The sequence below is a fragment of the Ochotona princeps genome, chromosome 2, assembly GCF_030435755.1.
Source record: "Ochotona princeps isolate mOchPri1 chromosome 2, mOchPri1.hap1, whole genome shotgun sequence".
NCBI lineage: Eukaryota > Metazoa > Chordata > Mammalia > Lagomorpha > Ochotonidae > Ochotona > Ochotona princeps.
Genome location: NC_080833.1, coordinates 18,407,286 through 18,529,315, shown reverse-complemented (window position 1 = coordinate 18,529,315; position 122,030 = coordinate 18,407,286). Strand labels below are relative to the sequence as shown.

Genomic DNA, 122,030 nt, shown 5'->3' with positions numbered 1-122,030 from the left:
CAAGCCAGAGGGATGTGGCCTCTTCCCTGGGCAGCTCTGTGCCACAGAAAACACCTGGCTTGCCCCCTGACTGGCGGGCATGAGGCTGGCCTTGCTGAAGGTCCCCCATGTTTGCTGCCCGGGGAACTGGGCCAAGGCACACACCATCTGTCTCCAACAAGCCAGGGATGGGGTGGAGGGAAGATGCTGATGGAAGATTAGGAAGGCTGGAGTCTGTTTAGTACTTTATTCTTTAGTCAAAATGGGCAATACAAACAGTTGACATAACAAAGATTCATATAAATAACCGCTTGGAAACTCAAACACTTAGAGCACCACCCGTGAGCGTGTGGCCAGGCTCCCAGCACAGGGTGGAGGCCGAAGCCCAGGGGCTCAGGGAAGGCCAGCGGGTGGAGCTCCTTTCAATGGAAGGGATAAGTCACTCCATAAATAAAACACTAACTTGCAAAAACACTTAGGAAGGAGCCTCATTCAGGCCCAGGAGTGCAGTCCGGGAGGTGGCCATCAGCCTGAGAAGCTTAGCAACAATACTGCAGTGGCAGCCTCTAGGCCCCTGGATCTGCTCAGTGCCTTACACTCACATGTGGTCCCTGCCTGGCCAGGCTCCAAGTCTAGAAAAAGGCCTGGGGTGGGCCTCGCCACCATATGAAAACAATTGTGAGATGCACCCTAAACAGGAGGCAAGAAAAAACAAGAAAGCAGCCGGCACAAACAAAAAACACTAAGTTAACAAAAGCTGTGCCTTCACAAAGTTGGCCCACGCTGGGTACTCTAGGAGGCCAGAACAGGAAAGCACTCCCCTCCCCCAAGACAGGAGGCACAACCCAGAGGCCAGGCAGTCTCAAACCTGGGGCAAGGCAGAAGCAGCTTGACAAATGCCCTGGAGCCTGCTGGGGGAAAAGTCTTCCCAGACCAGACAGAGGAGTCTGTCGTTAAAGCTCAAGGCAGGAGCTACCTGGGAGGCAGCTACCTGGGAAGCAGCTACCTGGGAGGCAGCTCTTGCAGACATGGCCAGGATCCAGGGGACAGCAGGGTAGCTGGGGAAAGGGGATCCCTGTAAGATTGGCAGCAAACAGCAGAAGAGCCCTGGCAGAACCCCTAGGCTCACAATCCAAGTGGGTACTCTGATAACAAAGAACTCGCCCTGAGGAAGCAGCAAAAGCCTGGGGAAGCCAGCTGGGCAGCTCGGGGCCCAGGAAGGCTGCCACAGGGGCCTGGGGAATCCTCAAACCATGGCTGTTACTGATGCCTGGGATTTCCAGCCCTTCCAGGGAGCTGCAGGCACTGACAGGGCCAAGGCAGGGAGGGGAATGCACGTGGCTCCATCCCAGAAGAGAGGAGGAGGTGAGCAGACTGTTGGCTTCTGAAGCCAGCCTAGGGCTCGGAAAGGCCTGGTGGACTCACCCGTTGTACCTGCAAGTTAGTCACTCACCCTCGGGAGGTGATCAGGGTAACAGAACAAACGCAATCCCACTGGGACTGGCAAAGCCAGCTGGGATGGGCAACAGGGCAGGTCTAGTTCCCTCAGCAACCCTCGGCCTCCAGATGCAGGCTCTCCCCTGGGAGCCACACACAGAAGGCAACACAGTGTTAGGGCAGGAATCCCTTGCACTAGGCTCCTGCAGGCCTTGTGGTGCAGCCTGTCCCAGCCCCACATTCCTCACTGTGTGGCACAGTTTTCTCCCATGTCCTGGGCATATCTGTCTGACATGGTGGTCCTTAAGTCCTCGATGTCCTGGCGTAGCTGCTGGACCTCTTCTAGCTTCCTCTTGATCACATCTGGCTTCTGCAAATCCTGCTGTGTCTCTGGATGCTGTGTAGCTGGGGAGGAGAGCATTTCAAGAGACATTAAGGGCTGCAACAAAACAGGACCAAGACCTCAGGACATGGCACCTTTTAAAAGGCAGCTGCCTAGAGTGGGCTGCAAATGGGCTGCCCAGGAGCAACTTTGTCCTGCATGCAAGGTATTTAAGGATGCCCATTTCCAAAGCAGACTGATGGAGCATCAACTCTGTGAAACATAGCAAGCCACAGAGGGCAGGGATCAGGCCTCTAGGCTCCTGCCTGCACATCTGGACAGGAAAGCTTTCAGAGTGATAGGAGGAAGATCCCTCTGCTATGGGCATCACACACTCCCGAGAACTCACAGTGAATGCCCAAGAGCAGGGAGAGATTAGGGTCATGACCCTGGGCCCTCTGGGTGATGATGCTGCAGACAGCCTGCAGATCCTGAAGGCAACGAGTCAGCTCCTGGAGCAGCTCCGACACCAGCTGGGCTGTGTCTGCTGAAGGCAAGGTCCCCGGCTGGGCTTGGCGCAGGTGCTCCTGCAGGGTCAGATTCTTCTCGATCAGGTCCTGGTTTTGTACTGAAAGCTAAGCACAAAGATGGGCAAGAACATGTACCCATGCCAAGAGGCAGAGCTTCCTTCCCTGAGGGTGGGTGGCCATGGATGTGCATGTGGGGGAAGGCCTGAGTCACAGGCAATGTCCCCCTTCCTCAGCTCTCCACCCTCTGCCCCAGAACTGGCTTGGTTCCCCCTGGGGGCTGCGTGGGCCCCTGGGGAGGCAGCGCTGCAGAGGAAGCTGCCGTTCCCAGCCGACTGACTCACCAGCCTCTAGGCTTCTATGCAGGAACCAGAGAAGATGCGCCCACCCCTAGGAACTCTATCTGAAGCCAGTCCCTCAGCCAACTCTGTTAGTCAGGCTATTAGAGACGGCTCACCGTCAAGGCTGCAATCTGAGGAGACACTGCTTTCAATCTCTCCGCGCCACCCAGACCAAAGTGGGTGGCCACCAGCCAGTCAAAGGACTGACGGGGCAGGGCCAGGAAGACAGTCTGGCAGGGCGTGGTCACCAAGTCACAGCAGGAGAAGCTGGAGACCGGGGGTTCTGTGCTGCGTCACAGCCTGCCAAGGCCCACCTTCACCTCAGTGACTCAGGCTCTTGTGCACTGATTGCAGGTGCCTCTGTCCCCCTCCCCGACGCCAGTGTCCACTCTCCTTGCCTCCCTCTCTTGGTTCGGTTTTAATGCTTGTGAACAGAGCTTCTTTTCCAGTCCTGGCCGCAAACCACCCCTAGACAGTGTGATCATCTTGGGACAGTTTTCTTAGACATCCAAACAACATTCCTTGGTAACTATGGTCTGCCTATGGTGGGTTGAGGGCCTCTCCCACACAGCAGGACTTAAAGGGGGCTGCAGGGATGGAAACGGCAGACAGCAAACCCCGATGTGGGTGTGGGGAGGCCTGGCTGAGGCCACTTACCTCCTTCACAGCTGTGCGCATCTGCTGCAGAGCTGTCTCCCTCCGCTGGGCTTCCTCTCGCAGGACCTGACATGTTCCTTCTTCTTGAGCCACTTCCTGCTCAAGGCTCTGCATCCCCAGGCACAGAAGAACACGCCAGGGTGACCGATCTGGTTCAGATCACCTCACCTCTGGCCCACCCACACTCTGCTGCCATTGCTACAGACCAGTTCTGACCCTGACTTCCCAATCTGTCTTCCACAGCCCTAACGGAAAGACGGACAGCAGCTTCTCACAGGCCCTCCTCACCTCTCAGCCCTGTCTCATTGCCCACACATGCCCCTGATCCTGGCACAGGCACTGATGGGCCTTCATGCTCCAACGCCTCCAACTCAGCCCCCTTCCTAGCCACTCCAACTGCTCTTCTGCTGTCACCAGAGGAAATCTCTAAGCTCACCCCATTTTCCTCCACCAGCAAATGAAATCCAGGTGGCCCAAATCCCTCCCTATCACTCACACCACCTGCGGCTCCAAAGTATCCCAGCTGCACCCACCACAGTATCGCTTTCTGGGGGGCAGGCACTAGGTCACTTACTATGGCATGCACCCAGCACTGCAAAGAACATCAAACAGCCCTGTCTCTGAGGTGCTACTAGTACCAGCTACGTGCCCAAGAAGATGATGCAGCCTGAATGCCTTTGATGGAGGTGACAAGGAAAGAACCCACTAGGCTGCTGACAGTGTGAACATGTGGAAGTCCACGTACGTTTGTTGGCATGGTCAGGGTCAGAGGCAGCAAGATTTTTATTTTCTTAATTTCATTCTAATTTATTTTGAAATTCATCAGAATAAAGAATTTCTTGAGGGTCTGGCATGGTAGCCTAGCAGCTAAAGTCTTCACCTTGCACGCACCGGGGTCCCATATGGATGCTGCTTCTAATCCCAGCAGCCCCGCTTCCCATCCAGCTCCTTGCCTGTGACCTGGGAAAGCAGTCAATGACAGCCCAAAGCCTTGGGATATTGCAACTGCGTGGGAGATTGGAAGGGGCTCCAGGCTCCTGATTTTGGATCAGCTCAGCTCCGGCCATTGTGACCGCTTAGGGAGAAAATCAAGGGACGGAAGATCTTCCTCTCCGCCTCTCCTCCTCTCTGTATATCTCACTATCCAATTTAAAAAAATCTACCTCTTGAATAAAGATAAATGGAATAAACATTTCTTTAATTTTTCTATTAAAAATGTAACTGCCAATATAACTACATGAAATACTCAAGATGACCATGATGAACTCACTGTATTCTAACAAATTCATCTGAGATTTTAAAAATACGTATTTCCTGCCATCTACTTAAAAGAGACAATTAGGGGCTGGTGTGATGGCTCAACTGATCAGTCCCATATGGGCGCTGGTTTGTGTCCCAGCTACCCTACTTCCCATCCAGCTTCCTGCTTGTGGCCTGAGAAAGCAGTGGAGGACAGCCCAAAGCCTTGGGACCCTGCAGCTATGTGAGCAACCCAAAAGAAGATTCTCTGGCTTCAAACCAGCTCAGCTCCAAAGGCCATTTGGGGAGTGAACCAGTGGATGAAGATCTGTCTCTCCTTCTCTGTAAAATCTGCATTTCCAGGGCCCGGCGGCGTGGCCTAGCGGCTAAAGTCCTCACCTTGAACGCGCCGGGATCCCATATGGGCACCGGTTCTAATCCCGGCAGCTCCACTTCCCATCCAGCTCCCTGCTCGTGGCCTGGGAAAGCAGTGGAGGACGGCCCAAAGCTTTGGGACACTGCACCCACGTGGGAGACCTGGAAGAGGTTCCTGGTTCCCGGCTTCGGATCGGCATGCATCGGCCCGTTGCGGCTCACTTGGGGAGTGAATCATCGGATGGAAGATCTTCCTCTCTGTCTCTCCTCCTCTCTGTATATCTGACTTTGTAATAAAAATAAATCTTTAAAAAAAAGAAATCTGCATTTCCAGGAAAAAAAATTATTAAAAAAAGTGAGGCAAAATAAGTATACACTGGTTCACTCTCCAAATACCAACACCCTTCCTGGAAGGACGAGGCCAGGGGACAGGGAGTCCGGCTGAGTGGTAACTCGAAGTCCAAGGAGCTATCCCCACTGCACCCCAGGAAGTCCAAGATCTGGAAGCAGAGGGATTGAGACTTGATTTAACACTCACATGGGATGTGGCATCCCAGGAGGGGGTTATCCCCCCTCCCCCGCTGGCTCCACTGACATTTTACATTTTAGGCTGAATACTCTCCTAACAGCTAACTTATCAATTCTGGGCTTTTTCAATCATTGTGGAATTACAGCGTTTCAGAAAATCTATATGCAGACTCCATAAAAATTCTACTAAAAACCTGAATAAACCTGACTGCAGCCTTCAGCTGCCCCTCAGAGTAAGTGAAGTTCATGGGTCCTGGGGTCTGCCAGAATGCAGGAAACCTGCCTCCCTCCGGTTTTCCAGGGCAGAGCACTCCCACTTTGGCCCCACAGAGCAAGCAGGAAGCCTCTGGGAGTTCTCCCGGTTCACTGACTCCCCAGACTCTCCTAAGTCACTGCAATGTCCTCCGCCCCTCCTCCACGCTGCCCTCTTCCTCACACTCTGCAGGCTGCCAACCTTCTACACTGAAACCTGACCACATCACGCCTCAGCTGGATTTATTTTTTAAAGACTTATTTTTATTGGAAATTCAGATTTACACAGAGCAGAGACAAACATCTTTTGTCCACTGGTTCAGTCCCCAAGTGGCAACAACAGCCAGAGCTGAGCTGATCTGAAGTGAAGCCAGGGGCCAGGAGCTTCTTCTGGGTCTCCCATGTGGGTGCAGGGTCCCAAGGCTTTGGGCCATCCTCAACTATTTTCCCAGGCCACAAGCAAGCAGCTGGAGGGGAGGTGAGGCAGCCGGAATCAGAACCAGCGCCCACATAGAATGCTAATGCATGCAAGGCAAGGACTATAGCCACTAGGCTACCACACCAGGCCCTCAGTTGGATGTTTTAACAGAGTCTCTCACATACCTGGTGAATAAAAGCTACCTTAGGTTGGATAAACGAAGCCCTCCACCACCTGGAGCCCTACCTCTCCACTCACTACCTCAAACCCAACACAATCATGAGTGACAGGAGCGCATTTCCCCCAAACATAGAGCAAACTATGTGACAGCAATTCTCTGGGGATGTCACAGCGGTCTCATTGGTGCAAGCACACTATAATGGGCACACGGCAGGGAAAGGGCCCAGTGGCTAAATCCTCGCCTTGCATCTGCTGGGATCCTATATAGGCATTGGTTCGCATCCTGGCTGTTCCACTTCCCATCCAGTTTCCTGCTTGTGGCCTGGGAAAGCAGCAGAGGACAGCCCAAAGCCTTGGGACCCTGTACCCATGTGGGAGACCTGGAGGAGGTTCCTGGCTCCTGGCTTCAGACTGGCTCAGCTATGACACTGTAGTCACTTGGGAAGTGAACCAGTGGACAGAAGATGTTTCTGTATCTCCTCCTCTCTATGTATCTAATAATAATAATAATAATAAAAATCTTTTAAAAAGAAAGAAAAAATGCCCAGTGTATTTCCTCAGTATGCATCCCATCCCCTTCAGTAAGCTGGACCCTACGTCCGTGTCTGCAGGTCTATGGCTCAAACTACGCTCTTTCACACCGATGATGCCCCATTCATGCTGTTCTTAACATACATTAAGTCCAGGATCATCCCACCTAGCTCTTCCTCACCCTTCAAGGCTCAGGGTGTCCAGAAAAATCCCCAATGTTCCATTCCTGCCATGGAACCCCTGTGCTTGTCCCTCCAGGACTACAGGCTCCAAAGCACTGCCAGGTGTCGCTAACACCATGCACAGCCAGGACAGAAGACAGAATTCAATGTGGCTGAATTCTAGAGTATTCTCATCCCATCTGCACTCACCTGCACTTGTGAGTGCAGCTGATCCATCTTCTGCTGTTGCTTCTCCACGACCTGACAAGGGAAAGCTATTAAGCAAGGCTGCAGAGGTCAAAGGTCAGAGGGCAAAGGGATGCCCCACAGTCTGGTAGAGCATCCACAACACTGATGGCTTATTAGCGCATGAATGGCGAGTACAGCTAGCTCTGCCTAGGGACTCCCAGGTCTGGCTAACTAGCTTCACACACAATCCCAAAGCGGCCCCTGAGGAGTTGCAGTGTGGACCCATGGCCACGACTGTGTATGTGACAGTGACGGGGTGCGGGGAGATGTTCACACTAATAACTCCCAGCTGGTGGGACCAATTTTACACACTGTCAGTAAACACTGCTTCTTTGGCCTCCAGTTTCATGAATCCTGCCTCACCCAGGTTATTGTTACTTACTGTTAGTTATTTAGAAAGTTAGAGTTCTGGTTTTTATACTATTACGGGCAGCTAATTCCTGCAGCCTGGTTCTTTTATCGTTAGCCGAAAACACCAGATGCAACAAGGCACTTTAGGTGGTTTAGTCCAGCGTGGCAGGAATGGGAACAGAGGTGGTGGGAAGAGCAGCGAGGAAAAGGGAACATGGAGGCACCTCCAGTGGGGCAGGAACAGGACTGAAGTGGTGCAAGGGCAGAGAGGGGAAGGCCAGATATAGGTATCTGGGGCTCATTACGTTCAGGAGAGCCTGCAAGGCACAGGGGTAGGGATTGGGAAGGACGAAGGCAGGTCAGGGGACTGGTGCCTGCAAATGAATGCCTCAGGATAACTGGTGAGTGGGTGGGTTGAGGAAGGGGCTAGGAGATGGGGGATTAGATTCTCAAGTGATGCTGGATTATCTGATTGAAGAACAGATGGACCGGCGCACATCTCATAAGCCTTGAAGAAGAGGAAATGGCTCAGAGTCCAGGGTGGCAGGGTCTCCATGATGACCTTCAAATCGCTCCTTAGACTTACAGCTTTAGTCACACTAACGACCCAAGGACAGACCCTGTACCATCCTGACCTCTGGTCCATTAGGACCTGAGGTAGTCTGAACCATCCTTGGGACTTGGTTTCACTGACCTGCAGTCAGTCTCTGCTGACCTGAGCAAACAAGGCACTCATTGGCTAGAACTTACAGCAGGAAAGCACCTTCATGTTGAGTCATCTGGAGTAAACTCAAGTCTTCTGCCTGTACTCTAGATGAGTGAAGTCTGCCTGTCCCAAGGATGGATAACACAAATGCATCCTCAGAATGCAAGGGTAACTTCTCAGAAAATAAAAGCACTCAGCAGTAAATCCAAGGTGGCCCCAGACTGAAAATGTGCGATTATTTCTCAATACACCATCTTTTCTTCCCCCCAACCCCCACCCTGTTACCTTGCGGAGGGAGTCACATTCCTGTTGCCAGGTCTCTGTGTCCATGCTGGGGCCTTCATCTCCACTGGCGTTCTCCATTGACTGCTTGTCTTGCAGGCTGAAAGACAATGGCTCTTCAACAACTTTGAATCTGAGAGATGTTCCTCTATCTACTGTTTCAGGACAAGCCACGTGGGCTCCTCCAAGCTCTCGCTGGGGAGGCTTCTTGTCTGACATCCTCAGCTGCTGAGTCAGAGAGAAGCTGCTGCGCACGTCAGGTCTATACATCGTACCACTGAGTCTCCCTCCATTTGCCCCATTCTTGTTCTTACATTTCACATCACATTTCTTTTTGGGGGGCACAGATACTGTTCCCTAACTCTGCTTTTGACTCTAACCAACTGTCTTCTCCAGCGGGCCGCCCACAAATTACTTCCAGCACAGCCCCTCTGCCGAGACCAACAACAAAGCCACTGTAGTTGAATGTGGGATGAGAAATTCAATCAACTTCATTAGAAACTGGATTTGGTCCAAGAGGTGCTGCAACCAAACCATCACATTCTCAGAGACTGTTACTAACAGGCAGGAGGTTCCCAAGGCACCTTGGGAGCACACTGTGGTATCTTGTTTTGTTCTCGGACCTGTCTCGGCAGTGAGAGTATCCCTGAGGGCTAAGGCGAAACAGATGCTCCTGAAAGCCCTTCACATACAAGGTTCACAATGTAGGGAACGCCCCACCCTCAGCACCAGGATCGTCTTTGTAAAACTGTGCACACAGTCCCTTTTCAGTTTATTATGTGTTTTCACTTACTCAGCACTTACCTCCACCTTCAGTACCCACATTCACACTCCATTCCAAAGATACAGTGTCTGCCCATAAGCAATGGTCACAATCCATTGCTAAGAGAAAATTTAGAGAATGATTTCTCTCCAAAATCATGTAAGTAATAAGTAGGGTAGCTGGGACAAGAACCTAGCTTTCTATTCCTTTCCCAAATCCCACAAGCACATCATTTACTTGTGTCTGGAAAATTCTGCTTCTCGCTCTCTCAGGCTTTCCAGTTGAACTTCCTTCTCCCGGCAGGCCGTCTGGCTTTCCTCCAGCAAACTCTCCAGCTCAGTCACTCTCTCTTGTAGCTCTGTGCTCTTCAATTCGGAATCCTGAAGCTGAGATACAAAAGCTAATACTTACATTGCCTGGGCATCTCTAAAAATTAGCAGTCTAGTGGCAGAGTCACAAGATGTGAATCTGGGTGTGGCTGCTTTGGGATCTTCCTTTCTGAAAGTCCCAGGCAAGTGTGATCAGGTACTGAGAAAGCTCGCCTTTCTGCCACTCCCTGGGTGCCCCGGGTATGCAGATACTGCTGCTACCTGCTGGCTCTGCTTCTGGTGGTCTTCCAGTGTGGGAAGGTCAGCCAAGTAGCGCTCCAAGGTTTCAATACGTTGCTGCTTCTCCCGGTTCTGCTCTGTTTCCTTTTGACATTTCTTTTTCAAATTATTGATGTGTTTATCACGACTCTTTACCTGGAAAAAATTTTTTGAGAGTCTGTATGCATTTACTCCTCTAGGACCCTGATCCTCAAATATCCTAGCAAGTGGTCACTGTCTGCCTTGGGACTGTGCATGTGAGTCTACCGCAATGAATGCAGAAGGTTAATCAAATTTTGCCATTTGGGATTAGGCATAAACTGCAAAGCAAACACATATGAACCTTCAAGGTAAAGGCAGAATCAAATGGCTCCCTAAACAATTCTTAAAAATTTGGTAGCACTGGGACAGGTCTCTGCCATAAAAGGTAAGTCACTGCTAGGGACTTCTGCCTCCTGGCTCTAGTCAGCATTCTAGCTTATGGCTAACGCACACTCTGAAAGGCCACAGGTGATGGGCCAAGTATCTGAGTCACTCTACCCACATGGGAGGATTGAGTTTGGGATTCTGGCCTGGACCTGGTTCAACCTTGGCCACTGAGGGTATTTGGGAAGTGAAAAAGCCCCTGGCTTCAGACTGGCCTAATTCCAGCCACTGAAGCCATTTGGGAGAATAAACCAGTGGATGGAATATGTCTCTCCTCTCTGTTAATCTGCCTTTCCAACAAAAATATTTATTTTCAGGGGAAGGTGGGTCTACAAAGAAAAAGAGATAAAGAGAAAGATCCTCCATTTGCTGGTTCACTCTCCAAATGGTCACAACTGCTGGAGCTGGGGCAATCTGAAGCCAGGAGCCAGGAGCTTCTTCTGAGTCTCCCACATGGGTACAGGATCCCAAGGCTTTGGGCCGTTCTCTACTGCTTTCCCAGGCCACAAGCAGGAAGCTGGATGGGCAGTAGAATAGACAGGACTTTGGTGCCCAGATGGGATGCCAGCACTTACAGGTAAAGGATTAGCCTGTTTAGCCACATTTTTCTAAAAATTTAAATTGTTATCATTTCTACTGTATAATCGGTATTATATCTGGTCTTTGTCCTGGGTTCCTGGGTTAACCTCCAGGCCTTCAGCAACCCACTCAATAGATTTTATCATTTCCAGTGGGCCAAAGTCCACAGAGAATGATCTGTGCTAACAAGCACAAGAGCTGGTCACCAGCAGGGCAGGTGCATCTGAGTGTCACCTCCTGGGGGAAGGAGAAGCACCTACACAACCAAACTCCAGGAAACACCATCGCATCAAAGCTAGCTGCAGCGTCCAGGCTGGCACATACATGGATGAGAGGTCACAGGACCTGATATCCAGGGAAAGCGGCCTCCTCCCAGGATTCTCCCAGACCTCACTCTATGCCTCTCTTCATTTGGCTCATCCTGGACTGAGTTTAAAATGAAGTGGTATAGGCTTTTGTGGGCTTGTGGGGTCTGTTCTAGGGAAATAACTGAATTTCACTCAGTGATCACAAGTCTGAGTGGGGACTAGCACTATGGTACATCAGGTTAAGCCATTGTTTGCAACATCAGCATCCCATATCCAAGTGCTGGTTCAAGTTCTGGCTACTCTGCTTCCAATCCAGCTTCCTATTAACATGTCTGGAAACAGTGGAAGATGGCACAAGCACATGGAACCTTACTCCTGGGGGAGACCAGGATGGAGTCCCTGTCTCCTGTTTCTGGCCTGGCCCAGCCCTAGAGGCTGCAAAGAAGTAAACCAATGGATGGGAAACTGACAGATCTCTCTCTCTGCTTTAAAGTAAATTTTAAAAAAATATTTATTTATTTTTATTGCCGAGAGAGAGAGATAGAGAGGAGGAGAGACAGAGAAGATCTTCTGTCCAATGATTTATTCCCCAAGTGGCTGCAACAGCCAGTGCTAAGCCGGTCTGAAGCCAGGAACCAAGAACCTCCTCTAGGTCTCCCACATGGGTGCAGGGTCCCAAGGCTCTGGGCCGTCCTCCACTGCTTTCTCAGGCCACAAGCAGGGAGCTGGATGGGAAGCGGGGCCTCTGCGATTAGAATCAGCACCTATATGTGATCCTGGCACATTCAAGGCGAGGTCTTTAACCGCTACGCTATCATGCCAGGCCTGCTTTCAAATAAATATTTTAAAAGACAATATTTTAAACAAGTTTAAAAGCGTGGGTGAGCTGGGGACCCCAGGTCTCATAGATGGCATCTAATGTGCAGACTTGCTGGACATGATGCCTGGAAGATGAGCTGGCCAGTAACTACAGAGCTTAACTGCACACAGCAGTCTGGTCTGTCCCGGTGAGACAGGTAAACACCACACACTCATCTGAAACGGCCACTGAGACTCCGAGCTTAGAAATGCTGGGTCAACTTTAACTATCCTGGCTCTAACGCTGAGCACAATGAAGGTGCACAATAAAGAGCTGCTGAAAGGAGACTTCTCATCCACACTTACATGGGCTTCTGTGGCTTATGAACAAAAGGAAGCTGAAATAAGCCAAATCTACAAGACAAAAGGTGAGAAAGTGCCACTGACATCAAAGAGGCATTTAATCCAAAGATAGTATTAACAAAGATCCTGGAAAGCAGAGAAGGAAAGCCCAAGTCCTTGGCCCCTGAATCCACGGGGATGCTCTGAGCTCCTAGCTTTCAACTGGCTCACTTCTGACCATTGTGGCCATTTCAATTTGAGGAATGAACCAGTGGATGGAAGATCTCTGTCTTTCCTGCTCTCTGTACTGCTGATTTTCAAATAAATAAATAAATCTTAGTTAAAAAATAATTAGGCCTAGCACTGTAGCCTTGTGGCTGAAGTTCTCGCCTTGCATGTGCCAGGATCCCATATGGGTGCCGGTTCTAATCCCAGATGCCCCGCTTCCCATCCAGCTCCCTGGTTGTGGCCTGGGAAAGCAGTCAAGGATGGCCTAAAGCCTTGGAATCAAGCACCCGTGTGGGAGACATGGAGGAAGTTCCTGGTTCCTGGCTTCAGACTGGCTCAGCTCTGGCCATTGTAGCCACTTGGGGAGTGAATCAACAGATGGAAGATCTTCCTCTGTCTCTCCTCCTCTCTGTATATCTGACTTTGCAATAAAATAAATCTTTTTTAAAAAATTCCCTGAAAATATGCCAAAAGTTTGACCACAGGTCTAATGCATATCCTTCCAGTTCTGATTTCATATTTCAGTAAGGATTAGAATCACCTGGAAAACTACCAACAAAACTGGCAATCAACTCTGGATTAAAAATAAAATGATAAACCGAGGCCAGCAGTGTGGCATATTATAATCCTCAGGCTGCTGCACCAGCATCCCATGTAGGTGCTGGTTCAAGTCCTGGCTGTCCCACTTCCCCCCCCAGCTTCCTGCTTGTGGCCTGGGAAAGCAGTAGAGGATGGGTCAAAGCCTTGGGACCCTGCACCCACGTGGGAGACCCAAGGAAGCTTCTGGTTCCTGGTTCTGGACTAACCCAGTTATGATTGTTGTGGCCATTTGGGGAGCACACTAGTGGATAGAAGCTCTCTTTCTCGCCCTCTAATTGTGACTTCCAAAATAAATAAATCTTTGGTACTAACCTAAAAAAGGCAACAGAAATGACAAACGTATAGGGGAGTGTGCACTGAGATGCAGTGAGCTAAGCTGCTGCCTGCAATGCAGGCATCACATATGAGTGCCAGCTTAAGTCTGGCTTGTGGCCATTTAAGGGATGAACTAACAGAGGAGAGCTGGCTCTTTGTCCCTCTCTGTAATTCTGCTTTTTAAATAAATCAGTACTTTAAAAAACAAAAATTATACTAAAAGAAAAAGCAAATGGGATATTGCAAAATATTTTTCAAAGATGAGAGTATGCAAAGGGAATCCACTGGAGCGTGGACAGCGTGGGAGATGGCGGACCTCTCCAAGTTGGCTAGGTGTTGCACTCCCACAAGCACCTACCTCTGCAGACATGTCTCAGGGAGAGCCGAACCCAGGGGGGAAGTCCTTCAGAGGCCTAAGAACCAACCAGCCAAACACTACCCTCACCGGGGCTTTATTAACAGGACAATCAAGTAAGGAATACAGTCACAACAAAGAGGGTAGGTTCCGGGTGGAAAACAAGTATAAATAAAAATCTATGTACAAAACTGTGGGACTCTAAGCCTAACATCCTTTTCAGCACTGAGATTTCAAAGGGCAAAAACTTTCCTGCCCAGCCCCCTCCACCAGCAACAGCAGACTGAACAATCTTCCTAGAGATAACAGACATCCAGACCCTGAAACCAAGACAAAGTCCAAGGCTGATCACCTTACAGTGAGGACTTCCCCCCCAACTTTTATATGGAAATACAGAGTGTTGTGGGCTAAGGAGTTGATTAGCACTCGTTAAGCTGAGCACTACAGGAAACGGGCTTGCAGCTAAAAGCACCTGGTCTAATGGGACTCATTGGCCATCCTATTGTTTGGTTAAAGGGCTTGGGGGAAAGAGTATATAAGGATAATAAAGGGAGGCTTCAGAGAGACTTCCACCATCACTGGTCTCCTGTCGGTGCTTCATCCCCAGACCCTCTCGGTGTCCACGTTACTGGCTCTGCTGGCCAGAGCAGCAGAGAGGCAGAGACAGAGATTTCTCAGCTGTAACTTTATTCCCCAAATGCCCACACCAGCTGCGGCAGGACCAAGCTAAATCCAGGAGCCAGGAACTCAATCTGGGTTTCACAGGAACCCAGCTACTTGAGCCATCACCTGCTGCCTCCCAGCACACGCACTAGCATGAAGCTAGAACCTAGTTACTCTGACGTGGCACGCAGGTGTCTTAGACAAAGCTCAACCATCCATCCGTAAGTGATTTATTCACTCCCCACATGGCAGTAACAAGCAGGACTGGGTCAGGCTAAAGCGAGAAGTCAGGATGTCCCATGTGCACTTCCTATTTGCACGGCAGGGGCCCACATACTTCAGCCACCCTCTGCTACCTCCCAGCACATAAGCAGAGGCTGGATGAGAAGTGCAGCAGCCAGGACTCAAACAAGCATTCTGCTAGGACATGAGGGCGTCAAAGTGGCACTCTACATATCCTTAAATATGAGTGCCCATTCAAAGACCACCAAGCCACCAACATGAAAGACACTGAAACAGGAAAACAAAACCAAAGACCAGAAGGGAACAAGGAACAACACTGCAAGTAGATGCAGACACCCAGAGAAATCAGTCAACAGGATTACAGATAAGCTACTGTATCTATGACACATATATACATAAAACCTACCAAAAAATGTAAAAGCACACCTTTGAGAAATAGAGGTATGTTCCAGGGGAAAGAGAAAGAGCTGAGGATGAATACCTTTCTGGAGTGAGCAGGGATACAGAACTTCTGATTGTTATTATAAAACCATTGGTATTTGATAGATACATACAATATTTTCATTTTTAACAAGCCTTCTAAACGTTGCCATACAAATGGCACCAACAGCACCTGGGAGCTTGTCAAAATGTGTGACTTCATGCCTGTTCCCACACAAGCGAATCTGAACCAGCATTTAAAAACACACACAAATTATTTAATTGTAATTTTCTTCTTCCTTTTTTAAAAAAAGATATATTTATTTACCTGAAAGGCAGAGGGAGAGACAGGGCCATCTTTTATCCACTGGTTCATTCTCCAAATTGCCACACTGCCAGCCAGGGCTGAGACAGGCTGAAGCCAGGAGCCTAGAATTCTATCCAGGTCTTCCAGGTGGGCGGAAGGATCCCTAGTACTTGGGCCATCTTCTGCTGCTCTGCTCTCTCGGGTGCATTAGCACAGAGGTATAGCAACAGTAAGTATCTAGAAATTGAATAAGCACTCATACAGGTTGCTGTCATTGCAGCTGCCTTCTCTAAACTGTTATGTTACAACACTGGCATTCCCCAATTTTTATACTAGTTTTTATTTATGTGAGAGACAGAAAGGCAAACTGCACTCCAATCCATTAGCTCACCCCTTCAGTGCCTACGATGGCTGGGGCAAGGTGCCAGGAATACCTCTGCAGCCTCCCACGCAGGTGGCAGGACCACAATTACATGAGTCATCATCACTACTGCCTCCCAAGGTCTGCCTTAGCAGGAAGCAGGAGTGCTAAAGAGTGCTCTGCTAAGCACACAGGTGTTCTAACCAGCAGTTTAACCACTAGCCCAACTGCTCACTGTGGATCTGATTTATTTCATTTCATTTATTTATTCAAAAAAAAAAAAAAAAAAAAAAGGATTGGGCCTGATGCGGTAGTCTAGTCACTTAAATTCCAGGCTTGCATGCAATGGGAACCCATATGGGCACTGATTCGTATCCTGGCTGCTTCATTTCCCAGCCAGCTCCCTGACTGTGGTTTGGGAAAGCAGTGGAGGATGGCCCAAAGCCTTGGGACCCTGCACCCACTTGGGAAACCAGAAGGAATCTCCTGGTTCCTGACTTCAGATAACTCAGCTCCAGCTGTTGTGTGTGGGGTTTTTTTTTTTTTTTTGGTAGATTTATTTTTATTGGAAAGTCAGACATATGCAGAGGAGAAGAGCAGAGAGAAGATCTTGCGTCTGTTATTTCACTCCCCAGGTGGACACAACAGCTGGAGCTTAGCCTTCCCAATAAAATAACTAAATCCAAAAAAAAAAAAAAAAGGCTTGAGAAGCATTGCTCCTATTTTGACTAGTAGTCCAGAATTAAACATTATTAAACTGAACCTTCAAAACAAGTACTTCGGATTTGCAGCAACTTGTGAAGAGGAAGCACCAACAGAACTGAAAGATTTAAAATTAGTTTCTCCAATAATCAATCATCCTAAGCCAGGTCTAAGAGCACTGGTAGAAATAAACTCTCAAACTAGCTGCGCATGTAGAATTTCTCTTTACTTTTCAGAGAGGAGAAACCACATTGAGCACATCAACTTCCCACAGGTATTTAAACACCCTGCCACACTGCTGTCTGGTCAAACCGCCCAGGCTGGTTTTTCCCCTGGCAGCACGTCATCACCTGAGACTGTGAAGGACTGCACGCTTTTCCCTGACCGTGGTAGCTCAGCGGAGACAATGTGCCAAGGAGGGCTCCATTTCTAGCAGACTGGTCCTGCCTGAGAAGCCAGTGTAGTGTCTTGACCAGAAGCAGCCCATGCAACCAGCAGCTTGCTGCCTGGGCCTCGGCCACAAGGGCACCACCAGCCCCTCAGCTTACCCTTTCTTCTTGTTTCTTCCCCTCCTCCGAATGCTTCTGCAGTGTCACTTTGAGAGATTCTCTGATGAGCTGGACTTCCACTTCTGCAGCAGACAGCTTTTTTTCCAGCTCGATTTTCTCTTTGCTCAAGGCCTCCGTCTTTTGTGCAAACTGAGCACGTAAGAAAGTGTTTTCCCGCTGCAATTCCTGCCAGACAGAGTCCCAGTGTGTCACTGTCCCCACTCTCACAGTCCATCCACTTCCATCATCCTTAACCCCTTTGTATCTAAGAATTTCTCCAAGCAGGGCATCTCAAAATATGGTTCCAGGACTATACGTGTCAACATTACCGGATGCTAGAATGCTAGAAAAGACAAACCTTTGAGCCTAATTCTTAGGTCTAGTTAAATCGGAAACTCTGAGGATGGTTCAAATAATCTCACTTTCATTAAAATGCACTTTCCTGTTGGACAGCCACAGCTTTAAAGCACTGCAGTGGGTATCAGAGGACCTGGGTTCAAGGCCAGGTTCCGACCCCTCTTTCTCTCTGTGATTTAAGACCAAGTTCTCCCTCCATTTTCTTCACCAATAAAACAGAAGACTGAACTAGATTTTTATCTAAGGGCTAGCCCTTCCTTGCAGACTTTATGAGATGGAAGCCCACTAGGTGGCAAAACCAGTACCACAATGCATCTAAACACTCCACAGTCCAAGGCGCAGATGCTCGGCCTACAAAGCCTTACAAAGCAGGCTTACATTCAAGCTCTCGATCCCCACGGCACTGAGCTCAGGGAGAATCTGCTTTTCTTCAAGTACCATCAGGCATGGAAAAATAAAAGCGAGACCAGCTCTAAAGCATCCATTCCTGCTGCCTCTCTTCCACTTGGCTAGAGCTGGCAGATGACGACTTCCCGGGAACTTACTATCTGCTGCGCTCTGCCTTCCTTTTCTCCCAGGTATGTCCTGACACCAAGGCTCCCAAACTTCGACCTTGTTTTACCCTATGCCTCCTCTGAAGGGTACATTACAGTCAAGATGTTCACTCTTCAAGAGAAGGGACACTCGCATTACTTGATCCCTTCCATATCTCTTGGTACCTAATGGTGCCAATAGGGAATACACTGCGCTATGACAAGCAGAATACCAATCAAGCTGCCAACAGTTACCTGTAGCCTGAGCAAGCAGACATCCCCAAGGGGAGCAGGGCGGCCCAAAAGGGCACTGTGGACTTGCAGCTCACTCTCTCGAACTTTCTGCTCCAGCTGGGAAATGTGTTTCCTCTGCCTGCAAAAGCCAACAGAATCAGGTCTGGAGTTCTAACACTAACCCTGTTAGAAGATGAATCCCTACTTTCCTTAGATAGATGAATAACCAGCCTTACCGGATTGGTATTAATGATTTGCAAAAAGGACCAGGATGATTGAGGGGAAGTGAGGAAAGGTGAGCTCCAAGACACCAGCATTTGGGATATTCCCTAGGCCCTACCCCACCTGGCCACACAACTGGCCTTTATTAGTCAGATTAGGCAGCACATCAGCTCAGCTCTGCTTTGAAACACGGTGTGGACCTGAACTAAAGACAGTGTACTTCCCATTGAGAAGACCTTGGGTGCCCTCAGGGAGACCTGAGCAGAGGCGGGCCTTGCAGCATTCCCTTGTCTTACTTGTCAATGAGGAGCTCCTTTTCCTTAAGAAGGTGTTCATTGTTGTTCAAGATGCTGATCCACTGGGCTGGCTCTAAGGCAGGCAGTAAAGGAGCAAAAGTAGCAGGATGATGGCAGAGGGTTCCGTTCTGAAGCTGAAAGACAAGCAATCCACAGGTGCTTCAACACCTGAGCACACCCCGTTGGGTCTATATTCAGGATCCAATTTGGCTCAACCCGATAAAGCCAGTGTTTATGAGGTAATTTTAGCTCTGATGCATGACTGGAAAGAACCTGCCAGGAACATCTCTGCTCAGAAGGGCTCCAGTTTCTAAGAAAAGGTCAATTATCTTTTCTATCTGGGAACAGAAGCCAACCAGGGGCAAGGATGTCCTCATCACTCAGGGAAGGAGAATACGTCCCTTTCTGCTCTGTTCTGTTTAAAATATATATATATTTATAATATATATATATATTTATAATATATATATATTTATATATATATATTTTATATATATATAAAATAGTAACACAGAAGACAGAACACAGGATTCAAAGAGGGTTTTAAATCCTGGTTCTGCCACCTGCTACTTTTGTGACTTAATCCAATTACTTTAAAAACCTAATCAGCTACTACAATTACCTTAGCAGGATTCAATGAGAATTAAGTAAGATTCTACATGTCAAAGATCCTAACCTACTACCTGACACACAGGAAGCATGCCGCCAGCGTTAGCGTCCTTCCTTGTTGGCTTTTTCCTTATAACCTTCCACTTTAGAGAATTTATCTTGTGTTTAATCAGGCCATCAACAAATTCAATCCTCAACAGCTCAAAAGCCTTTACTTCTTATCTATTAATATCTTTCTTCCTTAACAAATGTTTCCTTTGGTGCTAAAACATACAGGACAAAGTTTTCCAGTTCTAGAAACCCCAAAGAACCTCCAGGAAGGTGCTTTACCTGCATTTGCTCCATCTGTAACCGGATCAATTCCAGCTGCTGCCGACAGGTGCTGAGTTCACAAGACTGCTCCCGAGGATGCCAAGGGTCAGGATTTGGTTGCCACACCTGAGAAGGCAGAGCCTTCGAAATCCCAGGAGCAGGCTGGAGTCCCAAGTGATGCACCCCATTACTGCTAGGGTGTGGTCCATTTCGCTCAAATACTGCCCCACTACCTGGTGCCTTCTTGGCCTCAGGTAACACTTTGTACAACTCCTTGCTCGTGTCAGTTTTTGGATTGTGGAAGTGGACTCGGTAGTGAGGATCTGAATAAAGGGTTTCCATCACTGCTGACTGATTGAGGGTCGGTTCCACACTAGGAATTTCAAACTTCCTCACTTGTTCCTCTCTTTCATGGCCCACTGCTGGAAACCAAGACTGCTCATTCCCGTTGTCTCCAGCAGCACCACAGAGATACATAAGGTCTCGAGACAGGCCTGGGGAGCGTTTCATTGCACCGAGGTCTCCATTTCTTGCCATGGCCACATTTTCACCCAACCCAGACAAAGGGAGTTTGGAGGAAGAAGGCCCAGAGGGTGTAGAATTTGGTTTGGCAGGAGAAGTCCCCAAAGTAGAAGGCATCACATGGGCTGTTGGAATGGTTATGTGGCTTTTGATGGGCTGGAAAGAAGAACTGCCACTTGAACTGCAAAAATCTGCAGAAAGAATAGTACTCTGTAAGTCATAATGGAAGCAGCAAGCTTTGTTGAGTTTGGCTGCTATGTGCAATGCGCTCTGCCTGTCCTGGGACCAGCAGAGCGAGTATTATACGCATCCGGCAGAAAGGCAAAGCAAACTGACCGGACAATGGTCCTCAGGCTTCCAAATGCTCATCCCAACAAGGTAAGCCAACAAAAGGCAACAACAGCTTCACTTCTAATTTGCTCTTCAATAAAAAAAAAAAAAAAACCATCTTGCTGATCAACAAACAAAGCCTAGAACTTAGGAAAACAAACAACAAAGCTTAGGAAAAAATATCACTTACTTAAAGCAAATGGATTACATTCTACTTTTCTGGAAGTTGAGCAAATCTATGCTATAATCCAGTCAAATAAAAATATTTTTTCCAAGGGCTGCCAGAATCTTCTGCAACCTCCCGAGGTTCTCCAGCGAAGGTGAGCTATGAATGTTGATAATCTGAAGAATAAGACAAACTAGAGTCCTGCCTGCACCCAGGGCAGAGTGCTGCATCTGAGGCTCTGTCCTCTCCCACACCCCAGGCCTGACTCTGTGGATATATGCAGCTATTCTTAGTAACTCTCAGGTTTCACTCTAGCACAGGGAGCACTTTCAAGTGTGTACATGCTGAAACCCACTGATTCCATGTTTTGACTCCGTTTGTCTCCTTGTTTGTACCCTACGACCACACCGATGTTTCCTTTGGCTTTGATGAGCCCCATAAAGAAGCTTCCTGTTTCTACTCACCTCTGGCTTCCAGGCCCTACTCTGAGGGCACAAAACCAACCAATATGGCAGGAGAGTAGGGTGCAAGTGATTTGCAGGTCCCCACTACCTGTAGGTGACAGTGGGAAGCAGATTAAGCAGACAAATACTAGTGTTCCTAGTTTGTTTGTTTGTTTGATTGTACTGCCTTTATTTCAGGAAGAATTTAAGGTAATTTATGTTCCAGTCTTTTCATACTGGAGTGGTTAGAGATGAGACTCAAAGATGGCAGGAAGTATATTATCAAGAGTTTTGTAATTGATGCTTGAATATGAATTTTACATAATGGAAAACGAACCCAAGAGGACTGATAATCAGATTTGTTCTGAATTTTCCGAATATTGAGTGAATGAAGATAGAAGCTGAAGATTAATATGTACATTTACATGATTTCATTTTTGTAAAAGGCAAAAGTGCATTTATGTGTGTTTATATATACGTGTATATACAAAAGAAAATGTTTCAAAGGATATACTTTAACTTATTCACAGTGATAACCTCTGGGGAATGGGATTAGAGGGAAGGGGATTTATGTGGCTGTCTGTATACTGGGTGGGATATTGTACTTTTATTTCTGTATTTGAATTTTTAATAAATATGTATTAAAAAAAATAAATTCTGCTCTTTCAATATGTCCAGTAACCTCTCCCAAAACCAAGCACATCTACTATGAAGAAAAAGAATTGCCAATCTAAGGGCCCGGCGGTGTGGCCTAGCGGCTAAAGTCCTCGCCTTGAAAGCCCCGGGATCCCATATGGGCGCCGGTTCTAATCCCGGCAGCTCCACTTCCCATCCAGCTCCCTGCTTGTGGCTTGGGAAAGCAGTCGAGGATGGCCCAATGCATTGGGACACTGCACCCGCGTGGGAGACCCGGAAGAGGTTCCAGGTTCCCGGCTTCGGATCGACGCAGCACTGGCCCGTTGCGGCTCACTTGGGAAGTGAATCATCGGATGGAAGATCTTCCTCTCTGTCTCTCCTCCTCTGTGTATATCTGGCTGTAATAAAATGAATAAATCTTTTAAAAAAAAATTGCCAATCTAGTTCTCTTTTTAAATCAACCAACACAGAGCCCACTCAGTTAAACAAAGCAGACACTATAATCTTTCCCTCTAAGCAGCTGTTTAAAACTGCATAATTTGGGCCTGGCGCAGTAGTCTAGCGGTGAAAGTCCTTGCCTTGAATGCACCAGGATCCGATATGGGTGCTGGTTCTAATCCCAGGAGCCCCGCTTCACATCCAGTTCCCTGTTTATGGCCTGAGAAAGCAGTTGAGAATGGCCCAAAGCCTTGGGACCCTGCACCCACGTGGGAGACTTGGGAGAGGTTCCTGGCTTTGGATTGGCTCAGCTCCAGCTGATGCAGCCGCTTGGGGAGTGAATCATCAGATGGAAGATCTTCCTCTCTGTCTCTCCTCCTCTGTGTGTATCTGACTTTCCAATACAAACAAAATAAATCTTAAAAAAAAAACCTGCATAATTTCTGGGAACGCGCAATAGCCTCTTCAAAGCAAGAATCGAAGACATTTCTGAGTCCAAAGACAATTCTGATATCCCACAATGTAAGTTGTTGGACTAGTCAGCAAGGCTAAGACCCAGTGGAGGTGACAGACGCTTCCAGGACAGTAAATAATCTGTTTACGATCCTCCATAATAGCATCAGAGTGTCAGCTCTCCCAAGGGTCCCTGCTTCCATGACAGTTCTAACTGCACAAGACAGGGAAATGTGATCCATGAGGGAAGGGCTGCTGTCACAGGAAAGTATGTAACACTTCCTTCCATCTGCAGCCAAAGTACTACTCTTGACTCAACTCACCAACTTCCGTTTGTGTCACAACCCTCAAAATAACATGCCAAACCCAAGCAAGAAGACGGATGCAAGATCTGTTTTTCTAATCACACAGTCTACCTATAGATGATGCAGTAAAGTGAAGTTCTTGTCTGTATTTCCCAGTTACGCTTATAATGCCTGATTCTGATAAACAGTGCCATATAATGGCAAGGCACACCTTGAATCTAGTATGTGCTTTAGAACATTCTGAAACAAAGCAACACTCATTCTCTTTTTGCTAAAGAACTTGGTGTTTCTTTAATTTTTTTTTAAAATCAGACAGGCCGATATACAGAGAGAAGGAGAGACAGAAAGAAAGATCTTCCATCTACTGGTTCACTCCCCAAGTAGCCACAAAAGGCAGAGCTGAGCTGATACGAGGCCAGGAGCCAGGAGACTCTTCCGGGTCTCCCACGCGGGTGCAGGGTCCCAATGCATCGGGCCGTCCTCGACTGCTTTCCTAGGCCACAAGCAGGGAGCTGGCTAGGAGGTGGAGCAGCCGGGATACGAACCGGAGGCCATATGGGATCCTGGCAGATGCAAGGCAAGGATTAAGCCACTAGGATGTCACGCAGCGTCCTATACTTGTTTCCTTTCTTTTTTTTTTTTTTTTCAGATTTATTTTATTGATATTGCAAAGTCAGATATATAGAGAGGAGGAGAGACAGAGAGGAAGATCTTGTGTCTGCTGATTCACTCCCCAAGTGACCACAATGGCCAGTGCTGCACCAATCCAAAGCCAGGAGCTAGGAACCTCCTCCAGGTCTCCCACACAGGTGCAGGGTCCCAAAGCTTTGGGCCGTCCTCCACTGCTTTCCCAGGCCACAAGCAGGGAGCTGGATGGGAAGTGGAGCTGCCAGGATTAGAACTGGCGCCCATATGGGATCCCGGGGCTTTCAAGGCGAGGACTTAAGCCGCTAGACCACCGTGCTGGGCCCTACACTTGTTTTCAAAAGGGGTGCTAACTCATAGTTTGCGCAGGTGTTTCGAAGTGTATAGACCATGTGATTTTCATTTAGAGAACTCTATAGTTGGATACAGTTTTAAATGTCTCAATATCACTGATTCCAGGTTCCAACAATTCATTCGTTCTTGCAAACCTCTTTTCACAGTAAGGGTAGATTTAGCCACTGCTAAATTTCAATTACTTCTGCTTACATCCAATTATGAAATACAATAATTTGAACTAAGTCAGTGACAAAAGTTTGAGTACCTTTTTTTTTTTAAAGATTATGTATTTGTGGGCCCAGCGCAGTGGCCTAACAGCTAAAGCCCTAGCTTTGAACACGCTGGGATCCCATATGGGCACTGGTTCTAATCCTGGCAGTCCCACTTCCCATCTAGCTCCCTGCTAGTGGACTGGGAAAGCAGTCAAGGATGGCCCAAAGCCTTGGACCCTGTAATCGCATGGAAGACCTGGAAGAGGTTCCTGGCTCCCAGCTTCCACCGGCCATTGCGGTCACTTGGGGAGAGAATCATCAGATGGAAGATCTTTCTCTCTGCGTATCTGACTTTGCAATAAAAATAAATCTTTAAAAAAAAAAGATTATGTATTTGTAAGTTAGAGAGGGGGAGACACACATGTACAGAGAGAGAATTTTTCATCCACTGCTTCACTACCCAGTCGCAATGGTTGGTGCTGAGGCAGGCTAAAACCAGTTTTATCCTGGTCTTCACGTGGGTGCAAGGACTCAAACACCTGCACCATCTTTTGATACATTTCCCAGGCCATAGCAATGAGTTGGATCCAAAATACAGCCACCAGGACACAAACCAGTTCTTGTATGAGATGCCAACAGCAACTTTATACACCTGCCATATCAGCCACAGGCAAAATACCTTGTAAGAAATGATTGGGAATGGGCCCAGTGCTATAACGTAGTGTTGAAGTCCTCGCCTTGAACGTGTCGGGATCCCGTATGGACCCCAGTTCTAACCACAGCAGCTCCATTTCCCATCCAGCTCCCTGCCTGTGACCTGGGAAAGCAGTCGAGGACGGCCCAAAGCCTTGAAACCCTGCACCCACGTGGGAGACCTGGAGGAGGTTCCTGGCTCCTGGCTTTGAATTGGCTCAGCTCCAGCTGTTGAGTCACTTGGGGAGTGAATCATTGAACAGAAGATCTTCCTCTGTCTCTCCTCCTCTCTGTATATCCGGCTTTCCAATAAAAATAAACCTTAAAAAAAAAAAAAAGAAATGATTGGAAGCAAAACTGTTTTAGATTTTGGAGTTTTTTTCGGCTTTGAAATATTAGCTTGCACACATTCACTATTGATTTTAGATTTGTAGTCTTTAGAAAGGGAATAAAAGCATTCTGAGCTTGCTGAGTACTCACTGTTGCCCTGTCCCCTGAGAATCTGAAAATATCTAAGTGAAGGGTAGAATCAGCAGCAATTTAGGAGCAGCCAGCTGACTCTGCACCTACAGCATCCACATCCCATATGGGCACTTGTTCCTGTCTTGGCTGCTCCACTACTGGTCCGTTTTGTAGCCTGGGAAAACAGTGGAGGACAGCCCAGAGTATTGGGCACCTGCACTCACATGGGAGACTGCAAGAATTTTTCTGGCTTCTGGCTTTGAATCAGTTCAGCTCTGGCCACTATGGCCATTTGGGGAGTGAACCAGTAGATCCTTGTTTCTCTTTCTCTCTGTAAATTGGCCTTTCAGATTAAAATACATGCATTTAAAAAAAAAAAAAACGCAATTTAAGGATATAAGAATTAACATTTTGTAACTGTCGTAATACTTTTTGTCACCTAGGTTCCAAGCTAAATTCATGAGCCAAATAACCAAAAGTTAAGAGAAACATCATGGAAAACTAACAATAAAAGACCTTAGAAAAGGCAAAAGATACCTTCCTTTAAAAAAAAAACCCCAAAACCTCCTATACCGATGACTTTACCACTCTTTCAAGGCTACCACCATTGTAAAAGGATGTACTAGAAAAGATACGTATTTCCCCAAAGGAATAAAAAACAAGAGACATATACAGTCTGTGTAGCAATCTGATTGAATTAAATATAACTAATTTGTTTAATGGGGAAAGCAAATTTAGCCTTTTTTTTCTATTTGTTTTCTTTATTTTTGACAATTAGGGCACAAAGGTTCAAGGGCTATAGGAAAGTGGGTAAGACTATTATTTCCATATTTTTTTTCCTGTATCTGGGATAAAGGGGGAGGTAATGGGAGAAGCCCCACCCAGTCTCCCACCCATCCTGGGTCCCTGAATGTGGGGCATGTGCCAAGGGTCTTGCTCAAGTGGTTTTGATAGTTCAACAGTTACGAATTGCTGCCAGTCTTGCCATTCCAAGCACGATGAGGTCGCTGCAGAATCCATTGATTGCCATAGTCCACCTTAGAGTCTTCGTTTGCCCAGTTTTTCACTGCCAACATATGGCTGGGGTAGTTGATTGACTTGTTCTGTTCTCTGTTGTGATGCCAGGTATCCGACAGACTGCCATATCCTCCATGTGCACCTGGTTATGCTCTCCACTGCTCTGTCTGAGCCTCTAAGGAGGCTTGGCTCTGGCACTTGCACTCCATGGCAGGTCCATGGGTTCTGAGTCTGGCCGTTCAATTGGGGAGATCCCCAAAGAAACTTTGTCTGAGGTGATCCCAACCAGATTCTTATGTGTACTTGGCAAGTACGGGCTCAGTATAGTCCATCGCCCCAATCAGCTGGTGGTTACAATTGCTGGGTCAGTGCTATTTCCAGCCCTATCTTCCACTAGAAACAATGGGTGTTGGAGTCCAGCCTGATTCTGCCCAGAACACACTCAGCCTTCACATAAACCAGTGGAAGCTGCAGCCTAGTCAGAATGACCCACAATAACCCCCACCAGGCCTGCCCCCTGCCCTGGTTCCCATGCTTGCCAGTATGTGCAGCAGATTAGTCCAGTCTGTCCCACATCCCATTCAGCTCTCATACATGTCAAAGGGCACTGAAGCCTAGTTCAACCAAACCAGCTCTACTATCCAGTCAAAACACATGCTGTTGGATGCCTTTCTGTCTAGCCATTCCTGCCCTTGTCCTGGTTTTTGTGCTCTCCAGTGGGAGTAGTAACCCAGGAGGCAGGTACCCACTATTTCCCTTCTAGGCCACTCTCACTCCCAGATTATGCACTCTCCAGGTGGTTCTGTGGTTTAACTTGACAGAAATAGACCCCAGTGCCAGCCCCTGCCAGTTGATGCTGCGGCCAAGTCCAACCAACCCTCACCCACTCTAATTTTTGTTTACACCAGTTGGAACAGTCAGCCCAACCCGGCATTTCCATGATCTAGTTCACATGAGGCTCACAGGTGGTCTGCCCCGATCCCAAGCCATGCTCTCCAGTGGGAGTGGTTTCCAGCAGGGGAGCCCATATTCCCCCTGTCAGCTCCGCCCCCTTCCTCCCTGGTTCTCACCTGTGCTGTGTGGGCCCTGTGGCCACATCTGGTACAGGTCACCTCACCTTGGCATTCCATATTGTGCACTGGTTTTTTGTCGTGACCAAACATGGCTCGACCCACACTCTGTTCTGGTGCTTGGATTCGCCAGCAGGTGATGTGAACTGGTTCAACCTGGTGTGCCCCCCAACCCATGCCAAATGTATGCCAGTAGGTACCTTTCCATGGCCTGGTCTGGGCTGTTCCCTGTTGTGCTTCTTGTGCTTACCTGCAGGCACTATGTCCTGTCAGAGGAGTTACCCAGGCCCCTCCATCAGAACCTCTTCCAGTGCCAGATTTTGCGCATATCGATAGGTCCATGAGCCAGCCCTACTCAGTCCACTTCCTGTCCTAGTAGGAACAGTGGCCTTTCCTGACTGGCCTTCAACCCATTCCGGTTCTTACTGTTGGATGTTTCAGCCCAGTCAAGGCTTGTCCATACCCAAACAGCCCACACATGGCTCCGCAGGGGCAGAGACCTAGCCTAGTTTGTCCCACATCTACCTTGGTCCTCCAGAGCACCAGATGGTGTTGGAGTCTAGCCTGGCTTGGTGCGTCCAGTCCCAGTCCACACTTGTGCCAAGGGAGACTGCAGCCATATCCAGACCAGAACGCAGCCCCCACTCCAGCCACGCTTCTCGGTGGGAACCTCAGCTAGGGTTTTCCCCTTAGCTCCCCAACTGGGCCTGTTCCCAGCCGTAGATCACGCGCCTGCCAGTAGTTGCTCTGACTCAGCTTGGCTCAGCCCCTCACCTGTCCCGGCCTCTGCCACAGACACTGTGGCTTAGCGTTCCTGGCTCATGCAGACCAGTAGGTGTAAGAGCCTAGCTCGGCATGACCTGTGCTCCATCCTGGTCTCTAGTTTCGCTTGTGGGCTAAGGTTTGCTCAGTCCTGCTCAGTCCACCCTGTTCCATTACCAATTGACACATTACCCAGCTGTTGGAGCTACTTTGCCCAGCTTGTCTGACCCCCAGGTCTGGACCACATGTTCACCAGCGGGAGCTATGACTCGCCAAGGGAGTTTCCCAAGTTCCTCCACTTGACCCACTCCCAGACCCAGTTCTCATACATGCCACTGGGTGTTAGGCCAGTGTCCAGCATAGTCTGGCCTTCCATTGGCCTTGTATGAGCTGGTGAATGTTGCAGCCCAGCCCACCCCACACCCTATTCAGGATGCACATTTGGGTGCTGCTGCCTTGACCAGCCCAGACTGCTGTCAGTTCCTTTACCTGTGAGTGATGGCAGGCTCCTTGGTCACACCTAGCTTAGTCCATCACCACTCCAACTCTTGCAGTGGGGCTAGTGTTTCCACAGAGTTTGGCTCACACAGCCCCCACAGAATCTGCCCCCCGGAAATGGCTCTCTAATGTGCTAGTTAATGTCATGGCCCTGCCTAATGTGACCCATCCCCTGATCCATCATTATGTCAGGTACTAGGATATGGTCCTGCTAGACAAGCCCCAGCCTTAGCTTTTGCATGGACTGGTATACGGTGGACAGCATTGTTCAGTGATAACAAGTTCTACATAGGACTCAAAGGAGGCTGGTATATCAGTCTTAACCATAAAGGTCATGTGGTCCCTCTCCTCCAACCTACCAGGTCTCAGTACCCTTGCTTACCTTCAAAGGAAAAGTTACTCTGTTGTTAGGAGTCTTCAGGATTGATTTGCAACCCAGAAGCACAGTGGGCTCAACATGGAGGTGCCTAAGCAGCAATTCATAACCCCCAAACCCCAGAGCTCGCCACTGGGCAGCCAGCAGGTGGAGCCTGGGACCAAATGGCAAACTGGCCACCCGGGGACAGCTCACTGCATGTACACAGTGGCTGGAATCAGGGCTCCGAGCATGAAGACGGACCTGGCCTGGAACCTCTGGCCTTTTTTTTTTTAATTAAAGATACTTATTTATTTATTTGAAAGGCAGAAAAACACAGATTTTCCAACTGCTGATTCACTTCCCAAATGTCTACAATAACCGCACTGGGCCAGGCCTAGGTCAGAGGATTCAATCTGGGTCTCCTACATGGGTGACAGGAACCAAGTATCTGATATACCAGCTGCTGCTTAACAGGGTATACATTAGCAGGAACCTGGAATGGGAAGTAGATTCAATTTCAGGACTCAAACCCAGGGAATGTGATATGGGATATGGGTATCCTAGGCCATGCTCTAACCAGTGAACCAAACACCTGTCCCCACTGCATGATTCAAAAAATACCTACATTAGGGCCAGCGTTATCACATACCAGGATAAAGCCACATGCACCTGCAGCACCAACATTCATCCCATATGGGTCCAGTTCAAGTCCCAGTGGTTCCACTTCCAATCCAGTTCCCTGCTGACACACTTGGGAAAGTAGCAGAGGATGATCAATTATTTGGGCTCCTGCTACCCACGTACAAGACTCAGATAAAGTTCCTGGCTTCAGTCAGGCTCAGCCATCTGAGGAATGAACCAGCAAATAGAAGATTACTCTCTTTCTGTTGCTAACTCTGCCTTTCCAACAAATAAATAATTAAATAAATCTTTTTAAAAATAATTGATTTTTTTTGAAAAAATATTTACTTATTTTTATTGGAAAGTCAAATTTACAGAGAGAAGAACATACAGAGAGTAAGATATTCTGTCCATTGATTCATTTCCCAAGTGGCCGCAACAGCTAGAGCTGAGCCGATCTGGAGTCAGGAGCCTCTTCCAGGTCTCCCACGCAGGTGCAGGGTCCCAAGACCTTAGATCATCCTCGACTGCTCTCCCAGGCCATAAGCAGGGAGCAGCAAAAGAAGTGGGGCAGCCAAGATACAAACCGGAGGCCATATGGGAACCTGGCAGATGCAAGGCGAGGACTTTAGCCACTAAGCCATGCACTGGGCCCTAAACACATCTTTAATAAAAAATAAAAAGAGCAGTGATCACTGTCCTCCAATATTAATAAAAATGGTCTTTGTGGTCCAAAGCCCTTCTGCCCAGACTGTAGTGGGACAGATATGTCAACACATCATCACTACCTTACCTTTTAAAATTTCTTAAAAAAAAAAAAAATCAAATGTAACTTATAAAGGAGAGAAATGTAAGGTAATGTTCACAATACTCAGCCCCATTAATTGGTAACAATAAAGCTGGTATTACTAAGGAAAAATGATAAGTGTACAGTATAATGTTTTTAAAATATGAACTTGAAGCAATGCTCACTGTAATCCTGCAATTAAGTAGAGTTGACTTCAATCCATGGTGTAATTCCTACGAAATATTTAGATTCTGTGTCTCCAATGGGTCATGGATGTATCTTACACAGTTGTATTTATGCTTAATACAGAATACCATTATAGTGCAAGAGCCATTAAACTTGTGTTCGCTAGACAATAAAATTTGCTTTGGAATGAAAAAAAGTGGCAGAGATAATAAGATTGCAAGATTACAGAGACAAAGATTACCTTTGTGAAACCCTTTGCTGGATCTTGAAGAGTAAGATCAACACAGCCTTGAAGAAGTCAAGAGAGGTGTAAATACCACAATGCACCCAGATTCAAGAAAGGGTACGACTGCTGAGGCAACAAAAAAGAGGTTGGAACTTCGATAGCATAAGACACAAACCTGGTGACAGCAAGAAATACGCTTGAATGGGCTGGGTAAGGTCAGATCACAGACCTGAGGCCTCTGAATTATCCTCCAAGTAATGGGAACCAAAGTCCTCCAGGAAACAGCAACTATGGTGCTGGCTTCGGCAGCACATACAATAAAATCAGAACAATACAGAGAAGATTCATGCAAATCTGTGAAGGGTTCCATATTTTTATAGTGTCAAAGAGCAATAAAATCATATTCAATGTGTTGGAGAAAAAGAAAACAGCTATGAAATCAAGCTTGTAGTAAGTTAAACTTGACAGTAGAAAGATCTGAGGCACTAAGCAACCTATTATAAAGCTGCTCCAGGGCCCGGTGCAGTAGCCTAGAGGGTAAATCATCCCCTTACACGCACCATGATCCCATATGGGTGCCACTTTATGTCCCAGCTGCCCCACTTCCCATCTAGCTCCCTGCCTGGGTAAGTAGTAGATTAGCCCACAGCTTTGAGACCCTGCACCAACTTGGGAGATTTAGAGAAGCTCCTGGCTCCTGGCCTCAGATCAGTTCATCTCAGCTCAGCGCCAGCCATTGCAGCCACTTGGAAGATCTTTCTTCCTATCTATACTTCTTTCTGTAAATCTGACTTCCAATAAAAATAAATAAAAAATCTTAAAAAAAAAAAAAAGTTACTCTAGATTCAGGATAAACAGAGGAAAATGAGATGAAGTAACCCCATGTGAAAAAGATGGAGTAGTAAGAATCAAGCACGTTGGGCTCAGTGCTGTAGCCTAGTGGCTAAAGTCCCCACCTTGTATCCAGCAGGACCCCATATGGGCACCGGTTCATATCCCTGCTGCTCCACTTCCCCTTTAACTTCCTGCTTGTGGCCTGGGAAAGCAGCCTGGGGACCCTGCACCTGCGTGGGAGACCCAGAGGCGGCTCCTGACTCCTGGCTTTGAATCAGCTCAGCTCCAGCGGTTTTGGCCACTTGGGGAGTAAACCAGTGGATGGAAGATCTTTCTCTGTCTCTCCCTCTCCCTGTAAATCTGCCTTTGCCTTTCCAACAGTAATAAATAAATCCTTAAAAAAAAAATCAAGCAAATACCCTGACTGCAGGGTGACCTTACCAATGTTCTGGAAATGACAATAGATGTGGAATAAAATATGACAGTAAAAATATATGTCGATAATCAAACCACTGATTCAAGGGCAGGTACTTGCTTCAGCAGCAGCTAAGTCACTGCTTGGGCTGCTCCCAGCCCATTTAGAAGGTGCCAGATCAAGTCCCCATGACTCCCTTCCAATCCAGCTTCCTGCTGGATCCTGCACACCCAAGGAAGCAGCTGATGACGGCTCTAGCACTTGGGCCTCTGCCACCCAACAGGAAGATCCAGAGAGTTTCGGCTGCTAGATTCTGCCTGACCCAGTCCTGGCTATTTCAGGCACTGAAGAGAAAATACAAGTTAACAGACAATCTCTCTGAATCTATCTTTTGAAAAATAATGGAGATACATTTTTTTACATTAATCCAAACTTACCCTCTGCAAGATCTGAGCATGATGTGCCAATAGCTGTGTCCCCACTATCGGCTACACTCGGGCAGCGGCTGAAGCGGCTCCGAAATGCCTCTGAGAGCACTGGGGTCTGCCATTCAGCCCCCAGGGAACTGACCTTCTGAACTGCACTGGGACCTGAAACAAAGAGGCATTTTCCAGGTTTAGTGTGAACCAGCTGAGGTTACCCGTCAGTCTGTTGTTAAAAAAAAAAAAAAAAAAAAAAGGCACTGCAACCTAGGAAAAAAGCAGCATTGTACCCCTTCCCCCCCGAGCTTCATTGTAGCTACACCGAGCTAGTTGATTTTAATTATTAGAAGTGAGAATGTTCAGGACAGAAATAAGACCAAGAATTTCTGTGTGCTGAGACAGAAAATCATCATATTTAGCAGCAGTTACTATTTACTAAAACCTAGATGCCTTAGCGCCTTTACAAACATGATCTCAAGAACTGGTGTTACGTGTCATCCCTGTTTCACAGAGGACAGAGCTGGATCTAAGCCTAACTTCTTGCTAATGACAACTCTGCAGCATCAAGTCTGTGTAACCTACTCACTACAAAATGCTTTGGCATCCCTGGTTCCGATTAACTAAATGCCAATAGCAACCTCACCCATCCTAACATCACTGTAAAAGTAGAAAATATCCCATCCATTTCCAAACATCTCCTCAAGTAACAAGACAATCCAGACCCCATGCTGAAAACCAGTATTTGAACCAGGGTACCCTCAATGGTGGATTCAGATCAGATCAAGGTGAATTTGGAAAGTCAACTGGAAGATTTCAAGGCTTAATTTTTTTATTTTTTAAAAATATTTAGTTTATTTGAAAGGCAATTACAGATAAAGGAGAAATAAAGATTTTTCCATCTACGGGTTCACTCCCCAACAATAGTGCTGAGTCAGATTCAAGGTAGAGGCGTGCAAGTCCACCTGGGCTCCCCATGGGCATGGTAGGGCTAAGCACATGGGCCATCCTCCGCTGCTTTCCCAGGCACACTGGCAAGGAGCTGGGCTGGAAGTGACTAGCTGGGACTCAAGCAAGTGCTAACATAAAATGCTGCCATCACACACAATGGTTTAACCCACTGTACAACAATGGCAGCTCCAAGGCTTGAGGTTAATACAATGAAAGTTATAAATCTTCTAAGCAAGCAATAAATAAATAAATAAAAAGCCTGTAAGATTTCTTTGACTTTAAATTTGCTGTTTGAGAGCCAGTAGGTGTGAAGCATTCTACAAATATTTGATTTAGTAACATACTAGCAAAGACAAATTAATTTTTAAAATCACAAATTTTTCCTTTTTTTTCTTATTTTTCAATATTGATTTTATTCAAAAGGCACAGTTTCAAGGAGTGACAGAAGGCTCTTCCATCCACTGGATCACTCCCCAAAAGGCTGCAAATGGCCGACCTAGATCAGGAAGAGGGCAAAGCCTGGAACTCTACCTGGCTCTCCCAGGTAGCGCTGCTTTCTCAGACACGTCAGCAGGGAGCTGGATCAGCACACCAGCCAGGACCTGAACTAGCACTCACACACGATGCCAGCAGCACAAGCAGTAACTCAACCTGCAAGGCTGGCCAATAAAAATCACTATTATTTTCCTAAGTCATATCCTAAAGATCTATAAAAATAACAGCAATGACTTATCCTCCATTTAACCTAAGTGTCAAAGCTGAAATTAAAACCAGAAAACATGATTCTATAGATACTGATCTAGCAGGAAGCAGGTAATACTTGAACAAAAATTATTTTTTCCAAATATTTCTCCCATTTATAAATAACTGTTTCACTTTTGCTCTTTTCTTTTTCCTGTTACCCCTACTTCTGCCATCTAATTTATTCATCCTAATTTCCCCAAGGACTCCTCTCCACTTTGGGTCATTACAGAGTGCCTGATCTGAGGGAATTTTCCCAATCCATATGTATTCGTGAATTCGACGTATCTGAATAGAAGACACAGGCACCAATCCAAGCCTCCGCACAGCTTGAGATCAGCCAGCGTTACCTCAGTGTAAGCCTAGACAGAAGCACGGAAATCCAAGCTGCTGGCAAGTCCACACACCTTTATCTCATTATCCAACTGACTGTCCCTATTACTACTCGCCTCCCACTGGAAACCACGTCCCATTCCTCCTCCTAATCTCCCGCTCTCATCAGCACTACTTTTCAGTCCACACGCTCCATTACCCAATACTAAAGAAACATTTGGTTAAAAACAGTCAGAGGCCAGTGTTGTGGGACAGCAAGTGAAGCCATCACTTGATGCTACCATCCACTTGCTGGTTCAAGCCCCAGCTGCTGTACTTCCAATCTGGCTTCCTCCTAATGCACTAGGAAAAGCAGCAGAAAATGGTCCAAATGTTTGGATTCCTGCACCCATGCAGGAAACCTGGACAAAGCGTCTGGTTTCGCCTGGCCAATGCAGCAATTTTTTTTTTCAATGCAGCAATTTGAGGAACAAACTAGTGGATGAAGATTTCTCTCTCTCCCTCTGTAACTACGCACTTCAACTAACTAAATAAGTCCTAAAAATAAAATACTTATGGTATATTTATACACGTTTATACTTATTTCAAAATTCAAATGTAAAAGCTAAAATTTTTAAGGTTTTAATATATGTCTCTTACCAATTATTTTTTTTAAAGATTTATTTATTTTTATTACAAAGTCAGATATACACAGAGGAGGAGAGACAGAGAGGATGATCTTCTGTCCGATGATTCACTCCCCAAGTGACCGCAACGGGCCGATGCTACGTCGATCCGGAGCCAGGAGCCAGGAATTTCTTCCGGGTCTCCAACACGGGTGCAGGGTCCCAAAGCTTTGGGCCGTCCTCAACTGCTTTCCCAGGCCACAAGCAGGGAGCTGGATGGAAAGTGGAGCAGCCGGGATTAGAATCAGCGCCCATATGGGATCCCGGCGCGTTCAAGGCGAGGACTTTAGCCGCTAGGCCACGCCGCCAGGCCCTCTCCTACCAATTATTAAGATCAGTAATCTGAATGACATACTAATGAAAAGAGACAAACGCAGTGAGCTGTTAGGAATTTCATTTAAAAACAACTGCATCATAGGAGCCAGTACAGCGGTACAAGAGGCTAATCCCCCACCCTGTGGCACTGACATTCCACATGAGCCCTGGTTCACGTCCTGGCTGCTCCACTTTTCATCCAGCTCCATGCTTATGGCCTGGGAAAGCAGCAGAGGATGGCCCAAGTTCTGGGGACCCTGCACCCGCGTGGGAGACACAGAAGAAGCTCCTGGATCTCAGCTTTGGATCAGCTCAGCTCTGGCCACTGAGGCCATTTAGTTGGTGAACCAGCAGATGAAGATCTCTATCTCTCCTCTCTCTGTAACATCTGCCTTAAAAAAATAGATCTTAAAAAAAATTCGCATTGGGCCCAGCGGCATGGCCTAGAGGCTAAAGTCCTCGCCTTGAAAGCCCTGGGATCCCATATGGGCGCCGGTTCTAATCCCGGCAGCTCCACTTCCCATCCAGCTCCCTGCTTGTGGCCTGGGAAAGCAGTTGAGGACGGCCCAATGCATTGGGACCCTGCACCCGTGTGGGAGACCTGGAAGAGGTTCCTGGTTCCCGGCTCCGGATCGGCGCACATCGGCCCGTTGCGGCTCACTTGGGGAGTGAATCATCGGACGGAAGATCTTCCTCTCTGTCTCTCCTCCTCTGTGTATATCTGACTTTGTAATAAAATGAATAAATCTTTAAAAAAAAATTCGCATTGGACCCAGCATAGTAACCTAGTGGCTAAAGACCTTGCCTTGCATGCGCTAGGATCCCATGTGGGCGCTGATTCTAACCTCAGCGGCCCCACTTCCCATCCAGCTCCCTGATTGTGGCCTGGGAAAGTAGTCAAGGACAGCCCAAAGCCTTGGGACCCTGCACCTGCGATGCAGACTTGGAGGAGGCTCCAGGCTCCTGGCTTTGGATCAGCTCAGCTCCAGCTGTTGCAGCCACCTGGGGAGTGAAGACCTTCCTCTCTGTCTCTCCTCCTCTCTCTACATATCTGACTTTGCAATAAAAATAAATAAACTTCTTTTTTTTAAATTTAAAAACATAAAATAGCAAAGGTCAGATTTTACTCCAAAAAAGTTTCTGACTACTCACCTGGAGAGGCGGCATGAGAAATCCTTTCACCGGGGTATTTCTCCTGCATGGCCATCACAGATACTTGAGCCAACTGTACAACGAAGAAATGACAGGTCAGACACCCCCAGCATCTTCTGACTCCCTGTAACTCAGTTCTCACTCAACTGAAACTGTAAAGCCACCTAAGAACACAAGAATGCCAAGAACTCGGTTTCTGGGGCACAGCAGTGACACTGCCACCTGGGACAGTCAAGGCCCACATTGTAGTGCCCGGTTCAAGTACTAGTGACGTAGCTATTGCTCCAGCTTCTTGCTGTTGCACATTCCAGGCGTCGGAAGGGATGGGTCAAGTGCGTAGGAGATTTGGCTGGAGTTCTGGACTCTTACTACAGCTTGACCCAGACCAGGCTACTGTGGATATTTGGGGTGTGAACCAACAAACAGATGGAAGGTCTCTCTTGTTCTGCCTTGAAAATAAACAAACAGGGTCTGGCGCGGTAGCCTAGCGGCTGAAGTTCCAACCTTGAACGTGCCAGAATACCAAATGAATGCAGGTTCTAATCCGGGAGGCCCCATTTTCCATCCAGCTCCCTGCTTGTGGCCTTGGAAAGCAGTGCAGGGCAGCCCAAAACCTGAGGACCCTGCACCCGTGTGGGAAACTTGGAGCAGGCTCCTCGCTTCGGACTGGCTCAGCTCCAGCCATTGCAGCTGCTTGGGGAATGAATCAACAGAAGGAAGATCTTCTCTGTCTTTCCTCCTCTCTGCATACCTGAATTTCCAATTAAAATTTTGAAAAATAAATTTTTTTAAAAAAGGAAAAAAACAAACACAGTTTCTTCCTACTACTGACAATGCTGTAGCACCAGGTGTCAAAGGATTTTCCTCTAATTTAGTTCAGCTCAATTCCAGCACTGCCTACCTGGGACAGCATCAGATTCCACAGACTGTGGACTCAGTCTCATAAGAATATCCCCCACTTTTTTTTTAGATTTATTTTTATTGTAAAAACTAAGTCAGATTTTGCAGAGAGAAGGATCTTCCATCCACTAGCTCACTCCCCAATGGCTGCAACGGATGGAGCAAGCCAATCCAAAGCCAGGAGCCAGGAACATCTTCTGGGTCTCCCATGTGGCTTCAGGGTCCCAAGGCTTTGGGCCGTCCTTGACTGCTTTCCCAGGTCACAAGCAGGGAGCTGGATGGGAAGTGGAGTAGTCGGGACACGAATCAGAGCCCATATGGGATCCTGGTGCATGAAAGGCAAGAACTTTAGCCCCTAAGTTATCGCACTGGGCCCTATCCCCACATTTCTAAGCTTCAGTTATCTATTTGAAAGGCTGAATGTCAAAGGCTGGAGGTTAGGGAAGACAGAGATTTTTCTGTCCAGTCACTGGTTCACTCCACAGTTAGCCATCAATAGCTAGGGCTGAGACAGGCTGAAACCAGGAGTAAGGAATTTCATCCAGGTCTCCCATATGGGTGACAGGTCTCAAGCACTTGAGCCATCCTCATCCCAACTCCCAGGACACTTTAGCAGGAAGCCAGTTCAGAAGCAGAGCAGCCAGGACACCAACTGGCAGGGACTATGATACAGATGCTGTCAGTTTCCAATTCTAATGCCAACTGAAAGCCCTAGGTTGCTTTTTTGGCTTTAAGGGATTAGGGAAGAAAGACTGATGATGAACTTGTATTTTCTTCTTTTTTAAATTGGAAAGGCAGATTAATTTGCAGACAGAAGGAAAGACACAGAGAGAGAAATCTTCCACCCACTGGCTCACTCTCCAAATGGCTGCAATGACTGGAGCAGAGCCAATCCAAAGTCAGCAGCCAGAAGCTTCTTTCAGGTCTCCCACACAGGTGCAGGGTCCCAAGGCTTTGGGCTGTCCTGCGCTGCTTTCCCAAACAGGGAGTTGGATCTGAAGTGGAAAAACCGGGACACGAAACAGTGCCCATATGGGATCCCAGTGCTTGCAAGGTGAGGATTCAGCCATTGAGGCACTGCACCAGACCCAAAAATTCTTAATTTATATGAGAAGAGTCTGGGACAAATCCCAGAGCACAGTTCTTAGACGTGATATTCAACTTGGAAACAAGGAGCTGTATGGGGCCATCCCCAAGGCACTCCACTGACCTCCTTGGCTGTCTCTCAGGAATAACCATCCAAGCCTTCTCAATTCACTGCACAATACAAACGACACCACTCTCCAAGAGCCCAGTCCTCACAGAGAGGTGAGAGAAGCAATGTTCAGTAATTAAAGCTCCGGTCCTTGATTAGGACCATCAAAATACAGAAAGCTATTCAACTCATGGCTTGGGAGTTAATGATGACACACAGAAAGATAACTGCCTACCTACTTATGTTCTTTTTTCTGTCCTCTTTTTGGGCCTAGCGCAGCAGCCTTGCAGCTAAAGTCCTCACCTTGCACGTGCCAGGAATCCATATGAGCACTGGTTCTAATCCTGGCAGCCCCGCTTCCCATCTAGCTCCATGCTTGTGGCCTGGGAAAGCAGCAGAGGATAGCCCAGAATCTTGAGACCCTGCACCCACGTGAGAGACCCAGAAGGAGCTCCTGGCTCCTGGCTTCAGATCAGTTCAGCTCCGGCTGTTGCGGCCACTTGTGGAGTGAATCAATGGACAGAAGACCTTCCTCTCTGTCTCTCCTCCTCTCCAATAAAAAATTAATCGTTTTATAAAAAATCCTTTGTTTATCTCTTTAAGTACAGCAAAATTGCAAGTTCAACATATTCTGAGACCTTTTCAAATTCAGATGAGTTGAAAACATGATGACAACTAGCAACAGGCCCAGAGCGGGCGAGCCTGGGGGCCTTGAGGCCAGGGTTCCTTAAGGAAGCCCTGCACCCCGGCCGACACCACACTAGGTCAAAGGGCCTGAGGTGTCCCATGGTGGGGGACCAGTTCCTGTCACAGTTGCTCCACTTCTGATCCAGCTCCTTGCTAATGCACAAAGAAAAGCACAAAATGGCCTAAGAGCTTGGGCCACCACCATCCATGTGGACGACCTGGAGTAGTTCCCGAATTCTACACTCCAAAACCTGGCCTGGCCCAGCCATGGGTATTTTGGTCTCTTGGGGAGTGAATTAATTCTGGTTTTCAAATAAATAAATAAATACATGTTTTAAAAGCCTTCAAATTCATACATGGCTTTTGTCACAATATACATTTTCCATGCACTTTCTGAAGACCTCCTCATATGATGTAAATACCGTGTAAATAGCTGTGATGCTTGATTCTTCAAGGAATGACAAGAAAAAAATCTGCACATGTTTAATAAGACAGTTTTCTGAATACTTTCTAACCACAATTAGTTGAATTTGCACATGTTGAACTCACAGATTTGAAATATCAACTGAATATTCAAGAGAACTGGAAGTATGTTCACACAAATGTATGCACAATAGGCACAAAGCAGAAACAATCCACATAGCTACCAACTGATGAAATGATGAACACAGTATATCCACACAATGGATTATTAATAAAAGGAACAAAGAACTAACAGGGGCTAACAAAGGCTACAACAGGGTGAAGGCTGAAAACACTATGCTAAACCAAGGAAGCCAAACACAAAGGGCCACATACTACCACATGATTCTGTTTATATGAAATGTTCGCAACACCAAATCCATAACAATACATTAGTAGCTGCCAGGCAGAACAGGAGGGAAGGGAATACGGAATAACTGCTAATGGAAATGGGGTTTCTTTTCAGTAATCAAAAAAATTTATTTATTTAGGGCCAGGAGCAACGGCTCAGTGGTGAAATCTTCACCTTGCAATCACTGGATCCCATATAGTTCATGTCTGGCTGCTCCACTTCCCAGCCAACTGCCTGCTTCTGACCTGGGAACACAGTAGAGGATGGTCCAAAGCCTTGGGACTTTGCATCCATTGGGAGACCAGGAACAAATGCTTGTTCCTGGCTTCAGATTGGCTCAGCTCTGACCTCGGCAGCCACTTACAGATTGAATCAGCAGATGTAAGATCTTTCTCTCTTTCTTTCTGTAAATCTGACTTTCCAATGAAATCGATAAATCTTTAAAATATATACATATTTAAAAGAGAGAGAGAGATAAACACTTTCTGTCCACAGGTTCACTCTCCAATTGCTACAACAGTTGGACCAGGCCAAAGCCTGAAACTCCACTGGGGTCTCCCACATGATGGCAAGACCCAAGCACCTGGGCCATATTCCTTTGCTTTCCCAGGTGCATCAGCACGGAGCTCAATAGGAAAGGAAACAACAGCAGCTGAACTGGCTCTTACTTGGGATGCCAGTATTGTAGGTAGCTTAGCCTGCTTCACAACACCAACCACCAAAAGATTTTAAAATTAATGATAATGGTTTATTAAAGTATTTTATGAATACACTAAATGCTATTGACTTGCCCACAAATAAAACTGAATTTTACATCATGTAAATTATATTTCTTTTTTTCTCAAGAGCTTAATAATACCAAAAAACACAACTCTGCTAGATTCCAACACCATTCACCTCCTAATTAGTAATGAGTGTCCACGTGCCAGCCACGATCTCACCGGACACCTGTCCGTCTCTCCGCCCAAACCACAGACAGACGCCCCAGAGAATCCCGATGAGAGGCTCGGGAGAGGTGACCTCCTCAGAGGCCTCATACCCCACAGCAGGACTGCAGCCTGCTAAGGTACATGCTTATCTCAGGGAGCTGAATTCTGGGCACTACTGGGCACAGAAATGGCACCACTGCCAGTGGGGGTAGGGGAACAAGAAAAGTAGCACAGGGTCACCAGAGGAGGAAGCCCCACAGCAGGTACACAGGTCAGATGTAATGTCTAGCCATACGCAGGGCCAGGTGGGTCCAGGCCATGGCCTTGCGACAGGGCGGTTGCAGCTGTGGGGGCTCCATGGGCCAGGACTCACTGAGACCTCAGGCACTGGAGCAGCCCTCTCCAACCCCAGGGTTAACTCCCATGTCCAGCAGAAGAAACCCAGGCCCTTCTTTAGTTTTCCAAAGCTCCTGCTGTGGCTCATGCCTCATTCCCACTTTCACAGCCTCCTGCCAACTGCCATAGCAGCCCCTTCTGTGCATCTTTAGGGCGACAGGCAGACAGCTGCCTCTTTGCCTGGGCTTCCAGAGGCTGCACCACCTACCTGCCCCCTGCAAAGAGGCTTGGCCTGTCCTGGAGGTTGCCAGCTCCTTCCAATGTCCCAGGACCCTCCCCTCGCACAGCTGAGGCACACAGTGTCTGCGGGCATGACCGGGAGAAGGGCACCAATGGCCAGTAGGAGGGTGTCTGCCCTCCTGGCCCCTTCCTCCCTTCAGCGAGGAGATGCCCAGGACCACCAATTAGGGGAGAGGTCAGGAGGACCTTTACTGACAGAGGCTGGACCCAGGCAGGGGAGACCACTGTGTGGTCAAGATGGTACAGGACACAGAGGGGAGGCCATGGCCTTGTAGCCAGGAGGTCCATTTTCTTTTTTCTTTTCTTTTTTTTTTTTAAAGACTCCCAAAAGGGAGTAAAACAATCCAGAATAAACCAATCCAGACTTCCCCCTACTTGGTTCAGAATCAGATTAGCAACACTAGAAATTTTCCAAACTGTTTGAAGGAAATAAACTTCCTGGAAGAAAAGTGAGAGAAATATAGAAGACAACATAATATCTAGTTACACAACCAAAAAGAAAGAAGCGAATAGAGGCAGACAGGGAAAAAAAGCTCCCAACGTAGTTGGTTTTCATCTTCAAAGTCCTTGCCACAATTCAAATATTTACCCATTCAACAAACTCGACGCGTATTAAGCCTGTATCACCTGTCAAGCTTTGTGTTCAACACTTTCTAAGTAACATGTTCCAGGTCTAATGTTCACATCAACCTATGAGGCAGTTACTATCATCATTTTCATGCAGGAAAAAAAAAAAGGGAAGAAACAAAGATTTATTCAAAAGGCAGTGTTAGAGAGACACAGAGAGCGTCTCCACTGCTGGGTCACTCCCAAATAGCCACACTGGCCAACCCAGGAGCCTGGAACTCCATCAGCGTTCCCCTGTGGGGTCATTCCCCACTGCTCTCCCAGGCGCATTATCAGGGAGCTGGACAGCAAGCAGAGCAACCAGGACTTGCAACGGTGCTCACCTGGAACGCTGGCATCGGTGGCGGTGACTTAACCTTCTGCCCCAGAAATGCCAACCCCTGAACTTCTTACCTCATTTTAAGGATAAGGAAGATTTAGCAGCGGGCATTTGGTGTAGCAGTCAAGCTGCCACTTGGGAAGCCATCCTGGAGAGCCCAAATTTTAAGCCCTGGCTTTGCTCTCCATTCTAGTTCTCTGCTAATGCAGGCCCTGGGAGGTGGCCGGTCATGGCTCAAATGCTTGGGTCCCTGCCACCCATGCAGAAGATCCTGACAGAGTTCCTGGCTCCTGGCTTTGGCCTGGCCCAGCCCAAGTTGTCACACATGCTTGGGGTATAAAACCAATAAGTGAACTACCTATCTCTTTGCCTTTCAAATAAACGAGCAAAATTCTTTGAGGAGACAGAAAAAGAAAGGTTTGTACTGAAGGTTGGACAACTAGGAAAAGGCTTCAGTCAGGACTGTGCTATGCTCACAGTGTTCTGCCTGGTGCGCATTCTTGAAGCAGCTCCTAAGGCACCACAAGTAGGGAGTTTCCACCTGACAGAACTAAGAGCCTCCACGAGCCAGAAGCAGGGAGAGCTCATGGAACTTCTCCACTGCTCCCGGTCAGTACCAGGCTCTGTTTCCCAAGCCATCACCCAAGAATTCGCTTTTGCCTGTTGGGTTTCTCCGGACAGTCTCTCTTGCCAGCTCTTCAGAGACCTCATCAAGCCAGGAGGGCCGGAGGGCCACACAGACACACAACAGCAACTTCACCCTCCCTCCGGAACCGCCTGCACCGCCTTGATCATTCAGGCAACAGACCTTGGGGACAGCAAGAAGCCCAATGCCTGACCACAGAGTCCTGACATTCACAAAGCCCATGGCCACGCACACCCGGTTCTGCTAAAGGCCAAGGAACCAGTTCTGGCTATCCTAACCACGCCGGTGACACCACTCCTGCCTTCCTAGCAGACAGCACTCATCCACCAACACTCAGTGGGCACCTGGCACTGTGCCACGTGCTGTAAAAGAACAAGCCCGTGTCCGATCAACCCGGGTTACTGGGGTGAAGGGTAACGCACTCAATACGCGGCGCCACACTCGACCACTTGGGCACACTCCCACTGGGCTCACTCCCTTGCTGGAGCGTGGTGCCCAGTCCGCGCTGTGGGGCAGCTGCCCAGGGACGGTCAAGCATCACGCCCCCCCGCGGCCTAAGCCGGGGCTGGGATGGCCATCCTGGGCCTGAATTCTCCAGACATTCTTCTCAACTACACCTCCTCACGGAGGGGCTTCCTATACAAGCTCCGACTGGGCGCCCTCGGCACAACTTCTCCACCTTAGACACTCGGCCAGGCGCTACCCCGGGTCCCTGCCGAGGACTGGGCGCCCTAGGAGCGCGCTGCCCGCGGCCTCCCGGCGCACCGGCCCAGCAGGCTCACAAGCGAAAGCAGCGTCCATGACGGCAAGGAGGGAAGGCAGGCGACAGGGACACCGGGGGAGTTATTTTAGTCAGCGGGACGAGAAGACCTGGGGAGAGGTGACGGTTTAGGGTCTCTGCGCATGCGCTCCTTCTCTCGACACCGCCCCCCGCCCTCCCCGCGCCCCCAGAGGGACGTCCTGCCCGGGCTGCGGAACGAGGAGGTAGTCTGTCGCCCCAACGGATGAGAACTTACAACTGTCTGAAAGCGGGCGGCGAAACCCCTCACTCGGGAGTACCGACCGTGGCCGCCACCTCTGCCGCGTCGGTTCCTCACCTCGCCTAACGGCCGTTACACGCCCAACGCCGCGCGCCTCCGAGCGCGCCCCGCTCCGGCTCCGCCCCTTTCTGTAGGACCCCAGCCAATCGGGAGTCGAGCCGAGCTGGTGTCCCGCCCCTTTCTTCCTGCCTCTGACCAATCGGAAGGCGAGCCGCGGCGATGTCCCGCCTCTGCACGCTGCCCTCGGCGCTCTCTGCGCATGACCCCGCCGTCCCCCGGGGCCTTCTCCTCGCAGGTTGCCCGGTGTTTCCTCTAGGCGGTGCCCTGCTTGCTCAGGCCCGCCATGGGCTCAGGCAGAATGGGAACTCAGGCCCGGGCTGATGGGGCTCCTCCCATCCCAGGACCTACCTGTCCATCCTCAGGTGGTGACCAGGGGTGAGGTCAGAGTTAGGGCTCAGCCTGGGACTGACTTCCTGGCTCATAAACCTGGGTGTGACACAGTAGATGAAGTTAGAAGTGACCCTCTGGAATTAAATCCATAAAGTAGAGTGTCAAAACAAATTTAGGGGACCCGTGACAGGAAATGGAAAGTTGCCATTTGGTGACTGGAATATCTTTCCGTGCAAGAGAGCTGTGAGAAGGGAGGCTCGGAGGCACCTAGAGGACTGAGAAGAATAGAGAATAAATGAGAAACGGATGCAGACAGCGGGAGAGGAACCTGCCTGTGGAACCTACCTGTTCTGTGGCAGTGTTGAGCACTGGAAGTATTTCCTTGTGCGCCAGTGCTGTGGCATGGCACGGAAAGCTGCCACCTGTGGCTCTGCTATCCCATACGAGCACTGGTTCCACTACCAGCTGTCCCACTTCCCATCCAGTTTGCATCGAACGGCTTTGAGTCTGACCCAGCTCCCTGATAATGCACCTGTTAAAGCAGTGGAAGTTGGCCCAAATGCCTAAGTTCAACCAGCCACAGGGAAGACCAGCCTGGCCCACCCTTCTATTAGAGACATTAGGGGACTGAACTAGCAGATGGAACCCTTCTCTCTGTCTCTCTCTCTCTCTTTGTGTTTCAAATGAATAAATCTTTTTTTTTTTTTTTAAATAAAACTGACTGCTTGGTATCCCATGTTGGAAAACCAGTTCAAGTCCCAACTGCTCAGCTTCTGATCCAGCTCTGCCTGCTGCTGCTCCTGGGAAACACAGAAGATGTTCTAGGTCCTGTGCTTGTGGCTCTTGGCTTTAGACTTGGTCATCGTGGACCCTTGGGATGTGAACTAACAGATGGAGGATCTCTGTGTCCCTCTGTCACTCTGCATTTCAAATAAAATGAATAAATCTTAAAAAAAAAAAGTAGCTCATTTCCCAGCGTGTTGTGGAGGTTGGTTTGTTTAAGATTTTATTGTAATTTATTTGAGAGGAAGTTACAGATTGAGAGAGGGGGAAAGAAAGTGTCTTTCATTCAGACCACAGCGACCCCACAAGCCAGAATTCTGGAACTCCATCTGGGTCTCCCAAGTACTTGGGGCATCTTCTGCTACTTTCCCAAAAAGAACTGGAGCAGAAGTGAAAGAGCCTGGACTTGAAGGGGTGCCCATTGGGGTACTGGCATCACAGGCAGTGGCTTAACCCACTGGGCCAGCTGCTGCTGTGGCACTCTTGTCTATATCCATAGCCATGCCACACCAGGGCCCACTGCACCTGGCACAGGTCTTTCACACTGCTGCTGGAAGGCAGCCACAGCCCTGGGCCATGGCAGCTGCATCAAGGTTCGGGTGTGAGCCCTGAACGTGGGAAAGCTGTGCAATGCAAACTACTGAAATCTGTTCTGGTCCTAGGCCCAGGTGGCCTGTCAGCCTAGACACCCATGCCTGAGGGAAGAGTGGTGGCTATGTGGCTCTGGGCAACACCACCATGTGCTGGGAGCCAATTACCAGAGGTGTGTGTTGGAGGAGTCCAACATCAAAGACAGGACGGACTAGACCCTGCCAGTCACTGACCCCTGTCACTGTGAACCCAAAAACATCTAGAGGATCTGGTGCCTCATGGGTTGCCGGAAATTCTGCTCATAAACCTATGAGAACCAAGTTTTTCCTTTATAATAAACAATGAATATGGGATTTTAAGGTTAAAAAAAAGCAACTATTAACCATTTCTGTACCAATTTCCAAATGTTAATCACTCACATTTAAAAAAAAAAATCTTATTTATTTTTATTGGAAAGGTTGCTTTACAGAGAGGAAAGACAGAGAAAGATCTTCCTGCTGGTTCATTCCCCAAACGACCACAACAGCCGGAGTTGAGCCAATCTGAAGCCAGGAGCTAGGAGCTTCTTCCAGGTCTCCCACATGGGTGCAGGGTCCCAAGGCTTTTGAGGTGTTCTCTACAGCTTTCCCAGGCCACAAGCAGGGAGCTGGATGGGAAGTGGAGCAGCCAAGACATGAACCAGCACCCATATAGGATCTGGGCGGTTTCAGGGTTGATAGCCAACTGAGCCATTGTGCCAGGCCCTACTCACCTATATTTTAAGAGACCTTTTTGCCCTAATTTCAGATAATATTTTTTAATTTAATTCTAAAAATGATGTATTTGTTTGAAAGGCAGCACGACAGAGTGGTAGAATAGACACAGAGAGCAACAGAGAGATTTTCCACTGGCTGCTGCACTCCCCGAAAGGGCTGCGACAGCCAAGTTTGGACCAAGGCAAGGAGTCAGGAATTTAGTTTCCCACATTGGTAGGAGGGGCCCAAGGATTTGGGTCATCTTCTACTGCCTTCCTTCATGCATTAGCAAGCAACTGGGACAGAGGCAGAGAAACTGGAACTCTGCCAGGGGGAATTCAAACTAGCATCACTAGCAGCAGCTGAACCTGCAGCACCACAAGCCCCCATTTTATTCTACTTTTTTTTCTTTTTTTTTTTAAAGATTTATTTTTATTACAAAGTCAGATATACAGAGAGAAGGAGAGACAGAGAGGAAGATCTTCCGTCCGATGTTTCACTCCCCAAGTGACCGCAACGGGCTGGTGCTGCGCCGATCCGATGCCGGGAACCTGGAACCTCTTCCAGGTCTCCCACGTGAGTGCAGGGTCCCAATGCATTGGGCCATCCTCGACTGCTTTCCCAGGCCACAAGCAGGGAGCTGGATGGGAAGTGGAGCTGCCGGGATTAGAACCGGCGCCCATATGGGATCCCGGGGCGTTCAAGGCGAGGACTTTAGCCGCTAGGCCACGTCGCCGGGCCCGTTTATTCTACTTTCTTTTTGAGATATGTAAGTACTATCCTTCATGATATGTCTTAAATAAGGATAAAGATGAATGCGGTTATTTGGAAGTCTACTTCTGAGGCAGGCGTTTAGACTAGCAGCCAAGATGCAGGTTTAGACTCCTGTGTGTCCAGAGGCAAGCATTTGGTACAGTAACTACAGCCCTGCTTGGCACACCCGCAGCCCGGGTTGGAGCAGGTGGTTCGAGTCCTGGTTGCCTTGCTCTCCGTCCTGCTTTCTGTTCCCTTCTAAGGGGGCATCCTGGGAGGCAGTAACAGTTGGCTTATGTCTGTGGGTCCCTGTTGCGCCCATGGGAGATCCAGATGGAGTTCGGGGCTCCCAGCTTGGGCCTGGCTCAGCCCCAGTTCTTGCATATATTTGGGGAGTGAACCAACACATGGAAGATTGTCTCTCTGCCTTTCAAATAAAATACATTTTGGAAAAAATTAAAACATTTGTATCTAATGTAAGAGATTGCTCTGGACTGAGTGTTAAAGCAAATCAGTGGATAGAACATTTGTCTTTCTGTCACCCTGCCTTTCAAATAAATAAAAATTAATTTTTTTTAATAAAAGAAAGGAGACTCAGGGCTAGATGGAAGGATCCACAAACTTCCCCTGGAAGGAGAGTCCTAGAGTCTGCTTGTTGGAAACAAAGTCGTCTGGGAAAACTCTAATTATTTTACATGTGGGAAAAATGAGACCCACAGATAATAAAGTGATATGTCCCAGATATCTACACAGAACCCTAAAATTTCATAGTCAAATTATACAAAAAGAAGTCAAGTAGCAAACAAAGCAAAACAAAATTTAAAAAAAAAAAACTAAAAAAAAAAGTCACAGTAAAGTTTTTGCCCCTCCCATCGGAGTCTCTAGGGCGCCATCATGTGGCACTGATGTGATCTGACCCCAAGCAGCTCATTTTGTTTCTTGTGCCCACCCCTACCTCACGACAAAAGAGAGAAAATGGAAACTTTTATTTTCCCTAGCTTCTCCCCCATCTGATTCTCTCCATCCTAATCAGAGATATTGTGGTCTGCAATCCCCTCACCTTTGTAATATTAAAGTGGCAATTCCTCAACTGTTTGGGGGCCATGCCTGTGCCCCTCCTGCACCGAACCGCATCTTCTGCCCGATCTTGAAGCAGTACAAAGATGAGAAAAAAAGATAGAATGAGGAAGCAGAGCCACACACCTTCCCAGACAGTCATTGGGCCACAGGCTATCCCAGCTTTACCCTTTAGCTTTCCCATCCCTAAGAGTCTCCCTAAATCTTCCTCCACCACCTTTGCTTCATGCTAGGCTTGGGGGCATTGTCTGAAAAGGATTTTACCCTTGGACCTAGTGCAGTAGCCTAGTGGCTAAAGTTCTCACCTTGCATCCGCCAGAATCTCATATGGGTGCCAGTTCTAATCCTAGATGTTCTGCTTCCCATCCAGCTCTCTGCTTGTGGCCTGGGAAAGCAGTCAAGGACAGCCCAAAGCCTTGGGACCCTGCACTCACGTGGGAGACCCAGAAGAAGCTCCTGGCTTCGGATCAGTTCAGCTCTAGCTGTTGCAGCCAACTGGGGAGTGAATCAATAAATAGAAGCTCTTCCTCTCTGTATCTCCTTCTCTCTGCAAAATCTGACATTCCGGGCCCGGCGGCGTGGCCTAGCAGCTAAAGTCCTCTCCTTGAACGCCCCGGGATCCCATATGGTCGCCGATTCTAATCCTGGCAGCTCCATGTCCCATCCAGCTCCCTGCTTGTGGCCTGGGAAAGCAGTTGAGGACAGCCCAAAGCTTTGGGACCCTGCACCCATGTGGGAGACTTGGAAGGAGGTTCTAGGTTCCCGGCATTGGATCAGCATAGCACCGGCTGTTGCACTCACTTGGGGAATGAATCATCGGACGGAAGATCTTCCTCTCTGTCTCTCCTCTCTGTATATCTGACTTTGTAATAAGAAAATAAATAAATCTTTGAACAACAAAAAAATATTTGTTTTATCAATGTTTAAAAAAATCTGACATTCCAATAAAAATAAATAAATCATAAAAAATTTATCTTAAAAAAGAAGAAGAAAAGGATTTTATCTTAATATCCAGTCTAACACCATCGGGAGGTAGATAGCCACTCAAGGTCCCACACAAAAGAAATAGTTACAAGGATCAGGTGGCTTTGAGAGCCTCGCTTTGGGGGATCAATTAATAACCGTTGCATTCTTTCAGTAAAGCCTTGTTGAAACTGACACATTTAGAGAAAAGAGAACAGGGGTGGCAGACAACCCTTTCTGCTTCTCTACGGACTCCATTCAAGCCCCCTCACTTGTCCTGCTTGCCCGCTTGGCCTTATTCCTGGAATCTCTAACCCTTCCTTCGCGTCATTTCATGGTGGTCTAAGGTTCTGATGAGATAGCCCCACAGGGACCACTCTGTCGTGTAGTGCTGCACAAACTTGGATGCTGAAGTAACTCAACTTCTTTCACCCATGTCACGAAGGGTTGAGCAGAAACAGGAGCCAAGTCCAGGACCCTTTAGGATCCCATGTGGGCCACTTCATGATAGCAACGCTTTGAAACAACCAGCTGAGCCCCTCTGCTGCAGGCCAGAGCCCCTGAGACCACAGATAAGCTGGCCTGAAGAAGGAGGCCCCAGGGAAGCATTCTCCAGGGAACTCAACAGACTTGGCCCCTCTCTGAAGGTCACACACCTCAAAGGGCAGGACAGTGGGGCTTTCTGCCTCTAACAAGAATGGAATTGAAAGGGGCCAGTGAGGTGGCTCACCTGGCTATTCCTCCACCTGCAAGCACTGGCATCCCGTATGAGAACCAGTTTGTGTCCCAGCTGCTCCACTTCCCATCCAGAAAGCAGTGGAGAATGGCCTAAATCCTTGGGACCCTGCATCCACATGGGAGACCTGGAAGAAGCTCCTGGATCCTGGCTTTGGACTGGCTCAGCTCCTGCTTTTGTGGCCTCTTGGGGAGTGAGCCAGTGGATGGAAGAGCTCTTTATCTGTCTCTCCTCTCTATATAGCTCTGTCTTTACAACAAAAATAAATAATTCTTTTAAAAATGAACTTGACAAGATGGGTTCTGCTATGGTGAAGACTTTTATGGGGTAGAGAGATTCTTCTAAGTCAGCAAGGACAACCCAGGAGTGACTGGCAGTGGCAGGAAAGGAGAGAACGGGAGGAGAGAGGGAGAGATAGCTCAAAAGGGCAGTGTCTCTGGAGCATAGCCAGGGGGGCGGTGGATTTCGGGAGAAGGGCTCTGGGGAGGGTCCAGTTCTCAAGGTAGGTCCGTGGGAGGCTCCCACAGTGATCCAGTCACTTATTTAAATGGACCCCAACACCTCCCAGCTGCTCTCCAGGCCCTTGCATTTCTCCCAGGCAAGGTATTCTGACCACAGGTGTGTGAGTGACCCAAGCTTAAGGGTGACAAGGCCCATGGAGTGGGACTTTGCCCCAGAACCACTGGTAATTCCCATTTCCTCCTCTGCCCCCTAAATGAATTTACCAACCCAAAGACCTAAATGTGCCCAGCTATATGCAACTGCCTAGGTTGTCTTATACCTAGGCAAGTGTTATAATGCCGGGATAAAAGCAGCCAATAGCTGGTGGGCATTCTGGTCCTGGTTAATGCCAAATCTGTGTTAACTGTATCAGTGTAACAGCATAGTTGCCTGTTTTTGTTTTATATGTATATAATATATGGCACTGGGAGGGGCTAATTCTCCACCTGCAAGTACAGGCACCCTAATATGGGCATAGTTTGTGTCTGGGTGCTCCACTTTGCATTCAGCTCCCTGCTTGTGGCCTGGGAAAACAGTGGAGGATGGCACAAGGCCTTGGGACCCTGCACCTGCATGGGAGACCCAGAAGCTCCTGGCTTGTGATTGGCTCAGCTCTGCCTGTTGCAGCCATCTGGGGAGTGAACCAAAGGATGGGTGATCTTTCTCTGTATGTCTCCTTTCTCTACAAGTCTACCTTTCCAGTAAAAATAAATAAATCTTTAAGAAAAAAAAACATGCAGGGAAGGAGTGGGACACTGGACCAAGACATGCTGCCCTAGCCTTCAGGCACACATGTTGATAAAAGGTAGGGGAGCTGCAGATTGCCCAGGGAAGGAAGTTTGGGGATGTGTGAGTGGGAGCCACTGAGGGGATACTTTCCAGGTGTGGAGTGACTTCTGTGGGCTTCCATAAACAGAGCTACTGCACTCACAGGTAAATGAGGAAGCTGAGACTGAGTGGTTTAGAGACAGGAAATTGGAGGGCATGTTTGGATCAGACCAATGTACCCACCCATGTGTGAGATCTGGGCTGGACTTGATGGCAACACCCACCACCCACTGGCACACACAACAGCTAGGGCTGGGGAGGCTTGTCTGTCAGGGCTAGACAGTAGCCACCAGTGAGTACCTGGGCAGTGGCTGGGCCATGCAAGGCTGAGGTACGGTATCAACCGGCATGCAAGATAACCAGATCTGAGGACAGAGTCCGCAGAAGGTATGTGGGCTCACCCGTGTGGGTCTGCAGTACCCACTGATTTCTGTGAGAACTAGGAGTGGTGACAGGCTGAGCTTGGCACAACCACGGAATCCACCAACACTCACGGAAATCAGGGAAAAGGTTCACATTAATGCCAAGGAAGTCCTTCTGGAGGTGGGAATGTTCTTTTGGATTCAAGTTATTCCCTCAACCTCTTTGGGGACCTCAATGTGACAGGCAAGGTTGGTGATGACATTCTGGAAAACAGACACAGTTGGCTGGTGGCTCAGGGGCTGCATCAGGCCATTTGGGAACGGATGTAAGGAGGCTGACATCGTGGCTTGGGGAAGGCACAGTGTGAAATGATGGATTCTTTTTAAGACTTACTTTTATTGGAAAGGCGGATGCACAGAGAGAAGGAGATACAGAGCCACAGATCTCCCATCTGCTGGTTCACTGTGCAAATGGTCACAACAGCCAGAGCTAAATCAAAGCGAGGACTTTAGCCACTAGACTACTGCATTGGGTCCAAATAAATATTTTTAAAATTGTGAGTTTGGGGCCCGGCGGTGTGGCCTAGCGGCTAAAGTCCTCGCCTTGAACATGCCCCGGGATCCCATATGGGCGCCGGTTCTAATCCCGGCAGCTCCACTTCCCATCCAGCTCCCTGCTTGTGGCCTGGGAAAGCAGTGGAGGACGGCCCAATGCATTGGGACCCTGCACCCGTGTGGGAGACCTGGAAGAGGTTCCAGGTTCCAGGCTTCAGATCGGCTCAGCACCGGCTGTTGTGCTCACTTGGGGAGTGAATCATCAGACGGAAGATCTTCCTCTCTGTCTCTCCTCCTCTCTGTATATCTGACTTTGTAATAAAAATAAATAAATCTAAAAAAATAAAATAAATAAAATTGTAAGTTTGTTCTGATGGAAAAATTTTTGGAAACTACACATACTTTGTTCAAGATAAACATTTTCTGTAAACTTTTTTTGTTTATAATTTATTATTATTATTATTATTATTATTTTATGATAGAGTTCCATAGGCCTTGGGATTTCCCTTCTCCTCACCCCAAGTCCCCTTCCCCCACTGAGTTTCCCTATATAATTACTACAGTATAGTTCTTCATGAACACTCATATGACCATCAGTGCGGGCATGGGCGATGACAGAGAGTCCAGCATCCCACTGTCAATATATAATTAACAGTTTCATTGGGAGTCCATCTTTGATCTGGAAGTAGAGATGCATGCTGCATTGTATCCTCACATCTGGAAATGTTAATCTCCACTACACAGTTATTATACATCCCCTTAAATGAAAAGCCACAATATAAAATCAACAATAGGAAGAAAAATATAAATTTACAATGCCACGAAGTTCTCAAGAGATTTTGACAGTGCAACAGTCCTGAATTGCTGCTGATCCTGCCGTTCCAATCGCTATGAAATCTCTCCAGAATTCACTGGCTGCAGTGGTCCACCTTGGATTGCCATCTGCCTCAGATATTCACTGCCAGTGCTTGGTTGGAGTAGTGGATCAATTTGTTCTGTCCTCTGCCATGATACCAGGCATCCTCTGGAGGCTCCAATGTACTGCCATATCTTCCATGTGCATTTGGATATGCTGTCTACTGCTCCATCTGAGCCACTGAAGAGGCTTAGGTCTGACCCATGTACTCCACGGTCAGACCATTAAACCTGTAATTCTCTCCATGGTTGGGGTTCTGAGTCCAGTGGCTCACTTGGTAGGGAATCACCCAAGATGCCTCATCTAAGGCCATCCCAGACCTGATTCTTGTGTGTTTGCCAATACGAGGTCCGGCACAGTCCATCACCCAAATTTGCCTTCTCACACACTGGTAGTTGCAACTGTTGGGTCAGTTCTATCTCCAGCCCCGTGTTTTATGCAGACCAATGGGTGTTGGAGTCCAGCCCAATCCTACCCACCACATACTTGGCCTTCACATAAACCAGTGGGAGCTGCAGCCTAGTCAGAGTGACCCACAATAACCCCCACCAGGCCTGCCCAGTATGTATAGCTCACTGGTCCCATCTACCCCATATTTCATTTGGTTCTTGTACATGTCAATGGGCATTGAAGCCCAGTTCATCCCAACTAGCCCTACTATCTAGTTCACAGTGGTGCCAGCAGGTGCCACCATCTGTATAGCCATACCTGCACCTAATAGAATTTGCCCCCCGTGCCACCATCTGCCAGCTGATGTTGCGGCAAAGCCCAACCTACCCACACCCACTCTGGCTTATGCATGCACCAGAAGATAGTCAGCCCAGACTGGCTTTTCCCTGATCCAGCTCCCATGTAAGCCATCAGATGTTGTGGCCCTGACCAGCCTAGTCTCCCTCCATCCCAGATCTCATGCTCACAAGTGTAAGTAGTGGCCCAGTAGGGGACCTCCGCAAGTCCCCCACTGGGTCTGTCCCCGACCCCTGGTTTCACATGTGCTGGTTGGGTGCTGCAGCCAAGTTGGGCACAGCCTGCCTTGTCCTTTACATTTGTCAGTGGGTGGTTTAGCCTGGCCCAGCCTACCTCCAATTCCAGCTCACGCCAGTGGGGGCTACAGCCTAGCTTGGTCCTGCCAGCTCCCAGTCCTGGCCCTAAAGTGGACTTGTTGGTATTGCATCCCAACATGGCCTGACTCACACTCCATTCTAGTGCTTGAATTTGCCAGCGGGTGATATAAACTGATCCAGCCTGGCCTGCCCCTGACCTGCGCTAAATGTATGCTGATGGGTGCCATATTTTGGCCTGGTCGGCGCTGCTCCCTGTCTTGGTTCTTGCACTCACCTGCGAGGAATGTGTCCTGACAAAGGATTTCCCCAAGTTCCTCCATCAGGATCTCTTCCAATGCCAGATCTTGTGTACACCATTGGGTCAACGGGACAGCCCTACTTAGCCCTACATTACACCCAGGGATGGGGCACAGTCATTCAATGATACCCTAGAAACTCTGACATGGGGAAGTGTTCCAGAGGAAGTTACTTCAATGGTTTTGATAGTTCTGAAAACTATCTGAATCAAGGTTGAGGAAATCTTTCCAAGGTCTATTGGCTGACTAAGTCCAAGGTGGGCATCCACAGACCCAGGAAATTGTTGCAAAGCTGGCCAGGAGAGTGGTCCAACCTGTTCTGTTTTCATCTTCTGATGAGGCTGTCATCGTCCTCTGCTGGCTTTGATAAGCTGGCTGTCATGTCCACCTTGTGCACCTGGGTATGCTGTCCACTGTACAGGCACCAGCAACTGATGAGGCCCAGGTGCCTATAATGCACTCCAAGGTTGGACCATCTGACTTGTGATTTTCCCTGTGACTGGGCTTGAGTTCAGTGATCTAGCTGGGGAATCTCAAGAAACTTCACCTGGGGTGACCTCAGATTTGACTTTTGCGTGCTTTAGCCAGTGCAGGGTCAGGTTCATTCTGTCACCGGCACTAGCCAACACACATACTGTTAGATACAGCTTCCTGATCAGTTTCTTCCCCAGCCCCATCTCTCACACAAGCTGATGGGTGCTGGAGAGTACCTTGGCCTGGCCGACATACCCTCCTGTTGTCCCCTATAAACCATTCCATTTCCGCTCCCTCGCCTACCTGCGAGTGTAGCAACGCAGTCCATGGAAGACCCCAGAAGTCATTTCTCTCTTATCAAACATGCCCTCAGCTACTCCCACGCCAATATATCTCTAGATCCCCTTCCTTGGACAATCTGCAGTCCTCCTGCCTGGAGGCTGGGGTAGAATGCCCTGGCCTGGGATTACTTGCCTTCATCACACACCTTTAAAAAAGATAGACAACTATGCTGCGACACTGGTATAGTTAACACAGGTTTGGCATTAACCAGGCCCAGAACGCCCACCAGCTATTGGCTGCTTTTCTCCCAGCACTGTAACACTTGCCTAGTACAAGGCAACCTAGGCAATTGCATAGAGCTGGAATATTTATTTATTTTAAAGGCAGAGTTACAGAGAGCAGAGAGGGAGAGAGAGATATCTTCAAGATGTTGGTTTATTTCCCAGGTAGCTAAAACAACAAGGGCTGGGTCAGGTCAAAGCCTAGAGCTCAGGCCTTCATACAGGTCTCCACCATGCATGCAGAGACCCAAGTACCTGAGTCAGCTTCCACTACCTCCCCAGGCACTCAGTATGGAACTAGATCAGAAGTGAAACAACTGGGACTCAAACTAGCTTCCATATAGGATGCCTGTGGGAGTTCCAGGTAAGCTCCTAGCTGCTAGCTTTGGATCAGCTCAGCCCTGGCTATCGTGGCCATTTGAGCAATGATGGAAGATCTGAAGGCTCTTCTCTCTATAAAAATCAATCTTAAAAAAAATTGCAGGTCAGGATGAAGGGCAGGCTGGAAGGTCAGAACACTGGCTTGCTGCTCAGCAAAGGCTGTGGGGAGATTAACTGGTCAGGAGACAAGACTCAGGATACCAGAGGACCACAGTGGGTAAGCTGATGGGAAACTCCACTCTCCAACTTCCTGCATCCCTGAGGAGTCTTCAGGGGCTTGCAGTGGGGAAGTCTGGGCAACTGGGGATAGGCACTGAGCTCAGCAAAGTACATATGACACAGAGCCAGCAGAGCCCCGCTGTCTTGGAGCTGCCATCTGCTGCCAGATTTGCACCAGGACTGTTTCCCAACTTCCTTCACCAGCACAGACACGGGCAGTCACTGCCTACTGCCTCCGTTGCTGCTCCTTGGGGATGGAACCCTTTATCTTCCCAGGGAGTATCCTCAGACGTCTTCCCTTCCATCCAGCATCCTCTGAGGGCTCTCATTACCCCTCTTAAGGTCGACCAGAGACAGGAAGAAGCGCTGCTTCTCAAGGTGTGCACCAATAGGAAGTGGGAATGGAGAGTGGAGCCAGGACTCCACCCAGGGATTCCAGCGTAGGATGCAGGTGTCTCAAACGCCTGTCTCTGATTTTAGGTGGGAAGGGACTACAATCCAGTAGCTGCAGGCTACTGAAGCAGTTTTTCCTGTCGCTGTGACCATCACATTTCTCTGACTCCTTTGTCAGGCTCAGGAACCTGCCAAGTCTCAAATAGAACTCCTGGCCCCGTCTCCTAACTCCCAGAGTCCCCCTGCTTTCTTCCAACGTGTTTTCATGTTCCTCTCCTCCAGGAAGCCTGTCAGGACCAGCACTTTAGCAGGTTGATCTTCCCTCCCCTAGTCTGGATAGAGATTCCATTCAACCAGCATTCCCCAGAACGAGGACCAGCCTCCACCTTCAGACACGGAAGGAGAGAGTGGGGCTGTGTCCTCTATCAGCCAGGGCCTCCCAACCATGAGAGCCAAACTCCTCCTCCAAACTGTAGCAATTCTAACTTTGCCATCAAAGTAAAAAACTGAGGCCCTCTCCCAATGGGCTAGAGCAGCCTGGGTCCTTTACCAAACAGGTCTGAGGGGCAGGATTTGACTTGCCCATCAAACCTGCAGCAAGCACCACCCCCCAACACATACCACTGTTGAAGATCCAACAGACACGCAGGCAAGGTGATCCAACACAAAAATTTATTGTCAGTTACTCAAAGATCTGGCCCCTCTCGCCTCGCATTTCTCATCTTGGTCCTTGAGGCCCACCCAGGCCCTCCCAGCTGTGGGCCAGAGCAGGGGCCCAGGAACACCCCATCCGTAGGCTGATTCCTGTCCACCTGGGCCGGCACTCCGCTTCTGTGCCTGTCCTGGAGCTAGGGGCCCCACACTCACCCAGGATTCTTCTCCATCCTGGCTCCTCTGGACCTGGGGCCCACGAGCATAGGCCCTAGCCTCTCCCCAAGCTGTGAAGGCAAGGCTGTGCCAAATCTCGCTTAGGGAAGCCACAGCAGGCGGCGAGCAGCCAGATGTGTATCAACGCAGGTTCTTGAGTCCCATTTTATTCTTTTAGCGGCTGCTCTTGTGTTTGTTCAGCATATTTGTGGCCGATTCATGGACCTGCAGACAAGGGGGGCTTGCTTTCAATTCCCTTGCCTTGATGTGACACACTCTCCTTGATCTAACGCCAGTGTAGTACCCACTCAGGGTGGGAGCTCTGGAGGCAGACACCCTCCTGGTTAGAGGGGACCTCTCTGAGAAGGAAAGGGTGGGGCCTAAATTGACTGTCCAACGCAGGTGACAGGAGGCTGGGCCAGACCTGCAAGAAGCCTTGAAGCTGGGCGGGGTGGAATGGCAGGGCAATTACTGATTGGGCAGGAAGGGGATGGCATACCCTTTCTCGGTTCACCAGGGCCGTAATCAAGTCTTGTTCTTGAGCCACCTCGCGGATGTCCACCGAGGAGCCAGTCTCGAAATCTTGGCTCCTGGACAGGTGCCGGTGTAACAGCTCCTCTTCTTGCTCCTGGTTGAAGCGAATGGAGCGCACCTCCTCCACGATCCTGGGGGCGCAGCAGGAGTGCGTCCCTCCCACCTCTTCCCTGGCGCCTCGCCCCCCACCTCCACCTCCACCTCCGAAGACCTGACTCTTAAGTGAGGTGGGAGGAAGTCAGAGGGTCAGGATTGTAACTCAACTGCCCCACAATTGAGCACGCGGGGTGGGGTGGGGCCCAGTCTTGACTCCAAGGGATTCAGGGACACCCCCTCCCCCAGGAGGCACTCTCCGCCCCCGCCCCGCCCCGTACGCATTGAGCTCGTCGCGGATGCCCTTGTATTGCAGCAAGTTCTCCTGGATTGCCTCGAGCACCAAGCAGAAGTTGTCACACGTGTTTTCCGAGAGATTTGGCAGGGGCCCCCCCACCAGCGGCTCCTGGAGGTGGCCAGTGGTCTCCTGGCGGGCGACGGTACAGTGCACCAGCGGCAGCTCTTTATTCTGGTCATCGTCGGCGTCGCCTGGCTAGAATTGGGGAGTGACAGGGGACAGACACTCAGGTTGCCCTCCTGCTGGGTGCCCAGGGAGCACTGTTGTTCTGCCCCCTGTTTCCCCCTCGCTCCAATCTGAGTCCCCCATCCCACCCCAGGGAAGTTCACAGCTGTGCTGCATGGTCCTCCGCACCTCTTCTGGCCCCAGTTTCACTGCTGGTACATCCTTGTACGGCAGCTTCTAATGGCCAGTCTACTCCTAGGTCACACGCTGGCCCTAGACTCATCCCCTCCCAGACCTGTGGGAGTGCTGCCCCTGCATGGGTACAGCTGCAACGTTCTCTCCCAGTGTGCTGGGCACTGCCCATGGGCCGGCAGACTCCTCCCATTGGCCCTATGAGGTGAGCACTTTTACTCTTGCCATTGCATGGAAGGTGAAATTGAAGACTGAACATCTGCATCTGGGTTGTTGCCTCCCACCCACCCCGCGCAGTCCCTTCTCCTTCCTGCCCACCCACCCCCTCCCACGCACCTCACTAAAGGCTATTTGACGCTGTTGTCCCTGCTCTCCTGCCTTCATCATTTGCTCCAGATTGGTAGTTACCACGACGACGAACAGGTTGATGCCAATGAAGGCACCCATGGTGAGGAAGATGGCAAAGTAGATGGCGCCCCCAATCTCCATTGCATACTCCCTCTTCTCCATCCTGTGGAGGGCAGGCAGAGGCCCGTCACCTCCCTCCCTCCTTTTTGTTTTTATTTTAAAATGTATTTATTTTTATTTTCAGAGAGACAGAAAGATCTTCTATCCTCTGATTCACTCCCCAAAAGGCTGCAATGGCTAGAGCTGAGATGATCCAAAGCCAGGAGCCAGGGGCTTCTTCTGGATCTCCCATGTGGGTGTAGTCCTAAGACTCTGGGCCATCCTCTGCTACTTTCGCAGGCCACAAGCAGGGAGCTGGATGAGAAAGGGAGCTTCCAGGACACAAACCGGCACCCATATGGGGTGCCAGTGCTTGCTGATAGAGGATTAGCCAGTTGAGCCATCATGCCAGCCCCCTTTCTTTCCCTCTTTCAGCCTCCACTTCCTCATCTGTGAGATACTCCCAAGGCCAGCTGGGACCTCTGCCCTACTGCCCTGCTGTGGTATGGGGTCCGATTCCTTCTTTCTAACTGCTACAGCAGCTGCTGTCCACTGGGCACCCACTGTGGTGCCAGAGTGGCCGCTACTCAAGCCAACTCTGTAAGGCAGGGAGTGGTGCATTGTCAAGTTTAATCTACTCACTGTGCTCCCTAGTCATGGTTTTTTCTGATTATGAAATTTATTCAAGGCCTATTATGGAAAAGAGTAGCAAAAAGCTATAAGGCCAAATCCCACCTGCTAGAATTTTTTCATTGTCAGGCTCTTGTTGTAAATGTCCCATAAAATATTTGGCCCCATAAGATTGTCTCTCTCCATATAGATGTATTACAAGCAGAGGTTTATGTAAGTTTTTTGCCACGGATTCTCATAGCAATCTGAGACTTAATAAAGTGTTGGAATAAAAGAGAACACCAAGACTCAGCAGAGAACACACTTGCCCAAGGTCATCTGATTAGCATGTTAGATCAAGAATTTAAAACATCAGTCCTCCCAGGAGTCCCATGGGGACCTGGAGGCTGTAGTGTAACCTTGGACGTGCCCACACACCTGCTCCCCCTGCCCAAGGCCTGACTGCTCACCCTTAGCAGGGTCAGCTGTGACTTTGAAGGAGTGCTGTTTTCAAGCATGACAAGGCTTTGGAGACTTCAAGGCCAGAGGCTCCTGCCCCAGGGGGTTTGCTTTCTCACTTTAAAGACCTGGGCAATTCCCACTTGATAGGCTGCTCTCAACCCCTGGAGCATGACTCTTGTGGAGAGCCTTCCCCTCAGCAGTTTTGCCCACCCCCACCCCTTCTCCTTCTTGGCTCCTTGGGCACACTTACTGAAAGTCACTGTAGATGTCCAGCCATCCATCCTGGGTGATGCAGATGAAGAGGGTGTACAGGGCAACCTGCATGTTCTGAAAATGCTTGGGCACGAATGCACCAAAGAGCGTGACACCAAACACTGAGAACACCTGCCAGAGAGACCGTAGCGGTGCCCTGACCGCACTCCAGGGCCTTGAAGACGCGGCATGCAAATGTCAGGCAAATGAGAACTGCCAAGGGATTATGCCCTACAAGCCCCCCTCCACGCCCAGGGACTCAGGGACCCAGGGACCCTGCTCAGGGAGGAGGAATGGCTAGGGTGGGCAAGGGCACTGACCAGCATAAAGAAGAGGATGAGGGCCATGATGTTTGCCATGCCAGGCACTGACTGCAGTATGACACGGATGATCCGGGCCAGGGGCTCCACCGACATACATACATGTAGCAGACGGAGTGCCCTGTGACAGAGCCTCTCAGGGGGGGGTCCCTTGAGCCCTTCCAGGACCCCAACCTCCTCACTGCTCTGTCAACTGCCCAGACAAGCAGAGCTGACCCCCAGCTGGCCATGATGGCCATGACTCCCACATCTCAATCCCAAATTCCAGATTAGCCCCTCCCCCAGCTTGTCCAGAGCTCTCAGCTCACCTGAGGGTATAGGTGATAGCAATAGTGTTGAGTTGTTCAATGAAGAACCCCAAGAGCAAGATAAAGACGATAAGGAAGTTGAGAATGTTCCAGCCATCCTGGGGGTGGGTGGGGGTGGGGGGGTGGGCCAGCCCCAGCAGGGTCTGTGAGGCCCAGCCCATGGGGACATCCTGAGTCCACCCTCCCCACACGCCAAGGATGGGGGGGTTCAATGATCCTCTCAGGGAAGGGCCATCTACTGCTAGTCCCCTGATACCCTGCAAACATGCTACAGAGCACACATGCACTTCCTGACCCTTACATAGGTGATGGCCAAGTGCAGTCTCAGGAATCAGGCCCTAAGCCTTGGCATGCTGTGGCTGGAAAGCTGTCAAAATGGCCTGGCTTCACAATTAGGTGACCTGGCAACACCTGGGTGTTCCTGGTTTGTTTTTGTTTTTGGTGTATAACATGTTCTACCATCAACAAGATGAAATTAATATTAAGCAAAATATTGAGGAGCACTGCTTCAATTGCCAGTTTGGATACAAGGAAGACAGGCAAATTTGATAAGGCATTTGTCCATCAAGGCAGGCACTCATACGCAAATGGGAAGGGAGTTCATGCATCCCCCATCTGACCCACAGACACTATGACCCAGGTATAAGACAAACACCTGGGTTAGGGTATTTGGTACAGCAGATAAGAAGTCCCTTCCGATGCCCATGTCCCATATCAGAGTGCCTGGTTCTAGCCTTAGCTGCTCTGTTCCTGATCTAGCTACCTGCTGATGCTCACCACGGAAGCTCCAATACTTGGGTTCTTACCACCCATGTGGTGTTAGAGTGTCAGTATAATGTTAGAGTGTTAGAATAGTAGAATGCTAGGCCAGGCTATCAGGCCCCTTGGTACCAAGAAGCTGCTGCTTTGCTTAGGATAAGTCAGGGCCATTGGGAGATGCCACGCTAGTCAGGATGAGTCAGGGCTACTGACCAGTGTCACAAGTCCTATCTACAGTGACCAGTGCTACGAGCCCTATCTATAGAATACACCTGGGTGGCAGGGCATTTGTCCAGTTCCAGAAAACAGGATGAGCTATTGATACCCAGAACCCAAGGCCATGATGTGTTTGAAGTGTTACTTTGATTGATAATGTGTTATTCTTTAAATTGATTTGCTGTGTTTGGATTTGTGTGAGCTATAATGTATATAACGCCCAAGAGAGGTCTATAGAATCAGAAGCCTTTCTCTGGTTCAGGGTCCGACCCCTCCTTGGCTGGCCTGTGTGCCCCAAGAACGGTCTGACCCCAGCATGCTGGCACAATAAACTCTGCTTGCCTTTGCATTACCAGCAAGACTCTTTGTCGTTTCTTGGGGGTGGGAGGGACAAAGCTGGACCCAAACAATGGGAGATTGCATGTGGAGTTCTAGGCTCCTGGTTTTAGCTTGGCTGAATCCTAGCTGTTGCAGGCATTTGGGGAATGAACCATGAATGGAAGACCATTGGATATCTCTCTCCCTCTGATCTTCGCATTAAGAAAAATGAAAATTTAAAACTTTTAAAGGACAACTATGTAAGGTTGAAAACCACCAGTGTATCCAGTGATTGACAGGTTGAGTAAACCATGGTACATTCATTGAAGGAAATGAGCTGTGTAGCCATGAAAAACAAGAAAGATTTTATGTCCTGACATGGAAAGGGAAGCTCACCGAGACCCATTAGGTGACAAGCCAAGGGCAGCAGAAGCGTGTTTATAGCTCACTGCTGGGGGGAGAAAACTAAAAATATATCCTTATGTGTTGCTACTGATAAAAATAACTGCTGAGAGTCTTTAGAAGAGCTATAAATAGAATAAGATCATCTAGAGAGGTGTGGGGGAAGGTGGCAAGGGGTCAGCAGGGAGAGCAGGAATTCTATATGTACTTTTCAAAATGGTTTGAAAGTATTTAAATGGTTTTTATTAAATACTTTAAAAAGAAAATGAATTTTAGGGGGAAAAAGTTCCTAAATGTATTTGGCAGCTTAATAGATATATAAGTCCTCCTGCCTCACACACGCACAAGGAGACACAAGTCTGCCTGTCCACAGAACCAACCCTGAATCCTGTCAGTAGTAAGCTCCTACTGTATGCATGCCATCTGGGGGTCAGGTCCTGAGGTTATGGGATCTCTTCCCTGCTGGGCCAACAGACTGTTTTGATGTAAGTGGAGAGAAAGCAAATTTTAAGTGCACATGAGTGAGAGGTGCATTTTACGCAGACACAGAGCAGCCTGTAATGAGCCTGAGAGAGATGGAGGGCTTCTTGGAGACATCTAAACATATCTGAAAGTAGGGGCTCAGCAGGTGCATGGGGGAAGTTGCAAAAAGAGTATTTTGTGACCCAGAAAATTTTTATTGAGATTCAGCATTCATGAATAAACTTTTGCTGGAACACTGCATGCTCGCTGCCTTATATTCTGGCCAGGGTTGTGTCCGGGTGCCCACACAGAGGTGAGCCGTGGTGAAGAGATACTACAGCCTGGAAAGCTGTCTTGTCCTAACACACCTGCTGAGCTCTGCTCTGGGACCTTGTCTTGCAACCTCACTTCTTGGATAAGGAAATCAAGGTTTGCCCAAGACTGCAGCGCCAGAGCAAGCTAGAGCAACAACCGGAACTGGGACCTAAGAGGCTGATTTCCAGTCCAGGTTACTGTCTGCTTCATTACAGATGGGGCTGGGGCAGAACTGTCGAGGCAGCTGCATCCTCTGGGTTGTATGTTGGCTAGTGCAGGTGACAGAATGAACCTGACCCTGCCTTGGCTGGTGTGCATAAGAGTCAAGTTTCTTGGAAACCCCCCAATTACATTGCCCCCAAGTTTCCTAACCACAAGGAAAATCACAATATATGTGGTCCAACCTTGAAGTACATATGTCAGGACTAAGCCCCCTCAGTTGCTGATGCCTGTGCAGTGGGCTGCGCGTCCAGATGCACAAGGGGGACATGACAGCCAGCTCATCTAGGCCAGCAGAGGACGTGGACCGCCTCATCAGATGGAAAGCAGATCAGGTTGGACCACGCTTCTGGTCAAGTTTCGCAGCAAGTGTCTGGGTCTGTGGATGCACTAAGCTGGACTGGTCAGCCACTAGACCTTGGTAAGATTTTCTCAGTCCTGGAGCAACGAAGCCAGCAATGTCTCAGAATTACCAAAATCACTCAAGCAATACCCTCAGAACATTCTTCCCCACATTGAGGTCTCTAGGGAGTCATCAAATGACTGTCCCCCATCCCCAAGTTGATGTAGTTTGACAACAGGGAACAGCCCCCTCTCTTTTCGCCCTTAGTGAACACAGGAGAAAAAAAATTAAACATTTGTCCCAACTACCTTCCTCTATACCTTGACCCTTCACACCCTTACCAGAGGCACACAAGGACATGCATCCCTCTCAACTATGCAAACGACATTAAAAAAATTAAAATAATGAAGTCTCTGCGTGTACAAGTGCACACATACACACATACACACGCGCATGCGTACACAGATGAACATGTTCCTTCAACTGACAGGGCCAGATGTTCAGGGGTAAAGGATCAGGTGGGGGACGTTTCCCCGCGAGGGCTAGGGGCAATGGGAGGGAAGGCCCAGAATCTCACCTTCCAAAAAATCCAGAAGCCATTGAACCAGCCGAGCAGAACCTCGCAGATTAGGATGGTCAGCACGACATCATCTATGGTAGAGAACAACTCATAGTGTGTCTACATGGAAAACAGAGAAAAAAAAGAGGGGCAGGACCATCAGTGAGGGCCCAGGCCCGGCCAGGGAGGGAGGGTGACTGAGGGCCAGCCCAGGCCCTGCATTTAGCAGGCACCATGCTAAGGTGCGTCCTACCGCCTCACGTGCTACTATCCTGCTGTCCTGCAAGTGGGCTTTCCCTCCCATCAGACAGATGAAGAAACCAAGAGAGCCTACAGCCACCTAGCTTGTGGAGAAAGATCATTGCCTACAAAAGGCCTGCACCCCAACCCTTAAGCATGGGGAAGGGCGTTTTCCAGGACTGGGAGGGGAAGGCCTGGTCCCTGAGGCTAATGGGTTCTCCCCTCTCACCTGTCCTCTGGTGGTCCCAAGCACTTGGCTGCTCTAGCACACTGATGCCTGGGTCAAGGCTAACCACCCTCCTGGGCATCCTCCCACCTCATGGAGTCAGGATGTGTATGACAGATTAGCACAGGGAGCCTGTGTCCAAGACCCAACTTACTCTGTCCAACCTCAGTCTCATTCCTTCAGCTTCCTTATGGCTTGGACACCACCAACAACCCCCAGCCCCTGATTTCACCCTGGTGGCCACCACCCCATTTTCCATGGTCTCAAGGCTGGATGTTACTCACGGGGCCTCTTGCAGCCCATATCTACCACCACTCCATCTACAATGATGCCAGACTGGGTGCAGCTTCTTAAGCCCAGAAGGAAAGTTAAAATGGATGAGCTCCCAGCCTGCTCCAGGCTCCCAAAGGACTGCCAAGGACTGTGAACATCTGCCTCCAACAGTGAAGAGATTCATTCCCTGGGCCCAGTTTGTGGCTAAAGTAGTTTGGTGGCTAAAGTCCTTGCCTTATATCCACCAGGATCCCATATGGGCAGGTTTCATATCCAGGTTACTCCACTTCCCTTCCAGCTCCCTGCCTGTGACCTGGGAAAGCAGTCAAAGATGGTCCAAAGGCTTGGGATCCTGCAACCACATGGGAGATCCTGGGGAAGCTTCTGGCTCCTAGCTTTAGATCAGCTCAGTTCCAGCCGTTGTGGCTACTTGGGGAGTAAACCAGTGGCTGGAAGGTCTTTCTATCTCTCCTTCCCTCTGTAAATCTGACTTTCCAATATAAATAAATCAATAAATCTTTTTTTAAAAGATTTATTTATTTTTATTGGAAAGTCAGATATACAGAGAGGAGGAGAGACACAGAGAGGAAGATCTTCTGTCCAATGATTCACTCCCCAAGTGAGCCGCAACGGGCCGGTGCCTGCCGATCCGAAGCTGGGAGCCAGGAACCTCTTCCAGGTCTCCCACGCGGGTGCAGGGTCCCAAAGCTTTGGGCCGTCCTCGACTGCTTTCCCAGGCCACAAGCAGAGAGCTGGATGGGAAGTGGAGCTTCCGGGATTAGAACCGGTGCCCATATGGGATCCCGGGGCGTTCAAGGCGAGGACTTTAGCCGCTAGGCCACGCCACCGGGCCCATAAATCAATAAATCTTAAAAAGAAAAAAAGTTCTTTTCCCTTTTATGGTTTCAGCTTCAGTGTCATTTTTCCCAGGAAGACTCCTGCTACTAGATTCCATGGTCTTGAACTCCCACAGGTATGAGCCAGGAGCAGGGTCAGGGAAAAGTTGAACTTGTACCTGGGTCCCTGCTGCCGTGCAATTAGCTGGCACAGAATGATTCTCCTTGTAGTAATTGTTGGCTACAATTGGATACCATTTTCCCAAGGACACCCGTCTGCCAGCTCCAGCTCATGCCCTTTTTCTCCTCAGACCCATACCCATGTCCTCATACCCATACCCCAGCCATTCCTATGTCAGGCTCCAAAGCCACCTCCTCCACAAAGTCTTCCCTGATCTCCAGATCCCCAGGTCAGAGCAGAACAGACCCTTGAACAACCTCCAACCAGGCACAAGAGACAGACAAGGAACCCAAGGCCTCGAGACAAAATTACTTCACTCCAGTCACCCCTAATGGCCGGCCTAGGGCATCAAAGAGGGCAGAGGTGATGCTGGCGGCCTACCTGGTCAAAGTTGGAGTTGGTGCGGAGAGCAATGGTGATGCCATTGATAACCAGCAGCACGGCCAGCAGCAGCTGGAAGGCCGGGTGTCGCAGCAGTTGCTTAATGTACATGCGCGTGATGAGCTCCTGCATGTCCCAGGTGTCCTGGAAGAGGGGGAAGACCTTCATTCAGACAGGTGTCACACAGAAGGCCTCTGCCTGGACGTGAGTGCTCACTCGGGGTACCCCTCACTGGAGGGGTAGTTCTTGGGGTTCACTCTAGAGGGGAAGGTGCCTGAGAGATGTTGGAACGGCAGCATAAGCAGTTGCTAAATGCTCTTCTGGGTCCCAGGGGTAGGATTGCTGTGCGGGTCAGTGCTGGAGTGGCTCCTTTTTGGGGGGCATCCATGCTAATGAATGACCGTTGCGATATGGTGGTCCCTAAGGGATGCATTGCAGAGGAGTCATTGCAGAGTTCCCTGGGAGGCCTGCCCGGTTCGTACCGTTTTGTACATGATGTCCCAACGGTTGATGAGCACCTGGTCCTCAGGCCGGATGAAGGAATCATGCCGGGGCTTCTGCAAGAGACAGGAATTGGCCTCAGTGCTGCCAACTGCCCTGCCGGGCCCCACACAGTTCCCCTGCACCCCGCCCACCCCAGGCAGGGGCAGCCCCCTACCAGAGTATTCAAATATTTGACATTGACATTATCTGTCCATTGCAGCCAAATGGCCCTGTGGTTATCAATAGGCATGGCTCAGCAGGGATTCCCTATCCTTCGGGAAGCTTCTCTCCCAGCAATCTCGCTCCCCCTTGTGGTGATATCACAGCAGTCTCTGTGACCTCCAGCCTTCCACATTCTACCAAGGAACTCCAAGATTGCACGCACCCGTTGCCTGCTGCCCCCTCCTATTGCCTAGAGGAGCCAGGGATGCCACGGGCTGAGGGGCTGGACTCAGAGGTCAGAGGCCCGCAGAGCCAGGGAGGGGTCACTTGTGGATGGAGTCGCAGGGGAATGCCCCCATCACTGAATTGGGGAGCTAGATGGAGGGAGGCCCACTGGGGCTGTGCCTTGCCCCAAGGGCAGGTCTTGTTAGAGTGTGGGTAAAATGTTATTGTTGGGCAGTGTGAGATTCCTTTGTACTGAACAACTGCTACTTTGCTAGGCCAGGAGGCGCCCGGACTTTGGGAGGATTCCGCTCTAGCAATAAATCTGTTCTTTGCTGCCTTGCAACTTTGTGAAGGCAAAGGCACAATTCTTCTCTGGTCCCAGGAACCAGGAGGAAGATAAGGGTGTGAGAATGGGATGAGCCATACAGATAATAGGTATGGGAACAGAACAGGCTGCCTGTGCCTGAAGGCCATATGTCTAAGGTTGCTACTTTTGATGTATTTCCCAGCCCAGGAGGGCCTATATAAGCTTCTGTCTTGGGCTTGTTCGTGGTCCGACCGCCCAGCTTGGCTGGCCTGCGTGCCCCAAGTGTGGTCTGACCCCAGCATGCTGGTGCAATAAACTCTGTTTGCTGTTTGCATTACCAGCAGACTCTGTCGTTCTCTGGGGGTTGACTAGCTCACACCCTGACATCCAGGGCTTTGGCCCGGACTCTAACAGTCTCTCTCCCACTCTGCCTCCTGAGCAAGGTTTGTTATCCACAAGGTGAAAGTTTCTATCCTAGGGCATGTGTTGACAGCAACCCTGGCCTTGGAAGGTATGGGGAGGGAAAGCCACTAGTTGGGAGGGCCCACTGGGTCAAACCTGGGTTGGAGTCCATCATTCAGGGCTTTTGGTGCACAGTGAAGGTCAAGGGCACCACACAGGGACTGTCCCCTGCCCCGTGGCCAATAGCATTCACCCATGACAGCTTTTACTTCAGCTCTGACCCCACTTTGCCCTGCACCGAGGCCAGATCCTAGTTCTAACATGGAAACAAAGGCAGACACACAGATTGTCCCGTGAGGAGTTGGCTTTATTTTGGGTTGAAATGTATGTCTCATGAAATAAAGAACACCCCAGCAGTCCTGGCTCAAGGGAAGGAGGGCTGCTGAGGGGCTGGCCGGCGCACGGTAGGAGTTTCTCTTCTGGCATGAGGCTCCCTCCAGGCCCACAGGCAAAAATGGAGGGAATTCCACCGGTGAACTGGCATTGCCCTAACCTTGAACTGTGAACGGAACCCAGGGATACGCTGGTCTAGACAGTCAGAGGCTGGGATTAAGGCAGCAGATAAGACCAGGAACTAGGCTAGGGGCCTCAGTCAGAAGTCAGGGGGTTGGAGGGTGCTTTCTGGGGTCAAGGGGCAGAAGTGGGCATGTTCCTGACAGTCAGAGGGCAGGGGCCCAGAGACTGGCACCACACCTCGAATCCCCAGGCTCTCAGAGTACAGCTCCTGGTTCCGCTCCTTCCACTGGCGGAACTTCTCGCTGGTCAGCTTGGGGTCGCCCAGCACTTCCTCCAGCGCCTGCAGCTCCTGTAGCTTTGCCTGTGATGGGAACAGGGAGTTAAGGGGCCTTGACCTCCCAGGGAGTGGGACGGGGGCAGATGCTAGAGTGCGGTGTCTGGAAGCTGATCGGTCTGGCCTGAGGAGCTCGAGGGAGACTTGCGATCCCCACTTAGAACCCACAACTGAGCCCAGAGTGGAGCATGGAGCCCAAGTCAGCAAGCCAGAGTCCAAGAATCCAGGGCCTTGTCCCCTCTGCATCGCCTCCCCATCCCCAGCTAACCTTGAGTGTGCTCTGTAGCGCTCGTACATGATGCACTCGCTCGTTCAGCTGGGGGTCCTTATTGCGCCGCATGAAAGAGCTTCGCCACTGCTCGTGGGTCAGGGGCTGTGGCTGGCCCAGGAGGGACACGCCACCCTGCCTCAGTTCCCGTACCATGCCTTCTAGTGCCCCATCGCTGCTGTCTGTGGGACGAGAGTACAAGCTGAGCAAGTGCCCACCCCACCACTTAGTTCCAGCTGAACACCCAGTGAGACCACAGCACCTGCTAGGGGGCCAAGGGAGTTCCGTGGGCTGTGCTGGTTTGGGGTGGCCGCAGGCAACGTGTCTCGCTGCAGCGGATTCCACGTCTGTGCAGGGCTGGGCTGCAGGCAGGCAGGGGGTGGTGCAGGAGGGAGTCAGTCCACTTTTATGCTGTGCTGTTTGCACCCCCAGCCCCAGCCAGCAGGCCCCACTCACCGAGGCTGAACGGGACCCAGCCTCATCGTCAGGATCCTCAGCTTCTGTCTCACTGTAGCAGTCTGCAGGATGGATGGGGACCCACTGGGTTTGGGGAGGTATAGGGTGGGCCAGCCTCCATCTTGGGGCAGGCAGGGGCTCAGGGAAGAACCAGGTACCTCCCCTGCCTGGCAGTGAGACACCCACCTTCCTCTCGGGCTGGCGGGGGCCGCCCTGGAGCCTGGTACTTGGAAATGCAGGTGATGAGTTGGCGAACCCACCTTGAGGGGAGGGGAGCAAGTGGCTCTCAGGGAGTCTGTGCCATAGAGGTCCTGTTATGCACTGCCCCACCCCCACCCCCAGCAGCCCTGGGAGGAAGGGACTCTCAGCAGCCCATTTCACAGTGATGAAACTGCAGCTTAGGCTCATGAACACCTGGACCAATCTTTCCTTACCTGCGGGGTGTTTGGGAAGGGCTGGTGGTACCAACACAGTGTGCATCCCTCGAGCACAAACTTTCCCAGCTTGGGGGCCAAGAGGGCATGAAGCAAGCAGGGAGGGTGGAACTTACATGCTTAGGTCTGAGAGGGTGTCGGCAGCAAAGATGAAAGGTTTGTATACGTCGTGGGTGAGCTGGAACACACTGCCAGGAGCAGATGGGTCCCGTAAGTCCCCTCCGGACATACTCACCAGAGTCCAGAATGGCTGGATGGGGACAAGTGAGCCCAGCTACTGCCCTGTCCCACCCCAAGCCATCACCTGCCTGATGTCTCTCCCCAGTTCCCAGACCATCACAGCCCACAACTTAACTATTTTTTCTTCTGATCATGTCTGCTTTCCAGACTATAGTTGGAAACATTGATGAGGCCCTCGGCCTTTTCATCCTGAGGGGACAAGGATGAGAGGGACATCATGGTGCTAGGCAGAGAGCCTTTCCAACCACAAACTCCTGGTTGGGGGGGACAAGGGAGCTGTGGCCCCAGCATATGTCTGAGGCAGGAAAGGGGAAGCAGCAACAGTGAGAGCGGAGTGGGCTCACACACCGTACCCCACGGAGCCACTCCTCCCACTGCACTCTGTGAGCGCCATGCCCTTGCCCTGTGGTCTTACCGCTTTTCATCAGCACAAGCCCCAGAACTGCTGTCCCAGGAAGCTTCCAGACTCCTCAGAAGGGACACCTTTCCTGGCCTCCACATGTTGCCTGGGATTTCCTTCATCTGACACACCTCCTCACATTGTCCTTGTGTGTGTTTACCACTCCTCCCAGCCCCGCCTCATCAGCCTCTCTCAGTTCTGAAGGGGTGGAAGCGGTCCAATTCTCCCCAGGCCTAGCCCATAGCTGGACACACGGTAAGCACCTGAATGTTTGTTGAGTGAATAAACGAGCAAATGAATGGCCTATCACAAGGATTAACACAATAGCAGAAGAGGACCCAGAACTAGGTAGAATAAAGTGGCTTTCTCAGGGCCAGCATGTGGGTGCAATAGCACAAGCATCCCACACGGGCACTGGTTCTAGCCCCGGTTGCTTCACTTTCAATCCAGTTCTCTGCTGATGTGCCTGAGAAAGCAGCAGAAGATGGCTCAAGTCCTTGGGTCCCTGAAACCTGGAAGAAGCTCTTAGCTCCTGGTTTCAAATTGGTCCAGTTCTGGCTATTGTGACCATTTTGGGGGTGAACCAGTGGATGAAGACCCCTCACACCTTTCAAAAAGATCAACTTTTTCTTTTTTTAAGTTATTTTCCCTACACTTCCTGCGATGCTTTTTCCTAAATTGCTTCTACACACATTAACTCGTTTCCCTTCAAAGTATGCCTATTCCACAGCTGGGAACACTGGGGCATGCAGAAGGGAGAAGACGGTAGAACCAAGAACCAAGGCCCTGTTAGCTTGTGTGGTGGTGCTATGTAGGGAAGGGGTCCTCACCTGAGGCTGGCGATACCAGTAGAGCGTGTGTCCCTTGAGCACAAACCAGCAGCGGCGCCAGCGTGGACCCATGAAGCCACTAGGGGCCTTGCGCAGCAGGAGCCACCCATCGCAGTCGGGCCGGCCCAGCTCCCGGCAGGACACCCGTCGGCGGCTCAGCCTGGTCGCCACGCCTGCAGCAGCACAGCACCGCCAGGCTGCTGAGGGGCTGGCAAGATGCTGTGGCCCTCCACAAGCAGCCCCAGGGGGTATACTCCGGAACCCACAGTCTGGGCTGAAAATGCTACTCTCCCGGTGGGGTTGGGGATGAGGGTGGGAGGGTACTAAGAGGGGAGGGACGATAGGCAGTTGCCTCAAGGTCATGCAGCTTGGGGGTGCCAGGTGGAGGAATGGCTGAGGACATAGTTCCTGTGTGAACCCCAGACCCAGAGCTGATTCCAGGAGAGGCTGAGGGAAGGGCAGGGATCATGTTGGGCGCACTCATACCTTTGGATTTCTTCCTTCTAAGGTCAGGACTCTGAAAGGACAAGGTGAAAAGTTGCAGAAGGATTCGTTCAGTATCCCACAACCCTCCCTGCTGACCCTCCATGCTCACCTTGTCAGGGTCTCCTGGAGGATCCTGAGCTTCTGCTGCCCCTGCTGGGACTGTGGCTGGGGGCGCAGCAGGGCTGGGCGGGGGTTCAGGGTCAAGGAGCATGGAATCTGTCAGGGAGGTAGGAAACAGGGAGAAAGGTCATGAGCCCGGTCCCAGGCCTGGGGATTCTCGGGGAAGGGGCTGCGTCAGAATTAAGGGGTCAGAGCCAGACAGCCAGGGCCTGGGCTCCAGGCATTCCCCCACCTGGTGGGGCTTTGAAACTACCTGTGCCAGTAGGGGTGGACTCAGGAGTCGGGTTCAAAGTCAGGTCAAAGGCAAAGACGTCTTTGGATGGGGTCCTGGGACAGCAAGGGGAGATGAGGTGGTTCCAGCACCACCCCCCCACCAAGTCACACCCAGGGCAGACCTGTTACCTGGGAGACAATGGGGCCAGGGCTGGTGACTGGCGTCCCAGGTGTGGTGAGTCCAGGGCCTGAGGGGATGTCTAGGGAAGATTCAGAAGCAGGTGATGCAGCTAATGATGGGAGTGGGGGAGGGGGCTGAGAGCAGGCAGGGCGGGGGCAGGAGTGTGGGGAGAGTAGGTACCTGTGGGGATGTTTCAGGCACTGGAATCTTCTTTAGCACCAAGCTGACCCCTCCTGGCTGCCGCAACAGCTCCTTCATCACATTCTGGTGGGACCAGGCCACCTGGGCACAGGGGCAGGGCCAGAGCTACCATCAAGCCGGCAGGAAACTAAAGCAAACCAGTGCACCTGCTCTCCCTACCCTCCTCACATCCTGGCTCCGACCTCCTGGGCTCCCACACCTCCCCCACCGGGCCCCCGTCGCCTCAGCCCTCCACTTCCCCATCATGTCATCGTAGTCCTCACTCACCACCACCTGCTCGTTGATCTGGACAATCTCGTCCCCAGGCAAGATCTGCTGCTGGGGGTCAGCAGGGACCTAGTTTGGGAGGTGGGCAGGCAGGTGGGAAGGGGCCCAGAAAGTGAGCTCCCTATAGCGTGCAGCTGGTGGGAGGGCCTTGGGCAGCTGCAGCTCTCACCTGGGCTCCCACTCGGGACACAAAGTGCAGGCAGTTGCTGGTGCTGTGGATTTCTAGGTCCTGCAGGGGCAGAGGTGACAGTCGCTGGGGGCCTGGGGCAGAACACCCAGGGACACCAGGACCCCAACCTGGGCAGAACTGGAGACAGATCTGGCATTCCCCACCCGCCGCTCCAGCTCGCCGAGGGCCTCTGGGCTTCTGCCAGGACCCCTCACCAGCCCTGAGAGCAGGTAGAATGAAGCTGTGTGACAGTTCCAGGTCCCAGACTCTCAGTGACTTTTACAGGGACAAATTGGGGAGGACTCTGGTTTTTCCTATGTGGTCAAAGAGGCAGGCAGAGTTCATGGCCCTGCCCTCTCTCCTTAGCTGCCCCTGCCAGGTCTGTATCCCTGGACTGCTGCACGTCACCTCAGACTACTCCTGTGCAGCCCTCATGACGCGACGATGCTGATCGATGGTGGAGCCCCGTTGGCCAGGGCAGTCTGCACAGCATCCCATTGGATCCCAGGCACCAGAAAGGTCGTGGTGGCAGAAGTGGGAGGTGAGGAAGGGGTCAGGGCTCACCGAAGGCGTGTCCAGCTGCACCCGTTCCAGTATAGCCCTCTGTCCCAGCAGCTCCCCGGGGCTGCAGTCCAGGATCATCTGGCAGATGCCGGCCACGTGGCTGCACTGGGAGAGGGTATCAGGCTGGCTTGCCTGGCCTGACCCCCCGCCCCAAACATACACCTGCACAATGCCCCGACCTGTATTGGGAAAGGGCAGTGGGCTGGCTTGCCTGGCCTGCTCCTGCCCCGCCCACCACCCCTCACACCTGCACAATGCTTCCCCTCCCCCAGTCACACCAACTTACAATCCTTAGGACTCTGCTCTCGCGTTCAGCGGCTGCCAGACAGTCCTGGAAGCGAGTGTGACAGCAAGGCCTTCCCTGAGTCTCAGCGGCCAGGGTCCACCATTCCAAGGGTCCTCCCCTGCTTCCCCCACCCTGGTCCCCCTGCTCAGAACTCTAGGGCTCCAAGCCTGAGGCCTCAGTGCCCTGACCCCTGGCCTGGCGGCCAAGCCACTCCTCTTCCTGCTCCTGCTGTCACAGTGCTCAACCTGGCTCCCCAATGATTCACCAAGTTATAAAAAGCACCAGCCTGATTTGGTGGCTGGGGTACTGGCCAAGCTCGGGCCCTGGCTCCCTTACCTCCTGCAAGGCCTGGCCCAGCTCTGCACATAGTGTCCCGATCTCCTGGCAGGCTGAGAAGTCATTTAATTGGGAGAAGAGGTATCTGGAGCGGGGAAGAGGGCACAGTAGTTAGGAACTAGTTACTCATCTGAGGTTTGGGGTGCCCACTCTTGGGGGTTGGGCTGGCTGTTCCACCTCCAGGGCTTAGCATAGGACCCAATTGTTACATGCCTCCTGCCTGCCAGGCCCTGTCCTAGGCACGGGGTGACAGATACTGAACACACAACCACATCCCCAATGACTCAGCTGCAGCTGTGAATGCCAGGTGCTTGGAGAGGGCACAGCAGGGAAGGTGGAGGCAGCGCCAGGGGCCAGCTAAAGGGCCTATGGAGGCTCTGCATTTAATGCCCCTGGTAGCCCAGCACCCCTGCACCGCCTGTCCAACCCCTTCCAACAGTGGGGAGTATTCCCTCACCAACTACCCCTGCTGCCTACCTGTTGAGCCAGAAGAGGAGCGCCTGGGCCTCCCGGACTAGCTCTACGGCTGCGCTGAGGACATCGGCAGGGGTCTCAGTGCAGGTGCCCAGGTGGCCTCTGACCAGGCCCTGGAAGGCCTGGGTGCCCTCCAGCAGCTGCTGCGTGAGGCTCTGCAGGTTCTCACTCTGCAGCCCTGAGCTCTGGACCAGAGAGAGACACAGGTCGCTTTTCCGAGCAGTAGTCCGTCCCCTCCCGTACACCCAGGTGGGCTTACTCACCAGAGCCCGGAGCTGTTCTACACCATCCAGGATGAGCTCCTGGTGGCCCAGGGGCCACACGGTCAGAGCCTCGAGGCTGCGTGGGCAGAGCTGCAGCAGGTACTTGCCAGGCAGCTGCCAGTCCTCAAAGGGGTAATCCTGCAGGCAGTCATCAAGGCCTGTGGGACAGCAGGGGGAGGGGGAGGTGAGGGTTGGAGGGAGGCAGGGGGAGGTGAGGGTTGGGCCTTCAGGGCCGGGTTCTTCCGCAAAGTCCTTTTCTCTTCAACCTGACTCTGACAACAACTAGGAGATCCTGGCTGTGTCCTGCCCATTTCACAGATGAGGACAACTCCTCACTGAGTTGAGGACAGCAGCCCTCAAGGGATAGTCCCCAGAGCGGCAGCCTCACCAGGGGTGCTTGTTTGCTAAAGATATGAATTCTTGGGGCTCCCCCAACAGCTGTGGAGTGCAACTCTGGGTGGGGCTATCTGTTATTGAACAGATCCTGCAGGGGATTTCAACACTGCCTGAGGCCCAAGAGCTAGTGTCCAGAGGGCTACAAGCAAGTTGCTGTGGGTTCAGGAAGGCCAGAGCACATGAACAATCGTACAACTGCTCTGGGCCTCAGCCTCCTCACCTATGAAATGGGAACAATGGAATACCTACCTTTATGTGTGTGTATGTATTTAGACCATTGCATTGGATGATATACTTCACTCACTGGGCCCCACCCCTGGCAGGAACAGCCACCGCGTTATTACGGCCTGTCCTATGATCAGGACACCTCCCAGCACTGCCCTCACTCCATGCTTCAGATCCACAGCACTTCCTCCTGGCAGCCCCGGGAACACCCCTTGACCTCCTCGCAGGTGCTGTGCCTTCCAGCTCCAACCTGCCCTTGGTCGTTGAACTCCCCACTGGAAGTCCTGTGGGACTCTCTGGGCTGGGCCTGGGGCCTTCCCTCCTGTTCCCATGGGTCCCCTCAGGCCTCCACAAACCCTTGCTCTTCAGCGCTTCTTATTTCATCATGGGCTCTGCTAATTTGAGGCCTAAAACGACCACTGATTTCTAAGCCCAGACTGGAACTGGCCCAAAGAGGGGACACACACACACACACACACACACACACAGAGTAGGAATTAGCCCATTTTACAGATAGGAAGACTGACAGAGGTGGCAGTTACATCTCTCTGGAGGGATGTGTGCCTGTGATTGATCACTCTTGCACATTCTCTGTGAAGCAGGAACAGCACTGCCCTGAGAGTTCCTGCACCTATTCCCCAAGGACCTCGGGTAGCTTCCTTTGCAAAGCTTGGGGGTGCCTTCCTCCCCACAGCCCCGCCTTGCCAGGTCTGCCTGGGTGGTGACCCCATTGCATCAGGTCAGAGTTGACTCTCCCATTTCATGGACAGACAGACTGAGTCCTGTACTTAGACAGCTGGTGAGCGGTGGGGCTGGGCCTGGAAGGGTCTGGGAGTTGCACCCCAGCTCTGAGTCTTTGCCCAGGGGGAGGTCTGCTGCCCATAGCGACACAGGCTTAAGGCTCAGAAGCTTGAGGCCGGCTGCTCCCCGCCTGACTGCAGTTGGCTGGTTTCCTGTCTGCCTGGACTCGGAGTGGCAGGTGTACTTGGGGGCGGAGAGGAGCTCCCCAGCTCCCCAGGGGGCACTCGAAGTGGGGCCTTCAAGCCCTTTCAGAGTGGCTGGTTTCTCAGCCTGGAGACAGGGGAGAAATGACCTCAAGATGTGCTCTATTCCAAGACCGAACATGTCACTTCCTGACTCTATAGGTCAGTTTCGGCTCCAGGAAAATGGGTGTATGAACAACCCACAGGGCCCTGGGGACACCGGGCAAACAAAGGAGATACTGTGGGTGTGGATCGCCCTGCCTTCTGGTCGCCAGCATGGCTGCCTCTTGGGGGAGTCCTTGTGGGGCTCTCCGGGGTCACCTCGTCTGTCGCTCGTCCCCGCACAACCCCCGGTACAGGGCAGATTCTAGAAATACCTGTTGACTGCCAGTGCAGTCGCTTTTCCCTTCCGCTCTCCCCGTCCGTCAGCCGGGCCAGCACCCCACCGCCCCCCAGTCCTCCTCTGTCCCGGTCTCACCTCTCAGCCAAGCAGCCACCTGCTCGGGGGTCCAGGTCTCCACCGGCTCCATGATCAAGCTCCGCCTGCCCAAGCCGACGCCCGCCCGCTCGCTGGCCAGCACAGGAATTTCCGCTCCCCGAACCAGAGCCCGAGGAAGGGAAGGAGGGGAGGGAGGGGCCGGGCCGGACTCAGGGCGGAGCCGCGCGTACCTGGGCCCACGTGGCCAGCCAGGTACGCCCTGCCGGCCCGCCTCCAGCTGCCCTTTCGGGCATCCTCGGGCTTTGGCGGCTGGGCAGGGTGCCCACGGGCCCCAGGCTCCAGGACCAAGCCTCAAACATCGTACAACTGCGGCAAGGCGCTGGGGGCCAAGGCTGTCCTTCATGGCTCTGCCTCAGTTTCCTGATCCGTCCAAGGACACGAGTTCTCAAACTGAATGGTTTGTGAACGATTCGCTCTTAGTCCGCTGAGGCCCACGATGGGCCCTTTCTCAGCGTAAGAAGCTCCTGGCTTCGGATCGGCTCAGCTCTGCCCACAGAGACCATTTCAGCAGCAAACCTACAGATGGAATTTCTGTCTCTCCTCTCAGTACATCTTTCCAATAAAAATAAATATTTTTAAAGACTTATTTTATTCTTATTGTAAAGTCAGATGTACAGAGAGGAGAAAAGAGAAAGGAAGCTCTTCCCTCTGATGATTCACTCCCCAAGCAGCCTCAACGGCCAGAGCTGTGCCGATCTGAAGCCAGGAGCCTGGAGCCTCTTCCTGGTCTCCCATACAGGTGCAGGATCCCAAGGCTTTAGGCTGTCGTCAGCTGATGTTCCGGGCCACAAGCAAGGAGCTTGATGAGAAGTGGGGCTGCCGGTATACAAACCAGCTCCCATATGGGATCCTGACAGTGCAAGGCGAGGCTACCACGCTGGGCCTAATTTTAAATGCACTTTTAAGCATAAAAGAAAAAGCTCAGGATCACAAGGGAAACAATTATCACCAAAACAGATTCAAAGACACAGATCTGTGATGAGTAAATGTTTAGTAGCAAGACTGGAAAATTAGGGCAGGAGTTGGGGTACAGCTGGTTAAGGCACACGTTGGGACTCCTGCTTGCCACGTGGGAGCACTTCCCACCTAGCTCCCTGCTGATGTCCCTGGGAGGCAGGGACTGCCTGGGCAGGTTACTCACACCTAGAGGCCAGGATGGATCCTGGGCTGGTTGTTGCGGTATGTGGGGAGTGAAGCGGCTGATAGAAGGTCTTGTTCTCTGTCTCTCCATTTCTCTCCGCCAATGTCTTTCCACTTAAATAGATCTTTTTAAAAAAATTGTTTAAACAAATGCTTCTTTTGAGTCACAGCATGTGGCTGCCAAGCATGAATAAGAGCCTGAGACTGGGCGGGGTGGCTGACCTGCCTCCTCTCATTGGGCGAGGCGGGGCGGAGGATGGAAAAGAGAGGAAGCGCCTAGGTCATGGTGAAGAGGTGCCCGGGGGGAGGGGGCGCCTGGGTCATGGCAAAGAGGTGCCCATTGGGCCGTAGAAGCACTCTGGCAACAGCTGTATCCCAGGCAGGTGTGAAACACAGAACCGCGATCGGGGTGGTCCAGTGGTGGGTTAACAATGACCACATCTGTGAAATAGTTGTGAGCAAAAACATTTTAAGATGGCTGTAATACTACTAGCCTAATATGAAAATAGTGGAAATTACAAAACCAGGTGGAATTCCTACTGAACCCATATAGAAGAAATGGTGAAGTTTGATGAGAGGCTAGTGAAAATAAAGATGTAAATTTGTTTCCATCCATGTCCATGGATCGCTTACACCTTAGAAAAATGTCTGAGTACTGGCATCAGGTGAAGTGCGTTAAACCTCTGCCTGCAGTGCTGGTATCTCATATGGACACCAGTTCGAGTCCCAGCTGCTCTACTTCCGATCTGGCTCCCTACAAACGCTCCTGTGAAAGCAGCTGAAGATGGGCCAAGTGTTTGGTCCCCTGGCCAGAAGAACATCCTGGCTTCAAACTGTCCCAACTCCAGCTGTAATGGCCACTTGGGGAGTGAACCAATGGAGGGAAGACCTCTTTTTCTGTTTCTCCTCTCTCTATAAATCTGCCTTTTAAATAAAAAGTAAAACTTAAAATCTCTTCTCCTCTCTGTATATCTGACTTTCCAAAAAAAAAAAAAGTCTGATCCCTGCCTCATGTCCCTCATCATGATCATCTCAGTGAGGGGACTCCAGGACTGGCCGTCCATAACCTTCTATCTACACTGCCCTGCTGTGTGACTAAGCCCAAGCCCTACACCTCTCTGAACCTGTATCTTCCTCTCTAAGGATATCAGGTACCTCCACATGCACTCACAGCCCCACGCAGGCTCTGGTGATCTCTTCCCACCTTTGCAAGGGGCTCTTTCTTTTCAGGGGAGACTCCAGCTCCCCAAGTCCCTGGAGGCCTTGCCTCCTGCCTCTGTTCGTGAATGAACAATACCCCTTAACCCCTTACGAGCCTGACCTTGTCCTTTATGGGAGTCCACATGCCCCAACCTGCTGTGTCCCTGGGAACAATCCATGCCGCAGCCTCCTTTATTTATTTTTTCTAACAAATATTTTATCTGAAAGGCAGAGTTAACAGAGACACATACACGCACAATCTTCCATCTACCAGCTCACTTGCCAAATGCCTGCAACAGCTGGAGCTGAGCTGATCTGAAGCCAGCAGTTTCTTCTGGGTTTTTCCTTGTGGGTGCAAGGTCCCAAGGGCTTGGGTCAACCTCCAATGATTTCCCAGGCCATAATCACAGAACTGGTTTGGAAGTGGAGCAGCCAGGACACAAACCAGTGCTCATATGGGATGCCAGTGCCACAACTGGAGGCCTAGCCTACTGTGACATAATGTGAGCCCTGGAAGTTTTTATTTTAAAGGAGTGTTTAAAACAATAAGAGTAGGGACTTGCACAATAGCCTAGCGGCTAAAGTCCTTGCCTTGGACATGCCTGGGATCCCATGTAGGCACCAGTTCTAATCCTGGCAGCACTGCTTCCCATCCAGCTCCCTGCTTGTGGCCTGGGAAAGCAGTTGAGAATGGCCCCAAAGCCTTGGGACCCTGCACCCAAGTGGGAGACCAGGAAAAAGCTCCAGGCTCCTGGCTTCAGATTTGTGCAGCTCCAGCTGTTGTGGCCGCTTGGGAAGTGAATCAGCGGATGGAAGATCTTCCTCTCTGTCTCTCCTCCTCTCTGTATATCTGACTTTCCAATAAAAATGAATAAATCTTAACAACAACAACAACAACAACAAAAAAACACAAAAAACAATAGGGTCATCTTCATGGCAAAGTGAGTAGAACTACCACCTATGAAGCCAGCATCCCACATGGGTGCCACTTCAAATCTCCACTTCCAATCTAGCTCCCTGCTAAGGCAGCTGGGAAAACCCCAGGCCCCTGCATGCATGTGGGAGACCTGGATGAAGTTCCTGGTTCCCAGTGTGGGCCTGCTACAGCTGTGGCTGTTGTGACCAACTGGGGAATGAATCAACGTATGGAAGATCTCTCTCTCTCTCTCTGTAACTCAGCCTTTCAAATACATAATAAATCTTTTTAAACTAAACATAAATGGGTTGTGTTTTAAAAGTAAATAAATAATTCAACGTATTTGGTGTGAACATTTTCAAGGTATCAGTAGGTTAATATGCAGGATGGGCACTTCCGCCAGTACAACCCTGTGCTGCTTCCCAGCGGGAACCACGTCCATTTTCGGAGCCTTCTTCCTTTTGTCTCCATGCAGTCCATGGCCCATCTTGCAAATCCCACTTTCCTTCATCTTATGAGATAATCAACATCGTCAAGGGCAATGACCAGCATGGCCAGTTCCTCCTCCTCCTGTTTTGAGGATGTGTGGCAGCTTTACCAGCTCCACCACGACTCTGGCCCCGGCTTCTATTTCTTGACAATTCATTGGCAGCTCATTGGGACACGCAGTTTTCCTTTTATTGCTGTCCCCACACTGAGGGTATGGAGTTCTTGCAGGAATTCTGTGTCTCAGAAAGGGATGACATGGGCCCTCCCCTAAGGCAGGAGTGGCTGATGTTAGGGGGGGCCCAAGAGACAAGGTGTACAGCAGTCAGGAAGCTGCCCTCCACCTCCTCTGCCGAATGCTAACTGGTGACATCCAATCGTCTATGGCAGGCCTGGCCCAGGGCGGGGGACTCCCAAGCATGGCCAGCCCTGGCCCCTCCTGCCAGTGGAGAAGGCGCTGCCCAAGCCTGATGCTAATCTCTCCTGACAGATGCTCCCAACGCTGGCAGGACGGTGGGGGAAGGGACCAGATTAAAGGTCCAGCTGCTCCGCCTCTGCCCAGAGCCAGGCAGAAGAGCACGGCTGAGCATCCCAGGCGGGCACAGTTCTCGTGCACGTGTGATGTCAGGGGGCCTCTGCCCTGCTTCCCTACTGCTTCGTACTGCCAACGGCACTGGTCTTCACATCCCTGCCCCCCTACAGGCCTTCCAGGAAGCCAGTAGCCCCCGCCACCATGCAATTCCGACGCCTGACCCCTGGCTATTTCCGGGTACTACAGGTAAGTACCTCTAATGCCTGGCTTTTGCTACCACCCGCCCCTTCTTCCCCCCACCACGACTGGACCCATAGCCTGCGCAGCCAGGGGCTGTCACGTTCCTGGCCGCCTGAGCAGCCAGGGCCCAGATGGGCAGTGAAGCGAGAGGAATGGGGTGTAACCTCCCTGGGGCAGCAGTGGACTGCCACAGCTCCTTCTCCCAGCAACACCTTCCAGCCCTGCCCTGCCACCCCCAACCTAGAAATCTCAGCTGTGCCTTCAGGCACCCCTCCGTGCACCCCCAGATGCAGGTGGCCGGGCAGCTGAAGGCAGAGCCGCGGAGTCCGCTGGCTGGGGTTGCGGCTGCACTGCTGGCTGTTCTTGGCCTGGGGGGTTCCTGCTACGCTGTCTGGAAGATGGTGGGGCAGCGGCGGCGGCCTCCACAGGCCCCCTGACGAAGTCAGCAGCCTCGCACCCAGGTACTAGGGTAGGTGGCTCGGGGAGGGGGCTGTCATGTTAGGAGCCCACTTCTTTTCCGGAGATTTGGGGAGAAGTGGGTAGAACAAATCTGTTCCATCCATTCACTCTGCTCTGTACCCAGGCACCAGCTTGGCTGCAAGTTCCAAAGCTCAGCGAATGAGGAGCAGAAACATGAGGCATCCAATGTGGGAACCAGTTAATAAATTCTTCTGGGGGATGGGTTTGAGTTTGTGGCCTGGAGAAGAGGCGAGTCTTCATTGTCCAACTCCTTTATTTGGGGAAGCATGTCCAGAGACCACTGGCTCTCCAAACCAGGACCAGAAGTGGCTGACACTCCCTCTCTCCACCGCCCAGCCCTTGAGTCATTTGTCCATGAGCAGGTCCTCTGTCTTGCGTTAGCAGACTGGGTCAGGTAGACGTGTCCATCTCCGGAACTTCGGTGGACACTTCTGTGGGCACTGCCAGCCTCTTGGGGGGCACGTAGGAGCCCATCCCCGCTGCCCTCTCCGCCTCCTCTTGGCTGTAGGGCTCCACGGTCAGCTGCTTTAGCCTGCGGGAAGGGACTCGGAAGGAATTAGGAACTGCCCAGACACCTGACCTGCCTGTCCTGCACTTACCCAGCCGCCCTCTTACTGCTTCCTACCTTTTCTTGTGGTCTTTGGATCGGAAATGGGCCTTCAGGTTGGCGGAGTCAATGAAGTACCGCCTGCACAGATGCAAGGTGAGGAGGGCGAGGAGGTGACGCCTCTTGTGTACGCCCAACCCATCCCAACGCGAGTTCATTTCTTGATGTCAGGCCCCGTGGCGGTCCCCAGGAAAAAGAGACCCTGCGCGGCCCAAAGCCCGTACTTGCCACCCCCTCGGGCCCTCCTCCTCCCCACGCCTGGCTTAGCCGGGACTCACGCGCAGGCCAGACAGCGATGCAGGCCGTCCCCGGGCAGGTCAGGGTCTGGCTCGGCGTCCGCGGGCAGCTTGGCGCGCCCGGGCCCCTGCGGTCGCAGCTCGCGGTGGATCTCATCCAGATCGGGCCGCCGCCGCTTAGCCTTCATCTGGCGTGCTAAGGAGTGCGCTCGGTGAGCGCCTGTCCGGCGGGAACGACCCATGGCCGGCGACAAGCCAGCGGAGATGCAGAGCCAGCAGAGGGAAGCCCACGTGCAGCACTTCCTGACCGCCGGGTGACGTCAGGAGCCGCCGCTGTCAGAGCGCCTCTGATGACGTCACGGGCGCGACCGGCGGCTTGGGCGCCCCCGGGCGGCCCTCCGGCTCGCGGGTCGAGCCTTCGCGAAGCGCGGCAGGGGGTTGACTCACCCCGGGCTTGGGGGTCCCATTGACCATCGCCGCGGAGTGTGGGGGCGTCGAACCGGGCCTGCGGCTCTGCCAGCGTGACCCAACCTGTCTCAGCGCCATTTCCCGGCCCTTTGATCCCAAACCTCGGACTATGCGGTGGTGGGGAGGTGGGGAGCGCTTTAAGCACTGAGAAATGTCTGCGATATGAATAAATTGATGGCCGAATGAGAATGGGCGAGACTTGGATCCTGGCTCCAATGGGGCTTCCCGAGATGCTAACATTCCCTGACAAAGCCGTCTCCTCAGAGCTCCCAAGCTGTATTTCCTTGGGGTCCCCATCGTCCATCTCACTATGTCGTGCCCCACGCCAAATTCCTGGTGTTCCTCTCACAGCATAGAGTGTGTAGGCGTCCTGGGGTCTCACAGAAGGGCCGCCACCTTTTTCTCCTTCCTCTCTTTACCTGGTAGTGGGCACCCATGGGTGGGCCAGCGTGTGTGGCAGTGGGCGAAGCCTGTGCGTCGAGCTTTCCTCACCGGTTGGGAGTCCTGGCTGCTTCGCTTCCCACCCAGCTCCCTGCTAATGGGAAAGTAGTGGAAGATGGCCCAAAGACCTGGGACCCCCACCCATGAGGAGACCTGAATGGAGTTCTGACCTCCTAGCTATGGCCAGGACCATCAGCCCTGGCAGTGAATCAGCAGATGGAAAATCTCTCTCTCTGCTTCCATCTACTCTGCCTTATGGCACCTGGCTCAGCTGGCTAATCCTCCAGCTACAAGCAGCAGCATCCCATGTCGTCGCCGTTCATGTCCCAGCTGCTGAACTTCCCATCCAGCTTCCCTGCTGGTGCCTGGGAAAGTGGTGGAGGGTGGCGCATCAGTCTTGAGACACTGATTCCGCAAGGGATACCTGGAAGAGGCTCCTGATTGGGTTTGCTCTGACAGTTGTGGCCATTTGGGGAGCGAACCAGCAGATGGAAAATCTTTCTCTTTGTCTCTCCTTCTCTTTGTAAATCTACCTTTCCAAATTAAAAAAAAAAAAAATCTGTAATTTAAAAAATTAAATAAGTAAATAAAGAAATCTCTTTGTTTTGGTAAGAATAGGAATACAGTTAATCAGTGGGAAGTGGGAAGAGGGCTGGGCGGCCATTCCCCATTCCCGGGAGCCTGGTGCCTCCCAAGACCAACAGAACCAACTCCCCTGGACTTGGCCATAGGAGGTCAGCAATAATTCAGGGGCTCCGGCTCCTTGGAACCTGTTGCCAGGAAACAGGGAGAAGGACACGTGCATCCCTAGGGAGAGGAATCCGTTTCCAGCCCGAACAAACCAGTGAAATGGAAGCCCAGAGGATGCCGACCTGGAGCCTGGGGACCTGCCCGCTGCAGATTAGAGACACTGAGCTTACAGGCCCAGGGTCTCCAGCCTGGGTCCCAGGCGTAGGGACTTGGTGAATCGAAGAGGTTTTGTCTGGAACCCTTCCAAGAAGGTTGCAACCTCAAGTACTCCTAAACCCAAGAGACAGTTCTGTCTCTGGAGGGAGGTCTTCGTCATTCCTGGCCGATATAGGTCAAGACAGGGACTGAAGCAGCACAAGCTGCTCTGTCCTTCCCCACCCCCGATACCTTTGGCTCAGGTTTGCCTGCTGGGCACTGTGCCAGCTGGGGAGGTTGGTGCATCTTTAATGAAGTCACCTGATCGTAGGGACAGGCTTTTGGCCTCACCAAGTTTCTGGAGCAGATCCATTGGTGCCCCCTGAGCCAACGCCTTCCTGTGCCTGAGCACCAGGACCCTTTCACTTGCAGCCATGAACCAGGCCTTCTGGAAAACCTACAAGTCCAAAGTGTTGCAGACTCTGAGTGGGGAGTCTGAGGAGGATCTGGCAGAAGAGGTGGGTGCCACCGGTGCTGAATGGGGGTGGGGGAGAAATATGGGAGAAGGAGAAAGGGATGAGGGAAGAACCCCAAAAGAGAGTACCTTTGTGCAGAAGCCAGGGGTCCAAAGAGGCGAGGTACAGTGAGCAGCCCAATGCAGGGCCAAGACAGTTCAGAAACCCGAGGAAGAAGACCTGGAGGTTGTGGGAGAACTGCCCCCTGTCCCCAAAAACCTCACAGGCTGCCACTAGGAACAAATTCTTCTAGGACAAGGGGTTCCTGGCCATACAGGGATACCTACCATGACACAACATTTTCCTTTTTAAAAACTTATTTATTTATCTGAAAAAATTTCAGAGAGAGAGATACAGAAAACTTCCATCTGCTTGTTCACTCTCCAAATGGCTACAACAGCCAGAACTGACCCAAGCTGAAGTCAGCAGCCAGGTCTCCCACATGGGTGACAGGGGCCCAAGTCCTTGGGGCCATCTTCTGCTGCTTTCCTGGATGTATTATCAGGGAATTGGATCAAAAGTGGAGCAGCTGGGACTCAAACTGGTACCTACATGGTTGTCACAGGGAGCAGTCTGACCCAAGCCCATAATGGCCCTAGCATGACACAGGCAGGGCCAAGCAGAAGTGGGATGGATGGCTTGTCCAAGAGGTAGTGAGTTCCTATGACTGGAACTAGGGACATGTGGGATCTGAAGGTCACCATAGCAACATCAGGGCAAAGCCGTGAATAGGTCATGCTTTACCCTGATTCTAAAAATCAAAAAGGACTTAGACCTGGAAACCACATTATATCTTGAGGTTGTGGCAAGTGGGAGCCATATAGGTATTGTGGCAGGGGCAGGAACTAGGCCTGGGATGGGGTGGAGTGTTGGGAACAAGTTTTTCCAGGCTGAGCTCATGTGGAATCCCCAGTGCAGGTGTACTCCGGTGTGCAGGTGAACTAGGTCTGGTATTTTCAGGTGTGCACATTTTGGGTAGATGTTTTAAACCTGCGTGCCTCCGGCTATGTTTATAAGGGATGTGTGTGCATGCGCATGTCGTGTGTGTATGTGTGTGTGTGTGTGGCAGACAGGTGGAGAGATTTTTTTGTGCTGTGTGTGTGTGATCTGGCTGCTGTGAACAGCTATGTGAGTGCACAGGTGTGAATGGGTCATTCTGTGTGTGACCTCATATAGATGCCTCACAGCACATCCACCTTGGTACAAGTCAAGAGCAGATGCCAGGGCTGTCTGCATCATTGTGTGTGACCGCATCCCTGGGATTAGAGTGTGGATAGCTGTGTGGCTGACAGAGCTATCTACAGGTGGGGCTGCACAGGCACATGTGAATGACAGGTAACTTAGTGGACAAATTTCCTGTGTATGCACCCATGTGCCCCGGCAGGGAGGGGAAGAGGGTGTACTGTTTAGCTCTGTGGGGTTTAGGGTGCTTGGTCTGTGTGTCCAGGGCTAGCAGCTAGAAGAGAGGGCCTGCTCCTTTGGGGCCTCTCTCATGCTGGGGGGGGGTCTTGTATCCCAGACGGGGAACCCAGCCTTAGCGGAGTCTGAAGTGGCACAGCCAAGTGAGGAGGCCTTCAACGCCGTGTCGCAGCTGGCCCGCCGGGTGAGCTCTCCCCTCTTCTGCCCTCACCCTGTGGAGCCTGGTAGAAGCACCAGGACACCCTGGGAGGTTTGGGGGGGGGTCCTTCCTGACTCCCAACCTCTCCATCCTAGGTCCAGGATGCCCTGGGAGGTTGTGGGGGCCCTTTCTGACTCCCACTCCTCCGGCCTAGGTCCAGGGCGTAGGGGTGAAAGGCTGGCTGACCATGTCATCTCTGTTTAACAAAGAAGATGAGGACAAGCTGCTGCCGCCAGAGCCCCCAGCTGACCAGTATGTGTGTGGGTGTGTCCTGGAGGGCTCCCAGACGGGCCTGGGGTCTCTTTCTGCCCTGTCCTTTCCTTCCCTCCTGGCTGGCTCTTTGCCACTGATGGCTTGGAGCTCTGGCCCCACTTTTCCCCAGGAGAAGAGAATTGCAGTAGAGGATGGTTTGGTTCCAAGCTTCCCACATGCTAAGCCCTCCTGCCCCTCCCCACCCCCCCGGGCCTGGGTGAGACTCAGACTCCCAGAATCCCCTCAGTGGTTCTGACCTGCTGCATGCCCAGGCCAGGATGCCTAGGATCCCTAAAGAGCCGCTGGCACAACGTGCTTGGGAACCACGATTCTGGAAGGTCTTTGAGGCAGAGGGGCCAAGGGGTCAACTATGGCCTGGGGCTCCCTCCAACTCTGCCCCTTTCTCCAGCCACTCACACACTTGTCGCCCTCTGACCCCACTTCCTTTGCCTTAGGGACACCCTGACCTGACCCAGCCTTCTCTCCTCTGCCAGGCTTCTCCCATTCTTTTCCCCTCTCCCCCCCGCCTCTGGCCCCAATCACCCCTCCCTCAACACCTCCAGTCTAACCACCGAGTCCACCTCACCCCCTCGCCTCCAGTCCAGGCCTTTCTTCTTCCTCCATGTTAGTCCTGGACCCCAGCCCCGAGCTATGCCCACTCCTCTAACGCATTCCTGGTATTCCCCCACCCCATCTTCCCGCCTCGACCTCTTCCCTGTGCCCCCCGGGTCCCTTCCCTAACCCCCAGACCCTGGACTCTCCTGGGGATCCTGAGCCTCATTCCGTGTCGGAGGGGGGGCCTCATCTGACCCTGACCCCGGCCCATGCCGGGTCCTCCCGTGCCTCCGAGGTCACCAACCCTCCCCCCTTTTCCTGCCGGGCACTGCCAGTCACTGACTGTGCCCCACTCCCCGGGGCCCCATCGCGGGTCGCTTGACGCCTCCTGCTGTGCGTTATCCCTCTTGGGGGACCCCGGACTAGACCCCTGACGCTGCCCCTCTCGCGCAGCCCGCTGGCGGCGCAGCCCCCCTCGCAGGCGGCGGCGGCGGAGCCCCGCGGGCCGGGATTCTGGGACGCGTTCGCTAGCAGGTGGCAGCAGCAGCAGGCGGCCGCGGCGTCCATGCTGCGCGGCGCAGAGCCCGCCCCAGAGCCGGACCCGGACGCCGGGGACGAGGCCGCGGAGGAAGCCGCCGAACGCTCGGAGCCGCAGGACGCCGACCCTGCAGCCGGCTTCAAGTGGGGCTTCCTCACCCACAAACTGGCCGAGATGAGAGTGAAGGCCGCGCCCAAGAACGACTAGCCGCCCAGCCGACACCTCCCCTTTCCCAAGTGCCCATAAAAACTCCTGACCCCAAGCCCCGCGTGACCTCATACTTCTGTCCGGGCTGTTTTGGGGTGGGGTGGGGTGGAGTAGCTCCGGGTCCACCTGGTTGGTCCTCGCCTACTCCTCTCACTACTCACACGACGGGACGAGTAGAATGAACGCTGACAGACAGGGTGTCTGGATTTAAGGTACAGTTTTCTAGGAAGCTGGGGGAGCCCCGAGAATAGTCTATCCAGCCTCACTGAATTCCACAAACGTCGCTTGGGACTCTATCGTGTGCACAGATCTTGTGCTAGGCACAGGTGGCCCCACCCTGGGGGACAAATTAAGGCACGTAATTAATGGGGCAGCTGCAAGTGGGCGCGTCAGGACGATTGGAGAGCAGAAGGGAGTGTGCACCATCTTGGAAGGACAGGTGGGGAGAAATGGGGCGGTGAGAACAAAGGCTTGGAGGGGCGAACGCGTACGGGAAACAGGGGAGCCGTGGGGTGGAGGGCCCTTCATCTCTCAGCCCTTTATACCCAGGGACCAGAAGGGGGCAGCAAAGTCCCGGGAATGGAGGTCACTTAGGGGGTCCGGGGATCCCCAGGATTCTGGAGCCTACCCCTCCCCAGGACTCCGCAAACGTGCTCTGCCCAGCAGCTCTAGTTTGGAGCAAATTGGAGGTCGGTGGTTGCAGCTCACGTTTGTATCGAGCACCTTCTGTGTGCAGGTGCTTGGTCTCGTGCATGGCAACCGGCAGCCCCTTGCCTCCTTTCCTCACCGAGGGACGCGGCTTCAACCCCGAATCCAGCCTGGAGCCCGCGGAACCTGCTCTCCCGCCAATCCAGCTCACGACCCCCTGAAATCACGTTTTCCGTTTATTCAGTAGGTTTGCTCATCTCCCACCCCAGGAGTCAACCAGACACCGCCCCACCCCCACCCCCCAGCTCCCGCGGTCCCCTAAGCCCTGACACGGGCTCTCCAAAGGGGCGCGGTCGCTCCCTCTGCTGCCGATTGCGCTGGGAGGGACTCTCCAGGTCGTGCGGTTCCGTCTCCCCAAGGTTCGGCTGCTGGGGACGCTGAGGTCCGGGGGAAGCCCGGAATCCCGAGAGCCGGCTCCCGGGCGTGCGGCTCGCCCTCACACCTCGGACTCGCGCGGAGGCGGCGGCGAGCCACGAGCGCGCTGGCAGCCGTACAGCCACTGGATGACGCGCGCGTTGCGCTCCACCACCGACACGGCGGGCCGCTCGTCCCGCGTCGAGCCCGCTGCCTCCGAGCCGCCGCCGCCGCCCGCACCGTCCAGCCTGTCGACGTCGCCGTCGCTGGACGTCCAGTCGCTGTCGTCTCTGGAGCCAGGCGCCAGAGCAGTTCCGGACTGGGGGCCCGTGTCGGCGCCCCAACTCTGCGGGGAGAAACGCTCGGCTCCCAGCACCTCCACCAGCGCGCGCTCCAGGCCACAGTAGTTGAAGAATCGCTCCTTCTCCGACAGCGGCAGTGAGCACGTGGGACACAGCGGCCGCTTGGCTGCCGCTTCCGGGGTGACTGGGGGCGCGGCCCACCCCCCAGCCGCTGCGGGACGCTCTGCTGCTGGGCCTGGGCTACCGGGGGCAGTGTCCCGGGTGGTGCCCAGGAAGAGGCGGCGCACCAGCCCCTGACCCTTGGCGTTCTCTTTGTTCACCGAAGCCTTGCAGTCCCGCTTCTGGCGGTAGAAGACCAGGGAGTCGGGCCTTGGCAGCCGCCTGCCACTGCCCCGACGGGCGGCCCTGGGCGTTCTGGGTGACCCTGGAGGCCCTAGCTCGTTGCAGGCGTGCGGTGTGAGCGGCCCAGGGCTTCCGCGCAGGGCTGGCTCCTGGCGTCGTGCTATCACCTGGTGCGTCTTCACATACTTAGCTTTGTCGGCCTCCAGTCTTTCCACGGCACTCGGGGTCCGTGTTCTGGAGGTGGCGGAGGGAGGAGTCAGTAGCATCTTAGCAGAGTGGGCCAGGTGCTTGCCCCATAAGCTGCTGATGGTTCCTGGCTGACCCAAGAGAGATCCGAGGGGTGGCGTCCTGGCTCCTGCAGGGAGATAGGGCACAGGATATGAGAGGTCCCTGCCCCTCTGCGACAGGCATCCCTGGGTGTGGAGCCAGCCGGCTACCCCTTCCCCATCGTTCAGAGTCCTTGGATGAGGACTCTGCGAGGTCCCTGCGAGGATGCCCCGGTCTGACCACGGACGCGCAAGCAGGCACCAGCAAGCAGGACGCTTGGAAAGGAAATAGGGCTGGTCCGGGCCCAGTTCCCAAAAGCGATCTTAACCGGAAAAAATACCTCTTCCCAATCCAGCAGTTCTGAGCCCAAGACAAGGAGGCTCCGCAGCCACAGGCGGGTCCCGCCCTTCCCCCTCCTCCCCTCCGGGTCAGGGACATAACCACCGGGTAGGAACCTCCCCTGATTGCAGCTCAGGGCCCTGCCCAGTGCAGCAGGGCCATCCAGGAAGGGGAGGGGCAGGAGGGACTGGCAGGTCCCGGCAGCCACGCGCTGCTCCTGCCAAGGGGGTCCCAGAAAACTGCACTAGGATGACCGCTTCGTCCAACCCTGTGCTTCCGTTTCCTGTATCCAGGAGGAAGGGGCTGGCCTGAGCCCTCTGGAGAGGTCGCGCTGAGCCTGGAACCCCGGTCTCAGGCCAAACCAGTCCAGGTGGGCTCTCATTTGCCTATCAGGACCTCCGTCTGGCCTTTTGCTTTCATTCCTCTGGCTATAAAACCAAGCAGTTTCCGTTAGAGCTGATCCCACTAGTTCTTCTCATTATCTTGCCCTCGGCACTCTGTCCCCTTCTCATCCCGAGACCTATGACCCCTCTCGTCAGTCCGTGTCCCCTGGGCTGGGGAAAGGGGTGAAGCGAGGTTATAAATCAAGAGCTGACAGGTCCCGGGCCACCCACCTGGCTCAGCACAGCCCCCATTCAGCTGAGGACAGAGCAGTGGGGGGGGGGGTGCTGAGGAGACTTTGGGTCTGGGGATTAGCCAGGGATTGGGGGTGGGGTGGGGCTGGGAGGTCTTAGGGCAGAGACCCCCCTGCTCCCTGCTCCCAGTGTGCAGAGGTGGCTGGCCACCAGGCCACTGGACACAAGGAGAGCCCAGCAGTGCCCCTTCCTTCTCCCAGGGGCTCACTGGACAGAGGGTCAGCGTCTGAGGCCCAGGAGGGCACTGTCTGACCTCCAGGGTACCCTCTGTCCCCTCTCCCCTATTGCCCTTCCCTGCCCTGAGCAGCAAGGCTATAAAAAGTCCCTAGACACAAGGACCAAAATAGTCCTGCCGTCCACCGCCTGTCCCTTGCCTTCTGGTCTGGCTGACCACAGGCGTCCCCACCCCCACAGCCTGGCGGCTGTCCTCTTGCTCATCTCCCAGAGGCTGGAGTTGGCCCAAGGAGGACCTGGGCTTGGCACTGGCCCCCACTGCTTACCTGTGCCCTGTGGCAGGCTCCAGTGGCAGGGGAAAGCGGGGCTGAACTGTGGAGATCCACAGGCAGGTCCACACTGAAGACAAGGGGGACAGCAGTGACCAGAAGTAACTTTGGTGGCAGCCAAACCTCACTCTCCACAGGAAAGGCTGAGAGAAAGCCTCCATCCGCCCCCCCCATTAACCCTTGCCTTCCTGAGCTGGAGCCCAGCCTCAGTTAACTCCTTCCTGGTCGCCGCCTCCAGCTGCAGGTCCTCTCCTTGTTGCTGGTTTGCACACTGGGAGTGGCAGCAGGGACGGAAGCCCAAGCAAGTTGTCTCTGCATCCGCAGACTTTTTCCTCCCAAGGTTTAAGCTGGGGCCGCTGCGCTTGTGGGGTCCAGACAAGACTCCAATCTGCTTCCTTTTTTGCTTATGTGACAGGCTGGGACCTGTGCTGGTGTGGGCGTCTCTCTAGGGCTGGGGCCAGGAAGATGTAGCTGGAGAGAGGGGACAGCCAACAGCAGATGTGCCAGTGTCCCTGTTGCTGGCCTTGAAGGTGCCCTGGAGACTCACTGGAGGTGATGTCCACTGTCTGATGTCCTCTTCTTGGCCAGGGAGAGGGTGATGAGGGGGTGATTCTGGGGCCCAGCCTGGGTCCCTCTGCCCTTGTGCTCCTCGGTCCCTACTTGGGGACTCCTGACCCCCCTCCCAAGATGAAGCGTGCCTCCCCTACTTCTCCTGTCCCCTTCCCCCCGCCACCACCACTGGGAAGGAGCCACTGCAGCCCGCACAGAATTCAAACTCCAGGGTCCTAACCAAGGGTCCCTGCCGCCTCCCCCCCCAGCTGCCGGTGTCCACCAGCCCTTCTTCCTGCCTTCTAGCACCTTGGATATTTGCAGAGCAAGTTCACACCTGTACTCTTGAATAATTGACACCCCACCCCCACCTCGGAGGGGGGATGACCAGCCCGCTTAGCCAGTGGGCAGAACCCAGCTCCTGCTCAGCTCAGCAGGTGTGCCGAGGAGTGTGAGACTCCAAGGCCCGTCCAGTCAGACTGCAGCTGGCGGTGAGGCAGGCTGGGTGCTGTTCAGATCCCAGTCCTTGCCCATGACCACACTTTATCAAATGCCAGCGGGGAAGTTTTGCAGGAAGAATCCTGCTCCAGGGGGTGGATTCTAGTATTCCCCCCTCCCCATTTACAGCAAAAGAACCTGAGGCTCAGGAGGAGAGAGTGGAAATGACTGGGCCAAGCTCACTCATACACTCTCAGCTCTCCCTGAGAGATCAGTAAATGCCAGGGCTGAGCCCAGGGAGTAGACTGGTCAGGAAGGGGTTAAGCAGAGGGAGGCTGGGCAGGGCCCAGCTGGGATGCTGTCAATGGCAGGAAACCTGGCTGGCCTGGAGTGGGGTGGGGGAGAGGATGGGGCTGTTGTGTCTGCATTGATATAACCCCCATCCCTTTGGTCTTAAAGAGACATCCGGGTAGGTTGGAGGGGCAGGCAGCCCCACCCCCCACCTCCCAGAGCCCTGTTGGAGGTGGTAGGGCCAGAGACCAGACTCAGAACTCAGAACAGGGTCCCAGTTCTTCCTCTTGACCAGAGGGCTCAGTCCCGCCCCGCCCTCCGCCCCCCAGAACCCAGCTCTGCTTGCATGACACTGGGGATTAGGGCCTGGGACTCCAGGGAAGGCTACTGTACCTTGCTCACACAAGTTCCTGTCTGAGAGGTGACAGTGCCCATGGGAGGCACAGTCCCTGGGCCATCCAGGCAGGTCAGGCTTTGTCAGGGGTTGGAAGAGCCAGTGGAGGGTAGGGGCTCAGCGACCTGGCCAAGCCTGCGCCAACCTCATCACAGCCCAGTCACGTTCGTGCCTCCCCGCCCGAGCCACAGCCTTTCTCTTTCTGATCTCAGCTCCCATCCCTGGGGATAGCCTTCAAGTGGTTCTTTCCGACTGCAGCGCCAGGACCTCAGGCCAGGGGCCAGTTGTGTCTCAGGGATGTAGTTTCCTTCCTCTTTCCAGCCACATTCCCGGATCTCAAGGAGAGTAGATCAGGAATGGGTCTGAGTCAGACCCCATGGGGAGCACAGGGAAGTGGCTCTGGGCTCTGGGTAGTGTCAGGAATAAGGAGTGGGGAATGGGGTGTCCCCTCCGCCCACACAGAGTATCCAACAACCATCCACCCCTCAGCCCTGCCTTTGAGGCCAGTCTGCTCTGTGAGCCCTGCTGTGTGGCCTCTGGCAAGAACAAAACCTCTCTGAGTTTCCTTCCCTGTGAAATGCGAATGAGGAGGCTATTGAGAAAAGGGAGCTCAGAGGGTGCCTGGCTTCTGGGGTCCTCACGGCACCAGAGGTGTCCCACCCTCCACTTTTGCCTTCCCCCAGCACCTTCCCCATTCCTCTGACCTGCACCTCTTTGGTTCTCCGCCCCTCAGCTGTTATTAACAAATCATGCAGACACCTGCAACAGGCCAGGCTCTGGTGGCAGATGGGTAAGGCGCTCAGCCTCCTGGGGATTGCAGACGACATGGGGAGGCAGGCGGCAGGCTTCAAAGAGCCAGGGCTCTGAGCTGGGCCTGGAGGGTGTTTCTGGCTGGGCTGTGCATGGAGGAGAGTGGTGGGGGGCAGGACAGCCACAGCTGGGGGCTCTGTGAGGTCAAGAGGTCAGGGAAAGGCTTGCCAAGGGGAAGGAGTGGGGGTGGCTCAGTTGGGGATAAAGAGAAGGTGGGGTGGAGATGAGGAAGGGACTCCAACAGGCTGGGGTCTGCTTTAGGAGAGAGAAGGTGAGAGTTTCTGGCTGGGCTGACTTGGGGCATCTGATCACACACACGACGGACAGGCTGCAGCCTGACCTCCCACCCCAGGGGGCGTGGCCCTGGGCAGAGCCCAGCACCCAGTGCTTGCTGCCCATAAGTCACCACGGGAGCCAACACGAGGAATGTGCCAGTCATCTGGGGCAATTTTTCTAAGCATCCACATGATGTTCCGGAAGTGTAAGGTAGGCTGCCTCATCTGGCTTTGTGGCCCAGGGTCCGAACCACACACTGTGTTTGCCAGGTGCTTAGTGCTTTAAAGCACGATACCTCCTCACTCCTTTTTAATTAATTTATTTTTATTGGAAAGTAAAATTTACAGAGACAAAGATCTTCTATCCGCTGGTTCACTCCCCAAGTGGCCTCAACAGCTGGAGCTGAGCTGATCTGAACTCAGGAGCCAGGATCTCCCATTCAGATGCAGGGTCCCAAGGTTTTAGGCTGTCCTTTACCACTTTTCCAAGCCACAGGCAGAGAGCTGGATGGGAAGTGGAGCAGACGAGACATGAACCAGTGCTGATATGGGATCTTAGTTTGTGCAAGGAGAAGATTTAGTCACTAGGCTACCACACCAGGCCCCATCACTCACATTTTTTTAAAGTTTTCTTCTTATTATTATTTTTGTAAATACAAATACACAGAGAGAAGGAAATACATAGAGAAACATTTTCTATCTGCTGGTTCATTCCCCAAGTGACTGCAACAGCGGGAGCTGAGCTGATCCTATCCAAAGCCAGGAGCCAGGAACTTCTTCCAGATCTCCCACATGGGTGCAGGGTCTCAAGGCTTTGGGTAATATTTACTGCTTTCCCAGACCACAAGTAAGGAGCTGGATGGGAAGTGGAGCAGCTGGGATACAAACCAGCACCCATATGGGATCCTGGCACATTCAAGGCGAGAATGTAGCTACTAGGCTATAGCGCCAGGCCCCCTCACTCACTTCTTACAAAGTCTTACATGAAGCCGGTATTCTAAGGATTCTGCCATAGAGCTGAGGGGGAAAGAGAAGCACAGAAAGCTGAGGTGCCTTCACCTTGGTCACACAGCTTGCAGGTGGCAGATCTAGTCATCACAAGGCTGAACTGTGGCCTCCCTCCTGCTCAGGCAGTGCTGGGGCAGGCCTCCCCAGCTGCTGGCTGAGCTATCCCCTCAGTGGAACTTCAAGTTCCCAGGACTGAATGAAGCCGGGGCCAGAACGGGGGCAGCCCCACCTGTCCCTGGTCCACTCCATCACCCCCTGCGGCTTCTCCATCTTCACCATGCACACCTTTTGCTGCTCTCTTCACCCATACCTTTGGACTGGGGACAAGGGACAAGGGACAGAACCATTCCATCTGGACTCAGTAACATGGGGGTGGGGGAGAACGCATGGAAGAGACAGAGGTTCCTCACGGAGTGGACTGGCAGGAAATCTCTCCCCCTGCCTTGACTAGTGTATCTTTGTGATGACAGCATTGAGAGAGAGGCTTTTGTTTTCCAGAAAGTTGGCAAAGTATCAGAGGTAACTGACTTTCATGCTTACTGAACAAGGATGTGTGTTTTGTTAAAGGGCCAGCAATGCTGGGTAATAAAAGATTTGGGTGCAGGCAATTGGCTATGATCCTATATGGGTGCTGGTTCTAATCCGGGCAGCTCCACTTCCCATCCAGCTCCCTGCCTGTGGCCTGGAAAAGCAGTCAAGGACGGCCCAAAGCCTTGGGACCCTGCACCCGCGTGGGAGACCTGGAAGAAGCTCCTGGCTCCTGGCTTTGGATTGGCTCAGCTCTGGCTATTGCGGTCACTGAGGGAGTGAATCATTGGATGGAAGATCTTCCTCTCTGTTTCTCCTTCTCTCTGTGCATCTGACTTTCCAATAAAAATAAATAAATCTTTTAAAAAAAATCTTTAAAAACCCTTCAATTCAGTGACATTTTGTGAGATAATAGCAACTAACCTCACAAATAGATAGTAGCCACTAAAACAGAAATTGAGAAATGATGAGGACTTCATAAAAAAGAGTTATTTATTTTTCTTGGAAAGGCATATCAAATTTATGGAGAGAAGGAGAGAGAAAGATCTGCTTTTCTCTGGTTCACTCCTCAGAAGGCTGCAACAGCCAGAGCTGAGCCAAACCACAGCTAGGAGCAAGGAGCTTCTTTTAGGTCTCCCATGCAGTTGTAGGTCCCAAGGCTTTCGGTCATCCTCAACTGCTTTCCCAGGCCACAAGCAGGGAGCTGGAAGGGAAGTGGAGCATCCAGGACACGAACCGGTGTCCATAGGGGATCCAGGCATTTTGCAAGGAGAGGACTAGCTGATGAACCATTGCGTTGGCTCAACTAGGAATATTGTACGTCAGGTTCCTACGATAAAGGATCCCTACCACTGACCATGGCGCCAATGTCCTCACATACATTTCCTATCTTGGAACACAGTTTCGCCCTCTGGTAAAGCCAGCGTGCATTCCTAACAGCACAGGATTAGCACCGTGATTCTCTCGGGAAGTTAAGCCACTCTTTCATTTATGAATGTACAAGGAGGAAGATACCTTGTTCATAGCAGAATGCTCCTCATTCTGTGCTGCTGTGGAAATTACCCAGCTGGGGACCGGAAGCCAGAGGAAACCAGAGCATGGACACTGGACATTGCAGGCAGGTCGCACTTCCTCCCTCGAGGATCAGCAGTTTGCTCTCCCACTCCCAAGGATTGGGCTCCACTGCCGGCAGCAGCCTGAAGGCCACTGTGACACTCATGTGTTGGAGCCATGTGCAGGGAGGACATTAGGCAAGGGATGGGGAGAAGTACTCACTTCCCTGGGGCTGGACAGTGTCACTCTGAGAGTTGACCTTCACCTTGAGGCAGCAGTTCACGCTGCAGTGTCCAGCCCAGTACTTTGAGTGACAGGGGCGACAGCAGTGTGTAGCCAAATGCCTATTATTACTGGACTCAAGCTGCCACCTTTTCTGCCATCACCATCACCATCCTTCCCAGAATTGGCGACATCTGTGGTCCTGCGACTCAGCGGTTTCTCCCCTTTCCCCTGGAACTCTGACCCGATCTTGGCTGTCTTTCTCCCACTTGGTTCTTGTGCTCCAAGAGTGGGGTAATTTTACCCAGACTGGGACCCTTGATCTAGGCCCACATCCAGGGCCTATCCTGTTTCTCTGGCTGAAATACTTCCTGCAGAGAAGGGGGCATGGGACTCAATGGGAGCCAAGGAGACTTGTGGGGACTGCTGAGACAAAGCGCTTCTCCCGTGCTGTGTGAGAGCCAGGCGTCCAGCCCTGAGAACAAAGCCTGACTGAGGACGGAGGGGACAAGGAAGAGATAGCTTTGGGAGCTGGAGAGGGGGTAGGTTGGTGACCTGAAACCCTACTCTGGAGTCTGATGTGAAGCAAACATGTGCTATGATTGCCAGTAAACTGATGTAGCAATTGAACAGCTAATGGTATTAATGGATTTGGGGAATGTGAAAGCTTAATTTGATCATGGTGTTCAGAGGTGGAGCCTTTGGAAACAATTAGATTATATGAGGGCCTTAGGGTGGAGCCCCTGTGACAGAAGAATCCTGGTGGCTTTGGGGGCTTGGGAGTGACCATACCAACACAGAGAATCGTGTATGCTCCCTGTCATCCTGTGTGATGTTCTGGGCTGCGTTGTAACCCTGACAGCAGGAAGACCATCACCAGGTAAGCATCCCAGACCCAGCACTTCCAGAACAGTGAGCCAAAATAATAGCAGTGAGCAGCTCTTTGCTTCATAATGTTCCTACCTCAGGCATTTTGTTATAGTATTGAAAAAAGCTGACTACCACACATGGCCCTTATGGTTAGGTACAACATACATTTCTTTTTGGCTCAACCTTGTTGCACTGATTTTTCAGTTGCTTCCAACCAAAATAAGCCTGAAAGAAAAACATAATTTACGTAATTTACATAATTTACTTCAAAACTTGGGTCACCTTGTGGCACCTGCTGTGACACTGAACATGGGCAGCCCAGCCCATTTGCAGTGGACCTGTCTGCATCGCGCTGTCACAGGTGTGCTGGTCAAAGGACCCTGGCTTGTGGCAAAGCTGGCCTGGATGGGAAGTCATTCCCAATAGGTGTCATTCCCATGAGCAATCCTGTAAAGTAGTGACTCTTGTTCTGGAGTAAGTCAGCTTTCTCTCTCAAGTCTATCATCTGCTAAAAAGAGGGAAGTAAGTTAGACCAGTGGTTCTCAAATGCCTTTCCTTGAGTGGATTCTAGTAAGTTCCATGAAAGTCACCCAGGGAGCTTGCTAATAAAACAGATATCAAACTCTCATCCTTGGAGAACCTAATTTAACCAATGTGGAGTGGAATCAAGAGGAAAAAAAATTTTTAAACATTTATTTTTATTGGAAAGACAGATCTTCAGAGAGGAGGAGAGACAGAAAGATATTCCATTTGCTGATTCACTCCCCAAGTGGCCATAATGGCTGGAGCTGAACTGATCTGAAGCCAGGTGCCAGGAAGTTTCTTCAGATCTCCCACGTGGGTTCAGGGTCCCAAGACTTTGGGCCATCCTCAACTGCTTTCCCAGTCTACAATCAGGGAGCTGGATGGGAAGCGGGGCTGCTGGGACATGAATCAGCATGTGCAAGGCCAAGATTTTAGTCAGGCCCAAAGAGGAGAACATTTAACATAGGCTTAATTTATTGGTATGAATGTCTTTATCAGAGAGTGTTGATGTATCATTTTTCTTTCTTTTTAAAACAATGTTTATTATTTGTTTTCATCTACTTTAAAGCCAACAGAAAGAGGGAAAGAGATAGAGATTCCTTATCCACTGGTTCACTCCCCAAGTAGCCACAATGGCCAGAGCTGAGCCCATCTGAAGTCAGGAGCCGGGACCTTCTTCCGGGTCTCCTACATGGGTGTAGGGTTCCAAGGCCTTGAGCCATCTCTGACTGCTTTACCAGGTCACAAGCAGGGAGCTGGATAGGAAGTGCAGTAGCCGGGATACAAACCAATGCCCATATGGGATTCTGGCGTGTGCAAGGTTAGGATCCTAGCTACTAGGCTACCACGCTGGGCTCCCACTTGAATGTCTTGATGTAGTGTGCTATCTCTTGCAACTCAAAGTTGGTCTGATGGTGTTTGCTCAACTGAACCTGGTGATCAGCATGGCCTCTGCCAGGGAGGCTGGGTACCCACAGGTCTGTCCCTGGCTGACGTCCTCAGGCCTAAGAGGAAAGCAATGTTTTGAGAAGCTGCCTAGGCCTTTACATCCACTGAGCGCCTTTCCTGCAGACACCTGGGCATTGAAGAAGGTGTTAGAGCGGTTTCAGCATCCTTGAAAGTGTTGCTTGTGGGTATCTCCTGGAGTGTGTGAATATTGGGAGATGGGCTCTGTGGTCCTCTGGACCATGATGAGGAGTGGTGCCCAGAGCGGTGGAGATCAGGACACAGGCTGAGCTGCTAGGGCTGGGGTAGGGGGAGGGACGGGCATTGATGCAGCCTGGGACAGGAAGCAGTGAGGACCCGAACGCTGCAACTTCAGCATGGCCCAGATGAGTCTCTGGTCCGTCCCTGCCACTCCCCTCCAGTCTGTTTCACTGTCGCCTTCCTCATCTCAGCCAACCTTCCCCAGCTCAGCATCCTGGAGACTGCGCAGGCCCAAACACTTGGGCTACTCCTGGACACACCTTGTTCTCTCACACTCCACATCCGGTCCTGCAGGAACATCTGCTGGTCGCTAATGCTCCACTTCACTCCCCGCCCCCTTTCGGCCCTCGCCTGGGTTATTGGGATTCTTACCTCTCCTGGGTATCATCCTGCTCCTTATCAGAGTATCTGAATCTGCTAACTGGCTCCATCTACTGGTACCAGCTTCATGGTGGTGCAGACCCTCAGAGGCTCAAGCAGCGATAGCTCAAGTCTTTGGGTTCCTGTCATCCATGTGAGCGACGTGGACTTCCTGGCCCCTGGCCCCAGCCAAGCTTTGGCTGTGATAGGCCTTTGAGGAGAAAATCAGCAGACAGAAGCTTTCTCTTTGTCTCTCTTTCTCTCTGTTCCTCCCCAACACATTGATTCATTGAATTAGTTAAAAAGAAGTCAGTTTTCTCACTTCTTAAAGCCAGCTTCACCTGAGTGAGAGCCCAAGTCCTCCCTGGTTCGCAGGCCCGCCATGCCTGCAGTCCCCCCTGCTGGCGTCCAAGCTCATCTCCTGCCTGCTTTCCGACCCACCTCACTCCCAACACCTGGGCTTCTTTGCCTGTCCTGTGAGCATCCCAATCACACTTCTCCTCCTTGGGCCTTTGCACCTGCCCAGAAGGTTTTTCTCCTTACATCTGCATTGCTGCCACCTCTCTTAACCTGTTCCCATCTCGCCCCACCCAGATCCACCCTACAATTCAGGAGTAACTCTGTAAGCCTCTCTGAAATTCCTGACCCTTTCGCTGTGTTCCCCTTCATTTTTTTTTGTGCCATAACCGAGTCACCTTCTAATCCACTAAATAATCATGTACTCACACCCACAAATATCTCCTCCCACTAGAATGCTGGTCCACTGGAGGCCAGGATTTTGGTCCTGTTCACAGCCATATCCAATCACCTGGACCAGCAGCCGGCATGTGGTCAATGTGTTAGACAAGTGAGTTTTGAAGAGACCCCTGAGAAGTTTTGGAATGGCTACAGAATTTGTCCGGAAGTGATGTGTCTTGGGGCCTGGGGGGGCATACCAGGGAACTCCTGTCGGGGTCTTCCGTCCCGCAGAAGAATTCACCCGACACTCCAGGTTCTATATCTTGAGGCACTTTATTCTTCCAACCAGTCCGTTTCCCAGCCAGTCGACTTGACTTCTCCCTTTTCCTCCCGTTTGTCTCTGCTTCATTCCCCAACCTCCTCGTCACCCCTAGCCTTCTTCTGTCTGTCCGTCCGTCCGTCCCAGTCGTACTCTGGCCTCTGTCTGTCCGTCCGTCTCCGTCTTCCTGTCCTGTCCCCTTCCTGAAACCCCCACCGCTAAATACAGTCCTAATCCAGTCAGCTTAAAGGTCACCGATGCACGCGGCAGGCACGCCAATCATGGCTCTGATCACGCGTAGCACACGCGCTAAGCATGCAGCTACGGGCCAATCAGAAGGCACTTCCTGAAACCTGTGTACCGCCAAGCTCCGGGGGGGAGGAGAGGTCTCAGCGCCATCTTAGGGCACACGTGCAGTGCTCCCAACAAACTCCCAAGTTTGTGGACAAATGGAATTACAAGATGAGCTGGGGCAGATCCTTGGAATGGTGGTGAAGCCATAGGGCATGCTCACATCCTGTATCAGCATCTGAGTTCTCAAGTCTCAACTCCGCTTCCACTTCTAGATCTCCACTAGTGTGCACTGTGGGCAACAGCAGACAATGGCTCAAGGACTTGAGTCCTTGCCCCCCACGAGGGCAGCTTCTGGTTTCAGCTTGGTGCAGTTCTGGCAGTTGCCGGCATTTGGGGAGCATGTGTACCCTTAAAGCAGAGAGCAGTGCAGGACCAAAGCATGGATGCAGGAGTGCTTTATCTCGGGTCCCTCCCAGGACCCAATGGGAAACCTCATACCTCCCCATCTGCAACTTTTGGGCTCATGATCCTCATACGGGGCACACTTCTGCAAAGAGAACAATGCGTTAGGAGCCATGTCTTTTCTCCTGGGTGCCCTGAGCAGTCTGTGTACAGGGCCCAGCAGTCATGAGGAGGGGTCATGGACACCTGACTTGGAGCAGAGGTTTTACCTTGACTTTAAGTGGGGAGAGGGCTGCTGTCACCCAGTGGGGGTGAGTCATACACGTGTGTGGATGCCAGGTGACCTCCTGGAGGAGGGGCTTCCAGGTATGCCCTTGCCCAGCTGCAGTGGCAAGTGGGCAGGCACTGTGGTCCTGGTCCAAGGAGGGTATGGGAGGCAGGTGCAAAGTTCTGGGGTGAGGCTCTGGCTCATACCTCCACATGGGACACAGAATCCTGCAGAACAGTAGCTGGGTATAGGGGTCGGGGTAACAGAATCAAGTACAGCTGGAGACCTGTGTTGTGTGTGTGTGTGTGTGTGTGTGTGTGTGTCTCCCACAGACACTCTTCCCTGTAAGAAGGGGCCACCAAGTCTGGAAGGAGCTGCCAGGGGAACAGGTGCTCTGGGGGTGGGTGGCCTGTAACCTCCAGGAATAACTTGCTGCCAGGTGCAGCTAGTGGCCACCTGGCATGGCCACCTCTCCAGGGTCCACCTCAGCTGCCCAGAGTCCCCCTCCTCTGGCCCATGCCCTACTCAGGTGTGTCACCCAGGTGTGACATCGCTAGCAGTGTGTCTTTGGGGCTGCACGGGAGCAGCAGGGGATCTCTCCAGCAGCTCTTCACCGTCATGCTCCCCCATCAGAGGTCAGGTGTCCCTTCCACAGTCCTTCTACAGCAGGTGTCAACGCACTGGCTCCACAGCCCCCATCATTTTGAATCTGAGCTGTGATGGAGCTGCACCTGAGATTTGCTCCCTTTTAGACTTCTGAGGTTCAAACCATGGCTAGAGAGGCCACCTTGCCAGGCCGGTGATCACTGGGGACAGAAGTTTGGCTGGGGGCTTGCTTAGTGCTGCCTGTGGGACCTGTGGCAAATTGCTCAGCTGTGACAACCGCTCCTAACAAGAGAGGCACAGGCTACGATGGTTTTTCTTTTCAGAATTATCCCAATCTACCTTACAAGACTGATGGAAAGTAAGTATGTGGTTTTGAAAGAATGCAGAGACAAAGTTAAACCAAGTGTAGGAAGGATTGACCTCAGTTCCCCTGGCCTGCGCCAGACGGCTGGGCTGTGAGCAGGCGCAGCCAGGCTGGTCCACCAGGGGGCAGGCGTCCCCTTTCCAGGAGCTCTGGCAGCGCGCTGGGGTGCACTCCGCACTTGGGGTTCCCTCTCTGCTCAGGAACACCCGGTGCTGCCTGGTGGCCGCTCCCACGACGTCCCACGTTGACACTTGGTACCGAGAAGCCGTCATTCCTGCAGGTTCTGAAGTCACACATGTTGCTTTCGCTAGGTTTGCAGAGCAACACGGAAACTTAACTGCTACAGCCGTCTTTTGAAAGGCACAGCTGAGGCTTACACAGCTGTTAGTTACAGGATCCAAACTCGCTGCTGGTCACTGCTGCTTTCTCTAAGCGCGGGGCATGAGGTTGGAGGTGATGTACTGATGTGGTTAAGACAGTGAGGAGCTGTACGGACAGGGTAGACCAACAGGTGATAAATGTGATGGAGTTTGCTAGCTAGACAGTTCAAATATTTCCTGTCTTAAGGACAGGAATTTTTGTTTATCAACTTGATTTACCGATTACTGGGAGAGGTGTTAAAATAGCCCACCATAGCAGATCGCTCCCTTAGCATTCTGGAACTGTGTTAGTAGATATCAACTTAGAATGCTAGCAACCTCTGCTCAATTAAACTCTTCATTAAATACTCTTTATAGGGATACTTTTTGTCCACTTCATGTTTTTTTCCTCCTAGTATTTCCCCCCAAATGTGTCAATCTGCATATTACATATGGTTAAATTCTTTTGTGTGTGTGTGTGTGTGTGTGGATTTTAGGATTACAAGGTAATGTGACCTGACTTTGGATTTCATGAGAGCTAGTATGTGAGATCTGAATTCTGAAACAGAGCGACAGAGACACAGAGATGGCCCATCTACTGGCTCATGGCACTGCAACCCCAGGGCTGGCCTGGGACTCTCACATGATGGCAGGGACCCGAGAGCTTGAGCCATCACTTGCTCATTAGCAGGCAGGTGCATCAGAAACAAAGCAGTGGCTGGCATTGTGTCATAGTGGGGTAAAACTGCTGCCCACAATGCCAGCTTCCTATATGGGTGCTGGTTGGAACCCTGTCTGCTCTACTTCTGATCCAGCTCTTTGCTAAAGTGCTTGGGAAAGCAGGAGAGGACAGCCCAAGACCTTGGGCCCCTGCATCCACATGAAGAGCTGGATGGAGCTCCTGGCTCCTGGTTTCAGCTTGGCCCGCTTCCAGCCATGGTGGCCATTTGAGGAGTGAACCAGTAGATGGAAGATCTCTCTATCTCTCCTTTTCTCTTTAACTCTGCCTTTCAAAGAAATGAAATTAAAAAAAAAAAAAAACTTTCAAAAAAGATGGTTTACTCCTCAAATGGCCACAATGGCTGGAGTTAAGCGATCTGAAATCAGGAGCCAGGAGCTTCTTCCAGGTCTCCCATGCTTGTGCCGGGTCCCAAGGCTTTGGGCTGTCCTGTACTACTTTCTCAGGCCACAGGCTGGATGGAAAGTGGAACAGCTGGGATATGAACCGGCACCCATAATGGGAACCCGGCATGTAGGACTTCAGCCACTAAGACCGTGCTGGGTCCAAAATTAAATACATCTTAAAAGCAGCAGCAGCAGCACCAGCAGCAGGGGACCAGGGCTGCTGCAGGATGCTGGAGTTGCAAGTGCTTAGCTGCTGTGCCCTGGGCCTATTCCTAGAACACACTCATAATGACACATGTGTTTTTTCACTTTGTTTCTAATTGTGACTTAAAATTTTTATTTATTTATTTATTTATTTACTTACTTATTTATTGGAATGGCATATCTACTTAGAGGAGAGACAGAAAGATCTTCCATCTGCTGGTTTACTTCCCAAGTGGCCACAATGGCCGCAGCTGAGCCAATCCGAAGCCAGGAGCCATGAACTTCTTCTGGGTCTCTCATGTGTCTGCTGGGTCCCAAGGTTTTGGGCCATCCTCTACTATTTTCCCAGGCCACAAGCAGGGAGCTGGAGCAGCCAGGACATGGACCTGTGACCATATGGGAGCCCAGAGCAAGCAAGGCAAAGATTTAGCTACTAGGCCATCTCACTGGGCCCTATAATTGTGGCTTTTTTCTGCTGAGGGCAAGGACCATGCATGCAAATCTCAGTAATTTCCCATAATGGTGGAATCACTGAATTTTAGAGTTGGAAATTCTTGTGGTGCTGACAATGTTCAATAAATATAAAGCTCTTAGGACCCTTTCTGGTCTGGTGTCCTGAGGGAAATCCTGAGGCTTGAGATTTCTTGTCAGTCGACTTGGGTTGCCATGTTGAAATGGCAGGTGCGGGCTACTTGGGGAAGAGAAGGGAATTATACAGCTCATAGTGTTGGAGGTTCAAGGGCAAGGTGCTTGTGCTGGCTTGGTTCTGGTGAAGGGCCTCGCTCCTGCCTGTGTCACAGTCACGTGGTGACAGGTGGCCGTGGTGTTTTGGAGGCCAGCCACCAGTCACAGCTGGTACAGGGGCAGAGATAGAAGGGTAAAGACCAGGCTTGTTCCTTTTCCTTCAATAACCCAGGGGCTCACAGGAGACCTGCCTGCTATTGCCACCTTGGGGATCAAGTCCCCAGTCAAAGGACTCTTGGGGGACACTTGAACCGCAGCATCTGCTAAGGGCTGGGTCTTGCTGAAAGGCAGGCCTAGATGGACGTGGAGTTTAAAGGCTCAAGTCTCAGCTCACATCCACTGCACCAGCACTGGAGTGATTACAGCAGAGGGCGAGGAACCTGCTAGAAGGTTCATTAGCTTCAGGAAGTCCTGCCTACTATGCTGGCAAAGGCAGGGCCGGAGGCCAGACCTGGGAGCAGGCTGGAGAAGGAGCAGAGCCCTGTCTGCTCAGGGAGCTGTGCTCCGTCACGCACACCCATCTACTCCAGCGCTGTTCCCTCCCAGGGGATGGCCAGTCAGCACAGCTGGTCCCAGGCTACGGGACTGAGCTCCCCAGCCCCTTTGGCACCCCTTCCTTGCTGCCAAACCTCCCTTCTACTCTGAATATGGTGGCCTTTTGGATGTCTTCAAGAGTCTACTAAGGGGCCAGCTTGCAATGATATGTCCCGTACAATTCTCTGTTCTGGCATTCTGGCTGCTCCACTTTCAATCCAGTTCGCCATGGCTGGGAAAGCAGCCGAAGATGACTTGAACACTTGGCCTCCTGCCACCCGTGTGGGAGACTCGGATGGAGTTCCTCACTTCAGCCTGCCCAGCCCTGGGTGTGGCCATTTGGGGAGTGAATCAGCAGATGGAAGATCTCTTTTGTTCTCTTAAACTCTGCCTTTCAAATAAACATTAAAAACAGAAAAGAAGAGAGAGAAAGGAGAAGGAGGAGGAGGAATGTTAAAAGCCACCTCCTTCCATGGGAGATTGCTGACGCACTGCCAGCTCTGGCTTACATTTGCAGATCTCAGGGTCACCCTGGGGTCTCCCCAGAATCTAGCCTAAGAAGCTCTGCCCCAGATACCGCCTCCTTCTGCTTCCCAGCACCTCGGCTTGGTTTGGACATGAAACGGGAGGAGTCTGAGGGAGACCCTGGGGCTTGGAGCAGCATGGATGAGCTGCAGAAATTGGGTCCTGCCTGATGCTTGGGGGTGAGCAAATTTCTAAGCTACACACTCTCCTGGCCCTTGTTACCTGTCCCAAAGTCTGACGAATGTGGTTTCGATGGTAATAGATCACCCTGTTTTTGTTACTTTTCAGGCGCACTTAAAGTTCTTATGCACAGCTAATTTCTCGCAGCCAAGCCCTCTTTTCATGATAAGTTTACTACAAGCTGAAATGCTAGATGCAGCGAGGTGCTTAAGCAGGTCCTTTATGCCAGCAGGGCAGGAACATGAGCAGGACTGAAGGGGGAGAGAACAAGAAGGGAAAAGTCTCCTGCCATGGTGGCAGGATGGGGGGCTGCCAGGACAGGGGAACGGGACAAAATGGAGAAGGACCGGGAGGCAGGAATCGAGCAAAAGAAAAGGGGCACACGTGGGGTCTTCTTTAGACAACCTAGGTGAGCCTGGAAGGTGTATGTGGGGTGCGGGGAACTGGCTGGGAGGGGTGTGGGCAGGCCCCAAGGCCTTGGTGATTGGGATTGTTACAGGTGATTGGTAGGTGGGCGGGGATTGGGGCAGGGCCGCGGGAGATGGTGGGTGGGGTTCGCAGGGAAGACACCATGAAGTTACATCCATTGGTGGATAACCAGAACGGCGCCAATGTCCTTCCTCACAGTTTTCACATACTAACTTTATTATTTTTTGAGATTTATTATTTTTTTATAAAGAATAAAAGAAAAAGAAGGATTTATTTATTTTTACTGGGAAGGCAGATTTACCGAGAGAAGGACATATAGAGAAAAAGATCTGTCTGCTGGTTCACTCCCCAAGTGGACACAATGGCCGGAGTGAGCCAATCCAAAGCCAGGAGCCAGGAGCCTCTTCCAGGTCTCCCATGAGAGTACAGGGTCCCAAGGCTTTGGGCTGTCTTCTACCGCTTTCTCAGGCCACAAGCAGGGAGCTGGATGGGAAGTGGAACAGCCGGGATATGAACCAGAGCCTGTATGGGATCCTGGCACTAAATCCATATGGGATTTAGCAGGGAGCTAAATTGGCACATTCAAGGCAAGGACTTAAGCCTCTAGGCTACTGTGCCAGGCCTATCACATACTAATACTTAAACAATATTAATGCAAGGGTGTCACCTACTGAGTTTCGACTTAATTTAAAAATGACATGGAATATCGGCATCATTTTCTAAAAATTAACAGCTTTATGGAGGTGTAATTCATATAAAATCAAATGCATATACTGAGGGCACACAGAATTGTGAAAGGCATTAGAAAGTGATTTGCATGAACATACCTACATACTCTGCCTTTGGATATCTACCCGAAACTGATCTTCCCTCTGTCATATTAGTTCTAGAATTTTACATTAATGTGAGCACACAGCATGCCCTTCACTGCATCACTAAACTCAGCAGGCTGCCCGAGCGCTCACTCAGAAAGGACGGTAAAGGAACGTCTCATCCAGGCTGCTCTTATTTTGTAGATATCTAACCATAACCAGGACTGGAACTGATACTCCAATATGGGAAGTTGTTCTTGCAGACAGCATCTTAGCTCACTGTCCTACAACGCTGGCCCCTCTTCAAGTGTATCTGAGTGTATCTGAGCTTTGTGCAAATCCATGGAGTCACTCAGTACAAAGTTGTCCTTTGAAGATTTCCTTTCAGGTTCAGGCTGTGTTAGGCAGGTTTGGTCTTGGCCCTGCTGCTGAGACAACACTGTCCCACGGTGCCCTGTGCCTGAGAAGTCTTCCCATTTCGATGCATACAGGTGCCATCTATTCTTGGCACTGTGTGAGCTCCAAGGAGTGGTCTGCCTAACCCTGCCAGGTGAGCTTTCCTGCTCTTAGGCCGGGGAGTTCCACCGAGTCAGGTCTCATCACCCTTGGCTGGCCCCTGCAGGAGGCTGCAGCCTTTCCTGGTACTCCTCTCCTTCCTAGTTCTGGATTCCCGCAGCGAGAAGATTCTCTCTGGGAGGGACGCAGAGGAGATCACAAGGCCCACTCCACGACGGCCAGACACAGAAGTTGGTGTGGGTGCTTCACTGTCCCCAGGTTGAAATTCTCAAATGCAGCAGAGCTGAGACTGCAGACCCAGCCACTGCTCCTACCCTCATCCCCCCTTTAACAGCTGTGCTTCCGTGGGCCCCTCTCAAATTTCACTGCTGAGTTCTCCCTGCCTTTTACCCAGGGCAGACTGCATCTCATTCCAGAACCTGGGACATGCCAGTGCTCCGCTGGGAGGCGGTGAACACCCCAAGCTGTGGAGACACAGAGCAAAGAAACTGGAGCGGAGGAGTCGGTTACTTAAGAACTATATTTGCGGAGGGCTGCGTGAAGACAGAGGCGGCCCACGGCAGGAAGGGAATGTATTTCTCTCACAATTGAACAAATGTGAGCAAAGTTAAATAACAAACACACAAGACTGCCATCGGGCAAGTCCTCCTCAGGGGGTAGGAAGTCATGACCTAAGTTGAACAGGTCCTGCTCTTCACGTACACCTGCTCCTTCTGCGCATCTTGAGCCATTCACCGTGTGGGGACAACAGGCTTCAGAGCTTAGGGAACTCACAAAAGCCAGATGTTGGTAACAGAAAGGTAAGAGGTCAGATTTCAAACTGTTTCCTTCCCCTCTGCCTTTGACCACAGCTCTCCAAGCAATGTCCAGTCCCAATGTGTATTTTTTTCCCCAAGATTTATTGATTTTTATTGGAAAGGCCGATTTACAGAGAAAGAGAGACTGAGAGAGAGCTTTCCATCTGCTGGTTCACTCCCCAAATGGCTGCAACAGCCGGAGCTGAGCTGATCCAAGGCCAGGAACCAGGAGCTTCTTCAGGGTCTCCCACATGGGTGCAGGCACCCAAGGACTGAAGTCTCAGGCAACAAGCAGGGAGCTAAATTGGGAGCAGCAGGTACACGAACTGACAACCATATGGGATGTTGATACTGCAGGCCGAGTCTTACTTGCTAAGCCACTGCACTAGCCCACCAATGTATATTGTTTCAGTTTTTAGGAGGCTGGTGCTGTGGCATAGCAAATAAACCTGCTGCCGGCAGTGCTGGCATCCCATATGGGCATGAGACTGAGTCTTGGCTATTCTATTACTGATCCAGCTCCCTGCTGGTGTGCCTGGGAAAGCAGAGGAAGATGGCCCAGACACTTAGGCTCCTGCCACCCATGTAGGAGACCCAGAAGCTCCTGGCTCCTGGCTTCAGACCAGCCCAACACTGGCCCTATCGGCTGTTTGGCGAATGAACCAATGGATGGAAAATCTTTCTCTTTATATCTCTGCCTTTCAAATAAATACATCTTTTTTTTTTTTAAATAAAGCTTTAATTCAAGGACAACATATCCAGAGAAAAGCATAAACAGTGAAAGTACAGCCTGATGAATGTTCACACAGTGAACACAACTCTCCACCCAGCTTCATGATGCAAAAGCAAAGCAGCATCAGTTTTCCAGGACTCTAGGTGCTGTGCCACAGCCAGTGAAGCTGCTCCCTGCAAGGCCAGCATCCCATACCGGAGAGCTGGTTTGTGAGATCCAGCTCCCTGCTAACCTGTCTGGGAATGCAGCACAGATAGTCCAACCACGTGGAAAACCTGGATGAAGTTCCAGGATCCTGGGTCCAGCCTGGCCCCGCCCTGGCTGTCTTAGCCGTTTGCAAAGAGAACCAAGAGATGCAACATTTTGGTCTCTTTCTTCTTCAAATAAAAATAAATAAATCTTTAAAAATATATATGTAGACAGATCCACTCTAGCAAAGCCTGGCTGTTCCCACACCACACCTTTGGTAATATCACGTTGCCTAACTCTGCACGGAGCACATTAAGCTTGAAATGCCAGGCTGAGAAGGAAATGAAACAGTGAAGTCAAAAGCTTTTTTTTTTCAATTCTCTTCCAACCAATGAAAACTCCTCACAAAGGTGAAAGTACTGCCTTCAAAAGTTGCACTTTGCCTCACTGGCGCCCCGCCCCGTAGGTAGGAGCAATCATCCAACCACAGGCCAACTGTTGTTATTACACTGCATTTTCAAGGCTGTCTATGATTGGTCGGCTAAGACAGCAACATTTGAATTTAAAGAGAAAAACCAAAACAACCCAGGGCTACTTCAATGAGGAAGATAAACCGTGTGGGCAGGGAAACCTCCAACTGGAGCCAGAGATTAGATGCTAAAAACCTGAGGTAGAGCCACTATGGTTCCCACAGTAGCTACTGTTACTATCGCTAATGTCTTCATTGAGAAATCACACTCTGTTTCTAAATAAAAGATGGGTTATGAAAAGGTGTAAAAAACATGTGAACCTGCTTTGCAAACATCAAAGGATTTCAAAAATTGCTAGTACATTTACTACAGTTTCGAACCCAAATTTTCACAAATCCCTTAAGTAGGAAGCAAAAATTTGCCTGTCCAAAAAGGGAGTACAAGGAGGTGGCAGCGACCAGCGTAGCCACAACTCCGATGCCCTCTTTGCTGCCCCGACCACATTGTGCTTTTGTCTCCCTGGCACCCCTCTGCTTTTGCCTGGGCCACCGAGCCTCTTCAAAAAGCAAAGAAAAAGGCTGGCCATCTGTCTTTTTTTGTAGGAGAAACAATGAACAGTCTCATACTATCAACTGAAAAACTGCACCCTCTCCAGCATCTTGCAGAGTCCACGATGTACACTGAGCCGAATGGAACAGAAGAATGGAGAACAAATCCCCTCACGCCATTCCCGCTCTCATACACAGAGCAAACAGCAGAACACGTTCAATTCCCGAGAACTTTCAATGCTGGAAATTCTAGAATTCAAATGCTTTTTTCTTAGCAGCAACTTGTATCTTGCTGAGTATCATTTAATAGTAAATGTGGAAACACCTCGTTTCACATTTCAGACCCTCTGTTTTATGCTCATGAAATCAAACACTACCCTAGAACCACAGAGCCACCAAAACAGCAAGGGAGAATTTTCAGGGTCCCCCATTTTTTTTGGTTGAAACTCACTTTATTTAAAAAAAAAAAAAAAAAAAAAACCCTGTCATGAACAATAAATTACAATCATTTCCCCCCTTTATAAATTCTTCATAAAATATATTTGACAATTTGAAAAGAAAATTTCAAAAGTTTGCTTTCATTTCTGAAGTGCTGATGACTCATTTTGTTGACCATTCTGTCATGCTGGTGAATTCTTTTGTAGCTGCTACAATAGTTTGATTGATAACATTTTTTTTTTACAATGAAAAACAACAACAACAAAAATAAACAGACCAGCAGAAAAGAACTGTGTGCTATTTATCAGACACGTTAACACTTTATCTTAATGACAAAGCATCCCTTAGCACCAAAAATCTACAGGAACCCCATCTAAGTGACAACTAGTGCAAAATAACATTCTAGAAACTAACTGTACAACCCCACATTTCAACTGGCCACAGCTGCCTATAAGATATTTGAAATATTTGGTCTTTTTTTTTTTTCCCATTAAGACAAATTTCATGAAACACTATAAACCATGGCAAGAGACTCTGTGAGGAGTAATTGTTTATTGAGTACCTATTATGGACAAGGCACTGTGCACAAGTTCTTGCTTTCATTTTTCCTCTAGCAAATATCCAGGAATTTCCATCTACGGATAAGCATCTTCCATTTCTTATTCCTGGTTGGACAGGCTGCCGTTTTATCAACTTAACCATTAGTGCTGAGCTCACATTAGGTACTTAATAAATACGTCTGAATGAAAGAAGACACTTTACTATCATTTTGCTTGGTTCATGGGCTACTTCAGAATACAAGGACTTGAGAAAATTCCAGAAGAAACCTCCTGATCCCCTCACACGCTTACCTCAAATGAAAGAAATAATTCCATTTCAAAGGCAAAATCTTTCCATTAAATGATTATCGTGAACACTTTTCAATGGAGCAGGACCAACAGTTACCTATTGGGGAAAGCGAGGCTCCACGCACGCTCTGGCACCACTGGCCGTGCCTTAGCGGGTACCGTGACACCTTTTCACTCCCAGGAACTCAGTCCGTGTTAAGTCGACTGATGGATCTGAGGGCCAGTGATCATGAGGTTCCAGTGTACTGCCACCTCTAATTTTCAAACACATTCTTCCATTTAACAGCTTTAAAGGGATGCTAAAATTTCTTCTTTTCCCATTCTTTTCAGTAAAGTCCCTCAGCCTGATTTTTAAGCTTCCAGATCAAGTTAGCATGTCGTCAGAAATTCTACATGCCCTGATATTTCTATGATGTTTTAACTTCTATTATCATTTGAATACATTTTAAGTGTGTGTGTGTGTGTGTGAGAAATGATATATTTTAGAAGTTGCGTAAGTTAAGAAAAAGAAAAGCTGTGATTACACACACTATTGACACTTTCACTTTTCTAACGCTGTTTGTTTTGACTTTGGACCAGGGCCTAGTGCTTTACAAAGAATAACTTAGGTATACTGTTAAGTCTATTCGATCTTAATGGCTAATGTTCTGTGTAAGGAAGGCAATTTTTCCTTAGATTTTAACTCTCTGCAATTACAGGAAACACAAAGTTAAAATGACACTGACTTCAACAGGAATAGTGGTCTGTTGTTTTTGACATAGGCGTACCAAATACATGAAAACAGAGTTGATGCTACAATATTTTAACCATCTACAAAACTGTAGAGGTATCATCTCTCACTTGATCAACGTTTAAAACCACCATATCATTGCCACATTAGCCTCCAAGTAGACAAGAGAAAACTAGCATTAAGTGCCAAAACAAGAGGAACTCTGGTAATTTGATTAAAGAGACCACATCGAGACAGGCCATGGAGCTCAATCGGTTTCTTCAACTTCATACATAGAGCATTAGAAGTCTTGAGACCAAAAATTAATACATCAGGTTCATACATCTATGATTGTTCAAACTTTTTTTTTTTGAAACACCAGAAGAATCCCGTATTCAGATTTGTGGTGGGTTGCAGACGTCAAGTGCAGACATGTCCCAGCGCAGTGGTTTTATTAGCCGCAGGAACACTCAGCTACCGAGAGAAGATACAACTGAGTCATCCCCGTCCTGGCCAGCCTGCCACCTAAGCCTGTGTGGCGAATGGGCTCGGGCAGCTACTGGGCACGGAGAGCTCAAACACGCCTCAGTAGCCCTGAACTGCTCAATTTCTTTTGTCTTTAATCAGGGTTAAGCTTTAGACTCTCCAAAATGAAGTTGTGTGATAGTATAAAAATAATAATGTTTTTTAAAAAAAACCCCAAACCTTAGTATGATTTCATTAGAGGGAATTGACGAGGTAGGGATGGGGAGGGAAGTTCTGTTTATTTTTCCATGACTGATTTCACCAGCAGGTCTTCAAAAACCCAAACCTACATCAAATAATTTAAGCAGAAGTGGCATTTTCCTCATATGGAATGCAAAATGCACACGTTCACATACTCTCATATACATAAATATATACATATATGCTTCCTTTACAAAGCTCCGAAGGCTGCATTACCAGCATGCGTGCCTCTTCCTCCGTGGAGATTCCTAACACTGATGAGGAATGTCTAAAACAGTTAGAGACATGGTTTCCAGGAAACTGGACTCTTCTCTTCTTGGCTCTTAAGACAATTTCCTGCCAAATGTCTACCAATGACCATTTAAAAGAGAATTACACTCACATTGGTGATACACATTTAAAACATTCATAAAACGGCCAGCTTGGATTTAAGAAAAATGAGGGGAAAAAAAAAAGGAAAACAAAACAAAAAACAAAACACCTCACAATAAAACCTAAACCCTTAAATGGTGGAGTTCAGCTTTTTGTATTCTTTTTTTTTTTCCAGCCACATAATGTTGAATCACTGTTAGAACAGAAGCAACGCACCATCCGAGATACTGGCAAACACTATGTCACGTTTCCCAGCTGCTATCTTTGAATGCAATTTGTACTAATCTGAGTTCTAGTTCAAAAGCGTCGGGACGATCCTGAGGGTTTGCAGCCAGCATTTCCTTAATGAGTTGCTTCATTCGCCCATTCATGGACTTCTTCTTCACGGGAATCAGAAGTTCCATTTTGGGGTTCTCCAGCAGCGCCTCCCCAACTGGCACGATCTCGGTCCCTTGTTTCACGTAACTCCCCAGGAGTTCTTTCTTCGTCTCTGTGTCTATGAATGTGATCCTTTCCAACATGGCCCAGATGATGATGCCCAGGGCAAAGATGTCGGCCTTCGCTGTGTAATGTCCTTCCCACACCTCGGGGGCCATGTAGAAATCCGTCCCACAGGCTGTGGAAAGGAAACACTTGTTTACGCTGACGGGTTCTTCTGGGTTTTGCCCAGAGGCAGAACACACTTTACTCAGACCAAAATCAGCCACTTTGAGTGTGGGTTCCAGGTCACTGGTATCCAACCTGCTCTGAGAAATTAGGATGTTATCTGGCTTAAGATCTCGGTGGATGATCTGGTTTTTATGCAAGAAAGCCAGGGCACTGCTCAGCTGAAGCATGAAGCTGGTGTTAGTTTTACGATTGGGTTTCCTGGACAAAAGATATTCGTTCATATCTCCTCCGTCACAAAAATCCATCACAAACCACAAATAATAGGCGCTTCTGGGATCAAAGGCAATCTCTCCTTTTAATGAAGTCTCTACAAGCTACAAGAGGGGAAAAAAAAGATGACAATCAACCGCACCAGTTACCCAGTTTAGTTACAGAAGAAGAGTAACTGATCAAAGGTTAAGTCTGTCTCCAGTTTTAAGTGGGAACTCCAGGAATACGTTATCTGGTGCTATTAGACGTGCATTTTAATTTTAAACTGTTACCTCATACCTAATGAATAAGCCCAGGGTTAAATTTTACTTAAAAATAGCTTTAGGGACTAGTGCTGTGGTATAATGTGTACCAGCCTCTCCCTACAGTGCTGGGATCCCATATGGGCATGGTTCGTGTCCCGGCTGCTCCACTTCCCATCCAGCTCTCTGCTTGTGGCCTGGGAAAGCAGTTGAGGACAGCCTAAAGCCTTGGGACCCTGCACCCACATGGCAGACCCAGAAGATCCTGGCTTCTAGCTTCATACCAGTCCTGCTCTGGGCACTGAGGCCATTTGAGGAGTGAACCAGTAGATGGAAGATCTGCCTCTCTCTCTGTCTCTGCCTTTCAAATAAATAAATCTTTTTAAAAACTGCTTAATTTGTGAGGCTGCCACTGCGGCCTGGTGGGTTATACCAGCATGCTATAAGAGCACTGGTTCCAGTCCTAACTGCTCCACTTGGATCTAGCTAATGCACTTGCAAAAGCAGTAGAAGATGGCCCAACTGCCTGGATCCCTGCATCCATGTGGGAGACGCAGAAGGAGTTCCTGGCTTGAGCCTGGCCCAGACGGTCTGTGGGCGCATTTGGCGAGTGAACCAGTGGATGAAGGATCTTTCTCTTTCTCTCCATAACTAGCTTTATTTGGAAACTGTCCAACTATATGCACACAAGTCAACAGAACAAAATTCTTATCACAATTCATGAAAACATTAAAATACGGGTGGATCGTGCTTTAAAAGTATCTGTTGTGTGGTATTTTATTTAAATTGAATAGGAAAAAAAGAAAGAAAGAGAAAGAAACCTGGAGTGTTGCTGAAGAGTGATTGATTTGATAATTTCCTGTTTAAATCTCCTGGTACTTCCTCTTGCTTTCTGGGGGGTGAGAGTGGGGGCTGTAGCTAGGAGCATGGCCTCTCATCATGTCTGCTACTGCTCCTTGGGGTACAACCCAAGCTCTTCACCCAGGGCCAGACCTGTGTGCTCTGACACCCACTGATTCTTCCGGCTGCATCTAAATCAACTCTCCCTGCACTCGCTATTTTCTTTCAACCCCTAAAACGCTTTTCGTTTTTCGCTTCAAGACTTTGTGTATCCAGGTCTTCACGGTTGGGAAGTTTTCCTCACTCACTGACCTAGCTACTGCCTCGTCTCTCTACAAATTTTAGTTAAAAAAAATTTTTTTTAAAACATTCATTTGAAAGGCAGAGTGAGGGCTTGGCGGCGTGGCCTAGTGGCTAAGGTCCTCGCCTTGATCCCATATGGCCGCTGGTTCTAATCCCGGCAGCTCCACTTCCTCTCTGTCTCTCCTCCTCTCAGTGTATCTGCCTTTGTAATAAAAATAAAAGAAATCTTAAGAAAAAAAAAAAAAAAGAAAGGCAGAGTGAGAAAGACAGACACACACACACACACACACACACACAGAATTTTCCATCTACTGATTCACTGCCCAAACGCCCATGCCAAGGGCAGGGATTTTATCTGGCTCTCCTGTGTTAGCGGCAGGAACCCAAATACTTGGACCCTCATTTGCTGCCTCCTGGGCATGTAGTCAGCAAATATGGAGTGGTCGGGATTTGAACTAAGCACTGTAATGTGGATGTCTCAGGCAGCAGCTTCGCCTGATGTGCCGCGATGCCGACCCCAGTTAACTCTGAAATTCCAGTACTGGGGCTGGCACTGGGACACAGCCGGTGAAGCCACCACTTGTTATGCTAGCACTCCATGTTGGGAGCGCTGGTTCTAGTCCTGGCTGTTCTACCTCTGCTCTAGCTGCCTGCTCCTGTGGCTAGGGAACAAGAGGAGGATGGCCTAGGCGCTCAGGTTCCTGACACCCAGGCAGAACCAGCAAGTACAAGATTCTCTCATTCTCTCTGTCTGTAACTCTGCTTTTCAAATAGATACAATTTAAAATTAAAAAGTGAGAATTCTAAGTTCTTAATGTTTAGCTTGGCTTATCCCTGGCTGTTGTGGCCATTTGGGGAATAAATCATCGGTGGGAAGATCTGTCTCTGTATCACTCTGTATTTCCAATCACTCAATAACAGAACATGAGCCTAGTGTTATATTTTATTGGGTTTCTTTTTATATGTTCCTACACCATCCTTTACTTCTCACCTATGACGCAGACTGGCCATTAACCTTTATGCATGACATTGTGCCACCTGTGAATACTTCTCTGTTTTCCCTCTAGGTGAGGCTTTTAGCTCCCAGGAACTGATTAAGTAACTCCCAGGACAACATAGAAGAAAATTAAGATTTGTTCACAGAATGGAGACGAACACACACAGGGTCTCTGGTCACAGTCTGTCTTGAGCAGCTGTAAATACCTGTTGCTTGTACGAGATGTCAACTTAAGAGAGAAGGTGCTTGGTCAGTGTATTGATGAAAGTCAACTAAGTCCACACATAAGACAATCTGAACACTGGCATCAATCCCTGACTACTCCTCAAGGGCTGAGCAGCAGCTGCACGTTATCTCTGCTCTGACAGCTCCGCTGGAGGGCTGAGATCATGACTCATGTTGTACAGGCTTGACACACATTGGGCCTGGTGGTTAACGCGCAGCTAGGGCCAGCTGCATCCCATGGCACAGGGCCTAGGTTTGAGTTCTGCTCTGCTCTGGATTCCAGCTTTCTTCTTCTATTTTCTTTTTAAAAGATTTATTTATTTTTCACTTAAGAGTTACAGAGAGAGAGAGACAGAGAGAGTGTGTGTGTGAGAGAGAGAGAGAGAGAGAGAAAGAAACAGAGAGAGAGAGATCGAGAGATCTTCTTTCCACTGTGTCACTCTCCAAATGGCCAAAATGGCCAAAATGGCAACAGATAGGCTGGTCTAAATTCGGAAGCCAGAGATTCTTCCAGGTCTCCCACCTGGGTGCAGAAGCCCAAGGATCTGGGCTGTCCTTCCCTGCTTTTCCAGGCCACAAGCAAGGAGCTGGACTTGAAGTGCAATAGCCGGGACTAGAATCAGCACCACGGGTGGAGGACTAGCCACTGCACCAGCCAGTTTTTGTTCATGATCACCCTGGCAAGTTAACAGTGATGGCTAATAGCTCTGTCAAATGCCTATCCCTCCTCACACATGGTTTCATCAGGCTTTAAAAAAGTGTTTTAGGGGCTGGCGCCAAGGCTCAAGAGGCACCAGCTTCGCTGCTCCACTTCCCACCGAGCTCCCTGCTTGGGGCCTGGGAAAGCAGCGGAGGACGGCCCAAACCCTTGGGACCCTGCACCCGTATGGGAGACCCTAAAGAAGCTCCAGGTTCCTGGCTTTGGATCAGCTCAGCTCCGGCCACTGTGACCATTTGGGTTGTGAATCAGCGAGTGGGTGGAAGATTTTTCTCTCTGTTCTTTTCTTTGTAAATCTACCTTCCCAATCAAAATAAATAAATCTTAAAAGAAAGTGTTTTAGGAACCGGCATTGTGGTATAGCAAGGTAAGCCTCTGCCTGAGATGTCAAAAACCCATGTGGGTGCCAGTTTGAGTCCCAGTTGTTCTCACTACCAATTCAGCTCCTTGCTAATATACATGGGAAGGCAGCAGAAGCTGGCCTAAGTACTTGGGCCCCAGCTCTTACATGGGAGACACAGATGAAGCTCTGGGTTCCTGGCTCTGGTCCGGCCCAGCCCACTGTGGACATTAAAGGAGTAAACCAAGAAATAGAAGATTCTAATCCTCTCTCTGTGTAATTCTGTCTTTCAAAATTAAAAGTGGAATTTATTTTAGAAAAAATGTCTTATATGCAAAATTCCCAGAGTCAGTTACCTCTTAAAACTGTAAAGGATCAGCTAGTGCCCAGTTACGACAATGGCTGCTAGGTCTACAGTCAGCCCTGAGCTATATGTGCAAATGTCTGCTCTGCTGGCACAAAAGACCGGATGCATCTCAGCCTGCAAGTTCAGCAAAAGTTTATCCCTCTAGAGGAAATGTGGGAAAAAGAATTTCAATGTTTCTCAAGCAAGGCAACTTACAAAATAAGCACTTTTACAAAAGTAAATAAAGGCCTGGCACGGTGGCCTCATGGTCAAAATCCTCGCCTTGCATGCACCAGGATCCCATATGGGCGCCGGTTCTAATCCCCGCAGCTCACTTCCCATCCAGCTCCCTGCTTGTGGTCTGGGAAAGCAGTAGAGGACGGCCCAAAGCCTTGGGACCCTGCACCCATGTGGGAGACCTAGAAGAGGCTCCTGGCTCCTGGCTTCAGATCAGCACAGCTCTGGCCATTGCGGTCACTTGGGGAGTGAATCATCGGATGAAGATATTCCTCTCTGTCTCTCCTCCTCTCTGCATATCTGTCTTTGCAATAAAAATAAATGTATACTTTTTAAAAAGTAAATAAAATAAATATAGGCTTAATGTTCTTGACAGTCCCTGTTGTAAGACAGCAAACAGCGCACGCAGAGCTAAGTTATGGATTCAGGTTGTCATCATACAATGAAACATGCAAATTTTTTCTATAAAGATTTGTTTATTTATTTGAAAGTCAGAGTTAACACATACAGGAGACAGAGAGTTTCTCTATCTGTTGGCTCACTCCCCGATTGGCCACAATGGCCAGAGCTGGACTGATCCAAAGCTGAGAGCTGGCAGCTTCTTTGGGGTCTCCCATGTGGGTACAGGGTCCCAAGGACCGGGGCCAGCCTCTGCTGCTTCCCCAGGCGCATTTGCAGAGAGCTAGATTGAAAGTAGAGCAGTGGAGACTCAAACCAGCACCCAGATGAGCCACTGGAGCTTCAAGCAGCAGCATAACCTTCTATGCCACAATACTGGCTGTGAAAAAAAAAAAAAAAGAAACCTACAAGTTTAAGATTTATTTATTTTTACTGCAAAGTCAGATATACAGAGAGGAGGAGAGACAGAGGGGAAGTTCTTCTGTCCAATGATTCATTCCCCAAGTGACCGCAATGGGCGGTGCTGAGCTGATTCGAAGCCAGGAGCCCAGAGCTCTTCCAGGTCTCCCACGTGAGTGCAGGGTCCCAAGGCTTTGGGCCATCCTCAACTGCTTTCTCAGGCCACAAGCAGACAGCTGGATGGGAAGTGAGCTGCCGGGATTAGAACTGGTGCCCATATGGGATTCTGGTGCACACAAGGCAAGGACTTTAGCTGCTAGGCCACTGCCTCGGGCCCAACTTGCAGGTTTCTTATATCATCTTTTTTCTTTGTTATTCCTACTCTAAAACCTTTCATTTTGTTTAACGATAAAGTCTGTTTTAATTCTGAATTTAGAGATACAAGGAAACTTATGTGCTTCACCAAGAACAGCTATATCCATGGACTAACTAGCTATGTTTATTATACACACACATACATATACACAGATATATATATATATATATATATATTTCAGTGTTTATTTACTTTGATCTAGCTGGAAGGCAGAAAGAGACAAAGAAACAGATATTTCATCT

At 50.8% G+C, this 122,030-nt stretch overlaps 8 protein-coding genes and 1 long non-coding RNA gene across 17 annotated transcripts in view; 3 read left to right on the top strand and 6 right to left on the bottom strand.

Annotated features, from left to right (window-relative positions):
• Positions 1-1,487: 1,487 nt before the first annotated feature.
• On the bottom strand, positions 1,488-44,556 carry CEP85 (centrosomal protein 85). Of its 3 annotated transcripts, none has more exons than XM_058677208.1 (14): positions 44,484-44,556; positions 36,635-36,695; positions 32,496-32,648; positions 19,662-20,356; positions 18,723-18,856; positions 18,226-18,343; positions 17,081-17,266; positions 9,889-10,041; positions 9,536-9,684; positions 8,539-8,635; positions 7,158-7,208; positions 3,264-3,371; positions 2,148-2,373; positions 1,488-1,821 (listed from the first exon to the last, which is right to left on the bottom strand). In XM_058677208.1, exons 2-14 carry the CDS (start codon positions 36,687-36,689, stop codon positions 1,661-1,663), a joined length of 2,286 nt encoding a protein of 761 aa, XP_058533191.1. In that variant the 5' UTR covers positions 36,690-36,695; positions 44,484-44,556; the 3' UTR covers positions 1,488-1,660. The 3 variants fall into 3 exon arrangements, with proteins under 3 accessions (XP_058533191.1, XP_058533190.1, XP_058533192.1); XM_058677207.1 differs by having other exon boundaries at positions 36,635-36,697; positions 44,400-44,531; XM_058677209.1 differs by lacking the exon at positions 44,484-44,556 and adding an exon at positions 44,169-44,242.
• A 13,108-nt stretch (positions 44,557-57,664) lies between these two features.
• CATSPER4 (cation channel sperm associated 4) lies at positions 57,665-68,079 on the bottom strand. Of its 5 annotated transcripts, none has more exons than XM_004592366.2 (11): positions 67,942-68,079; positions 67,766-67,840; positions 67,284-67,427; positions 65,165-65,266; positions 61,554-61,651; positions 61,246-61,366; positions 60,924-61,057; positions 59,492-59,666; positions 58,782-58,993; positions 58,373-58,538; positions 57,665-58,098 (listed from the first exon to the last, which is right to left on the bottom strand). In XM_004592366.2, exons 1-11 carry the CDS (start codon positions 68,014-68,016, stop codon positions 58,048-58,050), a joined length of 1,353 nt encoding a protein of 450 aa, XP_004592423.2. In that variant the 5' UTR covers positions 68,017-68,079; the 3' UTR covers positions 57,665-58,047. The 5 variants fall into 5 exon arrangements, with proteins under 5 accessions (XP_004592423.2, XP_058516786.1, XP_058516787.1 ...); XM_058660803.1 differs by having other exon boundaries at positions 60,924-61,100; positions 61,246-61,329; XM_058660804.1 differs by having other exon boundaries at positions 58,804-58,993; positions 60,924-61,100; positions 61,246-61,329.
• A 51-nt stretch (positions 68,080-68,130) lies between these two features.
• On the top strand, positions 68,131-76,550 carry LOC131482567 (uncharacterized). 2 transcript variants are annotated; one of them, XR_009247110.1, is made up of 6 exons: positions 68,131-68,223; positions 71,683-71,765; positions 72,380-72,588; positions 74,344-74,518; positions 75,887-75,999; positions 76,382-76,550. It is a non-coding gene; the product is annotated as an uncharacterized LOC131482567 (long non-coding RNA). The 2 variants fall into 2 exon arrangements; XR_009247113.1 differs by having other exon boundaries at positions 68,151-68,223; positions 71,539-71,765.
• On the bottom strand, positions 69,209-78,092 carry CNKSR1 (connector enhancer of kinase suppressor of Ras 1). The gene is made up of 21 exons (XM_004592367.2): positions 77,983-78,092; positions 75,901-76,058; positions 75,641-75,822; positions 75,164-75,248; positions 74,828-74,872; positions 74,542-74,646; positions 73,978-74,037; positions 73,809-73,877; positions 73,521-73,622; positions 73,349-73,419; positions 73,200-73,273; positions 72,936-73,042; positions 72,827-72,857; positions 72,341-72,513; positions 71,226-71,299; positions 70,987-71,058; positions 70,623-70,696; positions 70,437-70,498; positions 70,243-70,342; positions 69,981-70,162; positions 69,209-69,739 (listed from the first exon to the last, which is right to left on the bottom strand). Exons 1-21 carry the CDS (start codon positions 78,032-78,034, stop codon positions 69,515-69,517), a joined length of 2,103 nt encoding a protein of 700 aa, XP_004592424.2. The 5' UTR covers positions 78,035-78,092; the 3' UTR covers positions 69,209-69,514.
• Positions 78,093-81,854: 3,762 nt separating this feature from the next.
• Positions 81,855-82,967, top strand: ZNF593OS (ZNF593 opposite strand). The gene has a single exon (XM_058660802.1). It carries the CDS (start codon positions 82,649-82,651, stop codon positions 82,952-82,954), a length of 306 nt encoding a protein of 101 aa, XP_058516785.1. The 5' UTR covers positions 81,855-82,648; the 3' UTR covers positions 82,955-82,967.
• A 265-nt stretch (positions 82,968-83,232) lies between these two features.
• ZNF593 (zinc finger protein 593) lies at positions 83,233-84,179 on the bottom strand. Its single transcript, XM_004592227.3, has 3 exons — positions 83,883-84,179; positions 83,623-83,685; positions 83,233-83,529 (listed from the first exon to the last, which is right to left on the bottom strand). Exons 1-3 carry the CDS (start codon positions 84,080-84,082, stop codon positions 83,388-83,390), a joined length of 405 nt encoding a protein of 134 aa, XP_004592284.1. The 5' UTR covers positions 84,083-84,179; the 3' UTR covers positions 83,233-83,387.
• Positions 84,180-86,068: 1,889 nt separating this feature from the next.
• C2H1orf232 (chromosome 2 C1orf232 homolog) lies at positions 86,069-89,319 on the top strand. Its single transcript, XM_036494686.2, has 4 exons — positions 86,069-86,152; positions 87,669-87,752; positions 87,922-88,019; positions 89,028-89,319. Exons 1-4 carry the CDS (start codon positions 86,069-86,071, stop codon positions 89,317-89,319), a joined length of 558 nt encoding a protein of 185 aa, XP_036350579.2.
• A 954-nt stretch (positions 89,320-90,273) lies between these two features.
• On the bottom strand, positions 90,274-93,138 carry FAM110D (family with sequence similarity 110 member D). Its single transcript, XM_004592228.4, has 2 exons — positions 92,767-93,138; positions 90,274-91,380 (listed from the first exon to the last, which is right to left on the bottom strand). Exon 2 carries the CDS (start codon positions 91,289-91,291, stop codon positions 90,464-90,466), a length of 828 nt encoding a protein of 275 aa, XP_004592285.1. The 5' UTR covers positions 91,292-91,380; positions 92,767-93,138; the 3' UTR covers positions 90,274-90,463.
• A 21,218-nt stretch (positions 93,139-114,356) lies between these two features.
• Positions 114,357-122,030, bottom strand: part of PDIK1L (PDLIM1 interacting kinase 1 like) — an 11,979-nt gene continuing 4,305 nt past the window's right edge. For both annotated transcript variants that reach the window (XM_058677206.1, XM_004592229.4), the window contains exon 3: positions 114,357-116,470. In XM_058677206.1, the coding sequence (XP_058533189.1) occupies positions 115,730-116,470 (741 nt within the window). In that variant the 3' untranslated portion in view covers positions 114,357-115,729. The remainder of the gene's footprint in view (positions 116,471-122,030) is intronic.

What these genes read in the sequence shown, in the direction of transcription:
- ZNF593 (XM_004592227.3), bottom strand. Translation starts at nt 84,082, where the DNA reads ATGGGTCGTTCCCGCCGGACAGGCGCTCACCGAGCGCACTCCTTAGCA. An exon ending in CATCGCTGTCTGGCCTGCGC is followed by an intron (nt 83,686 to 83,882) that starts GTGAGTCCCGGC and finishes GCATCTGTGCAG; the next exon opens with GCGGTACTTCATTGACTCCG. An exon ending in TCCAAAGACCACAAGAAAAG is followed by an intron (nt 83,530 to 83,622) that starts GTAGGAAGCAGT and finishes CCCTTCCCGCAG; the next exon opens with GCTAAAGCAGCTGACCGTGG.
- CNKSR1 (XM_004592367.2), bottom strand. Translation starts at nt 78,034, where the DNA reads ATGGAGCCGGTGGAGACCTGGACCCCCGAGCAGGTGGCTGCTTGGCTG. An exon ending in CTGGCCCCATTGTCTCCCAG is followed by an intron (nt 73,274 to 73,348) that starts GTAACAGGTCTG and finishes TTGCTGTCCCAG; the next exon opens with GACCCCATCCAAAGACGTCT. An exon ending in ACCCTCTCAGACCTAAGCAT is followed by an intron (nt 70,697 to 70,986) that starts GTAAGTTCCACC and finishes CCTCCCCTCAAG; the next exon opens with GTGGGTTCGCCAACTCATCA.
- CEP85 (XM_058677208.1), bottom strand. Translation starts at nt 36,689, where the DNA reads ATGGCCATGCAGGAGAAATACCCCGGTGAAAGGATTTCTCATGCCGCC. An exon ending in GCAGAATTTTCCAGACACAA is followed by an intron (nt 8,636 to 9,535) that starts GTAAATGATGTG and finishes ATTGTCTTTCAG; the next exon opens with CCTGCAAGACAAGCAGTCAA. An exon ending in CCTGCTCTTGGGCATTCACT is followed by an intron (nt 1,822 to 2,147) that starts GTGAGTTCTCGG and finishes TCTCCTCCCCAG; the next exon opens with CTACACAGCATCCAGAGACA.
- C2H1orf232 (XM_036494686.2), top strand. Translation starts at nt 86,069, where the DNA reads ATGAACCAGGCCTTCTGGAAAACCTACAAGTCCAAAGTGTTGCAGACT. An exon ending in TGTCGCAGCTGGCCCGCCGG is followed by an intron (nt 87,753 to 87,921) that starts GTGAGCTCTCCC and finishes CCTCCGGCCTAG; the next exon opens with GTCCAGGGCGTAGGGGTGAA. An exon ending in CCAGAGCCCCCAGCTGACCA is followed by an intron (nt 88,020 to 89,027) that starts GTATGTGTGTGG and finishes CCTCTCGCGCAG; the next exon opens with CCCGCTGGCGGCGCAGCCCC.
- CATSPER4 (XM_058660803.1), bottom strand. Translation starts at nt 68,016, where the DNA reads ATGCCTATTGATAACCACAGGGCCATTTGGCTGCAATGGACAGATAAT. An exon ending in TCAAATATTTGAATACTCTG is followed by an intron (nt 67,841 to 67,941) that starts GTAGGGGGCTGC and finishes TGTCTCTTGCAG; the next exon opens with AAGCCCCGGCATGATTCCTT. An exon ending in ATCCGCGACGAGCTCAATGC is followed by an intron (nt 58,539 to 58,781) that starts GTACGGGGCGGG and finishes CTGCGCCCCCAG; the next exon opens with GATCGTGGAGGAGGTGCGCT.
- ZNF593OS (XM_058660802.1), top strand. Translation starts at nt 82,649, where the DNA reads ATGGGCAGTGAAGCGAGAGGAATGGGGTGTAACCTCCCTGGGGCAGCA.
- FAM110D (XM_004592228.4), bottom strand. Translation starts at nt 91,291, where the DNA reads ATGCTACTGACTCCTCCCTCCGCCACCTCCAGAACACGGACCCCGAGT.